This window comes from Scyliorhinus torazame, chromosome 19 (assembly GCF_047496885.1).
Source record: "Scyliorhinus torazame isolate Kashiwa2021f chromosome 19, sScyTor2.1, whole genome shotgun sequence".
NCBI lineage: Eukaryota > Metazoa > Chordata > Chondrichthyes > Carcharhiniformes > Scyliorhinidae > Scyliorhinus > Scyliorhinus torazame.
In genome coordinates this window covers 43210120-43354298 of record NC_092725.1, presented here as the reverse complement: position 1 = coordinate 43354298, position 144179 = coordinate 43210120, and positions in this window count along the sequence as shown.

Genomic DNA, 144179 nt, shown 5'->3' with positions numbered 1-144179 from the left:
AAAATAGTTCATTTTGATCCAAGCCGTTCTGAAACCAATCGGCAAATTTCTCAAAATGCTTAACTCGCCGAGAAAATCACTTTTGTTCCACAATGAATGACTGGCAAAAAATAGTTAATTTCAATGCAAGCCGTTCTGAAACCAATCGGCAAATTACGCAAAATGTTTAACTCGCCGAGAAAATCAGTTTTTTTTCACAATGAATGTCTGGCAAAAAATAGTAATTTTGACGCAAGACGTTCTGATACCAATCAGCAAATTACTCAAAATGCTTAACTCGCCGAGAAAATCACTTTTTTTCCCAAGTGAATGTCTGGCAAACAATAGTTAATTTTGATGCACGACGTTCTGAAACCAATCGGCAAATTACTCAAAATGCTTAACTCGCTGAGAAAATCACTTTCTTGCCACAATGAATGTCTGGCAAAAAGTAGTACATTTTAATGCAAGCTGTTCTGAAACCAACCGGCAAATTACTCAAAATGCATAACTCGCCGAGAAAATCAGTTTTTTTCAACAATGAATGTCTGGCAAAAATAGTTAATTGTGATGCAAACCGATCTGAAACCAATCGGCAAATTGCTCAAAATGCTTAACTCGCCGAGAAAATCACTTTTGTTCCACAATGAATGCCAGGCAAAAAATAGTTAATTGTGATGCAAGCCGTTCTGAAACCAATCGGCAAATTACTCAAAATGCTTAACTCGCCGAGAAAATCACCTTTTTCCCACAATGAATGTCTGGCAAAAAATAGTAAATTTCAATGCAAGCCGTTCTGAAATCAATCGGCAAAATGCTCAAAATGCTTAACTCGCCGAGAAAATCACTTTGGTTCCACAATGAATATCTGGCAAAAAATAGTAAATTGTGATGCAAGCCGTTCTGAAACCGATCGGCAAATTACTCAAAATGCATAACGCGCCGAGAAAATCACTTTTTTCCCCACAATGAATGTCTGGCAAAAAATAGTTAATTGTGATGCAAGCTGTTCTGAAACCAATCGGCAATTTACTCAAAATTCTTAACTCGCCGAGAAAATCACCTTTTTCCCACAATGAATGTCTGGCAAAAAATAGTAAATTTCAATGCAAGCCGTTCTGAAAACATTCGGCAAAATGCTCAAAATGCTTAAGTCGCCGAGAAAATCACTTTTGTTCCAGAATGAATGTCTGGCAAAAAAATAGTAAATTGTGATGCAAACCGTTCTGAAACCGATCGGCAAATTACTCAAAATGCTTAAGGCGCCGAGAAAATCACTTTTTTCCCCACAATGAATGTCTGGCAAAAAATAGTTAATTTTGATGCAAGTCGTTCTGAAACCAATCGGCAAATTACTCAAAATGCTTAACTCGCCGAGCAAATCACTTTCTTTGCACATGATTGTCTGGCAAAAATAGTTAATTTTGATGCAAGCCGTTCTGAAAGCGATCGGCGAATTACTCAAAATGCTTAACTCGCCGAGAAAATCACGTTTTTCCCACAATGAATGTCTGTCAAAAAATAGTAAATTTCAATGCAAGCCGTTCTGAAAGCAATCGGCAAACTACTCAAAATGCTTAACTCGCCGAGAAAATCACTTTTGTTTAATAATGAATGCCTGACAAAAAATAGTTAATTGTGTTGCAAGCCGTTCTGAAACCAATCGGCAAATTAAAATGCTTAACTCGCCGAGAAAATCACTTTTGTTCCACAATGAACGCCTGGCAAAAAATAGTTAATTGTGATGCAAGCCGTTCTGAAACCAATCGGCAAATTACTCAAAATGCTTAACTCGCCGAGAAAATCACCTTTTTCCCACAATGAATGTCTGGCAAAAAATAGTAAATTTCAAAGCAAGCCGTTCTGAAACCAATCGGCAAATTACTCAAAATGCTTAACTCGCAGAGAAAATCAGTTTTTTTCCACAATCAATGCCTGCCAAAAAATAGTTAATTTTGATGCACGCCGTTCTGAAACCAATCGGCAAATTACTCAAAATGCTTAACGCGCCGAGAAAATCACTTTTTTTTCCAAAATGAATGTCTGGCAAAAAATAGTTCATTTTGATCCAAGCCGTTCTGAAACCAATCGGCAAATTTCTCAAAATGCTTAACTCGCCGAGAAAATCACTTTTGTTCCACAATGAATGACTGGCAAAAAATAGTTAATTTCAATGCAAGCCGTTCTGAAACCAATCGGCAAATTACGCAAAATGTTTCACTCGCCGAGAAAATCAGTTTTTTTTCACAATGAATGTCTGGCAAAAAATAGGAATTTTAACGCAAGACGTTCTGATACCAATCAGCAAATTACTCAAAATGCTTAACTCGCCGAGAAAATCACTTTTTTTCCCAAGTGAATGTCTGGCAAACAATAGTTAATTTTGATGCACGACGTTCTGAAACCAATCGGCAAATTACTCAAAATGCTTAACTCGCTGAGAAAATCACTTTCTTGCCACAATGAATGTCAGGCAAAAAGTAGTACATATTAATGCAAGCTGTTCTGAAACCAACCGGCAAATTACTCAAAATGCATAACTCGCCGAGAAAATCAGTTTTTTTCAACAATGAATGTCTGGCAAAAAATAGTTAATTGTGATGCAAACCGATCTGAAACCAATCGGCAAATTGCTCAAAATGCTTAACTCGCCGAGAAAATCACTTTTGTTCCACAATGAATGCCAGGCAAAAAATAGTAAATTTCAATGCAAGCCGTTCTGAAAACAATCGGCAAAATGCTCAAAATGCTTAACTCGCCGAGAAAATCACTTTGGTTCCACAATGAATATCTGGCAAAAAATAGTAAATTGTGATGCAAGCCGTTCTGAAACCGATCGGCAAATTACTCAAAATGCTTAACGCGCCGAGAAAATCACTTTTTTCCCCACAATGAATGTCTGGCAAAAAATAGTTAATTGTGATGCAAGCTGTTCTGAAAACAATCGGCAATTTACTCAAAATGCTTAACTCGCCGAGAAAATTACTTTTTTCCCACAATGAATGTCTGGCAAAAAGTAGTAAATTTCAATGCAAGCCGTTCTGAAAGCAATCGGCAAACTACTCAAAATGCTTAACTCGCCGAGAAAATCATTTTGTTCCACAATGAATGCCTTGAAAAAATAGTTAATTGTGATGCAAGCCGTTCTGAAACCAATCGGCAAATTACTCAAAATGCCTAACTCGCCGAGAAAATCATTTTTGTTCCACAATGAATGTCTGGCAAAAAAATAGTAAATTTCAATGCAAGCAGTTCTGAAACCGATCGGCAAATTACTCAAAATGCTTAACGCGCCGAGAAAATCACTTTTTTTCCCCACAATGAATGTCTGGCAAACAATAGTTAATTGTGATGCAAGCCGTTCTGAAACCAATCGGCAATTTACTCAAAATACTGAACTCGCCGAGAAAATTACTTTTTTCCCCACAATGAATGTCTGGCAAAAAATAGTAAATTTCAATGCAAGCCGTTCTGAAAGCAATCGGCAAATTACTCCAAATGCTTAACGCGCCGAAAAAAATCACATTTTTCCAAACATAAATGTCTCGCAAAAAATAGTTAATTTTGATGCAAGCCGTTCTGAAGGCCATCGGCAAATTACTCAAAATGCTTAACTCGCCGAGAAAATCACCTTTTTCCCACAATGAAAGTCTGGCAAAAAATAGTAAATTTCAATGCAAGCCGTTCTGAAAGCAATCGGCAAATTACTCAAAATGCTTAACTCGCCTAGAAATACACTTTTTTCCAAAATGAATGGCTTGCAAAAAATAGTTAATTTTGATGCAAGACGTTCTGAAAGCCATCGGCAAATTACTCAAAATGCTGAACTCGCCGAGAAAATCACTTTTGTTCCACAATGAACGCCTGCCAAAAAATAGTTAATTGTGATGCAAGCCGTTCTGAAACCAATCTGCAAATTACTGAAAATGCTTAACTCGCCGAGAAAATCACTTTCTTGCCACAATGAATGTCTGGCAAAAAATAGTAAATTTCAATGCAAGCAGTTCTGAAAGCAATCGGCAAATTACTCAAAATGCTTAACGCGCCGAGAAAATCACTTTGGTTCCACAATGAATATTTGGCAAAAAATAGTAAATTGTGATGCAAGCTGTTCTGAAACCAATCGGCAATTTACTCAAAATGCTTAACTCGCCGAGAAAATCACCTTTTTCCCACAATGAATGTCTGGCAAAAAATAGTAAATTTCAATGCAAGCCGTTCTGAAAACATTCGGCAAAATGCTCAAAATGCTTAAGTCGCCGAGAAAATCACTTTTGTTCCAGAATGAATGTCTGGCAAAAAAAATAGTAAATTGTGATGCAAACCGTTCTGAAACCGATCGGCAAATTACTCAAAATGCTTAAGGCGCCGAGAAAATCACTTTTTTCCCCACAATGAATGTCTGGCAAAAAATAGTTAATTTTGATGCAAGTCGTTCTGAAACTAATCGGCAAATTACTCAAAATGCTTAACTCGCCGAGCAAATCACTTTCTTTGCACATGATTGTCTGGCAAAAATAGTTAATTTTGATGCAAGCCGTTCTGAAAGCGATCGGCGAATTACTCAAAATGCTTAACTCGCCGAGAAAATCACGTTTTTCCCACAATGAATGTCTGTCAAAAAATAGTAAATTTCAATGCAAGCCGTTCTGAAAGCAATCGGCAAACTACTCAAAATGCTTAACTCGCCGAGAAAATCACTTTTGTTTAATAATGAATGCCTGACAAAAAATAGTTAATTGTGTTGCAAGCCGTTCTGAAACCAATCGGCAAATTAAAATGCTTAACTCGCCGAGAAAATCACTTTTGTTCCACAATGAACGCCTGGCAAAAAATAGTTAATTGTGATGCAAGCCGTTCTGAAACCAATCGGAAATTACTCAAAATGCTTAACTCGCCGAGAAAATCACCTTTTTCCCACAATGAATGTCTGGCAAAAAATAGTAAATTTCAAAGCAAGCCGTTCTGAAACCAATCGGCAAATTACTCAAAATGCTTAACTCGCAGAGAAAATCAGTTTTTTTCCACAATCAATGCCTGCCAAAAAATAGTTAATTTTGATGCACGCCGTTCTGAAACCAATCGGCAAATTACTCAAAATGCTTAACGCGCCGAGAAAATCACTTTTTTTCCAAAATGAATGTCTGGCAAAAAATAGTTCATTTTGATCCAAGCCGTTCTGAAACCAATCGGCAAATTTCTCAAAATGCTTAACTCGCCGAGAAAATCACTTTTGTTCCACAATGAATGACTGGCAAAAAATAGTTAATTTCAATGCAAGCCGTTCTGAAACCAATCGGCAAATTACGCAAAATGTTTCACTCGCCGAGAAAATCAGTTTTTTTTCACAATGAATGTCTGGCAAAAAATAGGAATTTTAACGCAAGACGTTCTGATACCAATCAGCAAATTACTCAAAATGCTTAACTCGCCGAGAAAATCACTTTTTTTCCCAAGTGAATGTCTGGCAAACAATAGTTAATTTTGATGCACGACGTTCTGAAACCAATCGGCAAATTACTCAAAATGCTTAACTCGCTGAGAAAATCACTTTCTTGCCACAATGAATGTCAGGCAAAAAGTAGTACATATTAATGCAAGCTGTTCTGAAACCAACCGGCAAATTACTCAAAATGCATAACTCGCCGAGAAAATCAGTTTTTTTCAACAATGAATGTCTGGCAAAAAATAGTTAATTGTGATGCAAACCGATCTGAAACCAATCGGCAAATTGCTCAAAATGCTTAACTCGCCGAGAAAATCACTTTTGTTCCACAATGAATGCCAGGCAAAAAATAGTAAATTTCAATGCAAGCCGTTCTGAAAACAATCGGCAAAATGCTCAAAATGCTTAACTCGCCGAGAAAATCACTTTGGTTCCACAATGAATATCTGGCAAAAAATAGTAAATTGTGATGCAAGCCGTTCTGAAACCGATCGGCAAATTACTCAAAATGCTTAACGCGCCGAGAAAATCACTTTTTTCCCCACAATGAATGTCTGGCAAAAAATAGTTAATTGTGATGCAAGCTGTTCTGAAAACAATCGGCAATTTACTCAAAATGCTTAACTCGCCGAGAAAATTACTTTTTTCCCACAATGAATGTCTGGCAAAAAATAGTAAATTTCAATGCAAGCCGTTCTGAAAGCAATCGGCAAACTACTCAAAATGCTTAACTCGCCGAGAAAATCATTTTGTTCCACAATGAATGCCTTGAAAAAATAGTTAATTGTGATGCAAGCCGTTCTGAAACCAATCGGCAAATTACTCAAAATGCCTAACTCGCCGAGAAAATCATTTTTGTTCCACAATGAATGTCTGGCAAAAAAATAGTAAATTTCAATGCAAGCAGTTCTGAAACCGATCGGCAAATTACTCAAAATGCTTAACGCGCCGAGAAAATCACTTTTTTTCCCCACAATGAATGTCTGGCAAACAATAGTTAATTGTGATGCAAGCCGTTCTGAAACCAATCGGCAATTTACTCAAAATACTGAACTCGCCGAGAAAATTACTTTTTTCCCCACAATGAATGTCTGGCAAAAAATAGTAAATTTCAATGCAAGCCGTTCTGAAAGCAATCGGCAAATTACTCCAAATGCTTAACGCGCCGAAAAAAATCACATTTTTCCAAACATAAATGTCTCGCAAAAAATAGTTAATTTTGATGCAAGCCGTTCTGAAGGCCATCGGCAAATTACTCAAAATGCTTAACTCGCCGAGAAAATCACCTTTTTCCCACAATGAAAGTCTGGCAAAAAATAGTAAATTTCAATGCAAGCCGTTCTGAAAGCAATCGGCAAATTACTCAAAATGCTTAACTCGCCTAGAAATACACTTTTTTCCAAAATGAATGGCTTGCAAAAAATAGTTAATTTTGATGCAAGACGTTCTGAAAGCCATCGGCAAATTACTCAAAATGCTGAACTCGCCGAGAAAATCACTTTTGTTCCACAATGAACGCCTGCCAAAAAATAGTTAATTGTGATGCAAGCCGTTCTGAAACCAATCTGCAAATTACTGAAAATGCTTAACTCGCCGAGAAAATCACTTTCTTGCCACAATGAATGTCTGGCAAAAAATAGTAAATTTCAATGCAAGCAGTTCTGAAAGCAATCGGCAAATTACTCAAAATGCTTAACGCGCCGAGAAAATCACTTTGGTTCCACAATGAATATTTGGCAAAAAATAGTAAATTGTGATGCAAGCCGTTCTGAAATCGATCGGCAAATTACTCAAAATGCTTAACGCGCCGAGAAAACCACTTTTTTCCCCACAATGAATGTCTGGCAAAAAATAGTTAATTGTGATGCAAGCTGTTCTGAAACCAATCGGCAATTTACTCAAAATGCTTAACTCGCCGAGAAAATTACTTTTTTCCCCACAATGAATGTCTGGCAAAAAATAGTAAATTTCAATGCAAGCCGTTCTGAAAGCAATCGGCAAAGTACTCAAAATGCTTAACTCGCCGAGAAAATCATTTTGATCCACAATGAATGCCTGGAAAAAATAGTTAATTTTGATGCAAGCCGTTCTGAAACCAATCGGCAAATTACTCAAAATGCCTAACTCGCCGAGAAAATTACTTTTGTTCCACAATGAATGTCTGGCAAAAAAATAGTAAATTTCAATGCAAGCCGTTCTGAAACCGATCGGGAAATTACTCAAAATGCTTAACGCGCCGAGAAAATCACTTTTTTCCCCACAATGAATGTCTGGCAAAAAATAGTTAATTTTGATGCAAGTCGTTCTGAAACCAATCGGCAAATTACTCAAAATGCTTAACTCGCCGAGAAAATCACTTTCTTTGCACATGATTGTCTGGCAAAAATAGTTAATTTTGATGCAAGCCGTTCTGAAAGCGATCGGCGAATTACTCAAAATGCTTAACTCGCCGAGAAAATCACGTTTTTCCCACAATGAATGTCTGGCAAAAAATAGTAAATTTCAATGCAAGCCGTTCTGATACCAATCGGTAAATTACTCAAAATGCTTAACTCGCCGAGAAAATCACCTTTTTCCCACAATGAATGTCTGGCAAAAAATAGTAAATTTCAAAGCAAGCCGTTCTGAAACCAATCGGCAAATTACTCAAAATGCTTAACTCGCAGAGAAAATCAGTTTTTTTCCACAATCAATGCCTGCCAAAAAATAGTTAATTTTGATGCACGCCGTTCTGAAACCAATCGGCAAATTACTCAAAATGCTTAACGCGCCGAGAAAATCACTTTTTTTCCAAAATGAATGTCTGGCAAAAAATAGTTCATTTTGATCCAAGCCGTTCTGAAACCAATCGGCAAATTTCTCAAAATGCTTAACTCGCCGAGAAAATCACTTTTGTTCCACAATGAATGACTGGCAAAAAATAGTTAATTTCAATGCAAGCCGTTCTGAAAGCAATCGGCAAATTACTCAAAATCCTTAACTCGCCTAGAAATACACTTTTTTTCCAAAATGAATGGCTTGCAAAAAATAGTTAATTTTGATGCAAGACGTTCTGAAAGCCATCGGCAAATTACTCAAAATGCTGAACTCGCCGAGAAAATCACTTTTGTTCCACAATGAACGCCTGGCAAAAAATAGTTAATTGTGATGCAAGCCGTTCTGAAACCAATCTGCAAATTACTGAAAATGCTTAACTCGCCGAGAAAATCACTTTCTTGCCACAATGAATGTCTGGCAAAAAATAGTAAATTTCAATGCAAGCCGTTCTGAAACCAACCGGCATATTGCTCAAAATGCTGAACGCGCCGTGAAAATCACTGTTGTTCCACAATGAATGTCTGGCAAAAAATAGTAAATTTCAATGCAAGCAGTTCTGAAAGCAATCGGCAAATTACTCAAAATGCTTAACGCGCCGAGAAAATCACATTGGTTCCACAATGAATATTTGGCAAAAAATAGTAAATTGTGATGCAAGCCGTTCTGAAATCGATCGGCAAATTACTCAAAATGCTTAACGCGCCGAGAAAATCACTTTTTTCCCCACAATGAATGTCTGGCAAAAAATAGTTAATTGTGATGCAAGCTGTTCTGAAACCAATCGGCAATTTACTCAAAATGCTTAACTCGCCGAGAAAATTACTTTTTTCCCCACAATGAATGTCTGGCAAAAAATAGTAAATTTCAATGCAAGCCGTTCTGAAAGCAATCGGCAAACTACTCAAAATGCTTAACTCGCCGAGAAAATCATTTTGATCCACAATGAATGCCTGGAAAAAATAGTTAATTTTGATGCAAGCCGTTCTGAAACCAATCGGCAAATTACTCAAAATGCCTAACTCGCCGAGAAAATTACTTTTGTTCCACAATGAATGTCTGGCAAAAAAATAGTAAATTTCAATGCAAGCCGTTCTGAAACCGATCGGGAAATTACTCAAAATGCTTAACGCGCCGAGAAAATCACTTTTTTTCCCCACAATGAATGTCTGGCAAAAATAGTTAATTGTGATGCAAGCCGTTCTGAAACCAATCGGTAATTTACTCAAAATGCTGAACTCGCCGAGAAAATTACATTTTTCCCCACAATGAATGTCTGGCAAAAAATAGTAAATTTCAATGCAAGCCGTTCTGAAAGCAATCGGCAAACTACTCAAAATGCTTAACTCGCCGAGAAAATCACTTATGTTCCACAAGGAATGCCTGGCAAAAAATAGTTAATTGTGTTGCAAGTCGTTCTGAAACCAATCGGCAAATTACTCAAAATGCTGAACTCGCCGAGAAAATCACTTTTGTTCCACAATGAACGCCTGGCAAAAAATAGTTAATTGTGATGCAAGCCGTTCTGAAACCAATCGGCAAATTACTCAAAATGCTTAACTCGCCGAGAAAATCACCTTTTTCCCACAATGAAAGTCTGGCAAAAAATAGTAAATTTCAATGCAAGCCGTTCTGAAAGCAATCGGCAAATTACTCAAAATGCTTAACTCGCCTAGAAATACACTTTTTTTCCAAAATGAATGGCTTGCAAAAAATAGTTAATTTTGATGCAAGACGTTCTGAAAGCCATCGGCAAATTACTCAAAATGCTGAACTCGCCGAGAAAATCACTTTTGTTCCACAATGAACGCCTGGCAAAAAATAGTTAATTGTGATGCAAGCCGTTCTGAAACCAATCTGCAAATTACTGAAAATGCTTAACTCGCCGAGAAAATCACTTTCTTGCCACAATGAATGTCTGGCAAAAAATAGTAAATTTCAATGCAAGCCGTTCTGAAACCAACCGGCATATTGCTCAAAATGCTGAACGCGCCGTGAAAATCACTGTTGTTCCACAATGAATGTCTGGCAAAAAATAGTAAATTTCAATGCAAGCAGTTCTGAAAGCAATCGGCAAATTACTCAAAATGCTTAACGCGCCGAGAAAATCACTTTGGTTCCACAATGAATATTTGGCAAAAAATAGTAAATTGTGATGCAAGCCGTTCTGAAATCGATCGGCAAATTACTCAAAATGCTTAACTCGCCGAGAAAATTACTTTTTTCCCCACAATGAATGTCTGGCAAAAAATAGTAAATTTCAATGCAAGCCGTTCTGAAAGCAATCGGCAAACTACTCAAAATGCTTAACTCGCCGAGAAAATCATTTTGATCCACAATGAATGCCTGGAAAAAATAGTTAATTTTGATGCAAGCCGTTCTGAAACCAATCGGCAAATTACTCAAAATGCCTAACTCGCCGAGAAAATTACTTTTGTTCCACAATGAATGTCTGGCAAAAAAATAGTAAATTTCAATGCAAGCCGTTCTGAAACCGATCGGGAAATTACTCAAAATGCTTAACGCGCCGAGAAAATCACTTTTTTTCCCCACAATGAATGTCTGGCAAAAAATAGTTAATTGTGATGCAAGCCGTTCTGAAACCAATCGGTAATTTACTCAAAATGCTGAACTCGCCGAGAAAATTACATTTTTCCCCACAATGAATGTCTGGCAAAAAATAGTAAATTTCAATGCAAGCCGTTCTGAAAGCAATTGGCAAACTACTCAAAATGCTTAATTCGCCGAGAAAATCACTTATGTTCCACAAGGAATGCCTGGCAAAAAATAGTTAATTGTGTTGCAAGCCGTTCTGAAACCAATCGGCAAATTACTCAAAATGCTGAACTCGCCGAGAAAATCACTTTTGTTCCACAATGAACGCCTGGCAAAAAATAGTTAATTGTGATGCAAGCCGTTCTGAAACCAATCGGCAAATTACTCAAAATGCTTAACTCGCCGAGAAAATCACCTTTTTCCCACAATGAAAGTCTGGCAAAAAATAGTAAATTTCAATGCAAGCCGTTCTGAAAGCAATCGGCAAATTACTGAAAATGCTTAACTCGCCTAGAAATACACTTTTTTTCCAAAATGAATGGCTTGCAAAAAATAGTTAATTTTGATGCAAGACGTTCTGAAAGCCATCGGCATATTACTCAAAATGCTGAACTCGCCGAGAAAATCACTTTTGTTCCACAATGAACGCCTGGCAAAAAATAGTAAATTTCAATGCAAGCAGTTCTGAAAGCAATCGGCAAATTACTCAAAATGCTTAACGCGCCGAGAAAATCACTTTGGTTCCACAATGAATATTTGGCAAAAAATAGTAAATTGTGATGCAAGCCGTTCTGAAATCGATCGGCAAATTACTCAAAATGCTTAACGCGCCGAGAAAATCACTTTTTTCCCCACAATGAATGTCTGGCAAAAAATAGTAAATTTCAATGCAAGCCGTTCTGAAAGCAATCGGCAAACTACTCAAAATGCTTAACTCGCCGAGAAAATCATTTTGATCCACAATGAATGCCTGGAAAAAATAGTTAATTTTGATGCAAGCCGTTCTGAAACCAATCGGCAAATTACTCAAAATGCCTAACTCGCCGAGAAAATCACTTTTGTTCCACAATGAATGTCTGGCAAAAAAATAGTAAATTTCAATGCAAGCCGTTCTGAAACCGATCGGGAAATTACTCAAAATGCTTAACGCGCCGAGAAAATCACTTTTTTTCCCCACAATGAATGTCTGGCAAAAAATAGTTAATTGTGATGCAAGCCGTTCTGAAACCAATCGGTAATTTACTCAAAATGCTGAACTCGCCGAGAAAATTACATTTTTCCCCACAATGAATGTCTGGCAAAAAATAGTAAATTTCAATGCAAGCCGTTCTGAAAGCAATCGGCAAACTACTCAAAATGCTTAACTCGCCGAGAAAATCACTTATGTTCCACAAGGAATGCCTGGCAAAAAATAGTTAATTGTGATGCAAGCCGTTCTGAAACCAATCGGCAAATTACTCAAAATGCTTAACTCGCAGAGAAAATCACCTTTTTCCCACAATGAAAGTCTGGCAAAAAATAGTAAATTTCAATGCAAGCCGTTCTGAAAGCAATCGGCAAATTACTCAAAATGCTTAACTCGCCTAGAAATACACTTTTTTTCCAAAATGAATGGCTTGCAAAAAATAGTTAATTTTGATGCAAGACGTTCTGAAAGCCATCGGCAAATTACTCAAAATGCTGAACTCGCCGAGAAAATCACTTTTGTTCCACAATGAACGCCTGGCAAAAAATAGTTAATTGTGATGCAAGCCGTTCTGAAACCAATCTGCAAATTACTGAAAATGCTTAACTCGCCGAGTTAATCACTTTCTTGCCACAATGAATGTCTGGCAAAAAATAGTAAATTTCAATGCAAGCCGTTCTGAAACCAACCGGCATATTGCTCAAAATGCTGAACGCGCCGTGAAAATCACTGTTGTTCCACAATGAATGTCTGGCAAAAAATAGTAAATTTCAATGCAAGCAGTTCTGAAAGCAATCGGCAAATTACTCAAAATGCTTAACGCGCCGAGAAAATCACTTTGGTTCCACAATGAATATTTGGCAAAAAATAGTAAATTGTGATGCAAGCCGTTCTGAAATCGATCGGCAAATTACTCAAAATGCTTAACGCGCCGAGAAAACCACTTTTTTCCCCACAATGAATGTCTGGCAAAAAATAGTTAATTGTGATGCAAGCTGTTCTGAAACCAATCGGCAATTTACTCAAAATGCTTAACTCGCCGAGAAAATTACTTTTTTCCCCACAATGAATGTCTGGCAAAAAATAGTAAATTTCAATGCAAGCCGTTCTGAAAGCAATCGGCAAACTACTCAAAATGCTTAACTCGCCGAGAAAATCATTTTGATCCACAATGAATGCCTGGAAAAAATAGTTAATTTTGATGCAAGCCGTTCTGAAACCAATCGGCAAATTACTCAAAATGCCTAACTCGCCGAGAAAATCACTTTTGTTCCACAATGAATGTCTGGCAAAAAAATAGTAAATTTCAATGCAAGCCGTTCTGAAACCGATCGGGAAATTACTCAAAATGCTTAACGCGCCGAGAAAATCACTTTTTTTCCCCACAATGAATGTCTGGCAAAAAATAGTTAATTGTGATGCAAGCCGTTCTGAAACCAATCGGTAATTTACTCAAAATGCTGAACTCGCCGAGAAAATTACATTTTTCCCCACAATGAATGTCTGGCAAAAAATAGTAAATTTCAATGCAAGCCGTTCTGAAAGCAATCGGCAAACTACTCAAAATGCTTAACTCGCCGAGAAAATCACTTATTTTCCACAAGGAATGCCTGGCAAAAAATAGTTAATTGTGTTGCAAGCCGTTCTGAAACCAATCGGCAAATTACTCAAAATGCTGAACTCGCCGAGAAAATCACTTTTGTTCCACAATGAACGCCTGGCAAAAAATAGTTAATTTCAATGCAAGCCGTTCTGAAACCAATCGGCAAATTAAGCAAAATGTTTAACTCGCCGAGAAAATCATTTTTTTTCACAATGAATGTCTGGCAAAAAATAGGAATTTTAACGCAAGACGTTCTGATACCAATCAGCAAATTACGCAAAATGCTTAACTCGCCGAGAAAATCACTTTTTTTCTCACGTGAATGTCTGGCAAACAATAGTTAATTTTGATGCACGACGTTCTGAAACCAATCGGCAAATTACTCAAAATGCTTAACTCGCTGAGAAAATCACTTTCTTGCCACAATGAATGTCTGGCAAAAAGTAGTACATATTAATGCAAGCTGTTCTGAAACCAACCGGCAAATTACTCAAAATGCATAACTCGCCGAGAAAATCAGTTTTTTTCAACAATGAATGTCTGGCAAAAAATAGTTAATTGTGATGCAAACCGATCTGAAACCAATCGGCAAATTGCTCAAAATGCTTAACTCGCCGAGAAAATCACTTTTGTTCCACAATGAATGCCAGGCAAAAAATAGTAAATTTCAATGCAAGCCGGTCTGAAAACAATCGGCAAAATGCTCAAAATGCTTAACTCGCCGAGAAAATCACTTTGGTTCCACAATGAATATCTGGCAAAAAATAGTAAATTGTGATGCAAGCCGTTCTGAAACCGATCGGCAATTTACTCAAAATGCTTAACTCGCCGAGAAAATTACTTTTTTCCCACAATGAATGTCTGGCAAAAAATAGTAAATTTCAATGCAAGCCGTTCTGAAAGCAATCGGCAAACTACTCAAAATGCTTAACTCGCCGAGAAAATCATTTTGTTCCACAATGAATGCCTGGAAAAAATAGTTAATTGTGATGCAAGCCGTTCTGAAACCAATCGGCAAATTACTCAAAATGCCTAACTCGCCGAGAAAATCATTTTTGTTCCACAATGAATGTCTGGCAAAAAAATAGTAAATTTCAATGCAAGCAGTTCTGAAACCGATCGGCAAATTACTCAAAATGCTTAACGCGCCGAGAAAATCACTTTTTTTCCCCACAATGAATGTCTGGCAAAAAATAGTTAATTGTGATGCAAGCCGTTCTGAAACCAATCGGCAATTTACTCAAAATGCTGAACTCGCCGAGAAAATTACTTTTTTCCCCACAATGAATGTCTGGCAAAAAATAGTAAATTTCAATGCAAGCCGTTCTGAAAGCAATCGGCAAACTACTCAAAATGCTTAACTCGCCGAGAAAATCACTTATGTTCCACAATGAATGCCTGGCAAAAAATAGTTAATTGTGTTGCAAGCCGTTCTGAAACCAATCGGCAAATTACTCAAAATGCTGAACTCGCCGAGAAAATCACTTTTGTTCCACAATGAACGCCTGGCAAAAAATAGTTAATTGTGATGCAAGCCGTTCTGAAACCAATCGGCAAATTACTCAAAATGCTTAACTCGCCGAGAAAATCACCTTTTTCCCACAATGAAAGTCTGGCAAAAAATACTAAATTTCAATGCAAGCCGTTCTGAAAGCAATCGGCAAATTACTCAAAATGCTTAACTCGCCTAGAAATACACTTTTTTTCCAAAATGAATGGCTTGCAAAAAATAGTTAATTTTGCTGCAAGCCGTTCTGAAAGCCATCGGCAAATTACTCAAAATGCTGAACTCGCCGAGAAAATCACTTTTGTTCCACAATGAACGCCTGGCAAAAAATAGTTAATTGTGATGCAAGCCGTTCTGAAACCAATCTGCAAATTACTGAAAATGCTTAACTCGCCGAGAAAATCACTTTCTTGCCACAATGAATGTCTGGCAAAAAATAGTAAATTTCAATGCAAGCCGTTCTGAAACCAACCGGCATATTGCTCAAAATGCTGAACGCGCAGTGAAAATCACTGTTGTTCCACAATGAATGTCTGGCAAAAAATAGTAAATTTCAATGCAAGCAGTTCTGAAAGCAATCGGCAAATTACTCAAAATGCTTAACGCGCCGAGAAAATCACTTTGGTTCCACAATGAATATCTGGCAAAAAATAGTAAATTGTGATGCAAGCCGTTCTGAAACCGATCGGCAAATTACTCAAAATGCTTAACGCGCCGAGAAAATCACTTTTTTCCCCACAATGAATGTCTGGCAAAAAATAGTTAATTGTGATGCAAGCTGTTCTGAAAACAATCGGCAATTTACTCAAAATGCTTAACTCGCCGAGAAAATTACTTTTTTCCCACAATGAATGTCTGGCAAAAAATAGTAAATTTCAATGCAAGCCGTTCTGAAAGCAATCGGCAAACTACTCAAAATGCTTAACTCGCCGAGAAAATCATTTTGTTCCACAATGAATGCCTGGAAAAAATAGTTAATTGTGATTCAAGCCGTTCTGAAACCAATCGGCAAATTACTCAAAATGCCTAACTCGCCGAGAAAATCACTTTTGTTCCACAATGAATGTCTGGCAAAAAAATAGTAAATTTCAATGCAAGCAGTTCTGAAACCGATCGGCAAATTACTCAAAATGCTTAACGCGCCGAGAAAATCACTTTTTTTCCCCACAATGAATGTCTGGCAAAAAATAGTTAATTGTGATGCAAGCCGTTCTGAAACCAATCGGCAATTTACTCAAAATGCTGAACTCGCCGAGAAAATTACTTTTTTCCCCACAATGAATGTCTGGCAAAAAATAGTAAATTTCAATGCAAGCCGTTCTGAAAGCAATCGGCAAACTACTCAAAATGCTTAACTCGCCGAGAAAATCACTTATGTTCCACAATGAATGCCTGGCAAAAAATAGTTAATTGTGTTGCAAGCCGTTCTGAAACCAATCGGCAAATTACTCAAAATGCTGAACTCGCCGAGAAAATCACTTTTGTTCCACAATGAACGCCTGGCAAAAAATAGTTAATTGTGATGCAAGCCGTTCTGAAACCAATCGGCAAATTACTCAAAATGCTTAACTCGCCGAGAAAATCACCTTTTTCCCACAATGAAAGTCTGGCAAAAAATAGTAAATTTCAATGCAAGCCGTTCTGAAAGCAATCGGCAAATTACTCAAAATGCTTAACTCGCCTAGAAATACACTTTTTTTCCAAAATGAATGGCTTGCAAAAAATAGTTAATTTTGATGCAAGACGTTCTGAAAGCCATCGGCAAATTACTCAAAATGCTGAACTCGCCGAGAAAATCACTTTTGTTCCACAATGAACGCCTGCCAAAAAATAGTTAATTGTGATGCAAGCCGTTCTGAAACCAATCTGCAAATTACTGAAAATGCTTAACTCGCCGAGAAAATCACTTTCTTGCCACAATGAATGTCTGGCAAAAAATAGTAAATTTCAATGCAAGCCGCTCTGAAACCAACCGGCATATTGCTCAAAATGCTGAACGCGCCGTGAAAATCACTGTTGTTCCACAATGAATGTCTGGCAAAAAATAGTAAATTTCAATGCAAGCAGTTCTGAAAGCAATCGGCAAATTACTCAAAATGCTTAACGCGCCGAGAAAATCACTTTGGTTCCACAATGAATATTTGGCAAAAAATAGTAAATCGTGATGCAAGCCGTTCTGAAATCGATCGGCAAATTACTCAAAATGCTTAACGCGCCGAGAAAATCATTTTTGTTCCACAATGAATGTCTGGCAAAAAAATAGTAAATTTCAATGCAAGCAGTTCTGAAACCGATCGGCAAATTACTCAAAATGCTTAACGCGCCGAGAAAATCACTTTTTTTCCCCACAATGAATGTCTGGCAAAAAATAGTTAATTGTGATGCAAGCCGTTCTGAAACCAATCGGCAATTTACTCAAAATGCTGAACTCGCCGAGAAAATTACTTTTTTCCCCACAATGAATGTCTGGCAAAAAATAGTAAATTTCAATGCAAGCCGTTCTGAAAGCAATCGGCAAACTACTCAAAATGCTTAACTCGCCGAGAAAATCACTTATGTTCCACAATGAATGCCTGGCAAAAAATAGTTAATTGTGTTGCAAGCCGTTCTGAAACCAATCGGCAAATTACTCAAAATGCTGAACTCGCCGAGAAAATCACTTTTGTTCCACAATGAACGCCTGGCAAAAAATAGTTAATTGTGATGCAAGCCGTTCTGAAACCAATCGGCAAATTACTCAAAATGCTTAACTCGCCGAGAAAATCACCTTTTTCCCACAATGAAAGTCTGGCAAAAAATACTAAATTTCAATGCAAGCCGTTCTGAAAGCAATCGGCAAATTACTCAAAATGCTTAACTCGCCTAGAAATACACTTTTTTTCCAAAATGAATGGCTTGCAAAAAATAGTTAATTTTGCTGCAAGCCGTTCTGAAAGCCATCGGCAAATTACTCAAAATGCTGAACTCGCCGAGAAAATCACTTTTGTTCCACAATGAACGCCTGGCAAAAAATAGTTAATTGTGATGCAAGCCGTTCTGAAACCAATCTGCAAATTACTGAAAATGCTTAACTCGCCGAGAAAATCACTTTCTTGCCACAATGAATGTCTGGCAAAAAATAGTAAATTTCAATGCAAGCCGTTCTGAAACCAACCGGCATATTGCTCAAAATGCTGAACGCGCAGTGAAAATCACTGTTGTTCCACAATGAATGTCTGGCAAAAAATAGTAAATTTCAATGCAAGCAGTTCTGAAAGCAATCGGCAAATTACTCAAAATGCTTAACGCGCCGAGAAAATCACTTTGGTTCCACAATGAATATCTGGCAAAAAATAGTAAATTGTGATGCAAGCCGTTCTGAAACCGATCGGCAAATTACTCAAAATGCTTAACGCGCCGAGAAAATCACTTTTTTCCCCACAATGAATGTCTGGCAAAAAATAGTTAATTGTGATGCAAGCTGTTCTGAAAACAATCGGCAATTTACTCAAAATGCTTAACTCGCCGAGAAAATTACTTTTTTCCCACAATGAATGTCTGGCAAAAAATAGTAAATTTCAATGCAAGCCGTTCTGAAAGCAATCGGCAAACTACTCAAAATGCTTAACTCGCCGAGAAAATCATTTTGTTCCACAATGAATGCCTGGAAAAAATAGTTAATTGTGATTCAAGCCGTTCTGAAACCAATCGGCAAATTACTCAAAATGCCTAACTCGCCGAGAAAATCACTTTTGTTCCACAATGAATGTCTGGCAAAAAAATAGTAAATTTCAATGCAAGCAGTTCTGAAACCGATCGGCAAATTACTCAAAATGCTTAACGCGCCGAGAAAATCACTTTTTTTCCCCACAATGAATGTCTGGCAAAAAATAGTTAATTGTGATGCAAGCCGTTCTGAAACCAATCGGCAATTTACTCAAAATGCTGAACTCGCCGAGAAAATTACTTTTTTCCCCACAATGAATGTCTGGCAAAAAATAGTAAATTTCAATGCAAGCCGTTCTGAAAGCAATCGGCAAACTACTCAAAATGCTTAACTCGCCGAGAAAATCACTTATGTTCCACAATGAATGCCTGGCAAAAAATAGTTAATTGTGTTGCAAGCCGTTCTGAAACCAATCGGCAAATTACTCAAAATGCTGAACTCGCCGAGAAAATCACTTTTGTTCCACAATGAACGCCTGGCAAAAAATAGTTAATTGTGATGCAAGCCGTTCTGAAACCAATCGGCAAATTACTCAAAATGCTTAACTCGCCGAGAAAATCACCTTTTTCCCACAATGAAAGTCTGGCAAAAAATAGTAAATTTCAATGCAAGCCGTTCTGAAAGCAATCGGCAAATTACTCAAAATACTTAACTCGCCTAGAAATACACTTTTTTTCCAAAATGATTGGCTTGCAAAAAATAGTTAATTTTGATGCAAGACGTTCTGAAAGCCATCGGCAAATTACTCAAAATGCTGAACTCGCCGAGAAAATCACTTTTGTTCCACAATGAACGCCTGCCAAAAAATAGTTAATTGTGATGCAAGCCGTTCTGAAACCAATCTGCAAATTACTGAAAATGCTTAACTCGCCGAGAAAATCACTTTCTTGCCACAATGAATGTCTGGCAAAAAATAGTAAATTTCAATGCAAGCCGCTCTGAAACCAACCGGCATATTGCTCAAAATGCTGAACGCGCCGTGAAAATCACTGTTGTTCCACAATGAATGTCTGGCAAAAAATAGTAAATTTCAATGCAAGCAGTTCTGAAAGCAATCGGCAAATTACTCAAAATGCTTAACGCGCCGAGAAAATCACTTTGGTTCCACAATGAATATTTGGCAAAAAATAGTAAATTGTGATGCAAGCCGTTCTGAAATCGATCGGCAAATTACTCAAAATGCTTAACGCGCCGAGAAAATCACTTTTTTCCCCACAATGAATGTCTGGCAAAAAATAGTTAATTGTGATGCAAGCTGTTCTGAAACCAATCGGCAATTTACTCAAAATGCTTAACTCGCCGAGAAAATTACTTTTTTCCCCACAATGAATGTCTGGCAAAAAATAGTAAATTTCAATGCAAGCCGTTCTGAAAGCAATCGGCAAATTACTCAAAATGCTTAACTCGCCGAGAAAATCACTTATGTTCCACAATGAATGCCTGGCAAAAAATAGTTAATTGTGTTGCAAGCCGTTCTGAAACCAATCGGCAAATTACTCAAAATGCTGAACTCGCCGAGAAAATCACTTTTGTTCCACAATGAACGCCTGGCAAAAAATAGTTAATTGTGATGCAAGCCGTTCTGAAACCAATCGGCAAATTACTCAAAATGCTTAACTCGCCGAGAAAATCACCTTTTTCCCACAATGAAAGTCTGGCAAAAAATAGTAAATTTCAATGCAAGCCGTTCTGAAAGCAATCGGCAAATTACTCAAAATGCTTAACTCGCCTAGAAATACACTTTTTTTCCAAAATGAATGGCTTGCAAAAAATAGTTAATTTTGATGCAAGACGTTCTGAAAGCCATCGGCAAATTACTCAAAATGCTGAACTCGCCGAGAAAATCACTTTTGTTCCACAATGAACGCCTGCCAAAAAATAGTTAATTGTGATGCAAGCCGTTCTGAAACCAATCTGCAAATTACTGAAAATGCTTAACTCGCCGAGAAAATCACTTTCTTGCCACAATGAATGTCTGGCAAAAAATAGTAAATTTCAATGCAAGCCGCTCTGAAACCAACCGGCATATTGCTCAAAATGCTGAACGCGCCGTGAAAATCACTGTTGTTCCACAATGAATGTCTGGCAAAAAATAGTAAATTTCAATGCAAGCAGTTCTGAAAGCAATCGGCAAATTACTCAAAATGCTTAACGCGCCGAGAAAATCACTTTGGTTCCACAATGAATATTTGGCAAAAAATAGTAAATCGTGATGCAAGCCGTTCTGAAATCGATCGGCAAATTACTCAAAATGCTTAACGCGCCGAGAAAATCACTTTTTTCCCCACAATGAATGTCTGGCAAAAAATAGTTAATTGTGATGCAAGCTGTTCTGAAACCAATCGGCAATTTACTCAAAATGCTTAACTCGCCGAGAAAATTACTTTTTTCCCCACAATGAATGTCTGGCAAAAAATAGTAAATTTCAATGCAAGCCGTTCTGAAAGCAATCGGCAAACTACTCAAAATGCTTAACTCGCCGAGAAAATCATTTTGATCCACAATGAATGCCTGGAAAAAATAGTTAATTTTGATGCAAGCCGTTCTGAAACCAATCGGCAAATTACTCAAAATGCCTAACTCGCCGAGAAAATTACTTTTGTTCCACAATGAATGTCTGGCAAAAAAATAGTAAATTTCAATGCAAGCCGTTCTGAAACCGATCGGGAAATTACTCAAAATGCTTAACGCGCTGAGAAAATCACTTTTTTTCCCCACAATGAATGTCTGGCAAAAAATAGTTAATTGTGATGCAAGCCGTTCTGAAACCAATCGGTAATTTACTCAAAATGCTGAACTCGCCGAGAAAGTTACATTTTTCCCCACAATGAATGTCTGGCAAAAAATAGTAAATTTCGATGCAAGCCGTTCTGAAAGCAATCGGCAAACTACTCAAAATGCTTAACTCGCCGAGAAAATCACTTATGTTCCACAAGGAATGCCTGGCAAAAAATAGTTAATTGTGATGCAAGCCGTTCTGAAACCAATCGGCAAATTACTCAAAATGCTTAACTCGCCGAGAAAATCACCTTTTTCCCACAATGAAAGTCTGGCAAAAAATAATAAATTTCAATGCAAGCCGTTCTGAAAGCAATCGGCAAATTACTCAAAATGCTTAACTCGCCTAGAAATACACTTTTTTTCCAAAATGAATGGCTTGCAAAAAATAGTTAATTTTGATGCAAGACGTTCTGAAAGCCATCGGCAAATTACTCAAAATGCTGAACTCGCCGAGAAAATCACTTTTGTTCCACAATGAACGCCTGGCAAAAAATAGTTAATTGTGATGCAAGCCGTTCTGAAACCAATCTGCAAATTACTGAAAATGCTTAACTCGCCGAGAAAATCACTTTCTTGCCACAATGAATGTCTGGCAAAAAATAGTAAATTTCAATGCAAGCCGTTCTGAAACCAACCGGCATATTGCTCAAAATGCTGAACGCGCCATGAAAATCACTGTTGTTCCACAATGAATGTCTGGCAAAAAATAGTAAATTTCAATGCAAGCAGTTCTGAAAGCAATCGGCAAATTACTCAAAATGCTTAACGCGCCGAGAAAATCACTTTGGTTCCACAATGAATATTTGGCAAAAAATAGTAAATTGTGATGCAAGCCGTTCTGAAATCGATCGGCAAATTACTCAAAATGCTTAACGCGCCGAGAAAATCACTTTTTTCCCCACAATGAATGTCTGGCAAAAAATAGTTAATTGTGATGCAAGCTGTTCTGAAACCAATCGGCAATTTACTCAAAATGCTTAACTCGCCGAGAAAATTACTTTTTTCCCACAATGAATGTCTGGCAAAAAATAGTAAATTTCAATGCAAGCCGTTCTGAAAGCAATCGGCAAACTACTCAAAATGCTTAACTCGCCGAGAAAATCATTTTGATCCACAATGAATGCCTGGAAAAAATAGTTAATTTTGATGCAAGCCGTTCTGAAACCAATCGGCAAATTACTCAAAATGCCTAACTCGCCGAGAAAATCACTTTTGTTCCACATTGAATGTCTGGCAAAAAAATAGTAAATTTCAATGCAAGCCGTTCTGAAAGCAATCGGCAAACTACTCAAAATGCTTAACTCGCCGAGAAAATCACTTATGTTCCACAAGGAATGCCTGGCAAAAAATAGTTAATTGTGTTGCAAGCCGTTCTGAAACCAATCGGCAAATTACTCAAAATGCTGAACTCGCCGAGAAAATCACTTTTGTTCCACAATGAACGCCTGGCAAAAAATAGTTAATTGTGATGCAAGCCGTTCTGAAACCAATCGGCAAATTACTCAAAATGCTTAACTCGCCGAGAAAATCACCTTTTTCCCACAATGAAAGTCTGGCAAAAAATAGTAAATTTCAATGCAAGCCGTTCTGAAAGCAATCGGCAAATTACTCAAACTGCTTAACTCGCCGAGAAATACACTTTTTTTCCAAAATGAATGGCTGGCAAAAAATAGTTAATTTTGATGCAAGACGTTCTGAAAGCCATCGGCAAATGACTCAAAATGCTTAACTCGCCGAGAAAAGCACTTTTGTTCCTCAATGAATGTCTGGCAAAATATAGTAAATTTCAATGCAAGCCGTTCTGAAACCAATCTGCAAATTACTGAAAATGCTTAACTCGCCGAGAAAATCACTTTCTTGCCACAATGAATGTCTGGCAAAAAATAGTAAATTTCAATGCAAGCAGTTCTGAAAGCAATCGGCAAATTACTCAAAATGCTTAACGCGCCGAGAAAATCACTTTGGTTCCACAATGAATATTTGGCAAAAAATAGTAAATTGTGATGCAAGCCGTTCTTAAATCGATCGGCAAATTACTCAAAATGCTTAACGCGCCGAGAAAATCACTTTTTTCCCCACAATGAATGTCTGGCAAAAAATAGTTAATTGTGATGCAAGCTGTTCTGAAACCAATCGGCAATTTACTCAAAATGCTTAACTCGCCGAGAAAATTACTTCTTTCCCACAATGAATGTCTGGCAAAAAATAGTAAATTTCAATGCAAGCCGTTCTGAAAGCAATCGGCAAACTACTCAAAATGCTTAACTCGCCGAGAAAATCATTTTGATCCACAATGAATGCCTGGAAAAAATAGTTAATTTTGATGCAAGCCGTTCTGAAACCAATCGGCAAATTACTCAAAATGCCTAACTCGCCGAGAAAATTACTTTTGTTCCACAATGAATGTCTGGCAAAAAAATAGTAAATTTCAATGCAAGCCGTTCTGAAACCGATCGGGAAATTACTCAAAATGCTTAACGCGCTGAGAAAATCACTTTTTTTCCCCACAATGAATGTCTGGCAAAAAATAGTTAATTGTGATGCAAGCCGTTCTGAAACCAATCGGTAATTTACTCAAAATGCTGAACTCGCCGAGAAAGTTACATTTTTCCCCACAATGAATGTCTGGCAAAAAATAGTAAATTTCAATGCAAGCCGTTCTGAAAGCAATCGGCAAACTACTCAAAATGCTTAACTCGCCGAGAAAATCACTTATGTTCCACAAGGAATGCCTGGCAAAAAATAGTTAATTGTGATGCAAGCCGTTCTGAAACCAATCGGCAAATTACTCAAAATGCTTAATTCGCCGAGAAAATCACCTTTTTCCCACAATGAAAGTCTGGCAAAAAATAGTAAATTTCAATGCAAGCCGTTCTGAAAGCAATCGGCAAATTACTCAAAATGCTTAACTCGCCTAGAAATACACTTTTTTTCCAAAATGAATGGCTTGCAAAAAATAGTTAATTTTGATGCAAGACGTTCTGAAAGCCATCGGCAAATTACTCAAAATGCTGAACTCGCCGAGAAAATCACTTTTGTTCCACAATGAACGCCTGGCAAAAAATAGTTAATTGTGATGCAAGCCGTTCTGAAACCAATCTGCAAATTACTGAAAATGCTTAACTCGCCGAGAAAATCACTTTCTTGCCACAATGAATGTCTGGCAAAAAATAGTAAATTTCAATGCAAGCCGTTCTGAAACCAACCGGCATATTGCTCAAAATGCTGAACGCGCCATGAAAATCACTGTTGTTCCACAATGAATGTCTGGCAAAAAATAGTAAATTTCAATGCAAGCAGTTCTGAAAGCAATCGGCAAATTACTCAAAATGCTTAACGCGCCGAGAAAATCACTTTGGTTCCACAATGAATATTTGGCAAAAAATAGTAAATTGTGATGCAAGCCGTTCTGAAATCGATCGGCAAATTACTCAAAATGCTTAACGCGCCGAGAAAATCACTTTTTTCCCCACAATGAATGTCTGGCAAAAAATAGTTAATTGTGATGCAAGCTGTTCTGAAACCAATCGGCAATTTACTCAAAATGCTTAACTCGCCGAGAAAATTACTTTTTTCCCACAATGAATGTCTGGCAAAAAATAGTAAATTTCAATGCAAGCCGTTCTGAAAGCAATCGGCAAACTACTCAAAATGCTTAACTCGCCGAGAAAATCATTTTGATCCACAATGAATGCCTGGAAAAAATAGTTAATTTTGATGCAAGCCGTTCTGAAACCAATCGGCAAATTACTCAAAATGCCTAACTCGCCGAGAAAATCACTTTTGTTCCACAATGAATGTCTGGCAAAAAAATAGTAAATTTCAATGCAAGCCGTTCTGAAAGCAATCGGCAAACTACTCAAAATGCTTAACTCGCCGAGAAAATCACTTATGTTCCACAATGAATGCCTGGCAAAAAATAGTTAATTGTGTTGCAAGCCGTTCTGAAACCAATCGGCAAATTACTCAAAATGCTGAACTCGCCGAGAAAATCACTTTTGTTCCACAATGAACGCCTGGCAAAAAATAGTTAATTGTGATGCAAGCCGTTCTGAAACCAATCGGCAAATTACTCAAAATGCTTAACTCGCCGAGAAAATCACCTTTTTCCCACAATGAAAGTCTGGCAAAAAATAGTAAATTTCAATGCAAGCCGTTCTGAAAGCAATCGGCAAATTACTCAAACTGCTTAACTCGCCGAGAAATACACTTTTTTTCCAAAATGAATGGCTGGCAAAAAATAGTTAATTTTGATGCAAGACGTTCTGAAAGCCATCGGCAAATGACTCAAAATGCTTAACTCGCCGAGAAAAGCACTTTTGTTCCTCAATGAATGTCTGGCAAAATATAGTAAATTTCAATGCAAGCCGTTCTGAAACCAATCTGCAAATTACTGAAAATGCTTAACTCGCCGAGAAAATCACTTTCTTGCCACAATGAATGTCTGGCAAAAAATAGTAAATTTCAATGCAAGCCGTTCTGAAACCAACCGGCATATTGCTCAAAATGCTGAACGCGCCGTGAAAATCACTGTTGTTCCACAATGAAAGTCTGGCAAAAAATAGTAAATTTCAATGCAAGCAGTTCTGAAAGCAATCGGCAAATTACTCAAAATGCTTAACGCGCCGAGAAAATCACTTTGGTTCCACAATGAATATTTGGCAAAAAATAGTAAATTGTGATGCAAGCCGTTCTTAAATCGATCGGCAAATTACTCAAAATGCTTAACGCGCCGAGAAAATCACTTTTTTCCCCACAATGAATGTCTGGCAAAAAATAGTTAATTGTGATGCAAGCTGTTCTGAAACCAATCGGCAATTTACTCAAAATGCTTAACTCGCCGAGAAAATTACTTCTTTCCCACAATGAATGTCTGGCAAAAAATAGTAAATTTCAATGCAAGCCGTTCTGAAAGCAATCGGCAAACTACTCAAAATGCTTAACTCGCCGAGAAAATCATTTTGATCCACAATGAATGCCTGGAAAAAATAGTTAATTTTGATGCAAGCCGTTCTGAAACCAATCGGCAAATTACTCAAAATGCCTAACTCGCCGAGAAAATCACTTTTGTTCCACAATGAATGTCTGGCAAAAAAATAGTAAATTTCAATGCAAGCCGTTCTGAAACCGATCGGGAAATTATTCAAAATGCTTAACGCGCCGAGAAAATCACTTTTTTTCCCCACAATGAATGTCTGGCAAAAAATAGTTAATTGTGATGCAAGCCGTTCTGAAACCAATCGGTAATTTACTCAAAATGCTGAACTCGCCGAGAAAATTACATTTTTCCCCACAATGAATGTCTGGCAAAAAATAGTAAATTTCAATGCAAGCCGTTCTGAAAGCAATCGGCAAACTACTCAAAATGCTTAACTCGCCGAGAAAATCACTTATGTTCCACAAGGAATGCCTGGCAAAAAAATAGTTAATTGTGTTGCAAGCCGTTCTGAAACCAATCGGCAAATTACTCAAAATGCTGAACTCGCCGAGAAAATCACTTTTGTTCCACAATGAACGCCTGGCAAAAAATAGTTAATTGTGATGCAAGCCGTTCTGAAACCAATCGGCAAATTACTCAAAATGCTTAACTCGCCGAGAAAATCACCTTTTTCCCACAATGAAAGTCTGGCAAAAAATAGTAAATTTCAATGCAAGCCGTTCTGAAAGCAATCGGCAAACTACTCAAAATGCTTAACTCGCCGAGAAATACACTTTTTTTCCAAAATGAATGGCTGGCAAAAAATAGTTAATTTTGATGCAAGACGTTCTGAAAGCCATCGGCAAATGACTCAAAATGCTTAACTCGCCGAGAAAAGCACTTTTGTTCCTCAATGAATGTCTGGCAAAATATAGTAAATTTCAATGCAAGCCGTTCTGAAACCAATCTGCAAATTACTGAAAATGCTTAACTCGCCGAGAAAATCACTTTCTTGCCACAATGAATGTCTGGCAAAAAATAGTAAATTTCAATGCAAGCCGTTCTGAAACCAACCGGCAAATTGCTCAAAATGCTGAACGCGCCGTGAAAATCACTGTTGTTCCACAATGAATGTCTGGCAAAAAATAGTAAATTTCAATGCAAGCAGTTCTGAAACCAATCGGCAAATTACTCAAAATGCTTAACTCGCCGAGAAAATCACCTTTTTCCCACAATGAAAGTCTGGCAAAAAATAGTAAATTTCAATGCAAGCCGTTCTGAAAGCAATCGGCAAATTACTCAAAATGCTTAACTCGCCGAGAAATCACTTTGGTTCCACAATGAATATTTGGCAAAAAATAGTAAATTGTGATGCAAGCCGTTCTTAAATCGATCGGCAAATTACTCAAAATGCTTAACGCGCCGAGAAAATCACTTTTTTCCCCACAATGAATGTCTGGCAAAAAATAGTTAATTGTGATGCAAGCTGTTCTGAAACCAATCGGCAATTTACTCAAAATGCTTAACTCGCCGAGAAAATTACTTCTTTCCCACAATGAATGTCTGGCAAAAAATAGTAAATTTCAATGCAAGCCGTTCTGAAAGCAATCGGCAAACTACTCAAAATGCTTAACTCGCCGAGAAAATCATTTTGATCCACAATGAATGCCTGGAAAAAATAGTTAATTTTGATGCAAGCCGTTCTGAAACCAATCGGCAAATTACTCAAAATGCCTAACTCGCCGAGAAAATCACTTTTGTTCCACAATGAATGTCTGGCAAAAAAATAGTAAATTTCAATGCAAGCCGTTCTGAAACCGATCGGGAAATTACTCAAAATGCTTAACGCGCCGAGAAAATCACTTTTTTTCCCCACAATGAATGTCTGGCAAAAACTAGTTAATTGTGATGCAAGCCGTTCTGAAACCAATCGGTAATTTACTCAAAATGCTGAACTCGCCGAGAAAATTACATTTTTCCCCACAATGAATGTCTGGCAAAAAATAGTAAATTTCAATGCAAGCCGTTCTGAAAGCAATCGGCAAACTACTCAAAATGCTTAACTCGCCGAGAAAATCACTTATGTTCCACAAGGAATGCCTGGCAAAAAAATAGTTAATTGTGTTGCAAGCCGTTCTGAAACCAATCGGCAAATTACTCAAAATGCTGAACTCGCCGAGAAAATCACTTTTGTTCCACAATGAACGCCTGGCAAAAAATAGTTAATTGTGATGCAAGCCGTTCTGAAACCAATCGGCAAATTACTCAAAATGCTTAACTCGCCGAGAAAATCACCTTTTTCCCACAATGAAAGTCTGGCAAAAAATAGTAAATTTCAATGCAAGCCGTTCTGAAAGCAATCGGCAAACTACTCAAAATGCTTAACTCGCCGAGAAATACACTTTTTTTCCAAAATGAATGGCTGGCAAAAAATAGTTAATTTTGATGCAAGACGTTCTGAAAGCCATCGGCAAATGACTCAAAATGCTTAACTCGCCGAGAAAAGCACTTTTGTTCCTCAATGAATGTCTGGCAAAATATAGTAAATTTCAATGCAAGCCGTTCTGAAACCAATCTGCAAATTACTGAAAATGCTTAACTCGCCGAGAAAATCACTTTCTTGCCACAATGAATGTCTGGCAAAAAATAGTAAATTTCAATGCAAGCCGTTCTGAAACCAACCGGCAAATTGCTCAAAATGCTGAACGCGCCGTGAAAATCACTGTTGTTCCACAATGAATGTCTGGCAAAAAATAGTAAATTTCAATGCAAGCAGTTCTGAAACCAATCGGCAAATTACTCAAAATGCTTAACTCGCCGAGAAAATCACCTTTTTCCCACAATGAAAGTCTGGCAAAAAATAGTAAATTTCAATGCAAGCCGTTCTGAAAGCAATCGGCAAATTACTCAAAATGCTTAACTCGCCGAGAAATCACTTTCTTGCCACAATGAATGTCTGGCAAAAAATAGTAAATTTCAATGCAAGCAATCGGCAAATTACTCAAAATGCTTAACGCGCCGAGAAAATAACTTTTTTCCCAAATGAATGTTTGGCAAAAAATAATTAATTTTGATGCAAGCCGTTCTGAAACCAATCGGCAAATTACTCAAAATGCTGAACTCGCCGAGAAAATCACTTTTGTTCCACAATGAACGCCTGGCGAAAAATAGTTAATTGTGATGCAAGCCGTTCTGAAACCAATCGGCAAATTACTCAAAATGCTTAACTCGCCGAGAAAATCACCTTTTTCCCACAATGAAAGTCTGGCAAAAAATAGTAAATTTCAATGCAAGCCGTTCTGAAAGCAATCGGCAAATTACTCAAAATGCTTAACTCGCCTAGAAATACACTTTTTTTCCAAAATGAATGGCTTGCAAAAAATAGTTAATTTTGATGCAAGACGTTCTGAAAGCCATCGGCAAATTACTCAAAATGCTGAACTCGCCGAGAAAATCACTTTTGTTCCACAATGAACGCCTGCCAAAAAATAGTTAATTGTGATGCAAGCCGTTCTGAAACCAATCTGCAAATTACTGAAAATGCTTAACTCGCCGAGAAAATCACTTTCTTGCCACAATGAATGTCTGGCAAAAAATAGTAAATTTCAATGCAAGCCGCTCTGAAACCAACCGGCATATTGCTCAAAATGCTGAACGCGCCGTGAAAATCACTGTTGTTCCACAATGAATGTCTGGCAAAAAATAGTAAATTTCAATGCAAGCAGTTCTGAAAGCAATCGGCAAATTACTCAAAATGCTTAACGCGCCGAGAAAATCACTTTGGTTCCACAATGAATATTTGGCAAAAAATAGTAAATCGTGATGCAAGCCGTTCTGAAATCGATCGGCAAATTACTCAAAATGCTTAACGCGCCGAGAAAATCACTTTTTTCCCCACAATGAATGTCTGGCAAAAAATAGTTAATTGTGATGCAAGCTGTTCTGAAACCAATCGGCAATTTACTCAAAATGCTTAACTCGCCGAGAAAATTACTTTTTTCCCCACAATGAATGTCTGGCAAAAAATAGTAAATTTCAATGCAAGCCGTTCTGAAAGCAATCGGCAAACTACTCAAAATGCTTAACTCGCCGAGAAAATCATTTTGATCCACAATGAATGCCTGGAAAAAATAGTTAATTTTGATGCAAGCCGTTCTGAAACCAATCGGCAAATTACTCAAAATGCCTAACTCGCCGAGAAAATTACTTTTGTTCCACAATGAATGTCTGGCAAAAAAATAGTAAATTTCAATGCAAGCCGTTCTGAAACCGATCGGGAAATTACTCAAAATGCTTAACGCGCTGAGAAAATCACTTTTTTTCCCCACAATGAATGTCTGGCAAAAAATAGTTAATTGTGATGCAAGCCGTTCTGAAACCAATCGGTAATTTACTCAAAATGCTGAACTCGCCGAGAAAGTTACATTTTTCCCCACAATGAATGTCTGGCAAAAAATAGTAAATTTCGATGCAAGCCGTTCTGAAAGCAATCGGCAAACTACTCAAAATGCTTAACTCGCCGAGAAAATCACTTATGTTCCACAAGGAATGCCTGGCAAAAAATAGTTAATTGTGATGCAAGCCGTTCTGAAACCAATCGGCAAATTACTCAAAATGCTTAACTCGCCGAGAAAATCACCTTTTTCCCACAATGAAAGTCTGGCAAAAAATAATAAATTTCAATGCAAGCCGTTCTGAAAGCAATCGGCAAATTACTCAAAATGCTTAACTCGCCTAGAAATACACTTTTTTTCCAAAATGAATGGCTTGCAAAAAATAGTTAATTTTGATGCAAGACGTTCTGAAAGCCATCGGCAAATTACTCAAAATGCTGAACTCGCCGAGAAAATCACTTTTGTTCCACAATGAACGCCTGGCAAAAAATAGTTAATTGTGATGCAAGCCGTTCTGAAACCAATCTGCAAATTACTGAAAATGCTTAACTCGCCGAGAAAATCACTTTCTTGCCACAATGAATGTCTGGCAAAAAATAGTAAATTTCAATGCAAGCCGTTCTGAAACCAACCGGCATATTGCTCAAAATGCTGAACGCGCCATGAAAATCACTGTTGTTCCACAATGAATGTCTGGCAAAAAATAGTAAATTTCAATGCAAGCAGTTCTGAAAGCAATCGGCAAATTACTCAAAATGCTTAACGCGCCGAGAAAATCACTTTGGTTCCACAATGAATATTTGGCAAAAAATAGTAAATTGTGATGCAAGCCGTTCTGAAATCGATCGGCAAATTACTCAAAATGCTTAACGCGCCGAGAAAATCACTTTTTTCCCCACAATGAATGTCTGGCAAAAAATAGTTAATTGTGATGCAAGCTGTTCTGAAACCAATCGGCAATTTACTCAAAATGCTTAACTCGCCGAGAAAATTACTTTTTTCCCACAATGAATGTCTGGCAAAAAATAGTAAATTTCAATGCAAGCCGTTCTGAAAGCAATCGGCAAACTACTCAAAATGCTTAACTCGCCGAGAAAATCATTTTGATCCACAATGAATGCCTGGAAAAAATAGTTAATTTTGATGCAAGCCGTTCTGAAACCAATCGGCAAATTACTCAAAATGCCTAACTCGCCGAGAAAATCACTTTTGTTCCACATTGAATGTCTGGCAAAAAAATAGTAAATTTCAATGCAAGCCGTTCTGAAAGCAATCGGCAAACTACTCAAAATGCTTAACTCGCCGAGAAAATCACTTATGTTCCACAAGGAATGCCTGGCAAAAAATAGTTAATTGTGTTGCAAGCCGTTCTGAAACCAATCGGCAAATTACTCAAAATGCTGAACTCGCCGAGAAAATCACTTTTGTTCCACAATGAACGCCTGGCAAAAAATAGTTAATTGTGATGCAAGCCGTTCTGAAACCAATCGGCAAATTACTCAAAATGCTTAACTCGCCGAGAAAATCACCTTTTTCCCACAATGAAAGTCTGGCAAAAAATAGTAAATTTCAATGCAAGCCGTTCTGAAAGCAATCGGCAAATTACTCAAACTGCTTAACTCGCCGAGAAATACACTTTTTTTCCAAAATGAATGGCTGGCAAAAAATAGTTAATTTTGATGCAAGACGTTCTGAAAGCCATCGGCAAATGACTCAAAATGCTTAACTCGCCGAGAAAAGCACTTTTGTTCCTCAATGAATGTCTGGCAAAATATAGTAAATTTCAATGCAAGCCGTTCTGAAACCAATCTGCAAATTACTGAAAATGCTTAACTCGCCGAGAAAATCACTTTCTTGCCACAATGAATGTCTGGCAAAAAATAGTAAATTTCAATGCAAGCAGTTCTGAAAGCAATCGGCAAATTACTCAAAATGCTTAACGCGCCGAGAAAATCACTTTGGTTCCACAATGAATATTTGGCAAAAAATAGTAAATTGTGATGCAAGCCGTTCTTAAATCGATCGGCAAATTACTCAAAATGCTTAACGCGCCGAGAAAATCACTTTTTTCCCCACAATGAATGTCTGGCAAAAAATAGTTAATTGTGATGCAAGCTGTTCTGAAACCAATCGGCAATTTACTCAAAATGCTTAACTCGCCGAGAAAATTACTTCTTTCCCACAATGAATGTCTGGCAAAAAATAGTAAATTTCAATGCAAGCCGTTCTGAAAGCAATCGGCAAACTACTCAAAATGCTTAACTCGCCGAGAAAATCATTTTGATCCACAATGAATGCCTGGAAAAAATAGTTAATTTTGATGCAAGCCGTTCTGAAACCAATCGGCAAATTACTCAAAATGCCTAACTCGCCGAGAAAATTACTTTTGTTCCACAATGAATGTCTGGCAAAAAAATAGTAAATTTCAATGCAAGCCGTTCTGAAACCGATCGGGAAATTACTCAAAATGCTTAACGCGCTGAGAAAATCACTTTTTTTCCCCACAATGAATGTCTGGCAAAAAATAGTTAATTGTGATGCAAGCCGTTCTGAAACCAATCGGTAATTTACTCAAAATGCTGAACTCGCCGAGAAAGTTACATTTTTCCCCACAATGAATGTCTGGCAAAAAATAGTAAATTTCAATGCAAGCCGTTCTGAAAGCAATCGGCAAATTACTCAAAATGCTTAACTCGCCTAGAAATACACTTTTTTTCCAAAATGAATGGCTTGCAAAAAATAGTTAATTTTGATGCAAGACGTTCTGAAAGCCATCGGCAAATTACTCAAAATGCTGAACTCGCCGAGAAAATCACTTTTGTTCCACAATGAACGCCTGGCAAAAAATAGTTAATTGTGATGCAAGCCGTTCTGAAACCAATCTGCAAATTACTGAAAATGCTTAACTCGCCGAGAAAATCACTTTCTTGCCACAATGAATGTCTGGCAAAAAATAGTAAATTTCAATGCAAGCCGTTCTGAAACCAACCGGCATATTGCTCAAAATGCTGAACGCGCCATGAAAATCACTGTTGTTCCACAATGAATGTCTGGCAAAAAATAGTAAATTTCAATGCAAGCAGTTCTGAAAGCAATCGGCAAATTACTCAAAATGCTTAACGCGCCGAGAAAATCACTTTGGTTCCACAATGAATATTTGGCAAAAAATAGTAAATTGTGATGCAAGCCGTTCTGAAATCGATCGGCAAATTACTCAAAATGCTTAACGCGCCGAGAAAATCACTTTTTTCCCCACAATGAATGTCTGGCAAAAAATAGTTAATTGTGATGCAAGCTGTTCTGAAACCAATCGGCAATTTACTCAAAATGCTTAACTCGCCGAGAAAATTACTTTTTTCCCACAATGAATGTCTGGCAAAAAATAGTAAATTTCAATGCAAGCCGTTCTGAAAGCAATCGGCAAACTACTCAAAATGCTTAACTCGCCGAGAAAATCATTTTGATCCACAATGAATGCCTGGAAAAAATAGTTAATTTTGATGCAAGCCGTTCTGAAACCAATCGGCAAATTACTCAAAATGCCTAACTCGCCGAGAAAATCACTTTTGTTCCACAATGAATGTCTGGCAAAAAAATAGTAAATTTCAATGCAAGCCGTTCTGAAAGCAATCGGCAAACTACTCAAAATGCTTAACTCGCCGAGAAAATCACTTATGTTCCACAATGAATGCCTGGCAAAAAATAGTTAATTGTGTTGCAAGCCGTTCTGAAACCAATCGGCAAATTACTCAAAATGCTGAACTCGCCGAGAAAATCACTTTTGTTCCACAATGAACGCCTGGCAAAAAATAGTTAATTGTGATGCAAGCCGTTCTGAAACCAATCGGCAAATTACTCAAAATGCTTAACTCGCCGAGAAAATCACCTTTTTCCCACAATGAAAGTCTGGCAAAAAATAGTAAATTTCAATGCAAGCCGTTCTGAAAGCAATCGGCAAATTACTCAAACTGCTTAACTCGCCGAGAAATACACTTTTTTTCCAAAATGAATGGCTGGCAAAAAATAGTTAATTTTGATGCAAGACGTTCTGAAAGCCATCGGCAAATGACTCAAAATGCTTAACTCGCCGAGAAAAGCACTTTTGTTCCTCAATGAATGTCTGGCAAAATATAGTAAATTTCAATGCAAGCCGTTCTGAAACCAATCTGCAAATTACTGAAAATGCTTAACTCGCCGAGAAAATCACTTTCTTGCCACAATGAATGTCTGGCAAAAAATAGTAAATTTCAATGCAAGCCGTTCTGAAACCAACCGGCATATTGCTCAAAATGCTGAACGCGCCGTGAAAATCACTGTTGTTCCACAATGAAAGTCTGGCAAAAAATAGTAAATTTCAATGCAAGCAGTTCTGAAAGCAATCGGCAAATTACTCAAAATGCTTAACGCGCCGAGAAAATCACTTTGGTTCCACAATGAATATTTGGCAAAAAATAGTAAATTGTGATGCAAGCCGTTCTTAAATCGATCGGCAAATTACTCAAAATGCTTAACGCGCCGAGAAAATCACTTTTTTCCCCACAATGAATGTCTGGCAAAAAATAGTTAATTGTGATGCAAGCTGTTCTGAAACCAATCGGCAATTTACTCAAAATGCTTAACTCGCCGAGAAAATTACTTCTTTCCCACAATGAATGTCTGGCAAAAAATAGTAAATTTCAATGCAAGCCGTTCTGAAAGCAATCGGCAAACTACTCAAAATGCTTAACTCGCCGAGAAAATCATTTTGATCCACAATGAATGCCTGGAAAAAATAGTTAATTTTGATGCAAGCCGTTCTGAAACCAATCGGCAAATTACTCAAAATGCCTAACTCGCCGAGAAAATCACTTTTGTTCCACAATGAATGTCTGGCAAAAAAATAGTAAATTTCAATGCAAGCCGTTCTGAAACCGATCGGGAAATTATTCAAAATGCTTAACGCGCCGAGAAAATCACTTTTTTTCCCCACAATGAATGTCTGGCAAAAAATAGTTAATTGTGATGCAAGCCGTTCTGAAACCAATCGGTAATTTACTCAAAATGCTGAACTCGCCGAGAAAATTACATTTTTCCCCACAATGAATGTCTGGCAAAAAATAGTAAATTTCAATGCAAGCCGTTCTGAAAGCAATCGGCAAACTACTCAAAATGCTTAACTCGCCGAGAAAATCACTTATGTTCCACAAGGAATGCCTGGCAAAAAAATAGTTAATTGTGTTGCAAGCCGTTCTGAAACCAATCGGCAAATTACTCAAAATGCTGAACTCGCCGAGAAAATCACTTTTGTTCCACAATGAACGCCTGGCAAAAAATAGTTAATTGTGATGCAAGCCGTTCTGAAACCAATCGGCAAATTACTCAAAATGCTTAACTCGCCGAGAAAATCACCTTTTTCCCACAATGAAAGTCTGGCAAAAAATAGTAAATTTCAATGCAAGCCGTTCTGAAAGCAATCGGCAAACTACTCAAAATGCTTAACTCGCCGAGAAATACACTTTTTTTCCAAAATGAATGGCTGGCAAAAAATAGTTAATTTTGATGCAAGACGTTCTGAAAGCCATCGGCAAATGACTCAAAATGCTTAACTCGCCGAGAAAAGCACTTTTGTTCCTCAATGAATGTCTGGCAAAATATAGTAAATTTCAATGCAAGCCGTTCTGAAACCAATCTGCAAATTACTGAAAATGCTTAACTCGCCGAGAAAATCACTTTCTTGCCACAATGAATGTCTGGCAAAAAATAGTAAATTTCAATGCAAGCCGTTCTGAAACCAACCGGCAAATTGCTCAAAATGCTGAACGCGCCGTGAAAATCACTGTTGTTCCACAATGAATGTCTGGCAAAAAATAGTAAATTTCAATGCAAGCAGTTCTGAAACCAATCGGCAAATTACTCAAAATGCTTAACTCGCCGAGAAAATCACCTTTTTCCCACAATGAAAGTCTGGCAAAAAATAGTAAATTTCAATGCAAGCCGTTCTGAAAGCAATCGGCAAATTACTCAAAATGCTTAACTCGCCGAGAAATCACTTTGGTTCCACAATGAATATTTGGCAAAAAATAGTAAATTGTGATGCAAGCCGTTCTTAAATCGATCGGCAAATTACTCAAAATGCTTAACGCGCCGAGAAAATCACTTTTTTCCCCACAATGAATGTCTGGCAAAAAATAGTTAATTGTGATGCAAGCTGTTCTGAAACCAATCGGCAATTTACTCAAAATGCTTAACTCGCCGAGAAAATTACTTCTTTCCCACAATGAATGTCTGGCAAAAAATAGTAAATTTCAATGCAAGCCGTTCTGAAAGCAATCGGCAAACTACTCAAAATGCTTAACTCGCCGAGAAAATCATTTTGATCCACAATGAATGCCTGGAAAAAATAGTTAATTTTGATGCAAGCCGTTCTGAAACCAATCGGCAAATTACTCAAAATGCCTAACTCGCCGAGAAAATCACTTTTGTTCCACAATGAATGTCTGGCAAAAAAATAGTAAATTTCAATGCAAGCCGTTCTGAAACCGATCGGGAAATTACTCAAAATGCTTAACGCGCCGAGAAAATCACTTTTTTTCCCCACAATGAATGTCTGGCAAAAACTAGTTAATTGTGATGCAAGCCGTTCTGAAACCAATCGGTAATTTACTCAAAATGCTGAACTCGCCGAGAAAATTACATTTTTCCCCACAATGAATGTCTGGCAAAAAATAGTAAATTTCAATGCAAGCCGTTCTGAAAGCAATCGGCAAACTACTCAAAATGCTTAACTCGCCGAGAAAATCACTTATGTTCCACAAGGAATGCCTGGCAAAAAAATAGTTAATTGTGTTGCAAGCCGTTCTGAAACCAATCGGCAAATTACTCAAAATGCTGAACTCGCCGAGAAAATCACTTTTGTTCCACAATGAACGCCTGGCAAAAAATAGTTAATTGTGATGCAAGCCGTTCTGAAACCAATCGGCAAATTACTCAAAATGCTTAACTCGCCGAGAAAATCACCTTTTTCCCACAATGAAAGTCTGGCAAAAAATAGTAAATTTCAATGCAAGCCGTTCTGAAAGCAATCGGCAAACTACTCAAAATGCTTAACTCGCCGAGAAATACACTTTTTTTCCAAAATGAATGGCTGGCAAAAAATAGTTAATTTTGATGCAAGACGTTCTGAAAGCCATCGGCAAATGACTCAAAATGCTTAACTCGCCGAGAAAAGCACTTTTGTTCCTCAATGAATGTCTGGCAAAATATAGTAAATTTCAATGCAAGCCGTTCTGAAACCAATCTGCAAATTACTGAAAATGCTTAACTCGCCGAGAAAATCACTTTCTTGCCACAATGAATGTCTGGCAAAAAATAGTAAATTTCAATGCAAGCCGTTCTGAAACCAACCGGCAAATTGCTCAAAATGCTGAACGCGCCGTGAAAATCACTGTTGTTCCACAATGAATGTCTGGCAAAAAATAGTAAATTTCAATGCAAGCAGTTCTGAAACCAATCGGCAAATTACTCAAAATGCTTAACTCGCCGAGAAAATCACCTTTTTCCCACAATGAAAGTCTGGCAAAAAATAGTAAATTTCAATGCAAGCCGTTCTGAAAGCAATCGGCAAATTACTCAAAATGCTTAACTCGCCGAGAAATCACTTTCTTGCCACAATGAATGTCTGGCAAAAAATAGTAAATTTCAATGCAAGCAATCGGCAAATTACTCAAAATGCTTAACGCGCCGAGAAAATAACTTTTTTCCCAAATGAATGTTTGGCAAAAAATAATTAATTTTGATGCAAGCCGTTCTGAAACCAATCGGCAAATTACTCAAAATGCTTAACGCGCCGAAAAAAAAATCACATTTTTCCAAAAATAAATGTCTGGCAAAAAATAGTTAATTTTGATGCAAGCCGTTCTGAAGGCCATCGGCAAATTACTCAAAATGCTTAACTCGCCGAGAAAAACATTTTTGTTCCACAATGAATGTCTGGCAAAAAATAGTTAATTTCAATGCAAGCCGTTCTGAAACCAATCGGCAAATTACGCAAAATGTTTAACTCGCCGAGAAAATCAGTTTTTTTTCACAATGAATGTCTGGCAAAAAATAGTAATTTTGACGCAATACGTTCTGATACCAATCAGCAAATTACTCAAATTGCTTAACTCGCCGAGAAAATCACTTTTTTTCCCCAAGTGAATGTCTGGCAAACAATAGTTAATTTTGATGCACGACGTTCTGAAACCAATCGGCAAATTACTCAAAATGCTTAACTTGCTGAGAAAATCACTTTCTTGCCACAATGAATGTCTGGCAAAAAATAGTAAATTTCAATGCAAGCCGTTCTGAAAGCAATCGGCAAACTACTCAAAATGCTTAACTCGCCGAGAAAATCACTTATGTTCCACAATGAATGCTTCGCAAAAAATAGTTAATTGTGTTGCAAGCCGTTCTGAAACCAATCGGCAAATTACTCAAAATGCTGAACTCGCCGAGAAAATCACTTTTGTTCCACAATGAACGCCTGGCAAAAAATAGTTAATTGTGATGCAAGCCGTTCTGAAACCAATCGGCAAATTACTGAAAATGCTTAACTCGCCGAGAAAATCACTTTCTTGCCACAATGAATGTCTGGCAAAATATAGTAAATTTCAATGCAAGCCGTTCTGAAACCAACCGGCAAATTGCTCAAAATGCTGAACGCGCCGTGAAAATCACTGTTGTTCCACAATGAATGTCTGGCAAAAAATAGTAAATTTCAATGCAAGCAGTTCTGAAAGCAATAGGCAAATTACTCAAAATGCTTAACGCGCCGAGAAAATAACTTTTTTCCCAAATGAATGTTTGGCAAAAAATAATTAATTTTGATGCAAGCCGTTCTGAAACCAATCGGCAAATTACTCAAAATGCTTAACGCGCCGAAAAAATCACATTTTTCCAAAAATAAATGTCTGGGAAAAAATAGTTAATTTTGATACAAGCCGTTCTGAAACCAATCGGCAAATTACTCAAAATGCCTAACTCGCCGAGAAAATCACTTTTGTTCCACAATGAATGTCTGGCAAAAAAATAGTTAATTGTGATGCAAGCCGTTCTGAAACCAATCGGCAATTTACTCAATATGCTGAACTCGCCGAGAAAATTACTTTTTTCCCCACAATGAATGTCTGGCAAAAAATAGTAAATTTCAATGCAAGCCGTTCTGAAAGCAATCGGCAAACTACTCAAAATGCTTAACTCGCCGAGAAAATCACTTATGTTCCACAATGAATGCCTGGCAAAAAATAGTTAATTGTGTTGGAAGCCGTTCTGAAACCAATCGGCAAATTACTCAAAATGCTGAACTCGCCGACAAATACACTTTTTTTCCAAAATGAATGGCTTGCAAAAAATAGTTAATTTTGATGCAAGACGTTCTGAAAGCCATCGGCAAATTACTCAAAATGCTTAACGCGCCGAGAAAATCACTTTTTTCCCCACAATGAATGTCTGGCAAAAAATAGTTAATTGTGATGCAAGCTGTTCTGAAACCAATCGGCAATTTACTCAAAATGCTTAACTCGCCGAGAAAATTACTTTTTTCCCACAATGAATGTCTGGCAAAAAATAGTAAATTTGAATGCAAGCCGTTCTGAAAGCAATCGGCAAACTACTCAAAATGCTTAACTCGCCGAGAAAATCATTTTGATCCACAATGAATGCCTGGAAAAAATAGTTAATTGTGATGCAAGCCGTTCTGAAACCAATCGGCAAATTACTCAAAATGCTTAACTCGCCGAGAAAATCACCTTTTTCCCACAATGAAAGTCTGGCAAAAAATAGTAAATTTCAATGCAAGCCGTTCTGAAAGCAATCGGCAAATTACTCAAACTGCTTAACTCGCCGAGAAATACACTTTTTTTCCAAAATGAATGGCTGGCAAAAAATAGTTAATTTTGATGCAAGACGTTCTGAAAGCCATCGGCAAATGACTCAAAATGCTTAACTCGCCGAGAAAAGCACTTTTGTTCCTCAATGAATGTCTGGCAAAATATAGTAAATTTCAATGCAAGCCGTTCTGAAACCAATCTGCAAATTACTGAAAATGCTTAACTCGCCGAGAAAATCACTTTCTTGCCACAATGAATGTCTGGCAAAAAATAGTAAATTTCAATGCAAGCCGTTCTGAAACCAACCGGCATATTGCTCAAAATGCTGAACGCGCCGTGAAAATCACTGTTGTTCCACAATGAATGTCTGGCAAAAAATAGTAAATTTCAATGCAAGCAGTTCTGAAAGCAATCGGCAAATTACTCAAAATGCTGAACGCGCCGAGAAAATCACTTTGGTTCCACAATGAATATTTGGCAAAAAATAGTAAATTGTGATGCAAGCCGTTCTGAAATCGATCGGCAAATTACTCAAAATGCTTAACGCGCCGAGAAAATCACTTTTTTCCCCACAATGAATGTCTGGCAAAAAATAGTTAATTGTGATGCAAGCTGTTCTGAAACCAATCGGCAATTTACTCAAAATGCTTAACTCGCCGAGAAAATTACTTCTTTCCCACAATGAATGTCTGCCAAAAAATAGTAAATTTCAATGCAAGCCGTTCTGAAAGCAATCGGCAAACTACTCAAAATGCTTAACTCGCCGAGAAAATCATTTTGATCCACAATGAATGCCTGGAAAAAATAGTTAATTTTGATGCAAGCCGTTCTGAAACCAATCGGCAAATTACTCAAAATGCCTAACTCGCCGAGAAAATCACTTTTGTTCCACAATGAATGTCTGGCAAAAAAATAGTAAATTTCAATGGAAGCCGTTCTGAAACCGATCGGGAAATTACTCAAAATGCTTAACGCGCCGAGAAAATCACTTTTTTTCCCCACAATGAATGTCTGGCAAAAAATAGTTAATTGTGATGCAAGCCGTTCTGAAACCAATCGGTAATTTACTCAAAATGCTGAACTCGCCGAGAAAATTACATTTTTCCCCACAATGAATGTCTGGCAAAAAATAGTAAATTTCAATGCAAGCCGTTCTGAAAGCAATCGGCAAACTACTCAAAATGCTTAACTCGCCGAGAAAATCACTTATGTTCCACAAGGAATGCCTGGCAAAAAATAGTTAATTGTGTTGCAAGCCGTTCTGAAACCAATCGGCAAATTACTCAAAATGCTGAACTCGCCGAGAAAATCACTTTTGTTCCACAATGAACGCCTGGCAAAAAATAGTTAATTGTGATGCAAGCCGTTCTGAAACCAATCGGCAAATTACTCAAAATGCTTAACTCGCCGAGAAAATCACCTTTTTCCCACAATGAAAGTCTGGCAAAAAATAGTAAATTTCAATGCAAGCCGTTCTGAAACCAACCGGCAAATTGCTCAAAATGCTGAACGCGCCGTGAAAATCACTGTTGTTCCACAATGAATGTCTGGCAAAATATAGTAAATTTCAATGCAAGGAGTTCTGAAACCAATCGGCAAATTACTCAAAATGCTTAACTCGCCGAGAAAATCACCTTTTTCCCACAATGAAAGTCTGGCAAAAAATAGTAAATTTCAATGCAAGCCGTTCTGAAAGCAATCGGCAAATTACTCAAAATGCTTAACTCGCCGAGAAATACACTTTTTTTCCAAAATGAATGGCTGGCAAAAAATAGTTAATTTTGATGCAAGACGTTCTGAAAGCCATCGGCAAATGACTCAAAATGCTTAACTCGCCGAGAAAAGCACTTTTGTTCCTCAATGAATGTCTGGCAAAATATAGTAAATTTCAATGCAAGCCGTTCTGAAACCAATCTGCAAATTACTGAAAATGCTTAACTCGCCGAGAAATCACTTTCTTGCCACAATGAATGTCTGGCAAAAAATAGTAAATTTCAATGCAAGCAATCGGCAAATTACTCAAAATGCTTAACGCGCCGAGAAAATAACTTTTTTCCCAAATGAATGTTTGGCAAAAAATAATTAATTTTGATGCAAGCCGTTCTGAAACCAATCGGCAAATTACTCAAAATGCTTAACGCGCCGAAAAAATCACATTTTTCCAAAAATAAATGTCTGGGAAAAAATAGTTAATTTTGATACAAGCCGTTCTGAAACCAATCGGCAAATTACTCAAAATGCCTAACTCGCCGAGAAAATCACTTTTGTTCCACAATGAATGTCTGGCAAAAAAATAGTTAATTGTGATGCATGCCGTTCTGAAACCAATCGGCAATTTACTCAATATGCTGAACTCGCCGAGAAAATTACTTTTTTCCCCACAATGAATGTCTGGCAAAAAATAGTAAATTTCAATGCAAGCCGTTCTGAAAGCAATCGGCAAACTACTCAAAATGCTTAACTCGCCGAGAAAATCACTTATGTTCCACAATGAATGCCTGGCAAAAAATAGTTAATTGTGTTGCAAGCCGTTCTGAAACCAATCGGCAAATTACTCAAAATGCTGAACTCGCCGACAAATACACTTTTTTTCCAAAATGAATGGCTTGCAAAAAATAGTTAATTTTGATGCAAGACGTTCTGAAAGCCATCGGCAAATTACTCAAAATGCTGAACGCGCCGAGAAAATCACTTTTTTCCCCACAATGAATGTCTGGCAAAAAATAGTTAATTGTGATGCAAGCTGTTCTGAAACCAATCGGCAATTTACTCAAAATGCTTAACTCGCCGAGAAAATTACTTTTTTCCCACAATGAATGTCTGGCAAAAAATAGTAAATTTCAATGCAAGCCGTTCTGAAAGCAATCGGCAAACTACTCAAAATGCTTCACTCGCCGAGAAAATTATTTTGTTCCACAATGAATGCCTGGAAAAAATAGTTAATTTTGATGCAAGCCGTTCTGAAACCAATCGGCAAATTACTCAAAATGCCTAACTCGCCGAGAAAATCACTTTTGTTCCACAATGAATGTCTGGCAAAAAAATAGTAAATTTCAATGCAAGCCGTTCTGAAACCGATCGGCAAATTACTCAAAATGCTTAACGCGCCGAGAAAATCACTTTTTTTCCCCACAATGAATGTCTGGCAAAAAATAGTTAATTGTGATGCAAGCCGTTCTGAAACCAATCGGTAATTTACTCAAAACGCTGAACTCGCCGAGAAAATTACATTTTTCCCCACAATTAAAGTCTGGCAAAAAATAGTAAATTTCAATGCAAGCCGTTCTGAAAGCAATCGGCAAACTACTCAAAATGCTTAACTCGCCGAGAAAATCACTTATGTTCCACAAGGAATGCCTGGCAAAAAATAGTTAATTGTGTTGCAAGCCGTTCTCAAACCAATCGGCAAATTACTCAAAATGCTGAACTCGCCGAGAAAATCACTTTTGTTCCACAATGAACGCCTGGCAAAAAATAGTTAATTGTGATGCAAGCCGTTCTGAAACCAATCGGCAAACTACTCAAAATGCTTAACTCGCCGAGAAAATCACCTTTTTCCCACAATGAAAGTCTGGCAAAAAATAGTAAATTTCAATGCAAGCCGTTCTGAAAGCAATCGGCAAATTACTCAAAATGCTTAACTGGCCGAGAAATACACTTTTTTTCCAAAATGAATGGCTGGCAAAAAATAGTTAATTTTGATGCAAGACGTTCTGAAACCAACCGGCAAATTGCTCAAAATGCTGAACGCGCCGTGAAAATCACTGTTGTTCCACAATGAATGTCTGGCAAAAAATAGTAAATTTCAATGCAAGCAGTTCTGAAACCAATCGGCAAATTACTCAAAATGCTTAACTCGCCGAGAAAATCACCTTTTTCCCACAATGAAATTCTGGCAAAAAATAGTAAATTTCAATGCAAGCCGTTCTGAAAGCAATCGGCAAATTACTCAAAATGCTTAACTCGCCGAGAAAAGCACTTTTGTTTCCCAAGTGAATGTCTGGCAAACAATAGTTAATTTTGATGCACGACGTTCTGAAACCAATCGGCAAATTACTCAAAATGCTTAACTTGCTGATAAAATCACTTTCTTGCCACAATGAATGTCTGGCAAAAAGTAGTACATATTAATGCAAGCTGTTCTGAAACCAACCGGCAAATTACTCAAAATGCATAACTCGCCGAGAAAATCAGTTTTTTTCAACAATGAATGTCTGGCAAAATATAGTTAATTGTGATGCAAACCGATCTGAAACCAATCGGCAAATTGCTCAAAATGCTTAACTCGCCGAGAAAATCACTTTTGTTCCACAATGAATGCCAGGCAAAAAATAGTAAATTTCAATGCAAGCCGTTCTGAAAACAATCGGCAAAATGCTCAAAATGCTTAACTCGCCGAGAAAATCACTTTGGTTCCACAATGAATATCTGGCAAAAAATAGTTAATTGTGATGCAAGCTGTTCTGAAACCAATCGGCAAATTACTCAAAATGCTGAACTCGCCGAGAAAATCACCTTTTTCCCACAATGAAAGTCTGGCAAAAAATAGTAAATTTCAATGCAAGCCGTTCTGAAAGCAATCGGCAAACTACTCAAAATGCTTAACTCGCCGAGAAAATCATTTTGTTCCACAATGAATGCCTGGAAAAAATAATTAATTGTGATGCAAGCCGTTCTGAAACCAATCGGCAAATTACTGAAAATGCTTAACTCGCCGAGAAAATCACTTTCTTGCCACAATGAATGTCTGGCAAAAAATAGTAAATTTCAATGCAAGCCGTTCTGAAACCAACCGGCAAATTACTCAAAATGCTTAACGCGCCGAGAAAATCACTTTGGTTCCACAATGAATATTTGGCAAAAAATAGTAAATTGTGATGCAAGCCGTTCTGAAATCGATCGGCAAATTACTCAAAATGCTTAACGCGCCGAGAAAATCACTTTTGTTCCACAATGAACGCCTGGCAAAAAATAGTTAATTGTGATGCAAGCCGTTCTGAAACCAATCGGCAAATTACTCAAAATGCTTAACTCGCCGAGAAAATCACCTTTTTCCCACAAAGAAAGTCTGGCAAAAAATAGTAAATTTCAATGCAAGCCGTTCTGAAAGCAATCGGCAAATTACTCAAAATGCTTAACTCGCCTAGAAATACACTTTTTTTCCAAAATGAATGGCTTGCAAAAAATAGTTAATTTTGATGCAAGACGTTCGGAAAGCCATCGGCAAATTACTCAAAATGCTGAACTCGCCGAGAAAATCACTTTTGTTCCACAATGAACGCCTGGCAAAAAATAGTTAATTGTGATGCAAGCCGTTCTGAAACCAATCGGCAAATTACTCAAAATGCTTAACTCGCCGAGAAAATCACCTTTTTCCCACAATGAAAGTCTGGCAAAAAATAGTAAATTTCAATGCAAGCCGTTCTGAAAGCAATCGGCATATTGCTCAAAATGCTGAACGCGCCGTGAAAATCACTGTTGTTCCACAATGAATGTCTGGCAAAAAATAGTAAATTTCAATGCAAGCAGTTCTGAAAGCAATCGGCAAATTACTCAAAATGCTTAACGCGCCGAGAAAATCACTTTGGTTCCACAATGAATATTTGGCAAAAAATAGTAAATTGTGATGCAAGCCGTTCTGAAATCGATCGGCAAATTACTCAAAATGCTTAACGCGCCGAGAAAATCACTTTTTTCCCCACAATGAATGTCTGGCAAAAAATAGTTAATTGTGATGCAAGCTGTTCTGAAACCAACCGGCAAATTGCTCAAAATGCTGAACGCGCCGTGAAAATCACTGTTGTTCCACAATGAATGTCTGGCAAAAAATAGTAAATTTCAATGCAAGCAGTTCTGAAACCAATCGGCAAATTACTCAAAATGCTTAACTCGCCGAGAAAATCACCTTTTTCCCACAATGAAATTCTGGCAAAAAATAGTAAATTTCAATGCAAGCCGTTCTGAAAGCAATCGGCAAATTACTCAAAATGCATAACTCGCCGAGAAAATCAGTTTTTTTCAACAATGAATGTCTGGCAAAAAATAGTTAATTGTGATGCAAACCGATCTGAAACCAATCGGCAAATTGCTCAAAATGCTTAACTCGCCGAGAAAATCACTTTTGTTCCACAATGAATGCCAGGCAAAAAATAGTAAATTTCAATGCAAGCCGTTCTGAAAACAATCGGCAAAATGCTCAAAATGCTTAACTCGCCGAGAAAATCACTTTGGTTCCACAATGAATATCTGGCAAAAAATAGTAAATTTCAATGCAAGCCGTTCTGAAAGCAATCGGCAAACTACTCAAAATGCTTAACTCGCCGAGAAAATCATTTTGTTCCACAATGAATGCCTGGAAAAAATAATTAATTGTGATGCAAGCCGTTCTGAAACCAATCGGCAAATTACTGAAAATGCTTAACTCGCCGAGAAAATCACTTTCTTGCCACAATGAATGTCTGGCAAAAAATAGTAAATTTCAATGCAAGCCGTTCTGAAACCAACCGGCAAATTACTCAAAATGCTTAACGCGCCGAGAAAATCACTTTGGTTCCACAATGAATATTTGGCAAAAAATAGTAAATTGTGATGCAAGCCGTTCTGAAATCGATTGGCAAATTACTCAAAATGCTTAACGCGCCGAGAAAATCACTTTTGTTCCTCAATGAACGCCTGGCAAAAAATAGTTAATTGTGATGCAAGCCGTTCTGAAACCAATCGGCAAATTACTCAAAATGCTTAACTCGCCGAGAAAATCACCTTTTTCCCACAATGAAAGTCTGGCAAAAAATAGTAAATTTCAATGCAAGCCGTTCTGAAAGCAATCGGCAAATTACTCAAAATGCTTAACTCGCCTAGAAATACACTTTTTTTCCAAAATGAATGGCTTGCAAAAAATAGTTAATTTTGATGCAAGACGTTCGGAAAGCCATCGGCAAATTACTCAAAATGCTGAACTCGCCGAGAAAATCACTTTTGTTCCACAATGAACGCCTGGCAAAAAATAGTTAATTGTGATGCAAGCCGTTCTGAAACCAATCGGCAAATTACTCAAAATGCTTAACTCGCCGAGAAAATCACCTTTTTCCCACAATGAAAGTCTGGCAAAAAATAGTAAATTTCAATGCAAGCCGTTCTGAAAGCAATCGGCAAATTACTCAAAATGCTTAACTCGCCTAGAAATACACTTTTTTTCCAAAATGAATGGCTTGCAAAAAATAGTTAATTTTGATGCAAGCCGTTCTGAAACCAACCGGGATATTGCTCAAAATGCTGAACGCGCCGTGAAAATCACTGTTGTTCCACAATGAATGTCTGGCAAAAAATAGTAAATTTCAATGCAAGCAGTTCTGAAAGCAATCGGCAAATTACTCAAAATGCTTAACGCGCCGAGAAAATCACTTTGGTTCCACAATGAATATTTTGCAAAAAATAGTAAATTGTGATGCAAGCCGTTCTGAAATCGATCGGCAAATTACTCAAAATGCTTAACGAGCCGAGAAAATCACTTTTTTCCCCACAATGAATGTCTGGCAAAAAATAGTTAATTGTGATGCAAGCTGTTCTGAAACCAATCGGCAATTTACTCAAAATGCTTAACTCGCCGAGAAAATTACTTTTTTCCCACAATGAATGTCTGGCAAAAAATAGTAAATTTCAATGCAAGCCGTTCTGAAAGCAATCGGCAAACTACTCAAAATGCTTAACTCGCCGAGAAAATCATTTTGTTCCACAATGAATGCCTGGAAAAAATAGTTGATTTTGATGCAAGCCGTTCTGAAACCAATCGGCAAATTACTCAAAATGCCTAACTCGCCGAGAAAATCACTTTTGTTCCACAATGAATGTCTGGCAAAAAAATAGTAAATTTCAATGCAAGCCGTTCTGAAACCGATCGGGAAATTAGTCAAAATGCTTAACGCGCCGAGAAAATCACTTATGTTCCACAAGGAATGCCTGGCAAAAAATAGTTAATTGTGTTGCAAGCCGTTCTGAAACCAATCGGCAAATTACTCAAAATGCTGAACTCGCCGAGAAAATCACTTTTGTTCCACAATGAACGCCTGGCAAAAAATAGTTAATTGTGATGCAAGCCGTTCTGAAACCAATCGGCAAATTACTCAAAATGCTTAACTCGCCGAGAAAATCACTTTTGTTCCACAATGAACGCCTGGCAAAAAATAGTTAATTGTGATGCAAGCCGTTCTGAAACCAATCGGCAAATTACTGAAAATGCTTAACTCGCCGAGAAAATCACTTTCTTGCCACAATGAATGTCTGGCAAAAAATAGTAAATTTCAATGCAAGCCGTTCTGAAACCATCCGGCAAATTGCTCAAAATGCTGAACGCGCCGTGAAAATCACTGTTGTTCCACAATGAATGTCTGGCAAAAAATAGTAAATTTCAATGCAAGCAGTTCTGAAAGCAATCGGCAAATTACTCAAAATGCTTAACGCGCCGAGTAAATAACTTTTTTCCCAAATGAATGTTTGGCAAAAAATAATTAATTTTGATGCAAGCCGTTCTGAAACCAATCGGCAAATTACTCAAAATGCTTAACGCGCCGAAAAAATCACATTTTTCCAAAAATAAATGTCTGGGAAAAAATAGTTAATTTTGATGCAAGCCGTTCTGAAATCGATCGGCAAATTACTCAAAATGCTTAACGCGCCGAGAAAATCACTTTGGTTCCACAATGAATATCTGGCAAAAAATAGTAAATTGTGATGCAAGCCGTTCGGAAAGCCATCGGCAAATTACTCAAAATGCTGAACTCGCCGAGAAAATCACTTTTTCTCCACAATGAATGTCTGGCAAAAAATATTTAATTGTGATGCAAGCTGTTCTGAAAGCAATCGGCAAATTACTCAAAATGCTTAACTCGCCTAGAAATACACTTTTTTTCCAAAATGAATGGCTTGCAAAAAATAGTTAATTTTGATGCAAGACGTTCGGAAAGCCATCGGCAAATTACTCAAAATGCTGAACTCGCCGAGAAAATCACTTTTGTTCCACAATGAACGCCTGGCAAAAAATAGTTAATTGTGATGCAAGCCGTTCTGAAACCAATCGGCAAATTACTCAAAATGCTTAACTCGCCGAGAAAATCACCTTTTTCCCACAATGAAAGTCTGGCAAAAAATAGTAAATTTCAATGCAAGCCGTTCTGAAAGCAATCGGCAAATTACTCAAAATGCTTAACTCGCCTAGAAATACACTTTTTTTCCAAAATGAATGGCTTGCAAAAAATAGTTAATTTTGATGCAAGCCGTTCTGAAACCAACCGGCATATTGCTCAAAATGCTGAACGCGCCGTGAAAATCACTGTTGTTCCACAATGAATGTCTGGCAAAAAATAGTAAATTTCAATGCAAGCAGTTCTGAAAGCAATCGGCAAATTACTCAAAATGCTTAACGCGCCGAGAAAATCACTTTGGTTCCACAATGAATATTTTGCAAAAAATAGTAAATTGTGATGCAAGCCGTTCTGAAATCGATCGGCAAATTACTCAAAATGCTTAACGCGCCGAGAAAATCACTTTTTTCCCCACAATGAATGTCTGGCAAAAAATAGTTAATTGTGATGCAAGCTGTTCTGAAACCAATCGGCAATTTACTCAAAATGCTTAACTCGCCGAGAAAATTACTTTTTTCCCACAATGAATGTCTGGCAAAAAATAGTAAATTTCAATGCAAGCCGTTCTGAAAGCAATCGGCAAACTACTCAAAATGCTTAACTCGCCGAGAAAATCATTTTGTTCCACAATGAATGCCTGGAAAAAATAGTTGATTTTGATGCAAGCCGTTCTGAAACCAATCGGCAAATTACTCAAAATGCCTAACTCGCCGAGAAAATCACTTTTGTTCCACAATGAATGTCTGGCAAAAAAATAGTAAATTTCAATGCAAGCCGTTCTGAAACCGATCGGGAAATTAGTCAAAATGCTTAACGCGCCGAGAAAATCAGTTTTTTTCCCCACAATGAATGTCTGGCAAAAAATAGTTAATTGTGATGCAAGCCGTTCTGAAACCAATCGGTAATTTACTCAAAATGCTGAACTCGCCGAGAAAATTACATTTTTCCCCACAATGAATGTCTGGCAAAAAATAGTAAATTTCAATGCAAGCCGTTCTGAAAGCAATCGGCAAACTACTCAAAATGCTTAACTCGCCGAGAAAATCACTTATGTTCCACAAGGAATGCCTGGCAAAAAATAGTTAATTGTGTTGCAAGCCGTTCTGAAACCAATCGGCAAATTACTCAAAATGCTGAACTCGCCGAGAAAATCACTTTTGTTCCACAATGAACGCCTGGCAAAAAATAGTTAATTGTGATGCAAGCCGTTCTGAAACCAATCGGCAAATTACTCAAAATGCTTAACTCGCCGAGAAAATCACTTTTGTTCCACAATGAACGCCTGGCAAAAAATAGTTAATTGTGATGCAAGCCGTTCTGAAACCAATCGGCAAATTACTGAAAATGCTTAACTCGCCGAGAAAATCACTTTCTTGCCACAATGAATGTCTGGCAAAAAATAGTAAATTTCAATGCAAGCCGTTCTGAAACCAACCGGCAAATTGCTCAAAATAGTGAACGCGCCGTGAAAATCACTGTTGTTCCACAATGAATGTCTGGCAAAAAATAGTAAATTTCAATGCAAGCAGTTCTGAAAGCAATCGGCAAATTACTCAAAATGCTTAACGCGCCGAGTAAATAACTTTTTTCCCAAATGAATGTTTGGCAAAAAATAATTAATTTTGATGCAAGCCGTTCTGAAACCAATCGGCAAATTACTCAAAATGCTTAACGCGCCGAAAAAATCACATTTTTCCAAAAATAAATGTCTGGGAAAAAATAGTTAATTTTGATGCAAGCCGTTCTGAAGGCCATCGGCAAATTACTCAAAATGCTTAACTCGCCGAGAAAATCACTTTGGTTCCACAATGAATATCTGGCAAAAAATAGTAAATTGTGATGCAAGCCGTTCTGAAACCGATCGGCAAAATGCTTAACGCGCCGAGAAAATCACTTTTTTCTCCACAATGAATGTCTGGCAAAAAATATTTAATTGTGATGCAAGCTGTTCTGAAAACAATCGGCAATTTACTCAAAATGCTTAACTCGCCGAGAAAATTACTTTTTTCCCACAATGAATGTCTGGCAAAAAATAGTAAATTTCAATGCAAGCCGTTCTGAAAGCAATCGGCAAACTACTCAAAATGCTTAACTCGCCGAGAAAATCATTTTGTTCCACAATGAATGCCTGGCAAAAAATAGTTAATTGTGTTGCAAGCCGTTCTGAAACCAATCGGAAAATTACTCAAAATGCTGAACTCGCCGAGAAAATCACTTTTGTTCCACAATGAACGCCTGGCAAAAAATAGTTAATTGTGATGCAAGCCGTTCTGAAACCAATCGGCAAATTACTCAAAATGCTAAACTCGCCGAGAAAATCACCTTTTTCCCACAATGAAAGTCTGGCAAAAAATAGTAAATTTCAATGCAAGCCGTTCTGAAAGCAATCGGCAAATTACTCAAAATGCTTAACTCGCCTAGAAATACACTTTTTTTCCAAAATGAATGGCTTGCAAAAAATAGTTAATTTTGATGCAAGACGTTCTGAAAGCCATCGGCAAATTACTCAAAATGCTTAACTCGCCGAGAAAAGCACTTTTGTTCCTCAATGAATGTCTGGCAAAATATAGTAAATTTCAATGCAAGCCGTTCTGAAACCAATCTGCAAATTACTGAAAATGCTTAACTCGCCGAGAAAATCACTTTCTTGCCACAATGAATGTCTGGCAAAAAATAGTAAATTTCAATGCAAGCCGTTCTGAAACCAACCGGCAAATTGCTCAAAATGCTGAACGCGCCGTGAAAATCACTGTTGTTCCACAATGAATGTCTGGCAAAAAATAGTAAATTTCAATGCAAGCAGTTCTGAAAGCAATCGGCAAATTACTCAAAATGCTTAACGCGCCGAGAAAATAACTTTTTTCCCAAATGAATGTTTGGCAAAAAATAATTAATTTTGATGCAAGCCGTTCTGAAACCAATCGGCAAATTACTCAAAATGCTTAACTCGCCGAGAAAATTACTTTTTTCCCACAATGAATGTCTGGCAAAAAATAGTAAATTTCAATGCAAGCCGTTCTGAAAGCAATCGGCAAACTACTCAAAATGCTTAACTCGCCGAGAAAATCATTTTGTTCCACAATGAATGCCTGGAAAAAATAGTTGATTTTGATGCAAGCCGTTCTGAAACCAATCGGCAAATTACTCAAAATGCCTAACTCGCCGAGAAAATCACTTTTGTTCCACAATGAATGTCTGGCAAAAAAATAGTAAATTTCAATGCAAGCCGTTCTGAAACCGATCGGGAAATTAGTCAAAATGCTTAACGCGCCGAGAAAATCAGTTTTTTTCCCCACAATGAATGTCTGGCAAAAAATAGTTAATTGTGATGCAAGCCGTTCTGAAACCAATCGGTAATTTACTCAAAATGCTGAACTCGCCGAGAAAATTACATTTTTCCCCACAATGAATGTCTGGCAAAAAATAGTAAATTTCAATGCAAGCCGTTCTGAAAGCAATCGGCAAACTACTCAAAATGCTTAACTCGCCGAGAAAATCACTTATGTTCCACAAGGAATGCCTGGCAAAAAATAGTTAATTGTGTTGCAAGCCGTTCTGAAACCAATCGGCAAATTACTCAAAATGCTGAACTCGCCGAGAAAATCACTTTTGTTCCACAATGAACGCCTGGCAAAAAATAGTTAATTGTGATGCAAGCCGTTCTGAAACCAATCGGCAAATTACTCAAAATGCTTAACTCGCCGAGAAAATCACTTTTGTTCCACAATGAACGCCTGGCAAAAAATAGTTAATTGTGATGCAAGCCGTTCTGAAACCAATCGGCAAATTACTGAAAATGCTTAACTCGCCGAGAAAATCACTTTCTTGCCACAATGAATGTCTGGCAAAAAATAGTAAATTTCAATGCAAGCCGTTCTGAAACCAACCGGCAAATTGCTCAAAATGCTGAACGCGCCGTGAAAATCACTGTTGTTCCACAATGAATGTCTGGCAAAAAATAGTAAATTTCAATGCAAGCAGTTCTGAAAGCAATCGGCAAATTACTCAAAATGCTTAACGCGCCGAGTAAATAACTTTTTTCCCAAATGAATGTTTGGCAAAAAATAATTAATTTTGATGCAAGCCGTTCTGAAACCAATCGGCAAATTACTCAAAATGCTTAACGCGCCGAAAAAATCACATTTTCCCAAAAATAAATGTCTGGGAAAAAATAGTTAATTTTGATGCAAGCCGTTCTGAAGGCCATCGGCAAATTACTCAAAATGCTTAACTCGCCGAGAAAATCACTTTGGTTCCACAATGAATATCTGGCAAAAAATAGTAAATTGTGATGCAAGCCGTTCTGAAACCGATCGGCAAATTACTCAAAATGCTTAACGCGCCGAGAAAATCAGTTTTTTCTCCACAATGAATGTCTGGCAAAAAATAGTTAATTGTGATGCAAGCTGTTCTGAAAACAATCGGCAATTTACTCAAAATGCTTAACTCGCCGAGAAAATTACTTTTTTCCCACAATGAATGTCTGGCAAAAAATAGTAAATTTCAATGCAAGCCGTTCTGAAAGCAATCGGCAAACTACTCAAAATGCTTAACTCGCCGAGAAAATCATTTTGTTCCACAATGAATGCCTGGCAAAAAATAGTTAATTGTGTTGCAAGCCGTTCTGAAACCAATCGGCAAATTACTCAAAATGCTGAACTCGCCGAGAAAATCACTTTTGTTCCACAATGAACGCCTGGCAAAAAATAGTTAATTGTGATGCAAGCCGTTCTGAAACCAATCGGCAAATTACTCAAAATGCTTAACTCGCCGAGAAAATCCCCATTTTCCCACAATGAAAGTCTGGCAAAAAATAGTAAATTTCAATGCAAGCCGTTCTGAAAGCAATCGGCAAATTACTCAAAATGCTTAACTCGCCTAGAAATACACTTTTTTTCCAAAATGAATGGCTTGCAAAAAATAGTTAATTTTGATGCAAGACGTTCTGAAAGCCATCGGCAAATTACTCAAAATGCTTAACTCGCCGAGAAAAGCACTTTTGTTCCTCAATGAATGTCTGGCAAAATATAGTAAATTTCAATGCAAGCCGTTCTGAAACCAATCTGCAAATTACTGAAAATGCTTAACTCGCCGAGAAAATCACTTTCTTGCCACAATGAATGTCTGGCAAAAAATAGTAAATTTCAATGCAAGCCGTTCTGAAACCAACCGGCAAATTGCTCAAAAAGCTGAACGCGCCGTGAAAATCACTGTTGTTCCACAATGAATGTCTGGCAAAAAATACTAAATTTCAATGCAAGCAGTTCTGAAAGCAATCGGCAAATTACTCAAAATGCTTAACGCGCCGAGAAAATAACTTTTTTCCCAAATGAATGTTTGGCAAAAAATAATTAATTTTGATGCAAGCCGTTCTGAAACCAATCGGCAAATTACTCAAAATGCTTAACGCGCCGAAAAAAAATCACATTTTTCCAAAAATAAATGTCTGGCAAAAAATAGTTAATTTTGATGCAAGCCGTTCTGAAGGCCATCGGCAAATTACTCAAAATGCTTAACTCGCCGAGAAAATCACTTTTGTTCCACAATGAATATCTGGCAAAAAATAGTAAATTGTGATGCAAGCCGTTCTGAAACCGATCGGCAAATTACTCAAAATGCTTAAAGCGCCGAGAAAATCACTTTTTTCCCCACAATGAATGTCTGGCAAAAAATAGTTAATTGTGATGCAAGCTGTTCTGAAAACAATCGGCAATTTACTCAAAATGCTTAACTCGCCGAGAAAATTACTTTTTTCCCACAATGAATGTCTGGCAAAAAATAGTAAATTTCAATGCAAGCCGTTCTGAAAGCAATCGGCAAACTACTCAAAATGCTTAACTCGCCGAGAAAATCATTTTGTTCCACAATGAATGCCTGGAAAAAATAGTTAATTGTGATGCAAGCCGTTCTGAAACCAATCGGCAAATTACTCAAAATGCCTAACTCGCCGAGAAATTCACTTTTGTTCCACAATGAATGTCTGGCGAAAAAATAGTAAATTTCAATGCAAGCAGTTCTGAAACCGATCGGCAAATTACTCAAAATGCTTAACGCGCCGAGAAAATCACTTTTTTTCCCCACAATGAATGTCTGGCAAATAATAGTTAATTGTGATGCAAGCCGTTCTGAAACCAATCGGCAATTTACTCAATATGCTGAACTCGCCGAGAAAATTACTTTTTTCCCCACAATGAATGTCTGGCAAAAAATAGTAAATTTCAATGCAAGCCGTTCTGAAAGCAATCGGCAAACTACTCAAAATGCTTAACTCGCCGAGAAAATCACTTATGTTCCACAATGAATGCCTGGCAAAAAATAGTTAATTGTGTTGCAAGCCGTTCTGAAACCAATCGGCAAATTACTCAAAATGCTGAACTCGCCGAGAAAATCACTTTTGTTCCTCAATGAATGTCTGGCAAAATATAGTAAATTTCAATGCAAGCCGTTCTGAAACCAATCTGCAAATTACTGAAAATGCTTAACTCGCCGAGAAAATCACTTTCTTGCCACACTGAATGTCTGGCAAAAAGTAGTACATATTAATGCAAGCTGTTCTGAAACCAACCGGCAAATTACTCAAAATGCATAACTCGCCGAGAAAATCAGTTTTTTTCAACAATGAATGTCTGGCAAAAAATAGTTAATTGTGATGCAAACCGATCTGTAACCAATCGGCAAATTGCTCAAAATGCTTAACTCGCCGAGAAAATCACTTTTGTTCCACAATGAATGCCAGGCAAAAAATAGTAAATTTCAATGCAAGCCGTTCTGAAAACAATCGGCAAAATGCTCAAAATGCTTAACTCGCCGAGAAAATCACTTTGGTTCCACAAATAATATCTGGCAAAAAATAGTAAATTGTGATGCAAGCCGTTCTGAAACTGATCGGCAAATTACTCAAAATGCTGAACGCGCCGAGAAAATCACTTTTTTCCCCACAATGAATGTCTGGCAAAAAATAGTTAATTGTGATGCAAGCTGTTCTGAAACCAATCGGCAATTTACTCAAAATGCTTAACTCGCCGAGAAAATTACTTTTTTCCCACAATGAATGTCTGGCAAAAAATAGTAAATTTCAATGCAAGCCGTTCTGAAAGCAATCGGCAAACTACTCAAAATGCTTAACTCGCCGAGAAAATCATTTTGTTCCACAATGAATGCCTGGAAAAAATAGTTAATTTTGATGCAAGCCGTTCTGAAACCAATCGGCAAATTACTCAAAATGCTTAACGCGCCGAGAAAATCACTTTTTTTCCCCACAATAATTGTCTGGCAAAAAATAGTTAATTGTGATGCAAGCCGTTCTGAAACCAATCGGTAATTTACTCAAAATGCTGAACTCGCCGAGAAAATTACATTTTTCCCCACAATGAATGTCTGGCAAAAAATAGTAAATTTCAATGCAAGCCGTTCTGAAAGCAATCGGCAAACTACTCAAAATGCTTAACTCGCCGAGAAAATCACTTATGTTCCACAAGGAATGCCTGGCAAAAAATAGTTAATTGTGTTGCAAGCCGTTCTGAAACCAATCGGCAAATTACTCAAAATGCTGAACTCGCCGAGAAAATCACTTTTGTTCCACAATGAACGCCTGGCAAAAAATAGTTAATTGTGATGCAAGCCGTTCTGAAACCAATCGGCAAATTACTCAAAATGCTTAACTCGCCGAGAAAATCACCTTTTTCCCACAATGAAAGTCTGGCAAAAAATAGTAAATTTCAATGCAAGCCGTTCTGAAAGCAATCGGCAAATTACTCAAAATGCTTAACTCGCCGAGAAATACACTTTTTTTCCAAAATGAATGGCTGGCAAAAAATAGTTAATTTTGATGCAAGACGTTCTGAAAGCCATCGGCGAATGACTCAAAATGCTTAACTCGCCGAGAAAAGCACTTTTGTTCCTCAATGAATGTCTGGCAAAAATATAGTAAATTTCAATGCAAGCCGTTCTGAAACCAAACTGCAAATTACTGAAAATGCTTAACTCGCCGAGAAAATCACTTTCTTGCCACAATGAATGCCTGGCAAAAAATAGTAAATTTCAATGCAAGCCGTTCTGAAACCAACCGGGAAATTGCTCAAAATGCTGAACGCGCCGTGAAAATCACTGTTGTTCCACAATGAATGTCTGGCAAAAAATAGTAAATTTCAATGCAAGCAGTTCTGAAACCAATCGGCAAATTACTCAAAATGCTTAACTCGCCGAGAAAATCACCTTTTTCCCACAATGAAAGTCTGGCAAAAAATAGTAAATTTCAATGCAAGCCGTTCTGAAAGCAATCGGCAAATTACTCAAAATGCTTAACTCGCCGAGAAATACACTTTTTTTCCAAAATGAATGGCTGGCAAAAAATAGTTAATTTTGATGCAAGACGTTCTGAAAGCCATCGGCGAATGACTCAAAATGCTTAACTCGCCGAGAAAAGCACTTTTGTTCCTCAATGAATGTCTGGCAAAAATATAGTAAATTTCAATGCAAGCCGTTCTGAAACCAAACTGCAAATTACTGAAAATGCTTAACTCGCCGAGAAAATCACTTTCTTGCCACAATGAATGTCTGGCAAAAAATAGTAAATTTCAATGCAAGCCGTTCTGAAACCAACCGGGAAATTGCTCAAAATGCTGAACGCGCCGTGAAAATCACTGTTGTTCCACAATGAATGTCTGGCAAAAAATAGTAAATTTCAATGCAAGCAGTTCTGAAACCAATCGGCAAATTACTCAAAATGCTTAACTCGCCGAGAAAATCACCTTTTTCCCACAATGAAAGTCTGGCAAAAAATAGTAAATTTCAATGCAAGCCGTTCTGAAAGCAATCGGCAAATTACTCAAAATGCTTAACTCGCCGAGAAATACACTTTTTTTCCAAAATGAATGGCTGGCAAAAAATAGTTAATTTTGATGCAAGACGTTCTGAAAGCCATCGGCAAATGACTCAAAATGCTTAACTCGCCGAGAAAAGCACTTTTGTTTCCCAAGTGAATGTCTGGCAAACAATAGTTAATTTTGATGCACGACGTTCTGAAACCAATCGGCAAATTACTCAAAATGCTTAACTTGCTGAGAAAATCACTTTCTTGCCACAATGAATGTCTGGCAAAAAGTAGTACATATTAATGCAAGCTGTTCTGAAACCAACTGGCAAATTACTCAAAATGCATAACTCGCCGAGAAAATCACTTTTTTTCAACAATGAATGTCTGGCAAAAAATAGTTAATTGTGATGCAAACCGATCTGAAACCAATCGGCAAAATGCTCAAAATGCTTAACTCGCCGAGAAAATCACTTTTGTTCCACAATGAATGCCAGGCAAAAAATAGTAAATTTCAATGCAAGCCGTTCTGAAAACAATCGGCAAAATGCTTAACTCGCCGAGAAAATCACTTTGGTTCCACAATGAATATCTGGCAAAAAATAGTAAATTGTGATGCAAGCCGTTCTGAAACTGATCGGCAAATTACTCAAAATGCTGAACGCGCCGAGAAAATCACTTTTTTCCCCACAATGAATGTCTGGCAAAAAATAGTTAATTGTGATGCAAGCTGTTCTGAAAACAATCGGCAATTTACTCAAAATGCTTAACTCGCCGAGAAAATTACTTTTTTCCCACAATGAATGTCTGGCAAAAAATAGTAAATTTCAATGCAAGCCGTTCTGAAAGCAATCGGCAAACTACTCAAAAAGCTTAACTCGCCGAGAAAATCATTTTGTTCCACAATGAATGCCTGGAAAAAATAGTTAATTTTGATGCAAGCCGTTCTGAAACCAATCGGCAAATTACTCAAAATGCCTAACTCGCCGAGAAAATCACTTTTGTTCCACAATGAATGTCTGGCAAAAAAATAGTAAATTTAAATGCAAGCCGTTCTGAAACCGATCGGCAAATTACTCAAAATGCTTAACGCGCCGAGAAAATCAGTTTTTTTCCCCACAATGAATGTCTGGCAAAAAATAGTTAATTGTGATGCAAGCCGTTCTGAAACCAATCGGTAATTTACTCAAAATGCTGAACTCGCCGAGAAAATTACATTTTTCCCCACAATGAATGTCTGGCAAAAAATAGTAAATTTCAATGCAAGCCGTTCTGAAAGCAATCGGCAAACTACTCAAAATGCTTAACTCGCTGAGAAAATCACTTATGTTCCACAAGGAATGCCTGGCAAAAAATAGTTAATTGTGTTGCAAGCCGTTCTGAAACCAATCGGCAAATTACTCAAAATGCTGAACTCGCCGAGAAAATCACTTTTGTTCCACAATGAACGCCTGGCAAAAAATAGTTAATTGTGATGCAAGCCGTTCTGAAACCAATCGGCAAATTACTCAAAATGCTTAACTCGCCGAGAAAATCACCTTTTTCCCACAATGAAAGTCTGGCAAAAAATAGTAAATTTCAATGCAAGCCGTTCTGAAAGCAATCGGCAAATTACTCAAAATGCTTAACTCGCCGAGAAATACACTTTTTTTCCAAAATGAATGGCTGGCGAAAAATAGTTAATTTTGATGCAAGACGTTCTGAAAGCCAGCGGCAAATGACTCAAAATGCTTAACTCGCCTAGAAAAGCACTTTTGTTCCTCAATGAATGTCTGGCAAAATATAGTAAATTTCAATGCAAGCCGTTCTGAAACCAAACTGCAAATTACTAAAAATGCTTAACTCGACGAGAAAATCACTTTCTTGCCACAATGAATGTCTGGCAAAAAATAGTAAATTTCAATGCAAGCCGTTCTGAAACCAACCGGCAAATTGCTCAAAATGTTGAACGCGCCGTGAAAATCACTGTTGTTCCACAATGAATGTCTGGCAAAAAATAGTAAATTTCAATGCAAGCAGTTCTGAAAGCAATCGGCAAATTACTCAAAATGCTTAACGCGCCGAGAAAATAACTTTTTTCCCAAATGAATGTTTGGCAAAAAATAATTAATTTTGATGCAAGCCGTTCTGAAACCAATCGGCAAATTACTCAAAATGCTTAACGCGCCGAAAAAAATCACATTTTTCCAAAAATAAATGTCTGGCAAAAATTAGTTAATTTTGATGCAAGCCGTTCTGAAGGCCATCGGCAAATTACTCAAAATGCTTAACTCGCCGAGAAATACACTTTTTTTCCAAAATGAATGGCTGGCGAAAAATAGTTAATTTTGATGCAAGACGTTCTGAAAGCCAGCGGCAAATGACTCAAAATGCTTAACTCGCCTAGAAAAGCACTTTTGTTCCTCAATGAATGTCTGGCAAAATATAGTAAATTTCAATGCAAGCCGTTCTGAAACCAAACTGCAAATTACTAAAAATGCTTAACTCGACGAGAAAATCACTTTCTTGCCACAATGAATGTCTGGCAAAAAATAGTAAATTTCAATGCAAGCCGTTCTGAAACCAACCGGCAAATTGCTCAAAATGTTGAACGCGCCGTGAAAATCACTGTTGTTCCACAATGAATGTCTGGCAAAAAATAGTAAATTTCAATGCAAGCAGTTCTGAAAGCAATCGGCAAATTACTCAAAATGCTTAACGCGCCGAGAAAATAACTTTTTTCCCAAATGAATGTTTGGCAAAAAATAATTAATTTTGATGCAAGCCGTTCTGAAACCAATCGGCAAATTACTCAAAATGCTTAACGCGCCGAAAAAAATCACATTTTTCCAAAAATAAATGTCTGGCAAAAATTAGTTAATTTTGATGCAAGCCGTTCTGAAGGCCATCGGCAAATTACTCAAAATGCTTAACTCGCCGAGAAAATCACTTATGTTCCACAATGAATGCCTCGCAAAAAATAGTTAATTGTGTTGCAAGCCGTTCTGAAACCAATCGGCAAATTACTCAAAATGCTGAACTCGCCGAGAAAATCACTTTTGTTCCACAATGAACGCCTGGCAAAAAATAGTTAATTGTGATGCAAGCCGTTCTGAAACCAATCGGCAAATTACTGAAAATGCTTAACTCGCCGAGAAAATCACTTTCTTGCCACAATGAATGTCTGGCAAAAAATAGTAAATTTCAATGCAAGCCGTTCTGAAACCAACCGGCAAATTGCTCAAAATGTTGAACGCGCCGTGAAAATCACTGTTGTTCCACAATGAATGTCTGGCAAAAAATAGTAAATTTCAATGCAAGCAGTTCTGAAAGCAATCGGAAATTACTCAAAATGCTTAACGCGCCGAGAAAATAACTTTTTTCCCAAATGAATGTTTGGCAAAAAATAATTAATTTTGATGCAAGCCGTTCTGAAACCAATCGGCAAATTACTCAAAATGCTTAACGCGCCGAAAAAATCACATTTTTCCAAAAATAAATGTCTGGGAAAAAATAGTTAATTTTGATGCAAGCCGTTCTGAAGGCCATCGGCAAATTACTCAAAATGCTTAACTCGCCGAGAAAATCACTTTGGTTCCATAATGAATATCTGGCAAAAAATAGTAAATTGTGATGCAAGCCGTTCTGAAACCGATCGGCAAATTACTCAAAATGCTTAATGCACCAAGAAAATCACTTTTTTCCCCACAATGAATGTCTGGCAAAAAATAGTTAATTGTGATGCAACCTGTTCTGAAAACAATCGGCAATTTACTCAAAATGCTTAACTCGCCGAGAAAATTACTTTTTTCCCACAATGAATGTCTGGCAAAAAATAGTAAATTTCAATGCAAGCCGTTCTGAAAGCAATCGGCAAACTACTCAAAATGCTTAACTCGCCGAGAAAATTATTTTGTTCCACAATGAATGCCTGGAAAAAATAGTTAATTGTGATGCAAGCCGTTCTGAAACCAATCGGCAAATTACTCAAAATGCCTAACTCGCCGAGAAAATCACTTTTGTTCCACAATGAATGTCTGGCAAAAAAATAGTAAATTTCAATGCAAGCAGTTCTGAAACCGATCGGCAAATTACTCAAAATGATTAACGCGCCGATAAAATCAGTTTTTTTCCCCACAATGAATGTCTGGCAAAAAATAGTTAATTGTGATGCAAGCCGTTCTGAAACCAATCGGCAATTTACTCAAAATGCTGAACTCGCCGAGAAAATTACTTTTTTCCCCACAATGAATGTCTGGCAAAAAATAGTAAATTTCAATGCAAGCCGTTCTGAAAGCAATCGGCAAACTACTCAAAATGCTTAACTCGCCGAGAAAATCACTTATATTCCACAATGAATGCCTGGCAAAAAATAGTTAATTGTGTTGCAAGCCGTTCTGAAACCAACCGGCAAATTGCTCAAAATGTTGAACGCGCCGTGAAAATCACTGTTGTTCCACAATGAATGTCTGGCAAAAAATAGTAAATTTCAATGCAAGCAGTTCTGAAAGCAATCGGCAAATTACTCAAAATGCTTAACGCGCCGAAAAAATCACATTTTTCCAAAAATAAATGTCTGGGAAAAAATAGTTAATTTTGATGCAAGCCGTTCTGAAGGCCATCGGCAAATTACTCAAAATGCTTAACTCGCCGAGAAAATACACTTTGGTTCCATAATGAATATCTGGCAAAAAATAGTAAATTGTGATGCAAGCCGTTCTGAAACCGATCGGCAAATTACTCAAAATGCTTAATGCGCCAAGAAAATCACTTTTTTCCCCACAATGAATGTCTGGCAAAAAATAGTTAATTGTGATGCAACCTGTTCTGAAAACAATCGGCAATTTACTCAAAATGCTTAACTCGCCGAGAAAATTACTTTTTTCCCACAATGAATGTCTGGCAAAAAATTGTAAATTTCAATGCAAGCCGTTCTGAAAGCAATCGGCAAACTACTCAAAATGCTTAACTCGCCGAGAAAATCACTTATATTCCACAATGAATGCCTGGCAAAAAATAGTTAATTGTGTTGCAAGCCGTTCTGAAACCAACCGGCAAATTGCTCAAAATGCCTAACTCGCCGAGAAAATCACTTTTGTTCCACAATGAATGTCTGGCAAAAAAATAGTAAATTTCAATGCAATCAGTTCTGAAACCGATCGGCAAATTACTCAAAATGATTAACGCGCCTATAAAATCAGTTTTTTTCCCCACAATGAATGTCTGGCAAAAAATAGTTAATTGTGATGCAAGCCGTTCTGAAACCAATCGGCAATTTACTCAAAATGCTGAACTCGCCGAGAAAATTACTTTTTTCCCCACAATGAATGTCTGGCAAAAAATAGTAAATTTCAATGCAAGCCGTTCTGAAAGCAATCGGCAAACTACTCAAAATGCTTAACTCGCCGAGAAAATCACTTATATTCCACAATGAATGCCTGGCAAAAAATAGTTAATTGTGTTGCAAGCCGTTCTGAAACCAATCGGCAAATTACTCAAAATGCTGAACTCGCCGAGAAAATCACTTTTGTTCCACAATGAACGCCTGGCAAAAAATAGTTAATTGTGATGCAAGCCGTTCTGAAACCAATCGGCAAATTACTCAAAATGCTTAACTCGCCGAGAAAATCACCTTTTTCCCACAATGAAAGTCTGGCAAAAAATAGTAAATTTCAATGCAAGCCGTTCTGAAAGCAATCGGCAAATTACTCAAAATCCTTAACTCGCCTAGAAATACACTTTTTTTCCAAAATGAATGGCTTGCAAAAAATAGTTAATTTTGATGCAAGACGTTCTGAAAGCCATCGGCAAATTACTCAAAATGCTTAACTCGCCGAGAAAAGCACTTTTGTTCCTCAATGAATGTCTGGCAAAATATAGTAAATTTCAATGCAAGCCGTTCAGAAACCAATCTGCAAATTACTGAAAATGCTTAACTCGCCGAGAAAATCACTTTCTTGCCACAATGAATGTCTGGCAAAAAATAGTAAATTTCAATGCAAGCCGTTCTGAAACCAACCGGCAAATTGCTCAAAATGCTGAACGCGCCGTGAAAATCACTGTTGTTCCACAATGAATGTCTGGCAAAAAATTGTAAATTTCAATGCAAGCAGTTCTGAAAGCAATCGGCAAATTACTCAAAATGCTTAACGCGCCGAGAAAATAACTTTTTTCCCAAATGAATGTTTGGCAAAAAATAATTAATTTTGATGCAAGCCGTTCTGAAACCAATCGGCAAATTACTCAAAATGCTTAACGCGCCGAAAAAAATCACATTTTTCCAAAAATAAATGTCTGGCAAAAAATAGTTAATTTTGATGCAAGCCGTTCTGAAACCAATCGGCAAATTACGCAAAATGTTTAACTCGCCGAGAAAATCAGTTTTTTTTCACAATGAATGTCTGGCAAAAAATAGTAATTTTGACGCAAGACGTTCTGAAACCAATCGGCAAATTACTCAAAATGCCTAACTCGACGAGAAAATCACTTTTGTTCCACAATGAATGTCTGGCAAAAAAATAGTAAATTTCAATGCAAGCAGTTCTGAAACCGATCGGCAAATTACTCAAAATGATTAACGCGCCGATAAAATCAGTTTTTTTCCCCACAATGAATGTCTGGCAAAAAATAGTTAATTGTGATGCAAGCCGTTCTGAAACCAATCGGCAATTTACTCAAAATGCTGAACTCGCCGAGAAAATTACTTTTTTCCCCACAATGAATGTCTGGCAAAAAATAGTAAATTTCAATGCAAGCCGTTCTGAAAGCAATCGGCAAACTACTCAAAATGCTTAACTCGCCGAGAAAATCACTTATATTCCACAATGAATGCCTGGCAAAAAATAGTTAATTGTGTTGCAAGCCGTTCTGAAACCAATCGGCAAATTACTCAAAATGCTGAACTCGCCGAGAAAATCACTTTTGTTCCACAATGAACGCCTGGCAAAAAATAGTTAATTGTGATGCAAGCCGTTCTGAAACCAATCGGCAAATTACTCAAAATGCTTAACTCGCCGAGAAAATCACCTTTTTCCCACAATGAAAGTCTGGCAAAAAATAGTAAATTTCAATGCAAGCCGTTCTGAAAGCAATCGGCAAATTACTCAAAATCCTTAACTCGCCTAGAAATACACTTTTTTTCCAAAATGAATGGCTTGCAAAAAATAGTTAATTTTGATGCAAGACGTTCTGAAAGCCATCGGCAAATTACTCAAAATGCTTAACTCGCCGAGAAAAGCACTTTTGTTCCTCAATGAATGTCTGGCAAAATATAGTAAATTTCAATGCAAGCCGTTCTGAAACCAATCTGCAAATTACTGAAAATGCTTAACTCGCCGAGAAAATCACTTTCTTGCCACAATGAATGTCTGGCAAAAAATAGTAAATTTCAATGCAAGCCGTTCTGAAACCAACCGGCAAATTGCTCAAAATGCTGAACGCGCCGTGAAAATCACTGTTGTTCCACAATGAATGTCTGGCAAAAAATTGTAAATTTCAATGCAAGCAGTTCTGAAAGCAATCGGCAAATTACTCAAAATGCTTAACGCGCCGAGAAAATAACTTTTTTCCCAAATGAATGTTTGGCAAAAAATAATTAATTTTGATGCAAGCCGTTCTGAAACCAATCGGCAAATTACTCAAAATGCTTAACGCGCCGAAAAAAATCACATTTTTCCAAAAATAAATGTCTGGCAAAAAATAGTTAATTTTGATGCAAGCCGCTCTGAAGGCCATCGGCAAATTACTCAAAATGCTTAACTCGCCGAGAAAATCACTTTTGCTCCACAATGAATGTCTGGCAAAAAATAGTTAATTTCAATGCAAGCCGTTCTGAAACCAATCGGCAAATTACGCAAAATGTTTAACTCGCCGAGAAAATCACTTTTGTTCCACAATGAATGTCTGGCAAAAAATAGTAATTTTGACGCAAGACGTTCTGATACCAATCAGCAAATTACTCAAAATGCTTAACTCGCCGAGAAAACACTTTTTTTCCCAAGTGAATGTCTGGCAAACAATAGTTAATTTTGATGCACGACGTTCTGAAACCAATCGGCAAATTACTCAAAATGCTTAACTCGCTGAGAAAATCACTTTCTTGCCACAATGAATGTCTGGCAAAAAATAGTAAATTTCAATGCAAGCCGTTCTGAAAGCAATCGGCAAACCACTCAAAATGCTTAACTCGCCGAGAAAATCACTTATGTTCCACAATGAATGCCTGGCAAAAAATAGTTAAATGTGTTGCAAGCCGTTCTGAAACCAATCGGCAAATTACTCAAAATGCTGAACTCGCCAAGAAAATCACTTTTGTTCCACAATGAACGCCTGGCAAAAAATAGTTAATTGTGATGCAAGCCGTTCTGTAACCAATCGGCAAATTACTCAAAATGCTTAATTCGCCGAGAAAATCACCTTTTTCCCACAATGAAAGTCTGGCAAAAAATAGTAAATTTCAATGCAAGCCGTTCTGAAAGCAATCGGCAAATTACTCAAAATGCTTAACTCGCCGAGAAATACACTTTTTTTCCAAAATGAATGGCTGGCAAAAAATAGTTAATTTTGATGCAAGACGTTCTGAAAGCCATCGGCAAATTACTCAAAATGCTTAAATCGCCGAGAAAAGCACTTTTGTTCCTCAATGAATGTCTGGCAAAAAATAGTAAATTTCAATGCAAGCCGTTCCGAAACCAATCTGCAAATTACTGAAAATGCTTAACTCGCCGAGAAAATCACTTTCTTGCCACAATGAATGTCTGGCAAAAAATAGTAAATTTCAATGCAAGCCGTTCTGAAACCAACCGGCAAATTGCTCAAAATGCTGAACGCGCCGTGAAAATCACTGTTGTTCCACAATGAATGTCTGGCAAAAAATTGTATATTTCAATGCAAGCAGTTCTGAAAGCAATCGGCAAATTACTCAAAATGCTTAACGCGCCGAGAAAATAACTTTTTTCCCAAATGAATGTTTGGCAAAAAATAATTAATTTTGATGCAACCCGTTCTGAAACCAATCGGCAAATTACTCAAAATGCTTAACGCGCCGAAAAAAATCACATTTTTCCAAAAATAAATGTCTGGCAAAAAATAGTTAATTTTGATGCAAGCCGTTCTGAAACCAATCGGCAAATTACGCAAAATGTTTAACTCGCCGAGAAAATCAGTTTTTTTTCACAATGAATGTCTGGCAAAAAATAGTAATTTTGACGCAAGACGTTCTGAAACCAATCGGCAAATTACTCAAAATGCCTAACTCGCCGAGAAAATCACTTTTGTTCCACAATGAATGTCTGGCAAAAAAAATAGTAAATTTCAATGCAAGCAGTTCTGAAACCGATCGGCAAATTACTCAAAATGATTAACGCGCCGATAAAATCAGTTTTTTTCCCCACAATGAATGTCTGGCAAAAAATAGTTAATTGTGATGCAAGCCGTTCTGAAACCAATCGGCAATTTACTCAAAATGCTGAACTCGCCGAGAAAATCACTTTTGTTCCACAATGAACGCCTGGCAAAAAATAGTTAATTGTGATGCAAGCCGTTCTGAAACCAATCGGCAAATTACTCAAAATGCTTAACTCGCCGAGAAAATCACCTTTTTCCCACAATGAAAGTCTGGCAAAAAATAGTAAATTTCAATGCAAGCCGTTCTGAAAGCAATCGGCAAATTACTCAAAATCCTTAACTCGCCTAGAAATACACTTTTTTTCCAAAATGAATGGCTTGCAAAAAATAGTTAATTTTGATGCAAGACGTTCTGAAACCCATCGGCAAATTACTCAAAATGCTTAACTCGCCGAGAAAAGCACTTTTGTTCCTCAATGAATGTCTGGCAAAATATAGTAAATTTCAATGCAAGCCGTTCTGAAACCAATCTGCAAATTACTGAAAATGCTTAACTCGCCGAGAAAATCACTTTCTTGCCACAATGAATGTCTGGCAAAAAATAGTAAATTTCAATGCAAGCCGTTCTGAAACCAACCGGCAAATTGCTCAAAATGCTGAACGCGCCGTGAAAATCACTGTTGTTCCACAATGAATGTCTGGCAAAAAATTGTAAATTTCAATGCAAGCAGTTCTGAAAGCAATCGGCAAATTACTCAAAATGCTTAACGCGCCGAGAAAATAACTTTTTTCCCAAATGAATGTTTGGCAAAAAATAATTAATTTTGATGCAAGCCGTTCTGAAACCAATCGGCAAATTACTCAAAATGCTTAACGCGCCGAAAAAATCACATTTTTCCAAAAATAAATGTCTGGCAAAAAATAGTTAATTGTGATGCAAGCTGTTCTGAAACCAATCGGCAATTTACTCAAAATGCTTAACTCGCCGAGAAAATTACTTTTTTCCCACAATGAATGTCTGGCAAAAAATAGTAAATTTCAATGCAAGCCGTTCTGAAAGCAATCGGCAATCTACTCAAAATGCTTAACTCGCCGAGAAAAGCACTTTTGTTCCTCAATGAATGTCTGGCAAAATATAGTAAATTTCAATGCAAGCCGTTCTGAAACCAATCTGCAAATTACTGAAAATGCTTAACTCGCCGAGAAAATCACTTTCTTGCCACAATGAATGTCTGGCAAAAAATAGTAAATTTCAATGCAAGCCGTTCTGAAACCAACCGGCAAATTGCTCAAAATGCTGAACGCGCCGTGAAAATCACTGTTGTTCCACAATGAATAGTAAATTTCAATGCAAGCAGTTCTGAAAGCAATCGGCAAATTACTGAAAATGCTTAACGCGCCGAGAAAATAACTTTTTTCCCAAATGAATGTTTGGCAAAAAATAATTAATTTTGATGCAAGCCGTTCTGAAACCAATCGGCAAATTACTCCAACTGCTTAACGCGCCGAAAAAAATCACATTTTTCCAAAAATAAATGTCTGGCAAAAAATAGTTACTTTTGATGCAAGCCGTTCTGAAGGCCATCGGCAAATTACTCAAAATGCTTAACTCGCCGAGAAAATCACTTTTGTTCCACAATGAATGTCTGGCAAAAATAGTTAATTTCAATGCAAGCCTTTCTGAAACCAATCGGCAAATTACGCAAAATGTTTAACTCGCCGAGATAATCAGTTTTTTTTCACAATGAATGTCTGGCAAAAAATAGTAATTTCGACGCAAGACGTTCTGATACCAATCAGCAAATTACTCAAAATGCTTAACTCGCCGAGAAAATCACTTTTTTCCCAAGTGAATGTCTGGCAAACAATAGTTAATTTTGATGCACGACGTTCTGAAACCAATCGGCAAATTACTCAAAATGCTTAACTTGCTGAGAAAATCACTTTCTTGCCACAATGAATGTCTGGCAAAAAGTAGTACATTTTAATGCTAGCTGTTCTGAAACCAACCGGCAAATTACTCAAAATGCATAACTCGCCGAGAAAATCACTTTTGTTCCACAATGAATGCCAGGCAAAAAATAGTTAATTGTGATGCAAGCCGTTCTGAACCCAATCGGCAAATTACTCAAAATGCTTAACTCGCCGAGAAAATCAGCTTTTACCCACAATGAATGTCTGGCAAAAAATAGTAAATTTCAATGCAAGCCGTTCTGAAAACAATCGGCAAAATGCTCAAAATGCTTAACTCGCCGAGAAAATCACTTTGGTTCCACAATGAATGTCTGGCAAAAAATAGTAAATTTCAATGCAAGCCGTTCTGAAACCGATCGGCAAATTACTCAAAATGCTTAACGCGCCGAGAAAATCACTTTTGTTCCCCACAATGAATGTCTGGCAAAAAATAGTTAATTGTGATGCAAGCCGTTCTGAAACCAATCGGCAATTTACTCAAAATGCTGAACTCGCCGAGAAAATTACCTTTTTCCCCACAATGAATGTCTGGCAAAAAATAGTAAATTTCAATGCAAGCCGTTCTGAAAGCAATCGGCAAACTACTCAAAATGATTAACTCGCCTAGAAAATCACTTATGTTCCACAATGAATGCCTGGCAAAAAATAGTTAATTGTGTTGCAAGCCGTTCTGAAAGCCATCGGCAAATTACTCAAAATGCTTAAATCGCCGAGAAAAGCACTTTTGTTCCTCAATGAATGGCTGGCAAAAAATAGTTAATTTCAATGCAAGCCGTTCCGAAACCAATCTGCAAATTACTGAAAATGCTTAACTCGCCGAGAAAATCACTTTCTTGCCACAATGAATGTCTGGCAAAAAATAGTAATTTTGACGCAAGACGTTCTGATACCAATCAGCAAATTACTCAAAATGCTTAACTCGCCGAGAAAATCACTTTTTTTCCCAAGTGAATGTCTGGCAAACAATAGTTAATTTTGATGCACGACGTTCTGAAACCAATCGGCAAATTACTCAAAATGCTTAACTTAATGAGAAAATCACTTTCTTGCCACAATGAATGTCTGGCAAAAAATAGTAAATTTCAATGCAAGCCGTTCTGAAAGCAATCGGCAAACTACTCAAAATGCTTAACTCGCCGAGAAAATCACTTATGTTCCACAATGAATGCTTCGCAAAAAATAGTTAATTGTGATGCAAGCCGTTCTGAAAGCCATCGGCAAATTACTCAAAATGCTTAAATCGCCGAGAAAAGCACTTTTGTTCCTCAATGAATGGCTGGCAAAAAATAGTTAATTTGAATGCAAGCCGTTCCGAAACCAATCTGCAAATTACTGAAAATGCTTAACTCGCCGAGAAAATCACTTTCTTGCCACAATGAATGTCCGGCAAAAAATAGTAATTTTGACGCAAGACGTTCTGATACCAATCAGCAAATTACTCAAAATGCTTAACTCGCCGAGAAAATCACTTTTTTTCCCAAGTGAATGTCTGGCAAACAATAGTTAATTTTGATGCACGACGTTCTGAAACCAATCGGCAAATTACTCAAAATGCTTAACTTAATGAGAAAATCACTTTCTTGCATCAATGAATGTCTGGCAAAAAGTAGTACATTTTAATGCAAGCTGTTCTGAAACCAACCGGCAAATTACTCAAAATGCATAACTCGCCGAGAAAATCACTTTTGTTCCACAATGAATGCCAGGCAAAAAATAGTTAATTGTGATGCAAGCCGTTCTGAAACCAATCGGCAAATTACTCAAAATGCTTAACTCGCCGAGAAAATCAGCTTTTTCCCACAATGAATGTCTGGCAAAAAATAGTAAATTTCAATGCAAGCCGTTCTGAAAACAATCGGCAAAATGCTCAAAATGCTTAACTCGCCGAGAAAATCACTTTGGTTCCACAATGAATATCTGGCAAAAAATAGTAAATTGTGATGCAAGCCGTTCTGAAACCAATCGGCAAATTACTCAAAATGCTTAACGCGCCGAAAAAATCACATTTTTGCAAAAATAAATGTCTGGCAAAAAATAGTTAATTGTGATGCAAGCTGTTCTGAAACCAATCGGCAATTTACTCAAAATGCTTAACTCGCCAAGAAAATTACTTTTTTCCCACAATGAATGTCTGGCAAAAAATAGTAAATTTCAATGCAAGCCGTTCTGAAAGCAATCGGCAAACTACTCAAAATGCTTAACTCGCCGAGAAAAGCACTTTTGTTCCTCAATGAATGTCTGGCAAAATATAGTAAATTTCAATGCAAGCCGTTCTGAACCCAATCTGCAAATTACTGAAAATGCTTAACTCGCCGAGAAAATCACTTTCTTGCCACAATGAATGTCTGGAAAAAATTGTAAATTTCAATGCAAGCCGTTCTGAAACCAACCGGCAAATTGCTCAAAATGCTGAACGCGCCGTGAAAATCACTGTTGTTCCACAATGAATGTCTGGCAAAAAATAGTAAATTTCAATGCAAGCAGTTCTGAAAGCAATCGGCAAATTACTGAAAATGCTTAACGCGCCGAGAAAATAACTTTTTTCCCAAATGAATGTTTGGCAAAAAATAATTAATTTTGATGCAAGCCGTTCTGAAGGCCATCGGCAAATTACTCAAAATGCTTAACTCGCCGAGAAAATCACTTTTGTTCCACAATGAATGTCTGGCAAAAATAGTTAATTTCAATGCAAGCCTTTCTGAAACCAATCGGCAAATTACGCAAAATGTTTAACTCGCCGAGAGAATCAGTTTTTTTTCACAATGAATGTCTGGCAAAAAATAGTAATTTTGACGCAAGACGTTCTGATACCAATCAGCAAATTACTCAAAATGCTTAACTCGCCGAGAAAATCACTTTTTTTCCCAAGTGAATGTCTGGCAAACAATAGTTAATTTTGATGCACGACGTTCTGAAACCAATCGGCAAATTACTCAAAATGCTTAACTTGCTGAGAAAATCACTTTCTTGCCACAATGAATGTCTGGCAAAAAGTAGTACATTTTAATGCTAGCTGTTCTGAAACCAATCGGCAAATTACTCAAAATGCTTAACTCGCCGAGAAAATCAGTTTTTTCCCACAATGAATGTCTGGCAAAAAATAGTAAATTTCAATGCAAGCCGTTCTGAAAACAATCGGCAAAATGCTCAAAATGCTTAACTCGCCGAGAAAATCACTTTGGTTCCACAATGAATGTCTGGCAAAAAATAGTAAATTTCAATGCAAGCCGTTCTGAAACCGATCGGCAAATTACTCAAAATGCTTAACGCGCCGAGAAAATCACTTTTGTTCCCCACAATGAATGTCTGGCAAAAAATAGTTAATTGTGATGCAAGCCGTTCTGAAACCAATCGGCAATTTACTCAAAATGCTGAACTCGCCGAGAAAATTACCTTTTTCCCCACAATGAATGTCTGGCAAAAAATAGTAAATTTCAATGCAAGCCGTTCTGAAAGCAATCGGCAAACTACTCAAAATGATTAACTCGCCTAGAAAATCACTTATGTTCCACAATGAATGCCTGGCAAAAAATAGTTAATTGTGTTGCAAGCCGTTCTGAAAGCCATCGGCAAATTACTCAAAATGCTTAAATCGCCGAGAAAAGCACTTTTGTTCCTCAATGAATGGCTGGCAAAAAATAGTGAATTTCAATGCAAGCCGTTCCGAAACCAATCTGCAAATTACTGAAAATGCTTAACTCGCCGAGAAAATCACTTTCTTGCCACAATGAATGTTTGGCAAAAAATAGTAATTTTGACGCTAGACGTTCTGATACCAATCAGCAAATTACTCAAAATGCTTAACTCGCCGAGAAAATCACTTTTTTTCCCAAGTGAATGTCTGGCAAACAATAGTTAATTTTGATGCACGACGTTCTGAAACCAATCGGCAAATTACTCAAAATGCTTAACTTAATGAGAAAATCACTTTCTTGCCACAATGAATGTCTGGCAAAAAATAGTAAATTTCAATGCAAGCCGTTCTGAAAGCAATCGGCAAACTACTCAAAATGCTTAACTCGCCGAGAAAATCACTTATGTTCCACAATGAATGCTTCGCAAAAAATAGTTAATTGTGATGCAAGCCGTTCTGAAAGCCATCGGCAAATTACTCAAAATGCTTAAATCGCCGAGAAAAGCACTTTTGTTCCTCAATGAATGGCTGGCAAAAAATAGTTAATTTGAATGCAAGCCGTTCCGAAACCAATCTGCAAATTACTCAAAATGCTTAACTCGCCGAGAAAATCACTTTCTTGCCACAATAAATGTCTGGCAAAAAATAGTTAATTTTGATGCAAGCCGCTCTGAAGGCCATCGGCAAATTACTCAAAATGCTTAACTCGCCGAGAAAATCACTTTTGCTCCACAATGAATGTCTGGCAAAAAATAGTTAATTTCAATGCAAGCCGTTCTGAAACCAATCGGCAAATTACGCAAAATGTTTAACTCGCCGAGAAAATCACTTTTGTTCCACAATGAATGTCTGGCAAAAAATAGTAATTTTGACGCAAGACGTTCTGATACCAATCAGCAAATTACTCAAAATGCTTAACTCGCCGAGAAAACACTTTTTTTCCCAAGTGAATGTCTGGCAAACAATAGTTAATTTTGATGCACGACGTTCTGAAACCAATCGGCAAATTACTCAAAATGCTTAACTCGCTGAGAAAATCACTTTCTTGCCACAATGAATGTCTGGCAAAAAATAGTAAATTTCAATGCAAGCCGTTCTGAAAGCAATCGGCAAACCACTCAAAATGCTTAACTCGCCGAGAAAATCACTTATGTTCCACAATGAATGCCTGGCAAAAAATAGTTAAATGTGTTGCAAGCCGTTCTGAAACCAATCGGCAAATTACTCAAAATGCTGAACTCGCCAAGAAAATCACTTTTGTTCCACAATGAACGCCTGGCAAAAAATAGTTAATTGTGATGCAAGCCGTTCTGTAACCAATCGGCAAATTACTCAAAATGCTTAATTCGCCGAGAAAATCACCTTTTTCCCACAATGAAAGTCTGGCAAAAAATAGTAAATTTCAATGCAAGCCGTTCTGAAAGCAATCGGCAAATTACTCAAAATGCTTAACTCGCCGAGAAATACACTTTTTTTCCAAAATGAATGGCTGGCAAAAAATAGTTAATTTTGATGCAAGACGTTCTGAAAGCCATCGGCAAATTACTCAAAATGCTTAAATCGCCGAGAAAAGCACTTTTGTTCCTCAATGAATGTCTGGCAAAAAATAGTAAATTTCAATGCAAGCCGTTCCGAAACCAATCAGCAAATTACTGAAAATGCTTAACTCGCCGAGAAAATCACTTTCTTGCCACAATGAATGTCTGGCAAAAAATAGTAAATTTCAATGCAAGCCGTTCTGAAACCAACCGGCAAATTGCTCAAAATGCTGAACGCGCCGTGAAAATCACTGTTGTTCCACAATGAATGTCTGGCAAAAAATTGTATATTTCAATGCAAGCAGTTCTGAAAGCAATCGGCAAATTACTCAAAATGCTTAACGCGCCGAGAAAATAACTTTTTTCCCAAATGAATGTTTGGCAAAAAATAATTAATTTTGATGCAACCCGTTCTGAAACCAATCGGCAAATTACTCAAAATGCTTAACGCGCCGAAAAAAATCACATTTTTCCAAAAATAAATGTCTGGCAAAAAATAGTTAATTTTGATGCAAGCCGTTCTGAAACCAATCGGCAAATTACGCAAAATGTTTAACTCGCCGAGAAAATCAGTTTTTTTTCACAATGAATGTCTGGCAAAAAATAGTAATTTTGACGCAAGACGTTCTGAAACCAATCGGCAAATTACTCAAAATGCCTAACTCGCCGAGAAAATCACTTTTGTTCCACAATGAATGTCTGGCAAAAAAAATAGTAAATTTCAATGCAAGCAGTTCTGAAACCGATCGGCAAATTACTCAAAATGATTAACGCGCCGATAAAATCAGTTTTTTTCCCCACAATGAATGTCTGGCAAAAAATAGTTAATTGTGATGCAAGCCGTTCTGAAACCAATCGGCAATTTACTCAAAATGCTGAACTCGCCGAGAAAATCACTTTTGTTCCACAATGAACGCCTGGCAAAAAATAGTTAATTGTGATGCAAGCCGTTCTGAAACCAATCGGCAAATTACTCAAAATGCTTAACTCGCCGAGAAAATCACCTTTTTCCCACAATGAAAGTCTGGCAAAAAATAGTAAATTTCAATGCAAGCCGTTCTGAAAGCAATCGGCAAATTACTCAAAATCCTTAACTCGCCTAGAAATACACTTTTTTTCCAAAATGAATGGCTTGCAAAAAATAGTTAATTTTGATGCAAGACGTTCTGAAACCAATCTGCAAATTACTGAAAATGCTTAACTCGCCGAGAAAATCACTTTCTTGCCACAATGAATGTCTGGCAAAAAATAGTAAATTTCAATGCAAGCCGTTCTGAAACCAACCGGCAAATTGCTCAAAATGCTGAACGCGCCGTGAAAATCACTGTTGTTCCACAATGAATGTCTGGCAAAAAATTGTAAATTTCAATGCAAGCAGTTCTGAAACCAATCGGCAATTTACTCAAAATGCTTAACTCGCCGAGAAAATTACTTTTTTCCCACAATGAATGTCTGGCAAAAAATAGTAAATTTCAATGCAAGCCGTTCTGAAAGCAATCGGCAATCTACTCAAAATGCTTAACTCGCCGAGAAAAGCACTTTTGTTCCTCAATGAATGTCTGGCAAAATATAGTAAATTTCAATGCAAGCCGTTCTGAAACCAATCTGCAAATTACTGAAAATGCTTAACTCGCCGAGAAAATCACTTTCTTGCCACAATGAATGTCTGGCAAAAAATAGTAAATTTCAATGCAAGCCGTTCTGAAACCAACCGGCAAATTGCTCAAAATGCTGAACGCGCCGTGAAAATCACTGTTGTTCCACAATGAATAGTAAATTTCAATGCAAGCAGTTCTGAAAGCAATCGGCAAATTACTGAAAATGCTTAACGCGCCGAGAAAATAACTTTTTTCCCAAATGAATGTTTGGCAAAAAATAATTAATTTTGATGCAAGCCGTTCTGAAAGCCATCGGCAAATTACTCAAAATGCTTAAATCGCCGAGAAAAGCACTTTTGTTCCTCAATGAATGGCTGGCAAAAAATAGTGAATTTCAATGCAAGCCGTTCCGAAACCAATCTGCAAATTACTGAAAATGCTTAACTCGCCGACAAAATCACTTTCTTGCCACAATGAATGTCTGGCAAAAAATAGTAATTTTGACGCAAGACGTTCTGATACCAATCAGCAAATTACTCAAAATGCTTAACTCGCCGAGAAAATCACTTTTTTTCCCAAGTGAATGTCTGGCAAACAATAGTTAATTTTGATGCACGACGTTCTGAAACCAATCGGCAAATTACTCAAAATGCTTAACTTAATGAGAAAATCACTTTCTTGCCACAATGAATGTCTGGCAAAAAATAGTAAATTTCAATGCAAGCCGTTCTGAAAGCAATCGGCAAACTACTCAAAATGCTTAACTCGCCGAGAAAATCACTTATGTTCCACAATGAATGCTTCGCAAAAAATAGTTAATTGTGATGCAAGCCGTTCTGAAAGCCATCGGCAAATTACTCAAAATGCTTAAATCGCCGAGAAAAGCACTTTTGTTCCTCAATGAATGGCTGGCAAAAAATAGTTAATTTGAATGCAAGCCGTTCCGAAACCAATCTGCAAATTACTGAAAATGCTTAACTCGCCGAGAAAATCACTTTCTTGCCACAATGAATGTCTGGCAAAAAATAGTAATTTTGACGCAAGACGTTCTGATACCAATCAGCAAATTACTCAAAATGCTTAACTCGCCGAGAAAATCACTTTTTTTCCCAAGTGAATGTCTGGCAAACAATAGTTAATTTTGATGCACGACGTTCTGAAACCAATCGGCAAATTACTCAAAATGCTTAACTTAATGAGAAAATCACTTTCTTGCATCAATGAATGTCTGGCAAAAAGTAGTACATTTTAATGCAAGCTGTTCTGAAACCAACCGGCAAATTACTCAAAATGCATAACTCGCCGAGAAAATCACTTTTGTTCCACAATGAATGCCAGGCAAAAAATAGTTAATTGTGATGCAAGCCGTTCTGAAACCAATCGGCAAATTACTCAAAATGCTTAACTCGCCGAGAAAATCAGCTTTTTCCCACAATGAATGTCTGGCAAAAATTGGAAATTTCAATGCAAGCCGTTCTGAAAACAATCGGCAAAATGCTCAAAATGCTTAACTCGCCGAGAAAATCACTTTGGTTCCACAATGAATATCTGGCAAAAAATAGTAAATTGTGATGCAAGCCGTTCTGAAAGCAATCGGCAAACTACTCAAAATGCTTAACTCGCCGAGAAAATCACTTATGTTCCACAATGAATGCTTCGCAAAAAATAGTTAATTGTGATGCAAGCCGTTCTGAAAGCCATCGGCAAATTACTCAAAATGCTTAACGCGCCGAAAAAATCACATTTTTGCAAAAATAAATGTCTGGCAAAAAATAGTTAATTGTGATGCAAGCTGTTCTGAAACCAATCGGCAATTTACTCAAAATGCTTAACTCGCCGAGAAAATTACTTTTTTCCCACAATGAATGTCTGGCAAAAAATAGTAAATTTCAATGCAAGCCGTTCTGAAAGCAATCGGCAAACTACTCAAAATGCTTAACTCGCCGAGAAAAGCACTTTTGTTCCTCAATGAATGTCTGGCAAAATATAGTAAATTTCAATGCAAGCCGTTGTGAAACCAATCTGCAAATTACTGAAAATGCTTAACTCGCCGAGAAAATCACTTTCTTGCCACAATGAATGTCTGGAAAAAATTGTAAATTTCAATGCAAGCCGTTCTGAAACCAACCGGCAAATTGCTCAAAATGCTGAACGCGCCGTGAAAATCACTGTTGTTCCACAATGAATGTCTGGCAAAAAATAGTAAATTTCAATGCAAGCAGTTCTGAAAGCAATCGGCAAATTACTGAAAATGCTTAACGCGCCGAGAAAATAACTTTTTTCCCAAATGAATGTTTGGCAAAAAATAATTAATTTTGATGCAAGCCGTTCTGAAGGCCATCGGCAAATTACTCAAAATGCTTAACTCGCCGAGAAAATCACTTTTGTTCCACAATGAATGTCTGGCAAAAATAGTTAATTTCAATGCAAGCCTTTCTAAAACCAATCGGCAAATTACGCAAAATGTTTAACTCGCCGAGAGAATCAGTTTTTTTTCACAATGAATGTCTGGCAAAAAATAGTAATTTTGACGCAAGACGTTCTGATACCAATCAGCAAATTACTCAAAATGCTTAACTCGCCGAGAAAATCACTTTTTTTCCCAAGTGAATGTCTGGCAAACAATAGTTAATTTTGATGCACGACGTTCTGAAACCAATCGGCAAATTACTCAAAATGCTTAACTTGCTGAGAAAATCACTTTCTTGCCACAATGAATGTCTGGCAAAAAGTAGTACATTTTAATGCTAGCTGTTCTGAAACCAACCGGCAAATTACTCAAAATGCATAACTCGCCGAGAAAATCACTTTTGTTCCACAATGAATGCCAGGCAAAAAATAGTTAATTGTGATGCAAGCCGTTCTGAAACCAATCGGCAAATTACTCAAAATGCTTAACTCGCCGAGAAAATCAGCTTTTTCCCACAATGAATGTCTGGCAAAAAATAGTAAATTTCAATGCAAGCCGTTCTGAAAACAATCGGCAAAATGCTCAAAATGCTTAACTCGCCGAGAAAATCACTTTGGTTCCACAATGAATGTCTGGCAAAAAATAGTAAATTTCAATGCAAGCCGTTCTGAAACCGATCGGCAAATTACTCAAAATGCTTAACGCGCCGAGAAAATCACTTTTGTTCCCCACAATGAATGTCTGGCAAAAAATAGTTAATTGTGATGCAAGCCGTTCTGAAACCAATCGGCAATTTACTCAAAATGCTGAACTCGCCGAGAAAATTACCTTTTTCCCCACAATGAATGTCTGGCAAAAAATAGTAAATTTCAATGCAAGCCGTTCTGAAAGCAATCGGCAAACTACTCAAAATGATTAACTCGCCTAGAAAATCACTTATGTTCCACAATGAATGCCTGGCAAAAAATAGTTAATTGTGTTGCAAGCCGTTCTGAAAGCCATCGGCAAATTACTCAAAATGCTTAAATCGCCGAGAAAAGCACTTTTGTTCCTCAATGAATGGCTGGCAAAAAATAGTGAATTTCAATGCAAGCCGTTCCGAAACCAATCTGCAAATTACTGAAAATGCTTAACTCGCCGAGAAAATCACTTTCTTGCCACAATGAATGTCTGGCAAAAAATAGTAATTTTGACGCAAGACGTTCTGATACCAATCAGCAAATTACTCAAAATGCTTAACTCGCCGAGAAAATCACTTTTTTTCCCAAGTGAATGTCTGGCAAACAATAGTTAATTTTGATGCACGACGTTCTGAAACCAATCGGCAAATTACTCAAAATGCTTAACTTAATGAGAAAATCACTTTCTTGCATCACTGAATGTCTGGCAAAAAGTAGTACATTTTAATGCAAGCTGTTCTGAAACCAACCGGCAAATTACTCAAAATGCATAACTCGCCGAGAAAATCACGTTTGTTCCACAATGAATGCCAGGCAAAAAATAGTTAATTGTGATGCAAGCCGTTCTGAAACCAATCGGCAAATTACTCAAAATGCTTAACTCGCCGAGAAAATCAGCTTTTTCCCACAATGAATGTCTGGCAAAAAATAGTAAATTTCAATGCAAGCCGTTCTGAAAGCAATCGGCAAACTACTCAAAATGCTTAACTCGCAGAGAAAATCACTTATGTTCCACAATGAATGCTTCGCAAAAAATAGTTAATTGTGATGCAAGCCGTTCTGAAAGCCATCGGCAAATTACTCAAAATGCTTAAATCGCCGAGAAAAGCACTTTTGTTCCTCAATGAATGGCTGGCAAAAAATAGTTAATTTGAATGCAAGCCGTTCCGAAACCAATCTGCAAATTACTCAAAATGCTTAACTCGCCGAGAAAATCACTTTCTTGCCACAATGAATGTCTGGCAAAAAATAGTAATTTTGACGCAAGACGTTCTGATACCAATCAGCAAATTACTCAAAATGCTTAACTCGCCGAGAAAATCACTTTTTTCCCCAAGTGAATGTCTGGCAAACAATAGTTAATTTTGATGCACGACGTTCTGAAACCAATCGGCAAATTACTCAAAATGCTTAACTTAATGAGAAAATCACTTTCTTGCATCAATGAATGTCTGGCAAAAAGTAGTACATTTTAATGCAAGCTGTTCTGAAACCAACCGGCAAATTACTCAAAATGCATAACTCGCCGAGAAAATCACTTTTGTTCCACAATGAATGCCAGGCAAAAAATAGTTAATTGTGATGCAAGCCGTTCTGAAACCAATCGGCAAATTACTCAAAATGCTTAACTCGCCGAGAAAATCAGCTTTTTCCCACAATGAATGTCTGGCAAAAAATAGTAAATTTCAATGCAAGCCGTTCTGAAAACAATCGGCAAAATGCTCAAAATGCTTAATTCGCCGAGAAAATCACTTTGGTTCCACAATGAATATCTGGCAAAAAATAGTAAATTGTGATGCAAGCCGTTCTGAAACCAATCGGCAAATTACTCAAAATGCTTAACGCGCCGAAAAAATCACATTTTTGCAAAAATAAATGTCTGGCAAAAAATAGTTAATTGTGATGCAAGCTGTTCTGAAACCAATCGGCAATTTACTCAAAATGCTTAACTCGCCGAGAAAATTACTTTTTTCCCACAATGAATGTCTGGCAAAAAATAGTAAATTTCAATGCAAGCCGTTCTGAAAGCAATCGGCAAACTACTCAAAATGCTTAACTCGCCGAGAAAAGCACTTTTGTTCCTCAATGAATGTCTGGCAAAATATAGTAAATTTCAATGCAAGCCGTTCTGAAACCGATCTGCAAATTACTGAAAATGCTTAACTCGCCGAGAAAATCACTTTCTTGCCACAATGAATGTCTGGCAAAAAATTGTAAATTTCAATGCAAGCCGTTCTGAAACCAACCGGCAAATTGCTCAAAATGCTGAACGCGCCGTGAAAATCACTGTTGTTCCACAATGAATGTCTGGCAAAAAATAGTAAATTTCAATGCAAGCAGTTCTGAAAGCAATCGGCAAATTACTGAAAATGCTTAACGCGCCGAGAAAATAACTTTTTTCCCAAATGAATGTTTGGCAAAAAATAATTAATTTTGATGCAAGCCGTTCTGAAACCAATCGGCAAATTACTCCAACTGCTTAACGCGTCGGAAAAAATCACATTTTTCCAAAAATAAATGTCTGGCAAAAAATAGTTAATTTTGATGCAAGCCGTTCTGAAGGCCATCGGCAAATTACTCAAAATGCTTAACTCGCCGAGAAAATCACTTTTGTTCCACAATGAATGTCTGGCAAAAATAGTTAATTTCAATGCAAGCCTTTCTGAAACCAATCGGCAAATTACGCAAAATGTTTAACTCGCCGAGAAAATCAGTTTTTTTTCACAATGAATGTCTGGCAAAAAATAGTAATTTTGACGCAAGACGTTCTGATACCAATCAGCAAATTACTCAAAATGCTTAACTCGCCGAGAAAATCACTTTTTTTCCCAAGTGAATGTCTGGCAAACAATAGTTAATTTTGATGCACGACGTTCTGAAACCAATCGGCAAATTACTCAAAATGCTTAACTTGCTGAGAAAATCACTTTCTTGCCACAATGAATGTCTGGCAAAAAGTAGTACATTTTAATGCAACCTGTTCTGAAACCAACCGGCAAATTACTCAAAATGCATAACTCGCCGAGAAAATCACTTTTGTTCCACAATGAATGCCAGGCAAAAAATAGTTAATTGTGATGCAAGCCGTTCTGAAACCAATCGGCAAATTACTCAAAATGCTGAACTCGCCGAGAAAATCAGCTTTTTCCCACAATGAATGTCTGGCAAAAAATGGTAAATTTCAATGCAAGCCGTTCTGAAAACAATCGGCAAAATGCTCAAAATGCTTAACTCGCCGAGAAAATCACTTTGGTTCCACAATGAATGTCTGGCAAAAAATAGTAAATTTCAATGCAAGCCGTTCTGAAACCGATCGGCAAATTACTCAAAATGCTTAACGCGCCGAGAAAATCACTTTTGTTCCCCACAATGAATGTCTGGCAAAATATAGTAAATTTCAATGCAAGCCGTTCTGAAAGCAATCGGCAAACTACTCAAAATGATTAACTCGCCTAGAAAATCACTTATGTTCCACAATGAATGCCTGGCAAAAAATAGTTAATTGTGTTGCAAGCCGTTCTGAAAGCCATCGGCAAATTACTCAAAATGCTTAAATCGCCGAGAAAAGCACTTTTGTTCCTCAATGAATGGCTGGCAAAAAATAGTTAATTTCAATGCAAGCCGTTCCGAAACCAATCTGCAAATTACTGAAAATGCTTAACTCGCCGAGAAAATCACTTTCTTGCCACAATGAATGTCTGGCAAAAAATAGTAATTTTGACGCAAGACGTTCTGATACCAATCAGCAAATTACTCAAAATGCTTAACTCGCCGAGAAAATCACTTTTTTCCCCCCAAGTGAATGTCTGGCAAACAATAGTTAATTTTGATGCACGACGTTCTGAAACCAATCGGCAAATTACTCAAAATGCTTAACTTAATGAGAAAATCACTTTCTTGCCACAATGAATGTCTGGCAAAAAATAGTAAATTTCAATGCAAGCCGTTCTGAAAGCAATCGGCAAACTACTCAAAATGCTTAACTCGCCGAGAAAATCACTTATGTTCCACAATGAATGCTTCGCAAAAAATAGTTAATTGTGATGCAAGCCGTTCTGAAAGCCATCGGCAAATTACTCAAAATGCTTAAATCGCCGAGAAAAGCACTTTTGTTCCTCAATGAATGGCTGGCAAAAAATAGTTAATTTGAATGCAAGCCGTTCCGAAACCAATCTGCAAATTACTGAAAATGCTTAACTCGCCGAGAAAATCACTTTCTTGCCACAATGAATGTCTGGCAAAAAATAGTAATTTTGACGCAAGACGTTCTGATACCAATCAGCAAATTACTCAAAATGCTTAACTCGCCGAGAAAATCACTTTTTTTCCCAAGTGAATGTCTGGCAAACAATAGTTAATTTTGATGCACGACGTTCTGAAACCAATCGGCAAATTACTCAAAATGCTTAACTTAATGAGAAAATCACTTTCTTGCATCAATGAATGTCTGGCAAAAAGTAGTACATTTTAATGCAAGCTGTTCTGAAACCAACCGGCAAATTACTCAAAATGCATAACTCGCCGAGAAAATCACTTTTGTTCCACAATGAATGCCAGGCAAAGAATAGTTAATTGTGATGCAAGCCGTTCTGAAACCAATCGGCAAATTACTCAAAATGCTTAACTCGCCGAGAAAATCAGCTTTTTCCCACAATGAATGTCTGGCAAAAAATAGTAAATTTCAATGCAAGCCGTTCTGAAAACAATCGGCAAAATGCTCAAAATGCTTAACTCGCCGAGAAAATCACTTTGGTTCCACAATGAATATCTGGCAAAAAATAGTAAATTGTGATGCAAGCCGTTCTGAAACCAATCGGCAAATTACTCAAAATGCTTAACGCGCCGAAAAAATCACATTTTTGCAAAAATAAATGTCTGGCAAAAAATAGTTAATTGTGATGCAAGCTGTTCTGAAACCAATCGGCAATTTACTCAAAATGCTTAACTCGCCGAGAAAATTACTTTTTTCCCACAATGAATGTCTGGCAAAAAATAGTAAATTTCAATGCAAGCCGTTCTGAAAGCAATCGGCAAACTACTCAAAATGCTTAACTCGCCGAGAAAAGCACTTTTGTTCCTCAATGAATGTCTGGCAAAATATAGTAAATTTCAATGCAAGCCGTTCTGAAACCGATCTGCAAATTACTGAAAATGCTTAACTCGCCGAGAAAATCACTTTCTTGCCACAATGAATGTCTGGCAAAAAATTGTAAATTTCAATGCAAGCCGTTCTGAAACCAACCGGCAAATTACTGAAAATGCTTAACGCGCCGAGAAAATAACTTTTTTCCCAAATGAATGTTTGGCAAAAAATAATTAATTTTGATGCAAGCCGTTCTGAAACCAATCGGCAAATTACTCCAACTGCTTAACGCGTCGAAAAAAATCACATTTTTCCAAAAATAAATGTCTGGCAAAAAATAGTTAATTTTGATGCAAGCCGTTCTGAAGGCCATCGGCAAATTACTCAAAATGCTTAACTCGCCGAGAAAATCACTTTTGTTCCACAATGAATGTCTGGCAAAAATAGTTAATTTCAATGCAAGCCTTTCTGAAACCAATCGGCAAATTACGCAAAATGTTTAACTCGCCGAGAAAATCAGTTTTTTTTCACAATGAATGTCTGGCAAAAAATAGTAATTTTGACGCAAGACGTTCTGATACCAATCAGCAAATTACTCAAAATGCTTAACTCGCCGAGAAAATCACTTATTTTCCCAAGTGAATGTCTGGCAAACAATAGTTAATTTTGATGCACGACGTTCTGAAACCAATCGGCAAATTACTCAAAATGCTTAACTTGCTGAGAAAATCACTTTCTTGCCACAATGAATGTCTGGCAAAAAGTAGTACATTTTAATGCAAGCTGTTCTGAAACCAACCGGCAAATTACTCAAAATGCATAACTCGCCGAGAAAATCACTTTTGTTCCACAATGAATGCCAGGCAAAAAATAGTTAATTGTGATGCAAGCCGTTCTGAAACCAATCGGCAAATTACTCAAAATGCTGAACTCGCCGAGAAAATCAGCTTTTTCCCACAATGAATGTCTGGCAAAAAATAGTAAATTTCAATGCAAGCCGTTCTGAAAACAATCGGCAAAATGCTCAAAATGCTTAACTCGCCGAGAAAATCACTTTGGTTCCACAATGAATGTCTGGCAAAAAATAGTAAATTTCAATGCAAGCCGTTCTGAAACCGATCGGCAAATTACTCAAAATGCTTAACGCGCCGAGAAAATCACTTTTGTTCCCCACAATGAATGTCTGGCAAAATATAGTTAATTGTGATGCAAGCCGTTCTGAAACCAATCGGCAATTTACTCAAAATGCTGAACTCGCCGAGAAAATTACTTTTTTCCCCACAATGAATGTCTGGCAAAAAATAGTAAATTTCAATGCAAGCCGTTCTGAAAGCAATCGGCAAACTACTCAAAATGCTTAACTCGCCTAGAAAATCACTTATGTTCCACAATGAATGCCTGGCAAAAAATAGTTAATTGTGTTGCAAGCCGTTCTGAAAGCCATCGGCAAATTACTCAAAATGCTTAAATCGCCGAGAAAAGCACTTTTGTTCCTCAATGAATGGCTGGCAAAAAATAGTTAATTTCAATGCAAGCCGTTCCGAAACCAATCTGCAAATTACTGAAAATGCTTAACTCGCCGAGAAAATCACTTTCTTGCCACAATGAATGTCTGGCAAAAAATAGTAATTTTGACGCAAGACGTTCTGATACCAATCAGCAAATTACTCAAAATGCTTAACTCGCCGAGAAAATCACTTTTTTTCCCAAGTGAATGTCTGGCAAACAATATTTAATTTTGATGCACGACGTTCTGAAACCAATCGGCAAATTACTCAAAATGCTTAACTTAATGAGAAAATCACTTTCTTGCATCAATGAATGTCTGGCAAAAAGTAGTACATTTTAATGCAAGCTGTTCTGAAACCAACCGGCAAATTACTCAAAATGCATAACTCGCCGAGAAAATCACTTTTGTTCCACAATGAATGCCAGGCAAAAAATAGTAAATTGTGATGCAAGCCGTTCTGAAACCAATCGGCAAATTACTCAAAATGCCTAACACGCCGAGAAAATTACTTTTGTTCCACAATGAATGTCTGGCAAAAAAAATAGTAAATTTCAATGCAAGCCGTTCTGAAAGCAATCGGCAAACTACTCAAAATTCTTAACTCGCCTAGAAAATCACTTATGTTCCACAATGAATGCCTGGCAAAAAATAGTTAATTGTGTTGCAAGCCGTTCTGAAAGCAATCGGTAAATTACTCAAAATGCTTAACTCGCCGAGAAATACACTTTTTTTCCAAAATGAATGGCTGGCAAAAAATAGTTAATTTTGATGCAAGACGTTCTGAAACCAATCGGCAAATTACTCAAAATGCTTAACTTAATGAGAAAATCACTTTCTTGCATCAATGAATGTCTGGCAAAAAGTAGTACATTTTAATGCAAGCTGTTCTGAAACCAACCGGCAAATTACTCAAAATGCATAACTCGCCGAGAAAATCACTTTTGTTCCACAATGAATGTCTGGCAAAAAAATAGTAAATTTCAATGCAAGCCGTTCCGAAACCAATCTGCAAATTACTGAAAATGCTCAACTCGCCGAGAAAATCACTTTCTTGCCACAATGAATGTCTGGCAAAAAATAGTAAATTTCAATGCAAGCCGTTCGGAAACCAACCGGCAAATTGCTAAAAATGCTGAACGCGCCGAGAAAATAACTTTTTTCCCAAATGAATGTTTGGCAAAAATAATTAATTTTGATGCAAGCCGTTCTGAAACCAATCGGCAAATTACTCAAAATGCTTAACGCGCCGAAAAAATCACATTTTTCCAAAAATAAATGTCTGGCAAAAAATAGTTAATTGTGATGCAAGCTGTTCTGAAACCAATCGGCAATTTACTCAAAATGCTTAACTCGCCGAGAAAATTACTTTTTTCCCACAATGAATGTCTGGCAAAAAATAGTAAATTTCAATGCAAGCCGTTCTGAAAGCAATCGGCAAACTACTCAAAATGCTTAACTCGCCGAGAAAAGCACTTTTGTTCCTCAATGAATGTCTGGCAAAATATAGTAAATTTCAATGCAAGCCGTTCTGAAACCAATCTGCAAATTACTGAAAATGCTTAACTCGCCGAGAAAATCACTTTCTTGCCACAATGAATGTCTGGCAAAAATAGTAAATTTCAATGCAAGCCGTTCTGAAACCAATCTGCAAATTACTGAAAATGCTTAACTCGCCGAGAAAATCACTTTCTTGCCACAATGAATGTCTGGCAAAAATAGTAAATTTCAATGCAAGCCGTTCTGAAACCAACCGGCAAATTGCTCAAAATGCTGAACGCGCCGTGAAAATCACTGTTGTTCCACAATGAATGTCTGGCAAAAAATAGTAAATTTCAATGCAAGCAGTTCTGAAAGCAATCGGCAAATTACTGAAAATGCTTAACGCGCCGAGAAAATAACTTTTTTCCCAAATGAATGTTTGGCAAAAAATAATTAATTTTGATGCAAGCCGTTCTGAAACCAATCGGCAAATTACTCCAACTGCTTAACGCGCCGAAAAAAATCACATTTTTCCAAAAATAAATGTCTGGCAAAAAATAGTTAATTTTGATGCAAGCCGTTCTGAAGGCCATCGGCAAATTACTCAAAATGCTTAACTCGCCGAGAAAATCACTTTTGTTCCACAATGAATGTCTGGCAAAAATAGTTAATTTCAATGCAAGCCTTTCTGAAACCAATCGGCAAATTACGCAAAATGTATAACTCGCCGAGAAAATCAGTTTTTTTTCACAATGAATGTCTGGCAAAAAATAGTAATTTTGAGCAAGACGTTCTGATACCAATCAGCAAATTACTCAAAATGCTTAACTCGCCGAGAAAATCACTTTTTTTCCCAAGTGAATGTCTGGCAAACAATAGTTAATTTTGATGCACGACGTTCTGAAACCAATCGGCAAATTACTCAAAATGCTTAACTTGCTGAGAAAATCACTTTCTTGCCACAATGAATGTCTGGCAAAAAGTAGTACATTTTAATGCTAGCTGTTCTGAAACCAACCGTCAAATTACTCAAAATGCATAACTCGCCGAGAAAATCACTTTTGTTCCACAATGAATGCCAGGCAAAAAATAGTTAATTGTGATGCAAGCCGTTCTGAAACCAATCGGCAAATTACTCAAAATGCTTAACTCGCCGAGAAAATCAGCTTTTTCCCACAATGAATGTCTGGCAAAAAATAGTAAATTTCAATGCAAGCCGTTCTGAAAACAATCGGCAAAATGCTCAAAATGCTTAACTCGCCGAGAAAATCACTTTGGTTCCACAATGAATGTCTGGCAAAAAATAGTAAATTTCAATGCAAACCGTTCTGAAACCGATCGGCAAATTACTCAAAATGCTTAACGCGCCGAGAAAATCACTTTTGTTCCCCACAATGAATGTCTGGCAAAAAATAGTTAATTGTGATGCAAGCCGTTCTGAAACCAATCGGCAATTTACTCAAAATGCTGAACTCGCCAAGAAAATTACTTTTTTCCCCACAATGAATGTCTGGCAAAAAATAGTAAATTTCAATGCAAGCCGTTCTGAAAGCAATCGGCAAACTACTCAAAATGATTAACTCGCCGAAAAAATCACTTATGTTCCACAATGAATGCCTGGCAAAAAATAGTTAATTGTGTTGCAAACCGTTCTGAAAGCCATCGGCAAATTACTCAAAATGCTTAAATCGCCGAGAAAAGCACTTATGTTCCTCAATGAATGGCTGGCAAAAAATAGTTAATTTCAATGCAAGCCGTTCCGAAACCAATCTGCAAATTACTGAAAATGCTTAACTCGCCGAGAAAATCACTTTCTTGCCACAATGAATGTCTGGCAAAAAATAGTAATTTTGACGCAAGACGTTCTGATACCAATCAGCAAATTACTCAAAATGCTTAACTCGCCGAGAAAATCACTTTTTTTCCCAAGTGAATGTCTGGCAAACAATAGTTAATTTTGATGCACGACGTTCTGAAACCAATCGGCAAATTACTCAAAATGCTTAACTTAATGAGAAAATCACTTTCTTGCATCAATGAATGTCTGGCAAAAAGTAGTACATTTTAATGCAAGCTGTTCTGAAACCAACCGGCAAATTACTCAAAATGCATAACTCGCCGAGAAAATCACGTTTGTTCCACAATGAATGCCAGGCAAAAAATAGTTAATTGTGATGCAAGCCGTTCTGAAACCAATCGGCAAATTACTCAAAATGCTTAACTCGCCGAGAAAATCAGCTTTTTCCCACAATGAATGTCTGGCAAAAAATAGTAAATTTCAATGCAAGCCGTTCTGAAAACAATCGGCAAAATGCTCAAAATGCTTAACTCGCCGAGAAAATCACTTTGGTTCCACAATGAATATCTGGCAAAAAATAGTAAATTGTGATGCAAGCCGTTCTGAAACCAATCGGCAAATTACTCAAAATGCTTAACGCGCCGAAAAAATCACATTTTTGCAAAAATAAATGTCTGGCAAAAAATAGTTAATTGTGATGCAAGCTGTTCTGAAACCAATCGGCAATTTACTCAAAATGCTTAACTCGCCGAGAAAATTACTTTTTTCCCACAATGAATGTCTGGCAAAAAATAGTAAATTTCAATGCAAGCCGTTCTGAAAGCAATCGGCAAACTACTCAAAATGCTTAACTCGCCGAGAAAAGCACTTTTGTTCCTCAATGAATGTCTGGCAAAATATAGTAAATTTCAATGCAAGCCGTTCTGAAACCAATCTGCAAATTACTGAAAATGCTTAACTCGCCGAGAAAATCACTTTCTTGCCACAATGAATGTCTGGCAAAAATAGTAAATTTCAATGCAAGCCGTTCTGAAACCAACCGGCAAATTGCTCAAAATGCTGAACGCGCCGTGAAAATCACTGTTGTTCCACAATGAATGTCTGGCAAAAAATAGTAAATTTCAATGCAAGCAGTTCTGAAAGCAATCGGCAAATTACTGAAAATGCTTAACGCGCCGAGAAAATAACTTTTTTCCCAAATGAATGTTTGGCAAAAAATAATTAATTTTGATGCAAGCCGTTCTGAAACCAATCGGCAAATTACTCCAACTGCTTAACGCGCCGAAAAAAATCACATTTTTCCAAAAATAAATGTCTGGCAAAAAATAGTTAATTTTGATGCAAGCCGTTCTGAAGGCCATCGGCAAATTACTCAAAATGCTTAACTCGCCGAGAAAATCACTTTTGTTCCACAATGAATGTCTGGCAAAAATAGTTAATTTCAATGCAAGCCTTTCTGAAACCAATCGGCAAATTACGCAAAATGTATAACTCGCCGAGAAAATCAGTTTTTTTTCACAATGAATGTCTGGCAAAAAATAGTAATTTTGAGCAAGACGTTCTGATACCAATCAGCAAATTACTCAAAATGCTTAACTCGCCGAGAAAATCACTTTTTTTCCCAAGTGAATGTCTGGCAAACAATAGTTAATTTTGATGCACGACGTTCTGAAACCAATCGGCAAATTACTCAAAATGCTTAACTTGCTGAGAAAATCACTTTCTTGCCACAATGAATGTCTGGCAAAAAGTAGTACATTTTAATGCTAGCTGTTCTGAAACCAACCGTCAAATTACTCAAAATGCATAACTCGCCGAGAAAATCACTTTTGTTCCACAATGAATGCCAGGCAAAAAATAGTTAATTGTGATGCAAGCCGTTCTGAAACCAATCGGCAAATTACTCAAAATGCTTAACTCGCCGAGAAAATCAGCTTTTTCCCACAATGAATGTCTGGCAAAAAATAGTAAATTTCAATGCAAGCCGTTCTGAAAACAATCGGCAAAATGCTCAAAATGCTTAACTCGCCGAGAAAATCACTTTGGTTCCACAATGAATGTCTGGCAAAAAATAGTAAATTTCAATGCAAACCGTTCTGAAACCGATCGGCAAATTACTCAAAATGCTTAACGCGCCGAGAAAATCACTTTTGTTCCCCACAATAAATGTCTGGCAAAAAATAGTTAATTGTGATGCAAGCTGTTCTGAAACCAATCGGCAATTTACTCAAAATGCTTAACTCGCCGAGAAAATTACTTTTTTCCCACAATGAATGTCTGGCAAAAAATAGTAAATTTCAATGCAAGCCGTTCTGAAAGCAATCGGCAAACTACTCAAAATGCTTAACTCGCCGAGAAAAGCACTTTTGTTCCTCAATGAATGTCTGGCAAAATATAGTAAATTTCAATGCAAGCCGTTCTGAAACCAATCTGCAAATTACTGAAAATGCTTAACTCGCCGAGAAAATCACTTTCTTGCCACAATGAATGTCTGGCAAAAATAGTAAATTTCAATGCAAGCCGTTCTGAAACCAACCGGCAAATTGCTCAAAATGCTGAACGCGCCGTGAAAATCACTGTTGTTCCACAATGAATGTCTGGCAAAAAATAGTAAATTTCAATGCAAGCAGTTCTGAAAGCAATCGGCAAATTACTGAAAATGCTTAACGCGCCGAGAAAATAACTTTTTTCCCAAATGAATGTTTGGCAAAAAATAATTAATTTTGATGCAAGCCGTTCTGAAACCAATCGGCAAATTACTCCAACTGCTTAACGCGCCGAAAAAAATCACATTTTTCCAAAAATAAATGTCTGGCAAAAAATAGTTAATTTTGATGCAAGCCGTTCTGAAGGCCATCGGCAAATTACTCAAAATGCTTAACTCGCCGAGAAAATCACTTTTGTTCCACAATGAATGTCTGGCAAAAATAGTTAATTTCAATGCAAGCCTTTCTGAAACCAATCGGCAAATTACGCAAAATGTATAACTCGCCGAGAAAATCAGTTTTTTTTCACAATGAATGTCTGGCAAAAAATAGTAATTTTGAGCAAGACGTTCTGATACCAATCAGCAAATTACTCAAAATGCTTAACTCGCCGAGAAAATCACTTTTTTTCCCAAGTGAATGTCTGGCAAACAATAGTTAATTTTGATGCACGACGTTCTGAAACCAATCGGCAAATTACTCAAAATGCTTAACTTGCTGAGAAAATCACTTTCTTGCCACAATGAATGTCTGGCAAAAAGTAGTACATTTTAATGCTAGCTGTTCTGAAACCAACCGTCAAATTACTCAAAATGCATAACTCGCCGAGAAAATCACTTTTGTTCCACAATGAATGCCAGGCAAAAAATAGTTAATTGTGATGCAAGCCGTTCTGAAACCAATCGGCAAATTACTCAAAATGCTTAACTCGCCGAGAAAATCAGCTTTTTCCCACAATGAATGTCTGGCAAAAAATAGTAAATTTCAATGCAAGCCGTTCTGAAAACAATCGGCAAAATGCTCAAAATGCTTAACTCGCCGAGAAAATCACTTTGGTTCCACAATGAATGTCTGGCAAAAAATAGTAAATTTCAATGCAAACCGTTCTGAAACCGATCGGCAAATTACTCAAAATGCTTAACGCGCCGAGAAAATCACTTTTGTTCCCCACAATGAATGTCTGGCAAAAAATAGTTAATTGTGATGCAAGCCGTTCTGAAACCAATCGGCAATTTACTCAAAATGCTGAACTCGCCAAGAAAATTACTTTTTTCCCCACAATGAATGTCTGGCAAAAAATAGTAAATTTCAATGCAAGCCGTTCTGAAAGCAATCGGCAAACTACTCAAAATGATTAACTCGCCGAAAAAATCACTTATGTTCCACAATGAATGCCTGGCAAAAAATAGTTAATTGTGTTGCAAACCGTTCTGAAAGCCATCGGCAAATTACTCAAAATGCTTAAATCGCCGAGAAAAGCACTTATGTTCCTCAATGAATGGCTGGCAAAAAATAGTTAATTTCAATGCAAGCCGTTCCGAAACCAATCTGCAAATTACTGAAAATGCTTAACTCGCCGAGAAAATCACTTTCTTGCCACAATGAATGTCTGGCAAAAAATAGTAATTTTGACGCAAGACGTTCTGATACCAATCAGCAAATTACTCAAAATGCTTAACTCGCCGAGAAAATCACTTTTTTTCCCAAGTGAATGTCTGGCAAACAATAGTTAATTTTGATGCACGACGTTCTGAAACCAATCGGCAAATTACTCAAAATGCTTAACTTAATGAGAAAATCACTTTCTTGCATCAATGAATGTCTGGCAAAAAGTAGTACATTTTAATGCAAGCTGTTCTGAAACCAACCGGCAAATTACTCAAAATGCATAACTCGCCGAGAAAATCACGTTTGTTCCACAATGAATGCCAGGCAAAAAATAGTTAATTGTGATGCAAGCCGTTCTGAAACCAATCGGCAAATTACTCAAAATGCTTAACTCGCCGAGAAAATCAGCTTTTTCCCACAATGAATGTCTGGCAAAAAATAGTAAATTTCAATGCAAGCCGTTCTGAAAACAATCGGCAAAATGCTCAAAATGCTTAACTCGCCGAGAAAATCACTTTGGTTCCACAATGAATATCTGGCAAAAAATAGTAAATTGTGATGCAAGCCGTTCTGAAACCAATCGGCAAATTACTCAAAATGCTTAACGCGCCGAAAAAATCACATTTTTGCAAAAATAAATGTCTGGCAAAAAATAGTTAATTGTGATGCAAGCTGTTCTGAAACCAATCGGCAATTTACTCAAAATGCTTAACTCGCCGAGAAAATTACTTTTTTTCCCACAATGAATGTCTGGCAAAAAATAGTAAATTTCAATGCAAGCCGTTCTGAAAGCAATCGGCAAACTACTCAAAATGCTTAACTCGCCGAGAAAAGCACTTTTGTTCCTCAATGAATGTCTGGCAAAATATAGTAAATTTCAATGCAAGCCGTTCTGAAACCAATCTGCAAATTACTGAAAATGCTTAACTCGCCGAGAAAATCACTTTCTTGCCACAATGAATGTCTGGCAAAAAATTGTACATTTCAATGCAAGCCGTTCTGAAACCAACCGGCAAATTGCTCAAAATGCTGAACGCGCCGTGAAAATCACTGTTGTTCCACAATGAATGTCTGGCAAAAAATAGTAAATTTCAATGCAAGCAGTTCTGAAAGCAAACGGCAAATTACTGAAAATGCTTTACGCGCCGAGAAAATAACTTTTTTCCCAAATGAATGTTTGGCAAAAAATAATTAATTTTGATGCAAGCCGTTCTGAAACCAATCGGCAAATTACTCCAACTGCTTAACGCGTCGAAAAAAATCACATTTTTCCAAAAATAAATGTCTGGCAAAAAATAGTTAATTTTGATGCAAGCCGTTCTGAAGGCCATCGGCAAATTACTCAAAATGCTTAACTCGCCGAGAAAATCACTTTTGTTCCACAATGAATGTCTGGCAAAAATAGTTAATTTCAATGCAAGCCTTTCTGAAACCAATCGGCAAATTACGCAAAATGTTTAATTCGCCGAGAAAATCAGTTTTTTTTCACAATGAATGTCTGGCAAAAAATAGTAATTTTGACGCAAGACGTTCTGATACCAATCAGCAAATTACTCAAAATGCTTAACTCGCCGAGAAAATCACTTTTTTTCCCCAAGTGAATGTCTGGCAAACAATAGTTAATTTTGATGCACGACGTTCTGAAACCAATCGGCAAATTACTCAAAATGCTTAACTTGCTGAGATAATCACTTTCTTGCCACAATGAATGTCTGGCAAAAAGTAGTACATTTTAATGCAAGCTGTTCTGAAACCAACCGGCAAATTACTCAAAATGCATAACTCGCCGAGAAAATCACTTTTGTTCCACAATGAATGCCAGGCAAAAAATAGTTAATTGTGATGCAAGCCGTTCTGAAACCAATCGGCAAATTACTCAAAATGCTGAACTCGCCGAGAAAATCAGCTTTTTCCCACACTGAATGTCTGGCAAAAAATAGTAAATTTCAATGCAAGCCGTTCTGAAAACAATCGGCAAAATGCTCAAAATGCTTAACTCGCCGAGAAAATCACTTTGGTTCCACAATGAATGTCTGGCAAAAAATAGTAAATTTCAATGCAAGCCGTTCTGAAACCGATCGGCAAATTACTGAAAATGCTCAACTCGCCGAGAAAATCACTTTCTTGCCACAATGAATGTCTGGCAAAAAATAGTAAATTTCAATGCAAGCCGTTCGGAAACCAACCGGCAAATTGCTCAAAATGCTGAACGCGCCGTGAAAATCACTTTTGTTCCACAATGAATGTCTGGCAAAAAATAGTAAATTTCAATGCAAGCAGTTCTGAAGGCAATCGGCAAATTACTCAAAATGCTTAACGCGCCGAGAAAATAACTTTTTTCCCAAATGAATGTTTGGCAAAAATAATTAATTTTGATGCAAGCCGTTCTGAAACCAATCGGCAAATTACTCAAAATGCTTAACGCGCCGAAAAAATCACATTTTTCCAAAAATAAATGTCTGGCAAAAAATAGTTAATTGTGATGCAAGCTGTTCTGAAACCAATCGGCAATTTACTCAAAATGCTGAACTCGCCGAGAAAATCAGCTTTTTCCCACAATGAATGTCTGGCAAAAAATAGTAAATTTCAATGCAAGCCGTTCTGAAAACAATCGGCAAAATGCTCAAAATGCTTAACTCGCCGAGAAAATCACTTTGGTTCCACAATGAATGTCTGGCAAAAAATAGTAAATTTCAATGCAAACCGTTCTGAAACCGATCGGCAAATTACTCAAAATGCTTAACGCGCCGAGAAAATCACTTTTGTTCCCCACAATGAATGTCTGGCAAAAAATAGTAAATTTCAATGCAAGCCGTTCTGAAACCGATCGGCAAATTACTGAAAATGCTCAACTCGCCGAGAAAATCACTTTCTTGCCACAATGAATGTCTGGCAAAAAATAGTAAATTTGAATGCAAGCCGTTCGGAAACCAACCGGCAAATTGCTCAAAATGCTGAACGCGCCGTGAAAATCACTTTTGTTCCACAATGAATGTCTGGCAAAAAATAGTAAATTTCAATGCAAGCAGTTCTGAAGGCAATCGGCAAATTACTCAAAATGCTTAACGCGCCGAGAAAATAACTTTTTTCCCAAATGAATGTTTGGCAAAAATAATTAATTTTGATGCAAGCCGTTCTGAAACCAATCGGCAAATTACTCAAAATGCTTAACGCGCCGAAAAAATCACATTTTTGCAAAAATAAATGTCTGGCAAAAAATAGTTAATTGTGATGCAAGCTGTTCTGAAACCAATCGGCAATTTACTCAAAATGCTTAACTCGCCGAGAAAATTACTTTTTTCCCACAATGAATGTCTGGCAAAAAATAGTAAATTTCAATGCAAGCCGTTCTGAAAGCAATCGGCAAACTACTCAAAATGCTTAACTCGCCGAGAAAAGCACTTTTGTTCCTCAATGAATGTCTGGCAAAATATAGTAAATTTCAATGCAAGCCGTTCTGAAACCAATCTGCAAATTACTGAAAATGCTTAACTCGCCGAGAAAATCACTTTCTTGCCACAATGAATGTCTGGCAAAAAATAGTAAATTTCAATGCAAGCAGTTCTGAAAGCATCCGGCAAATTACTGAAAATGCTTAACGCGCCGAGAAAATAACTTTTTTCCCAAATGAATGTTTGGCAAAAAATAATTAATTTTGATGCAAGCCGTTCTGAAACCAATCGGCAAATTACTCCAACTGCTTAACGCGCCGAAAAAAATCACATTTTTCCAAAAATAAATGTCTGGCAAAAAATAGTTAATTTTGATGCAAGCCGTTCTGAAGGCCATCGGCAAATTACTCAAAATGCTTAACTCGCCGAGAAAATCACTTTTGTTCCACAATGAATGTCTGGCAAAAATAGTTAATTTCAATGCAAGCCTTTCTGAAACCAATCGGCAAATTACGCAAAATGTATAACTCGCCGAGAAAATCATTTTTTTTTCACAATGAATGTCTGGCAAAAAATAGTAATTTTGACGCAAGACGTTCTGATACCAATCAGCAAATTACTCAAAATGCTTAACTCGCCGAGAAAATCACTTTTTTTCCCAAGTGAATGTCTGGCAAACAATAGTTAATTTTGATGCACGACGTTCTGAAACCAATCGGCAAATTACTCAAAATGCTTAACTTGCTGAGAAAATCACTTTCTTGCCACAATGAATGTCTGGCAAAAAGTAGTACATTTTAATGCTAGCTGTTCTGAAACCAACCGGCAAATTACTCAAAATGCATAACTCGCCGAGAAAATCACTTTTGTTCCACAATGAATGCCAGGCAAAAAATAGTTAATTGTGATGCAAGCCGTTCTGAAACCAATCGGCAAATTACTCAAAATGCTTAACTCGCCGAGAAAATCAGCTTTTTCCCACAATGAATGTCTGGCAAAAAATAGTAAATTTCAATGCAAGCCGTTCTGAAAACAATCGGCAAAATGCTCAAAATGCTTAACTCGCCGAGAAAATCACTTTGGTTCCACAATGAATGTCTGGCAAAAAATAGTAAATTTCAATGCAAACCGTTCTGAAACCGATCGGCAAATTACTCAAAATGCTTAACGCGCCGAGAAAATCACTTTTGTTCCCCACAATGAATGTCTGGCAAAAAATAGTTAATTGTGATGCAAGCCGTTCTGAAACCAATCGGCAATTTACTCAAAATGCTGAACTCGCCGAGAAAATTACTTTTTTCCCCACAATGAATGTCTGGCAAAAAATAGTAAATTTCAATGCAAGCCGTTCTGAAAGCAATCGGCAAACTACTCAAAATGATTAACTCGCCGAGAAAATCACTTATGTTCCACAATGAATGCCTGGCAAAAAATAGTTAATTGTGTTGCAAGCCGTTCTGAAAGCCATCGGCAAATTACTCAAAATGCTTAAATCGCCGAGAAAAGCACTTTCTTGCCACAATGAATGTCTGGCAAAAAATAGTAATTTTGACGCAAGACGTTCTGATACCAATCAGCAAATTACTCAAAATGCATAACTCGCCGAGAAAATCACTTTTGTTCCACAATGAATGCCAGGCAAAAAATAGTTAATTGTGATGCAAGCCGTTCTGAAACCAATCGGCAAATTACTCAAAATGCTGAACTCGCCGAGAAAATCAGCTTTTTCCCACACTGAATGTCTGGCAAAAAATAGTAAATTTCAATGCAAGCCGTTCTGAAAACAATCGGCAAAATGGTCAAAATGCTTAACTCGCCGAGAAAATCACTTTGGTTCCACAATGAATGTCTGGCAAAAAATAGTAAATTTCAATGCAAGCCGTTCTGAAAGCAATCGGCAAACTACTCAAAATGCTTAACTCGCCGAGAAAAGCACTTTTGTTCCTCAATGAATGTCTGGCAAAATATAGTAAATTTCAATGCAAGCCGTTCTGAAACCAATCTGCAAATTACTGAAAATGCTTAACTCGCCGAGAAAATCACTTTCTTGCCACAATGAATGTCTGGCAAAAAATTGTACATTTCAATGCAAGCCGTTCTGAAACCAACCGGCAAATTGCTCAAAATGCTGAACGCGCCGTGAAAATCACTGTTGTTCCACAATGAATGTCTGGCAAAAAATAGTAAATTTCAATGCAAGCAGTTCTGAAAGCAAACGGCAAATTACTGAAAATGCTTTACGCGCCGAGAAAATAACTTTTTTCCCAAATGAATGTTTGGCAAAAAATAATTAATTTTGATGCAAGCCGTTCTGAAACCAATCGGCAAATTACTCCAACTGCTTAACGCGTCGAAAAAAATCACATTTTTCCAAAAATAAATGTCTGGCAAAAAATAGTTAATTTTGATGCAAGCCGTTCTGAAGGCCATCGGCAAATTACTCAAAATGCTTAACTCGCCGAGAAAATCACTTTTGTTCCACAATGAATGTCTGGCAAAAATAGTTAATTTCAATGCAAGCCTTTCTGAAACCAATCGGCAAATTACGCAAAATGTTTAATTCGCCGAGAAAATCAGTTTTTTTTCACAATGAATGTCTGGCAAAAAATAGTAATTTTGACGCAAGACGTTCTGATACCAATCAGCAAATTACTCAAAATGCTTAACTCGCCGAGAAAATCACTTTTTTTCCCCAAGTGAATGTCTGGCAAACAATAGTTAATTTTGATGCACGACGTTCTGAAACCAATCGGCAAATTACTCAAAATGCTTAACTTGCTGAGATAATCACTTTCTTGCCACAATGAATGTCTGGCAAAAAGTAGTACATTTTAATGCAAGCTGTTCTGAAACCAACCGGCAAATTACTCAAAATGCATAACTCGCCGAGAAAATCACTTTTGTTCCACAATGAATGCCAGGCAAAAAATAGTTAATTGTGATGCAAGCCGTTCTGAAACCAATCGGCAAATTACTCAAAATGCTGAACTCGCCGAGAAAATCAGCTTTTTCCCACACTGAATGTCTGGCAAAAAATAGTAAATTTCAATGCAAGCCGTTCTGAAAACAATCGGCAAAATGCTCAAAATGCTTAACTCGCCGAGAAAATCACTTTGGTTCCACAATGAATGTCTGGCAAAAAATAGTAAATTTCAATGCAAGCCGTTCTGAAACCGATCGGCAAATTACTGAAAATGCTCAACTCGCCGAGAAAATCACTTTCTTGCCACAATGAATGTCTGGCAAAAAATAGTAAATTTGAATGCAAGCCGTTCGGAAACCAACCGGCAAATTGCTCAAAATGCTGAACGCGCCGTGAAAATCACTTTTGTTCCACAATGAATGTCTGGCAAAAAATAGTAAATTTCAATGCAAGCAGTTCTGAAGGCAATCGGCAAATTACTCAAAATGCTTAACGCGCCGAGAAAATAACTTTTTTCCCAAATGAATGTTTGGCAAAAATAATTAATTTTGATGCAAGCCGTTCTGAAACCAATCGGCAAATTACTCAAAATGCTTAACGCGCCGAAAAAATCACATTTTTCCAAAAATAAATGTCTGGCAAAAAATAGTTAATTGTGATGCAAGCTGTTCTGAAACCAATCGGCAATTTACTCAAAATGCTTAACTCGCCGAGAAAATTACTTTTTTCCCACAATGAATGTCTGGCAAAAAATAGTAAATTTCAATGCAAGCCGTTCTGAAAGCAATCGGCAAACTACTCAAAATGCTTAACTCGCCGAGAAAAGCACTTTTGTTCCTCAATGAATGTCTGGCAAAATATAGTAAATTTCAATGCAAGCCGTTCTGAAACCAATCTGCAAATTACTGAAAATGCTTAACTCGCCGAGAAAATCACTTTCTTGCCACAATGAATGTCTGGCAAAAAATAGTAAATTTCAATGCAAGCAGTTCTGAAAGCATCCGGCAAATTACTGAAAATGCTTAACGCGCCGAGAAAATAACTTTTTTCCCAAATGAATGTTTGGCAAAAAATAATTAATTTTGATGCAAGCCGTTCTGAAACCAATCGGCAAATTACTCCAACTGCTTAACGCGCCGAAAAAAATCACATTTTTCCAAAAATAAATGTCTGGCAAAAAATAGTTAATTTTGATGCAAGCCGTTCTGAAGGCCATCGGCAAATTACTCAAAATGCTTAACTCGCCGAGAAAATCACTTTTGTTCCACAATGAATGTCTGGCAAAAATAGTTAATTTCAATGCAAGCCTTTCTGAAACCAATCGGCAAATTACGCAAAATGTATAACTCGCCGAGAAAATCAGTTTTTTTTCACAATGAATGTCTGGCAAAAAATAGTAATTTTGACGCAAGACGTTCTGATACCAATCAGCAAATTACTCAAAATGCTTAACTCGCCGAGAAAATCACTTTTTTTCCCAAGTGAATGTCTGGCAAACAATAGTTAATTTTGATGCACGACGTTCTGAAACCAATCGGCAAATTACTCAAAATGCTTAACTTGCTGAGAAAATCACTTTCTTGCCACAATGAATGTCTGGCAAAAAGTAGTACATTTTAATGCTAGCTGTTCTGAAACCAACCGGCAAATTACTCAAAATGCATAACTCGCCGAGAAAATCACTTTTGTTCCACAATGAATGCCAGGCAAAAAATAGTTAATTGTGATGCAAGCCGTTCTGAAACCAATCGGCAAATTACTCAAAATGCTTAACTCGCCGAGAAAATCAGCTTTTTCCCACAATGAATGTCTGGCAAAAAATAGTAAATTTCAATGCAAGCCGTTCTGAAAACAATCGGCAAAATGCTCAAAATGCTTAACTCGCCGAGAAAATCACTTTGGTTCCACAATGAATGTCTGGCAAAAAATAGTAAATTTCAATGCAAACCGTTCTGAAACCGATCGGCAAATTACTCAAAATGCTTAACTCGCCGAGAAAATCACTTTTGTTCCCCACAATGAATGTCTGGCAAAAAATAGTTAATTGTGATGCAAGCCGTTCTGAAACCAATCGGCAATTTACTCAAAATGCATAACTCGCCGAGAAAATCACTTTTGTTCCACAATGAATGCCAGGCAAAAAATAGTTAATTGTGATGCAAGCCGTTCTGAAACCAATCGGCAAATTACTCAAAATGCTGAACTCGCCGAGAAAATCAGCTTTTTCCCACACTGAATGTCTGGCAAAAAATAGTAAATTTCAATGCAAGCCGTTCTGAAAACAATCGGCAAAATGCTCAAAATGCTTAACTCGCCGAGAAAATCACTTTGGTTCCACAATGAATGTCTGGCAAAAAATAGTAAATTTCAATGCAAGCCGTTCTGAAACCGATCGGCAAATTACTGAAAATGCTCAACTCGCCGAGAAAATCACTTTCTTGCCACAATGAATGTCTGGCAAAAAATAGTAAATTTGAATGCAAGCCGTTCGGAAACCAACCGGCAAATTGCTCAAAATGCTGAACGCGCCGTGAAAATCACTTTTGTTCCACAATGAATGTCTGGCAAAAAATAGTAAATTTCAATGCAAGCAGTTCTGAAGGCAATCGGCAAATTACTCAAAATGCTTAACGCGCCGAGAAAATAACTTTTTTCCCAAATGAATGTTTGGCAAAAATAATTAATTTTGATGCAAGCCGTTCTGAAACCAATCGGCAAATTACTCAAAATGCTTAACGCGCCGAAAAAATCACATTTTTCCAAAAATAAATGTCTGGCAAAAAATAGTTAATTGTGATGCAAGCTGTTCTGAAACCAATCGGCAATTTACTCAAAATGCTTAACTCGCCGAGAAAATTACTTTTTTCCCACAATGAATGTCTGGCAAAAAATAGTAAATTTCAATGCAAGCCGTTCTGAAAGCAATCGGCAAACTACTCAAAATGCTTAACTCGCCGAGAAAAGCACTTTTGTTCCTCAATGAATGTCTGGCAAAATATAGTAAATTTCAATGCAAGCCGTTCTGAAACCAATCTGCAAATTACTGAAAATGCTTAACTCGCCGAGAAAATCACTTTCTTGCCACAATGAATGTCTGGCAAAAAATAGTAAATTTCAATGCAAGCAGTTCTGAAAGCAATCGGCAAATTACTGAAAATGCTTAACGCGCCGAGAAAATAACTTTTTTCCCAAATGAATGTTTGGCAAAAAATAATTAATTTTGATGCAAGCCGTTCTGAAACCAATCGGCAAATTACTCCAACTGCTTAACGCGCCGAAAAAAATCACATTTTTCCAAAAATAAATGTCTGGCAAAAAATAGTTAATTTTGATGCAAGCCGTTCTGAAGGCCATCGGCAAATTACTCAAAATGCTTAACTCGCCGAGAAAATCACTTTTGTTCCACAATGAATGTCTGGCAAAAATAGTTAATTTCAATGCAAGCCTTTCTGAAACCAATCGGCAAATTACGCAAAATGTATAACTCGCCGAGAAAATCAGTTTTGTTCCACAATGAATGTCTGGCAAAAATAGTTAATTTCAATGCAAGCCTTTCTGAAACCAATCGGCAAATTACTCAAAATGCTTAACGCGCCGAAAAAATCACATTTTTCCAAAAATAAATGTCTGGCAAAAAATAGTTAATTGTGATGCAAGCTGTTCTGAAACCAATCGGCAATTTACTCAAAATGCTTAACTCGCCGAGAAAATTACTTTTTTCCCACAATGAATGTCTGGCAAAAAATAGTAAATTTCAATGCAAGCCGTTCTGAAAGCAATCGGCAAACTACTCAAAATGCCGAGAAAAGCACTTTTGTTCCTCAATGAATGTCTGGCAAAATATAGTAAATTTCAATGCAAGCCGTTCTGAAACCAATCTGCAAATTACTGAAAATGCTTAACTCGCCGAGAAAATCACTTTCTTGCCACAATGAATGTCTGGCAAAAAATAGTAAATTTCAATGCAAGCAGTTCTGAAAGCATCCGGCAAATTACTGAAAATGCTTAACGCGCCGAGAAAATAACTTTTTTCCCAAATGAATGTTTGGCAAAAAATAATTAATTTTGATGCAAGCCGTTCTGAAACCAATCGGCAAATTACTCCAACTGCTGAACGCGCCGAAAAAAATCACATTTTTCCAAAAATAAATGTCTGGCAAAAAATAGTTAATTTTGATGCAAGCCGTTCTGAAGGCCATCGGCAAATTACTCAAAATGCTTAACTCGCCGAGAAAATCACTTTTGTTCCACAATGAATGTCTGGCAAAAATAGTTAATTTCAATGCAAGCCTTTCTGAAACCAATCGGCAAATTACGCAAAATGTATAACTCGCCGAGAAAATCAGTTTTTTTTCACAATGAATGTCTGGCAAAAAATAGTAATTTTGACGCAAGACGTTCTGATACCAATCAGCAAATTACTCAAAATGCTTAACTCGCCGAGAAAATCACTTTTTTTCCCAAGTGAATGTCTGGCAAACAATAGTTAATTTTGATGCACGACGTTCTGAAACCAATCGGCAAATTACTCAAAATGCTTAACTTGCTGAGAAAATCACTTTCTTGCCACAATGAATGTCTGGCAAAAAGTAGTACATTTTAATGCTAGCTGTTCTGAAACCAACCGGCAAATTACTCAAAATGCATAACTCGCCGAGAAAATCACTTTTGTTCCACAATGAATGCCAGGCAAAAAATAGTTAATTGTGATGCAAGCCGTTCTGAAACCAATCGGCAAATTACTCAAAATGCTTAACTCGCCGAGAAAATCAGCTTTTTCCCACAATGAATGTCTGGCAAAAAATAGTAAATTTCAATGCAAGCCGTTCTGAAAACAATCGGCGAAATGCTCAAAATGCTTAACTCGCCGAGAAAATCACTTTGGTTCCACAATGAATGTCTGGCAAAAAATAGTAAATTTCAATGCAAACCGTTCTGAAACCGATCGGCAAATTACTCAAAATGCTTAACTCGCCGAGAAAATCACTTTTGTTCCCCACAATGAATGTCTGGCAAAAAATAGTTAATTGTGATGCAAGCCGTTCTGAAACCAATCGGCAATTTACTCAAAATGCATAACTCGCCGAGAAAATCACTTTTGTTCCACAATGAATGCCAGGCAAAAAATAGTTAATTGTGATGCAAGCCGTTCTGAAACCAATCGGCAAATTACTCAAAATGCTGAACTCGCCGAGAAAATCAGCTTTTTCCCACACTGAATGTCTGGCAAAAAATAGTAAATTTCAATGCAAGCCGTTCTGAAAACAATCGGCAAAATGCTCAAAATGCTTAACTCGCCGAGAAAATCACTTTGGTTCCACAATGAATGTCTGGCAAAAAATAGTAAATTTCAATGCAAGCCGTTCTGAAACCGATCGGCAAATTACTGAAAATGCTCAACTCGCCGAGAAAATCACTTTCTTGCCACAATGAATGTCTGGCAAAAAATAGTAAATTTGAATGCAAGCCGTTCGGAAACCAACCGGCAAATTGCTCAAAATGCTGAACGCGCCGTGAAAATCACTTTTGTTCCACAATGAATGTCTGGCAAAAAATAGTAAATTTCAATGCAAGCAGTTCTGAAGGCAATCGGCAAATTACTCAAAATGCTTAACGCGCCGAGAAAATAACTTTTTTCCCAAATGAATGTTTGGCAAAAATAATTAATTTTGATGCAAGCCGTTCTGAAACCAATCGGCAAATTACTCAAAATGCTTAACGCGCCGAAAAAATCACATTTTTCCAAAAATAAATGTCTGGCAAAAAATAGTTAATTGTGATGCAAGCTGTTCTGAAACCAATCGGCAATTTACTCAAAATGCTTAACTCGCCGAGAAAATTACTTTTTTCCCACAATGAATGTCTGGCAAAAAATAGTAAATTTCAATGCAAGCCGTTCTGAAAGCAATCGGCAAACTACTCAAAATGCTTAACTCGCCGAGAAAAGCACTTTTGTTCCTCAATGAATGTCTGGCAAAATATAGTAAATTTCAATGCAAGCCGTTCTGAAACCAATCTGCAAATTACTGAAAATGCTTAACTCGCCGAGAAAATCACTTTCTTGCCACAATGAATGTCTGGCAAAAAATAGTAAATTTCAATGCAAGCAGTTCTGAAAGCAATCGGCAAATTACTGAAAATGCTTAACGCGCCGAGAAAATAACTTTTTTCCCAAATGAATGTTTGGCAAAAAATAATTAATTTTGATGCAAGCCGTTCTGAAACCAATCGGCAAATTACTCCAACTGCTTAACGCGCCGAAAAAAATCACATTTTTCCAAAAATAAATGTCTGGCAAAAAATAGTTAATTTTGATGCAAGCCGTTCTGAAGGCCATCGGCAAATTACTCAAAATGCTTAACTCGCCGAGAAAATCACTTTTGTTCCACAATGAATGTCTGGCAAAAATAGTTAATTTCAATGCAAGCCTTTCTGAAACCAATCGGCAAATTACGCAAAATGTATAACTCGCCGAGAAAATCAGTTTTGTTCCACAATGAATGTCTGGCAAAAATAGTTAATTTCAATGCAAGCCTTTCTGAAACCAATCGGCAAATTACGCAAAATGTATAACTCGCCGAGAAAATCAGTTTTTTTTCACAATGAATGTCTGGCAAAAAATAGTAATTTTGACGCAAGACGTTCTGATACCAATCAGCAAATTACTCAAAATGCTTAACTCGCCGAGAAAATCACTTTTTTTCCCAAGTGAATGTCTGGCAAACAATAGTTAATTTTGATGCACGACGTTCTGAAACCAATCGGCAAATTACTCAAAATGCTTAACTTGCTGAGAAAATCACTTTCTTGCCACAATGAATGTCTGGCAAAAAGTAGTACATTTTAATGCTAGCTGTTCTGAAACCAACCGGCAAATTACTCAAAATGCATAACTCGCCGAGAAAATCACTTTTGTTCCACAATGAATGCCAGGCAAAAAATAGTTAATTGTGATGCAAGCCGTTCTGAAACCAATCGGCAAATTACTCAAAATGCTTAACTCGCCGAGAAAATCAGCTTTTTCCCACAATGAATGTCTGGCAAAAAATAGTAAATTTCAATGCAAGCCGTTCTGAAAACAATCGGCAAAATGCTCAAAATGCTTAACTCGCCGAGAAAATCACTTTGGTTCCACAATGAATGTCTGGCAAAAAATAGTAAATTTCAATGCAAACCGTTCTGAAACCGATCGGCAAATTACTCAAAATGCTTAACGCGCCGAGAAAATCACTTTTGTTCCCCAAAATGAATGTCTGGCAAAAAATAGTTAATTGTGATGCAAGCCGTTCTGAAACCAATCGGCAATTTACTCAAAATGCTGAACTCGCCGAGAAAATTACTTTTTTCCCCACAATGAATGTCTGGCAAAAAATAGTAAATTTCAATGCAAGCCGTTCTGAAAGCAATCGGCAAACTACTCAAAATGATTAACTCGCCGAGAAAATCACTTATGTTCCACAATGAATGCCTGGCAAAAAATAGTTAATTGTGTTGCAAGCCGTTCTGGAAGCCATCGGCAAATTACTCAAAATGCTTAAATCGCCGAGAAAAGCACTTATGTTCCTCAATGAATGGCTGGCAAAAAATAGTTAATTTCAATGCAAGCCGTTCCGAAACCAATCTGCAAATTACTGAAAATGCTTAACTCGCCGAGAAAATCACTTTCTTGCCACAATGAATGTCTGGCAAAAAATTGTAATTTTGACGCAAGACGTTCTGATACCAATCAGCAAATTACTCAAAATGCTTAACTCGCCGAGAAAATCACTTTTTTTCCCCAAGTGAATGTCTGGCAAACAATAGTTAATTTTGATGCACGACGTTCTGAAACCAATCGGCAAATAACTCAAAATGCTTAACTTAATGAGAAAATCACTTTCTTGCATCAATGAATGTCTGGCAAAAAGTAGTACATTTTAATGCAAGCTGTTCTGAAACCAACCGGCAAATTACTCAAAATGCATAACTCGCCGAGAAAATCAGCTTTTTCCCACAATGAATGTCTGGCAAAAAATAGTTAATTGTGATGCAAGCCGTTCTGAAAACAATCGGCAAAATGCTCAAAATGCTTAACTCGCCGAGAAAATCACTTTGGTTCCACAATGAATATCTGGCAAAAAATAGTAAATTGTGATGCAAGCCGTTCTGAAACCAATCGGCAAATTACTCAAAATGCTTAACGCGCCGAAAAAATCACATTTTTGCAAAAATAAATGTCTGGCAAAAAATAGTTAATTGTGATGCAAGCTGTTCTGAAACCAATCGGCAATTTACTCAAAATGCTTAACTCGCCGAGAAAATTACTTTTTTCCCACAATGAATGTCTGGCAAAAAATAGTAAATTTCAATGCAAGCCGTTCTGAAAGCAATCGGCAAACTACTCAAAATGCTTAACTCGCCGAGAAAAGCACTTTTGTTCCTCAAAGAATGTCTGGCAAAATATAGTAAATTTCAATGCAAGCCGTTCTGAAACCAATCTGCAAATTACTGAAAATGCTTAACTCGCCGAGAAAATCACTTTCTTGCCACAATGAATGTCTGGCAAAAAATTGTAAATTTCAATGCAAGCCGTTCTGAAACCAACCGGCAAATTGCTCAAAATGCTGAACGCGCCGTGAAAATCACTGTTGTTCCACAATGAATGTCTGGCAAAAAATAGTAAATTTCAATGCAAGCAGTTCTGAAAGCAATCGGCAAATTACTGAAAATGCTTTACGCGCCGAGAAAATAACTTTTTTCCCAAATGAATGTTTGGCAAAAAATAATTAATTTTGATGCAAGCCGTTCTGAAACCAATCGGCAAATTACTCCAACTGCTTAACGCGTCGAAAAAAATCACATTTTTCCAAAAATAAATGTCTGGCAAAAAATAGTTAATTTTGATGCAAGCCGTTCTGAAGGCCATCGGCAAATTACTCAAAATGCTTAACTCGCCGAGAAAATCACTTTTGTTCCACAATGAATGTCTGGCAAAAATAGTTAATTTCAATGCAAGCCTTTCTGAAACCAATCGGCAAATTACGCAAAATGTTTAATTCGCCGAGAAAATCAGTTTTTTTTCACAATGAATGTCTGGCAAAAAATAGTAATTTTGACGCAAGACGTTCTGATACCAATCAGCAAATTACTCAAAATGCTTAACTCGCCGAGAAAATCACTTTTTTTCCCAAGTGAATGTCTGGCAAACAATAGTTAATTTTGATGCACGACGTTCTGAAACCAATCGGCAAATTACTCAAAATGCTGAACGCGCCGTGAAAATCACTGTTGTTCCACAATGAATGTCTGGCAAAAAATAGTAAATTTCAATGCAAGCAGTTCTGAAAGCAATCGGCAAATTACTGAAAATGCTTTACGCGCCGAGAAAATAACTTTTTTCCCAAATGAATGTTTGGCAAAAAATAATTAATTTTGATGCAAGCCGTTCTGAAACCAATCGGCAAATTACTCCAACTGCTTAACGCGTCGAAAAAAATCACATTTTTCCAAAAATAAATGTCTGGCAAAAAATAGTTAATTTTGATGCAAGCCGTTCCGAAGGCCATCGGCAAATTACTCAAAATGCTTAACTCGCCGAGAAAATCACTTTTGTTCCACAATGAATGTCTGGCAAAAATAGTTAATTTCAATGCAAGCCTTTCTGAAACCAATCGGCAAATTACGCAAAATGTTTAATTCGCCGAGAAAATCAGTTTTTTTTCACAATGAATGTCTGGCAAAAAATAGTAATTTTGACGCAAGACGTTCTGATACCAATCAGCAAATTACTCAAAATGCTTAACTCGCCGAGAAAATCACTTTTTTTCCCAAGTGAATGTCTGGCAAACAATAGTTAATTTTGATGCACGACGTTCTGAAACCAATCGGCAAATTACTCAAAATGCTTAACTTGCTGAGATAATCACTTTCTTGCCACAATGAATGTCTGGCAAAAAGTAGTACATTTTAATGCAAGCTGTTCTGAAACCAACCGGCAAATTACTCAAAATGCATAACTCGCCGAGAAAATCACTTTTGTTCCACAATGAATGCCAGGCAAAAATAGTTAATTGTGATGCAAGCCGTTCTGAAACCAATCGGCAAATTACTCAAAATGCTGAACTCGCCGAGAAAATCAGCTTTTTCCCACACTGAATGTCTGGCAAAAAATAGTAAATTTCAATGCAAGCCGTTCTGAAAACAATCGGCAAAATGCTCAAAATGCTTAACTCGCCGAGAAAATCACTTTGGTTCCACAATGAATGTCTGGCAAAAAATAGTAAATTTCAATGCAAGCCGTTCTGAAACCGATCGGCAAATTACTGAAAATGCTCAACTCGCCGAGAAAATCACTTTCTTGCCACAATGAATGTCTGGCAAAAAATAGTAAATTTCAATGCAAGCCGTTCGGAAACCAACCGGCAAATTGCTCAAAATGCTGAACGCGCCGTGAAAATCACTTTTGTTCCACAATGAATGTCTGGCAAAAAATAGTAAATTTCAATGCAAGCAGTTCTGAAGGCAATCGGCAAATTACTCAAAATGCTTAACGCGCCGAGAAAATAACTTTTTTCCCAAATGAATGTTTGGCAAAAATAATTAATTTTGATGCAAGCCGTTCTGAAACCAATCGGCAAATTACTCAAAATGCTTAACGCGCCGAAAAAATCACATTTTTCCAAAAATAAATGTCTGGCAAAAAATAGTTAATTGTGATGCAAGCTGTTCTGAAACCAATCGGCAATTTACTCAAAATGCTGAACTCGCCGAGAAAATCAGCTTTTTCCCACAATGAATGTCTGGCAAAAAATAGTAAATTTCAATGCAAGCCGTTCTGAAAACAATCGGCAAAATGCTCAAAATGCTTAACTCGCCGAGAAAATCACTTTGGTTCCACAATGAATGTCTGGCAAAAAATAGTAAATTTCAATGCAAACCGTTCTGAAACCGATCGGCAAATTACTCAAAATGCTTAACGCGCCGAGAAAATCACTTTTGTTCCCCACAATGAATGTCTGGCAAAAAATAGTTAATTGTGATGCAAGCCGTTCTGAAACCAATCGGCAATTTACTCAAAATGCTGAACTCGCCGAGAAAATTACTTTTTTCCCCACAATGAATGTCTGGCAGAAAATAGTAAATTTCAATGCAAGCCGTTCTGAAAGCAATCGGCAAACTACTCAAAATGATTAACTCGCCGAGAAAATCACTTATGTTCCACAATGAATGCCTGGCAAAAAATAGTTAATTGTGTTGCAAGCCGTTCTGAAAGCCATCGGCAAATTACTCAAAATGCTTAAATCGCCGAGAAAAGCACTTATGTTCCTCAATGAATGGCTGGCAAAAAATAGTTAATTTCAATGCAAGCCGTTCCGAAACCAATCTGCAAATTACTGAAAATGCTTAACTCGCCGAGAAAATCACTTTCTTGCCACAATGAATGTCTGGCAAAAAATAGTAATTTTGACGCAAGACGTTCTGATACCAATCAGCAAATTACTCAAAATGCATAACTCGCCGAGAAAATCACTTTTGTTCCACAATGAATGCCAGGCAAAAAATAGTTAATTGTGATGCAAGCCGTTCTGAAACCAATCGGCAAATTACTCAAAATGCTGAACTCGCCGAGAAAATCAGCTTTTTCCCACACTGAATGTCTGGCAAAAAATAGTAAATTTCAATGCAAGCCGTTCTGAAAACAATCGGCAAAATGCTCAAAATGCTTAACTCGCCGAGAAAATCACTTTGGTTCCACAATGAATGTCTGGCAAAAAATAGTAAATTTCAATGCAAGCCGTTCTGAAACCGATCGGCAAATTACTGAAAATGCTCAACTCGCCGAGAAAATCACTTTCTTGCCACAATGAATGTCTGGCAAAAAATAGTAAATTTCAATGCAAGCCGTTCGGAAACCAACCGGCAAATTGCTCAAAATGCTGAACGCGCCGTGAAAATCACTTTTGTTCCACAATGAATGTCTGGCAAAAAATAGTAAATTTCAATGCAAGCAGTTCTGAAGGCAATCGGCAAATTACTCAAAATGCTTAACGCGCCGAGAAAATAACTTTTTTCCCAAATGAATGTTTGGCAAAAATAATTAATTTTGATGCAAGCCGTTCTGAAACCAATCGGCAAATTACTCAAAATGCTTAACGCGCCGAAAAAATCACATTTTTCCAAAAATAAATGTCTGGCAAAAAATAGTTAATTGTGATGCAAGCTGTTCTGAAACCAATCGGCAATTTACTCAAAATGCTTAACTCGCCGAGAAAATTACTTTTTTCCCACAATGAATGTCTGGCAAAAAATAGTAAATTTCAATGCAAGCCGTTCTGAAAGCAATCCGCAAACTACTCAAAATGCTTAACTCGCCGAGAAAAGCACTTTTGTTCCTCAATGAATGTCTGGCAAAATATAGTAAATTTCAATGCAAGCAGTTCTGAAAGCAATCGGCAAATTACTGAAAATGCTTAACGCGCGGAGAAAATAACTTTTTTCCCAAATGAATGTTTGGCAAAAAATAATTAATTTTGATGCAAGCCGTTCTGAAACCAATCGGCAAATTACTCCAACTGCTTAACGCGCCGAAAAAAATCACATTTTTCCAAAAATAAATGTCTGGCAAAAAATAGTTAATTTTGATGCAAGCCGTTCTGAAGGCCATCGGCAAATTACTCAAAATGCTTAACTCGCCGAGAAAATCACTTTTGTTCCACAATGAATGTCTGGCAAAAATAGTTAATTTCAATGCAAGCCTTTCTGAAACCAATCGGCAAATTACGCAAAATGTATAACTCGCCGAGAAAATCAGTTTTTTTTCACAATGAATGTCTGGCAAAAAATAGTAATTTTGACGCAAGACGTTCTGATACCAATCAGCAAATTACTCAAAATGCTTAACTCGCCGAGAAAATCACTTTTTTTCCCAAGTGAATGTCTGGCAAACAATAGTTAATTTTGATGCACGACGTTCTGAAACCAATCGGCAAATTACTCAAAATGCTTAACTTGCTGAGAAAATCACTTTCTTGCCACAATGAATGTCTGGCAAAAAGTAGTACATTTTAATGCTAGCTGTTCTGAAACCAACCGGCAAATTACTCAAAATGCATAACTCGCCGAGAAAATCACTTTTGTTCCACAATGAATGCCAGGCAAAAAATAGTTAATTGTGATGCAAGCCGTTCTGAAACCAATCGGCAAATTACTCAAAATGCTTAACTCGCCGAGAAAATCAGCTTTTTCCCACAATGAATGTCTGGCAAAAAATAGTAAATTTCAATGCAAGCCGTTCTGAAAACAATCGGCAAAATGCTCAAAATGCTTAACTCGCCGAGAAAATCACTTTGGTTCCACAATGAATGTCTGGCAAAAAATAGTAAATTTCAATGCAAGCCGTTCTGAAACCGATCGGCAAATTACTGAAAATGCTCAACTCGCCGAGAAAATCACTTTCTTGCCACAATGAATGTCTGGCAAAAAATAGTAAATTTCAATGCAAGCCGTTCGGAAACCAACCGGCAAATTGCTCAAAATGCTGAACGCGCCGTGAAAATCACTTTTGTTCCACAATGAATGTCTGGCAAAAAATAGTAAATTTCAATGCAAGCAGTTCTGAAGGCAATCGGCAAATTACTCAAAATGCTTAACGCGCCGAGAAAATAACTTTTTTCCCAAATGAATGTTTGGCAAAAATAATTAATTTTGATGCAAGCCGTTCTGAAACCAATCGGCAAATTACTCAAAATGCTTAACGCGCCGAAAAAATCACATTTTTCCAAAAATAAATGTCTGGCAAAAAATAGTTAATTGTGATGCAAGCTGTTCTGAAACCAATCGGCAATTTACTCAAAATGCTGAACTCGCCGAGAAAATCAGCTTTTTCCCACAATGAATGTCTGGCAAAAAATAGTAAATTTCAATGCAAGCCGTTCTGAAAACAATCGGCAAAATGCTCAAAATGCTTAACTCGCCGAGAAAATCACTTTGGTTCCACAATGAATGTCTGGCAAAAAATAGTAAATTTCAATGCAAACCGTTCTGAAACCGATCGGCAAATTACTCAAAATGCTTAACGCGCCGAGAAAATCACTTTTGTTCCCCACAATGAATGTCTGGCAAAAAATAGTTAATTGTGATGCAAGCCGTTCTGAAACCAATCGGCAATTTACTCAAAATGCTGAACTCGCCGAGAAAATTACTTTTTTCCCCACAATGAATGTCTGGCAAAAAATAGTAAATTTCAATGCAAGCCGTTCTGAAAGCAATCGGCAAACTACTCAAAATGATTAACTCGCCGAGAAAATCACTTATGTTCCACAATGAATGCCTGGCAAAAAATAGTTAATTGTGTTGCAAGCCGTTCTGAAAGCCATCGGCAAATTACTCAAAATGCTTAAATCGCCGAGAAAAGCACTTATGTTCCTCAATGAATGGCTGGCAAAAAATAGTTAATTTCAATGCAAGCCGTTCCGAAACCAATCTGCAAATTACTGAAAATGCTTAACTCGCCGAGAAAATCACTTTCTTGCCACAATGAATGTCTGGCAAAAAATAGTAATTTTGACGCAAGACGTTCTGATACCAATCAGCAAATTACTCAAAATGCATAACTCGCCGAGAAAATCACTTTTGTTCCACAATGAATGCCAGGCAAAAAATAGTTAATTGTGATGCAAGCCGTTCTGAAACCAATCGGCAAATTACTCAAAATGCTGAACTCGCCGAGAAAATCAGCTTTTTCCCACACTGAATGTCTGGCAAAAAATAGTAAATTTCAATGCAAGCCGTTCTGAAAACAATCGGCAAAATGCTCAAAATGCTTAACTCGCCGAGAAAATCACTTTGGTTCCACAATGAATGTCTGGCAAAAAATAGTAAATTTCAATGCAAGCCGTTCTGAAACCGATCGGCAAATTACTGAAAATGCTCAACTCGCCGAGAAAATCACTTTCTTGCCACAATGAATGTCTGGCAAAAAATAGTAAATTTCAATGCAAGCCGTTCGGAAACCAACCGGCAAATTGCTCAAAATGCTGAACGCGCCGTGAAAATCACTTTTGTTCCACAATGAATGTCTGGCAAAAAATAGTAAATTTCAATGCAAGCAGTTCTGAAGGCAATCGGCAAATTACTCAAAATGCTTAACGCGCCGAGAAAATAACTTTTTTCCCAAATGAATGTTTGGCAAAAATAATTAATTTTGATGCAAGCCGTTCTGAAACCAATCGGCAAATTACTCAAAATGCTTAACGCGCCGAAAAAATCACATTTTTCCAAAAATAAATGTCTGGCAAAAAATAGTTAATTGTGATGCAAGCTGTTCTGAAACCAATCGGCAATTTACTCAAAATGCTTAACTCGCCGAGAAAATTACTTTTTTCCCACAATGAATGTCTGGCAAAAAATAGTAAATTTCAATGCAAGCCGTTCTGAAAGCAATCCGCAAACTACTCAAAATGCTTAACTCGCCGAGAAAAGCACTTTTGTTCCTCAATGAATGTCTGGCAAAATATAGTAAATTTCAATGCAAACCGTTCTGAAACCAATCTGCAAATTACTGAAAATGCTTAACTCGCCGAGAAAATCACTTTCTTGCCACAATGAATGTCTGGCAAAAAATAGTAAATTTCAATGCAAGCAGTTCTGAAAGCAATCGGCAAATTACTGAAAATGCTTAACGCGCGGAGAAAATAACTTTTTTCCCAAATGAATGTTTGGCAAAAAATAATTAATTTTGATGCAAGCCGTTCTGAAACCAATCGGCAAATTACTCCAACTGCTTAACGCGCCGAAAAAAATCACATTTTTCCAAAAATAAATGTCTGGCAAAAAATAGTTAATTTTGATGCAAGCCGTTCTGAAGGCCATCGGCAAATTACTCAAAATGCTTAACTCGCCGAGAAAATCACTTTTGTTCCACAATGAATGTCTGGCAAAAATAGTTAATTTCAATGCAAGCCTTTCTGAAACCAATCGGCAAATTACGCAAAATGTATAACTCGCCGAGAAAATCAGTTTTTTTTCACAATGAATGTCTGGCAAAAAATAGTAATTTTGACGCAAGACGTTCTGATACCAATCAGCAAATTACTCAAAATGCTTAACTCGCCGAGAAAATCACTTTTTTTCCCAAGTGAATGTCTGGCAAACAATAGTTAATTTTGATGCACGACGTTCTGAAACCAATCGGCAAATTACTCAAAATGCTTAACTTGCTGAGAAAATCACTTTCTTGCCACAATGAATGTCTGGCAAAAAGTAGTACATTTTAATGCTAGCTGTTCTGAAACCAACCGGCAAATTACTCAAAATGCATAACTCGCCGAGAAAATCACTTTTGTTCCACAATGAATGCCAGGCAAAAAATAGTTAATTGTGATGCAAGCCGTTCTGAAACCAATCGGCAAATTACTCAAAATGCTTAACTCGCCGAGAAAATCAGCTTTTTCCCACAATGAATGTCTGGCAAAAAATAGTAAATTTCAATGCAAGCCGTTCTGAAAACAATCGGCAAAATGCTCAAAATGCTTAACTCGCCGAGAAAATCACTTTGGTTCCACAATGAATGTCTGGCAAAAAATAGTAAATTTCAATGCAAACCGTTCTGAAACCGATCGGCAAATTACTCAAAATGCTTAACGCGCCGAGAAAATCACTTTTGTTCCCCACAATGAATGTCTGGCAAAAAATAGTTAATTGTGATGCAAGCCGTTCTGAAACCAATCGGCAATTTACTCAAAATGCTGAACTCGCCGAGAAAATTACTTTTTTCCCCACAATGAATGTCTGGCAAAAAATAGTAAATTTCAATGCAAGCCGTTCTGAAAGCAATCGGCAAACTACTCAAAATGATTAACTCGCCTAGAAAATCACTTATGTTCCACAATGAATGCCTGGCAAAAAATAGTTAATTGTGTTGCAAGCCGTTCTGAAAGCCATCGGCAAATTACTCAAAATGCTTAAATCGCCGAGAAAAGCACTTATGTTCCTCAATGAATGGCTGGCAAAAAATAGTTAATTTCAATGCAAGCCGTTCCGAAACCAATCTGCAAATTACTGAAAATGCTTAACTCGCCGAGAAAATCACTTTCTTGCCACAATGAATGTCTGGCAAAAAATAGTAATTTTGACGCAAGACGTTCTGATACCAATCAGCAAATTACTCAAAATGCTTAACTCGCCGAGAAAATCACTTTTTTTCCCAAGTGAATGTCTGGCAAACAATAGTTAATTTTGATGCACGACGTTCTGAAACCAATCGGCAAATTACTCAAAATGCTTAACTTAATGAGAAAATCACTTTCTTGCATCAATGAATGTCTGGCAAAAAGTAGTACATTTTAATGCAAGCTGTTCTGAAACCAACCGGCAAATTACTCAAAATGCATAACTCGCCGAGAAAATCACTTTTGTTCCACAATGAATGCCAGGCAAAAAATAGTTAATTGTGATGCAAGCCGTTCTGAAACCAATCGGCAAATTACTCAAAATGCTTAACTCGCCGAGAAAATCAGCTTTTTCCCACAAAGAATGTCTGGCAAAAAATAGTAAATTTCAATGCAAGCCGTTCTGAAAACAATCGGCAAAATGCTCAAAATGCTTAACTCGCCGAGAAAATCACTTTGGTTCCACAATGAATATCTGGCAAAAAATAGTAAATTGTGATGCAAGCCGTTCTGAAACCAATCGGCAAATTACTGAAAATGCTTAACTCGCCGAGAAAATCACTTTCTTGCCACAATGAATGTCTGGCAAAAAATAGTAAATTTCAATGCAAGCAGTTCTGAAAGCAATCGGCAAATTACTCAAAATGCTTAACGCGCCGAGAAAATAACTTTTTTCCCAAATGAATGTTTGGCAAAAATAATTAATTTTGATGCAAGCCGTTCTGAAACCAATCGGCAAATTACTCAAAATGCTTAACGCGCCGAAAAAATCACATTTTTCCAAAAATAAATGTCTGGCAAAAAATAGTTAATTGTGATGCAAGCTGTTCTGAAACCAATCGGCAATTTACTCAAAATGCTGAACTCGCCGAGAAAATCAGCTTTTTCCCACAATGAATGTCTGGCAAAAAATAGTAAATTTCAATGCAAGCCGTTCTGAAAACAATCGGCAAAATGCTCAAAATGCTTAACTCGCCGAGAAAATCACTTTGGTTCCACAATGAATGTCTGGCAAAAAATAGTAAATTTCAATGCAAACCGTTCTGAAACCGATCGGCAAATTACTCAAAATGCTTAACGCGCCGAGAAAATCACTTTTGTTCCCCACAATGAATGTCTGGCAAAAAATAGTTAATTGTGATGCAAGCCGTTCTGAAACCAATCGGCAATTTACTCAAAATGCTGAACTCGCCGAGAAAATTACTTTTTTCCCCACAATGAATGTCTGGCAAAAAATAGTAAATTTCAATGCAAGCCGTTCTGAAAGCAATCGGCAAACTACTCAAAATGATTAACTCGCCGAGAAAATCACTTATGTTCCACAATGAATGCCTGGCAAAAAATAGTTAATTGTGTTGCAAGCCGTTCTGAAAGCCATCGGCAAATTACTCAAAATGCTTAAATCGCCGAGAAAAGCACTTATGTTCCTCAATGAATGGCTGGCAAAAAATAGTTAATTTCAATGCAAGCCGTTCCGAAACCAATCTGCAAATTACTGAAAATGCTTAACTCGCCGAGAAAATCACTTTCTTGCCACAATGAATGTCTGGCAAAAAATAGTAATTTTGACGCAAGACGTTCTGATACCAATCAGCAAATTACTCAAAATGCATAACTCGCCGAGAAAATCACTTTTGTTCCACAATGAATGCCAGGCAAAAAATAGTTAATTGTGATGCAAGCCGTTCTGAAACCAATCGGCAAATTACTCAAAATGCTGAACTCGCCGAGAAAATCAGCTTTTTCCCACACTGAATGTCTGGCAAAAAATAGTAAATTTCAATGCAAGCCGTTCTGAAAACAATCGGCAAAATGCTCAAAATGCTTAACTCGCCGAGAAAATCACTTTGGTTCCACAATGAATGTCTGGCAAAAAATAGTAAATTTCAATGCAAGCCGTTCTGAAACCGATCGGCAAATTACTGAAAATGCTCAACTCGCCGAGAAAATCACTTTCTTGCCACAATGAATGTCTGGCAAAAAATAGTAAATTTCAATGCAAGCCGTTCGGAAACCAACCGGCAAATTGCTCAAAATGCTGAACGCGCCGTGAAAATCACTTTTGTTCCACAATGAATGTCTGGCAAAAAATAGTAAATTTCAATGCAAGCAGTTCTGAAGGCAATCGGCAAATTACTCAAAATGCTTAACGCGCCGAGAAAATAACTTTTTTCCCAAATGAATGTTTGGCAAAAATAATTAATTTTGATGCAAGCCGTTCTGAAACCAATCGGCAAATTACTCAAAATGCTTAACGCGCCGAAAAAATCACATTTTTCCAAAAATAAATGTCTGGCAAAAAATAGTTAATTGTGATGCAAGCTGTTCTGAAACCAATCGGCAATTTACTCAAAATGCTTAACTCGCCGAGAAAATTACTTTTTTCCCACAATGAATGTCTGGCAAAAAATAGTAAATTTCAATGCAAGCCGTTCTGAAAGCAATCCGCAAACTACTCAAAATGCTTAACTCGCCGAGAAAAGCACTTTTGTTCCTCAATGAATGTCTGGCAAAATATAGTAAATTTCAATGCAAACCGTTCTGAAACCAATCTGCAAATTACTGAAAATGCTTAACTCGCCGAGAAAATCACTTTCTTGCCACAATGAATGTCTGGCAAAAAATAGTAAATTTCAATGCAAGCAGTTCTGAAAGCAATCGGCAAATTACTGAAAATGCTTAACGCGCGGAGAAAATAACTTTTTTCCCAAATGAATGTTTGGCAAAAAATAATTAATTTTGATGCAAGCCGTTCTGAAACCAATCGGCAAATTACTCCAACTGCTTAACGCGCCGAAAAAAATCACATTTTTCCAAAAATAAATGTCTGGCAAAAAATAGTTAATTTTGATGCAAGCCGTTCTGAAGGCCATCGGCAAATTACTCAAAATGCTTAACTCGCCGAGAAAATCACTTTTGTTCCACAATGAATGTCTGGCAAAAATAGTTAATTTCAATGCAAGCCTTTCTGAAACCAATCGGCAAATTACGCAAAATGTATAACTCGCCGAGAAAATCAGTTTTTTTTCACAATGAATGTCTGGCAAAAAATAGTAATTTTGACGCAAGACGTTCTGATACCAATCAGCAAATTACTCAAAATGCTTAACTCGCCGAGAAAATCACTTTTTTTCCCAAGTGAATGTCTGGCAAACAATAGTTAATTTTGATGCACGACGTTCTGAAACCAATCGGCAAATTACTCAAAATGCTTAACTTGCTGAGAAAATCACTTTCTTGCCACAATGAATGTCTGGCAAAAAGTAGTACATTTTAATGCTAGCTGTTCTGAAACCAACCGGCAAATTACTCAAAATGCATAACTCGCCGAGAAAATCACTTTTGTTCCACAATGAATGCCAGGCAAAAAATAGTTAATTGTGATGCAAGCCGTTCTGAAACCAATCGGCAAATTACTCAAAATGCTTAACTCGCCGAGAAAATCAGCTTTTTCCCACAATGAATGTCTGGCAAAAAATAGTAAATTTCAATGCAAGCCGTTCTGAAAACAATCGGCAAAATGCTCAAAATGCTTAACTCGCCGAGAAAATCACTTTGGTTCCACAATGAATGTCTGGCAAAAAATAGTAAATTTCAATGCAAACCGTTCTGAAACCGATCGGCAAATTACTCAAAATGCTTAACGCGCCGAGAAAATCACTTTTGTTCCCCACAATGAATGTCTGGCAAAAAATAGTTAATTGTGATGCAAGCCGTTCTGAAACCAATCGGCAATTTACTCAAAATGCTGAACTCGCCGAGAAAATTACTTTTTTCCCCACAATGAATGTCTGGCAAAAAATAGTAAATTTCAATGCAAGCCGTTCTGAAAGCAATCGGCAAACTACTCAAAATGATTAACTCGCCTAGAAAATCACTTATGTTCCACAATGAATGCCTGGCAAAAAATAGTTAATTGTGTTGCAAGCCGTTCTGAAAGCCATCGGCAAATTACTCAAAATGCTTAAATCGCCGAGAAAAGCACTTATGTTCCTCAATGAATGGCTGGCAAAAAATAGTTAATTTCAATGCAAGCCGTTCCGAAACCAATCTGCAAATTACTGAAAATGCTTAACTCGCCGAGAAAATCACTTTCTTGCCACAATGAATGTCTGGCAAAAAATAGTAATTTTGACGCAAGACGTTCTGATACCAATCAGCAAATTACTCAAAATGCTTAACTCGCCGAGAAAATCACTTTTTTTCCCAAGTGAATGTCTGGCAAACAATAGTTAATTTTGATGCACGACGTTCTGAAACCAATCGGCAAATTACTCAAAATGCTTAACTTAATGAGAAAATCACTTTCTTGCATCAATGAATGTCTGGCAAAAAGTAGTACATTTTAATGCAAGCTGTTCTGAAACCAACCGGCAAATTACTCAAAATGCATAACTCGCCGAGAAAATCACTTTTGTTCCACAATGAATGCCAGGCAAAAAATAGTTAATTGTGATGCAAGCCGTTCTGAAACCAATCGGCAAATTACTCAAAATGCTTAACTCGCCGAGAAAATCAGCTTTTTCCCACAAAGAATGTCTGGCAAAAAATAGTAAATTTCAATGCAAGCCGTTCTGAAAACAATCGGCAAAATGCTCAAAATGCTTAACTCGCCGAGAAAATCACTTTGGTTCCACAATGAATATCTGGCAAAAAATAGTAAATTGTGATGCAAGCCGTTCTGAAACCAATCGGCAAATTACTGAAAATGCTTAACTCGCCGAGAAAATCACTTTCTTGCCACAATGAATGTCTGGCAAAAAATAGTAAATTTCAATGCAAGCAGTTCTGAAAGCAATCGGCAAATTACTGAAAATGCTTAACGCGCGGAGAAAATAACTTTTTTCCCAAATGAATGTTTGGCAAAAAATAATTAATTTTGATGCAAGCCGTTCTGAAACCAATCGGCAAATTACTCCAACTGCTTAACGCGCCGAAAAAAATCACATTTTTCCAAAAATAAATGTCTGGCAAAAAATAGTTAATTTTGATGCAAGCCGTTCTGAAGGCCATCGGCAAATTACTCAAAATGCTTAACTCGCCGAGAAAATCACTTTTGTTCCACAATGAATGTCTGGCAAAAATAGTTAATTTCAATGCAAGCCTTTCTGAAACCAATCGGCAAATTACGCAAAATGTATAACTCGCCGAGAAAATCAGTTTTTTTTCACAATGAATGTCTGGCAAAAAATAGTAATTTTGACGCAAGACGTTCTGATACCAATCAGCAAATTACTCAAAATGCTTAACTCGCCGAGAAAATCACTTTTTTTCCCAAGTGAATGTCTGGCAAACAATAGTTAATTTTGATGCACGACGTTCTGAAACCAATCGGCAAATTACTCAAAATGCTTAACTTGCTGAGAAAATCACTTTCTTGCCACAATGAATGTCTGGCAAAAAGTAGTACATTTTAATGCTAGCTGTTCTGAAACCAACCGGCAAATTACTCAAAATGCATAACTCGCCGAGAAAATCACTTTTGTTCCACAATGAATGCCAGGCAAAAAATAGTTAATTGTGATGCAAGCCGTTCTGAAACCAATCGGCAAATTACTCAAAATGCTTAACTCGCCGAGAAAATCAGCTTTTTCCCACAATGAATGTCTGGCAAAAAATAGTAAATTTCAATGCAAGCCGTTCTGAAAACAATCGGCAAAATGCTCAAAATGCTTAACTCGCCGAGAAAATCACTTTGGTTCCACAATGAATGTCTGGCAAAAAATAGTAAATTTCAATGCAAACCGTTCTGAAACCGATCGGCAAATTACTCAAAATGCTTAACGCGCCGAGAAAATCACTTTTGTTCCCCACAATGAATGTCTGGCAAAAAATAGTTAATTGTGATGCAAGCCGTTCTGAAACCAATCGGCAATTTACTCAAAATGCTGAACTCGCCGAGAAAATTACTTTTTTCCCCACAATGAATGTCTGGCAAAAAATAGTAAATTTCAATGCAAGCCGTTCTGAAAGCAATCGGCAAACTACTCAAAATGATTAACTCGCCTAGAAAATCACTTATGTTCCACAATGAATGCCTGGCAAAAAATAGTTAATTGTGTTGCAAGCCGTTCTGAAAGCCATCGGCAAATTACTCAAAATGCTTAAATCGCCGAGAAAAGCACTTATGTTCCTCAATGAATGGCTGGCAAAAAATAGTTAATTTCAATGCAAGCCGTTCCGAAACCAATCTGCAAATTACTGAAAATGCTTAACTCGCCGAGAAAATCACTTTCTTGCCACAATGAATGTCTGGCAAAAAATAGTAATTTTGACGCAAGACGTTCTGATACCAATCAGCAAATTACTCAAAATGCTTAACTCGCCGAGAAAATCACTTTTTTTCCCAAGTGAATGTCTGGCAAACAATAGTTAATTTTGATGCACGACGTTCTGAAACCAATCGGCAAATTACTCAAAATGCTTAACTTAATGAGAAAATCACTTTCTTGCATCAATGAATGTCTGGCAAAAAGTAGTACATTTTAATGCAAGCTGTTCTGAAACCAACCGGCAAATTACTCAAAATGCATAACTCGCCGAGAAAATCACTTTTGTTCCACAATGAATGCCAGGCAAAAAATAGTTAATTGTGATGCAAGCCGTTCTGAAACCAATCGGCAAATTACTCAAAATGCTTAACTCGCCGAGAAAATCAGCTTTTTCCCACAAAGTATGTCTGGCAAAAAATAGTAAATTTCAATGCAAGCCGTTCTGAAAACAATCGGCAAAATGCTCAAAATGCTTAACTCGCCGAGAAAATCACTTTGGTTCCACAATGAATATCTGGCAAAAAATAGTAAATTGTGATGCAAGCCGTTCTGAAACCAATCGGCAAATTACTCAAAATGCTTAACGCGCCGAAAAAATCACATTTTTGCAAAAATAAATGTCTGGCAAAAAATAGTTAATTGTGATGCAAGCTGTTCTGAAACCAATCGGCAATTTACTCAAAATGCTTAACTCGCCGAGAAAATTACTTTTTTCCCACAATGAATGTCTGGCAAAAAATAGTAAATTTCAATGCAAGCCGTTCTGAAAGCAATCGGCAAACTACTCAAAATGCTTAACTCGCCGAGAAAAGCACTTTTGTTCCTCAATGAATGTCTGGCAAAATATAGTAAATTTCAATGCAAGCCGTTCTGAAACCAATCTGCAAATTACTGAAAATGCTTAACTCGCCGAGAAAATCACTTTCTTGCCACAATGAATGTCTGGCAAAAAATTGTAAATTTCAATGCAAGCCGTTCTGAAACCAACCGGCAAATTGCTCAAAATGCTGAACGCGCCGTGAAAATCACTGTTGTTCCACAATGAATGTCTGGCAAAAAATAGTAAATTTCAATGCAAGCAGTTCTGAAAGCAATCGGCAAATTACTGAAAATGCTTTACGCGCCGAGAAAATAACTTTTTTCCCAAATGAATGTTTGGCAAAAAATAATTAATTTTGATGCAAGCCGTTCTGAAACCAATCGGCAAATTACTCCAACTGCTTAACGCGTCGAAAAAAATCACATTTTTCCAAAAATAAATGTCTGGCAAAAAATAGTTAATTTTGATGCAAGCCGTTCTGAAGGCCATCGGCAAATTACTCAAAATGCTTAACTCGCCGAGAAAATCACTTTGGTTCCACAATGAATGTCTGGCAAAAAATAGTAAATTTCAATGCAAGCCGTTCTGAAACCGATCGGCAAATTACTCAAAATGCTTAACGCGCCGAGAAAATTACTTTTTTCCCCACAATGAATGTCTGGCAAAAAATAGTAAATTTCAATGCAAGCCGTTCTGAAAGCAATCCGCAAATTACTCAAAATGCTTAACTCGCCGAGAAATACACTTTTTTCCAAAATGAATGGCTGGCAAAAAATAGTTAATTTTGATGCAAGACGTTCTGAAAGCCATCGGCAAATTACTCAAAATGCTTAAATCGCCGAGAAAAGCACTTATGTTCCTCAATGAATGGCTGGCAAAAAATAGTTAATTTCAATGCAAGCCGTTCCGAAACCAATCTGCAAATTACTGAAAATGCTTAACTCGCCGAGAAAATCACTTTCTTGCCACAATGAATGTCTGGCAAAAAATAGTAATTTTGACGCAAGACGTTCTGATACCAATCAGCAAATTACTCAAAATGCTTAACTCGCCGAGAAAATCACTTTTTTTCCCAAGTGAATGTCTGGCAAACAATAGTTAATTTTGATGCACGACGTTCTGAAACCAATCGGCAAATTACTCAAAATGCTTAACTTAATGAGAAAATCACTTTCTTGCATCAATGAATGTCTGGCAAAAAGTAGTACATTTTAATGCAAGCTGTTCTGAAACCAACCGGCAAATTACTCAAAATGCATAACTCGCCGAGAAAATCACTTTTGTTCCACAATGAATGCCAGGCAAAAAATAGTTAATTGTGATGCAAGCCGTTCTGAAACCAATCGGCAAATTACTCAAAATGCTTAACTCGCCGAGAAAATCAGCTTTTTCCCACAAAGAATGTCTGGCAAAAAATAGTAAATTTCAATGCAAGCCGTTCTGAAAACAATCGGCAAAATGCTCAAAATGCTTAACTCGCCGAGAAAATCACTTTGGTTCCACAATGAATATCTGGCAAAAAATAGTAAATTGTGATGCAAGCCGTTCTGAAACCAATCGGCAAATTACTGAAAATGCTTAACTCGCCGAGAAAATCACTTTCTTGCCACAATGAATGTCTGGCAAAAAATAGTAAATTTCAATGCAAGCAGTTCTGAAAGCAATCGGCAAATTACTGAAAATGCTTAACGCGCGGAGAAAATAACTTTTTTCCCAAATGAATGTTTGGCAAAAAATAATTAATTTTGATGCAAGCCGTTCTGAAACCAATCGGCAAATTACTCCAACTGCTTAACGCGCCGAAAAAAATCACATTTTTCCAAAAATAAATGTCTGGCAAAAAATAGTTAATTTTGATGCAAGCCGTTCTGAAGGCCATCGGCAAATTACTCAAAATGCTTAACTCGCCGAGAAAATCACTTTTGTTCCACAATGAATGTCTGGCAAAAATAGTTAATTTCAATGCAAGCCTTTCTGAAACCAATCGGCAAATTACGCAAAATGTATAACTCGCCGAGAAAATCAGTTTTTTTTCACAATGAATGTCTGGCAAAAAATAGTAATTTTGACGCAAGACGTTCTGATACCAATCAGCAAATTACTCAAAATGCTTAACTCGCCGAGAAAATCACTTTTTTTCCCAAGTGAATGTCTGGCAAACAATAGTTAATTTTGATGCACGACGTTCTGAAACCAATCGGCAAATTACTCAAAATGCTTAACTTGCTGAGAAAATCACTTTCTTGCCACAATGAATGTCTGGCAAAAAGTAGTACATTTTAATGCTAGCTGTTCTGAAACCAACCGGCAAATTACTCAAAATGCATAACTCGCCGAGAAAATCACTTTTGTTCCACAATGAATGCCAGGCAAAAAATAGTTAATTGTGATGCAAGCCGTTCTGAAACCAATCGGCAAATTACTCAAAATGCTTAACTCGCCGAGAAAATCAGCTTTTTCCCACAATGAATGTCTGGCAAAAAATAGTAAATTTCAATGCAAGCCGTTCTGAAAACAATCGGCAAAATGCTCAAAATGCTTAACTCGCCGAGAAAATCACTTTGGTTCCACAATGAATGTCTGGCAAAAAATAGTAAATTTCAATGCAAACCGTTCTGAAACCGATCGGCAAATTACTCAAAATGCTTAACGCGCCGAGAAAATCACTTTTGTTCCCCACAATGAATGTCTGGCAAAAAATAGTTAATTGTGATGCAAGCCGTTCTGAAACCAATCGGCAATTTACTCAAAATGCTGAACTCGCCGAGAAAATTACTTTTTTCCCCACAATGAATGTCTGGCAAAAAATAGTAAATTTCAATGCAAGCCGTTCTGAAAGCAATCGGCAAACTACTCAAAATGATTAACTCGCCTAGAAAATCACTTATGTTCCACAATGAATGCCTGGCAAAAAATAGTTAATTGTGTTGCAAGCCGTTCTGAAAGCCATCGGCAAATTACTCAAAATGCTTAAATCGCCGAGAAAAGCACTTATGTTCCTCAATGAATGGCTGGCAAAAAATAGTTAATTTCAATGCAAGCCGTTCCGAAACCAATCTGCAAATTACTGAAAATGCTTAACTCGCCGAGAAAATCACTTTCTTGCCACAATGAATGTCTGGCAAAAAATAGTAATTTTGACGCAAGACGTTCTGATACCAATCAGCAAATTACTCAAAATGCTTAACTCGCCGAGAAAATCACTTTTTTTCCCAAGTGAATGTCTGGCAAACAATAGTTAATTTTGATGCACGACGTTCTGAAACCAATCGGCAAATTACTCAAAATGCTTAACTTAATGAGAAAATCACTTTCTTGCATCAATGAATGTCTGGCAAAAAGTAGTACATTTTAATGCAAGCTGTTCTGAAACCAACCGGCAAATTACTCAAAATGCATAACTCGCCGAGAAAATCACTTTTGTTCCACAATGAATGCCAGGCAAAAAATAGTTAATTGTGATGCAAGCCGTTCTGAAACCAATCGGCAAATTACTCAAAATGCTTAACTCGCCGAGAAAATCAGCTTTTTCCCACAAAGTATGTCTGGCAAAAAATAGTAAATTTCAATGCAAGCCGTTCTGAAAACAATCGGCAAAATGCTCAAAATGCTTAACTCGCCGAGAAAATCACTTTGGTTCCACAATGAATATCTGGCAAAAAATAGTAAATTGTGATGCAAGCCGTTCTGAAACCAATCGGCAAATTACTCAAAATGCTTAACGCGCCGAAAAAATCACATTTTTGCAAAAATAAATGTCTGGCAAAAAATAGTTAATTGTGATGCAAGCTGTTCTGAAACCAATCGGCAATTTACTCAAAATGCTTAACTCGCCGAGAAAATTACTTTTTTCCCACAATGAATGTCTGGCAAAAAATAGTAAATTTCAATGCAAGCCGTTCTGAAAGCAATCGGCAAACTACTCAAAATGCTTAACTCGCCGAGAAAAGCACTTTTGTTCCTCAATGAATGTCTGGCAAAATATAGTAAATTTCAATGCAAGCCGTTCTGAAACCAATCTGCAAATTACTGAAAATGCTTAACTCGCCGAGAAAATCACTTTCTTGCCACAATGAATGTCTGGCAAAAAATTGTAAATTTCAATGCAAGCCGTTCTGAAACCAACCGGCAAATTGCTCAAAATGCTGAACGCGCCGTGAAAATCACTGTTGTTCCACAATGAATGTCTGGCAAAAAATAGTAAATTTCAATGCAAGCAGTTCTGAAAGCAATCGGCAAATTACTGAAAATGCTTTACGCGCCGAGAAAATAACTTTTTTCCCAAATGAATGTTTGGCAAAAAATAATTAATTTTGATGCAAGCCGTTCTGAAACCAATCGGCAAATTACTCCAACTGCTTAACGCGTCGAAAAAAATCACATTTTTCCAAAAATAAATGTCTGGCAAAAAATAGTTAATTTTGATGCAAGCCGTTCTGAAGGCCATCGGCAAATTACTCAAAATGCTTAACTCGCCGAGAAAATCACTTTGGTTCCACAATGAATGTCTGGCAAAAAATAGTAAATTTCAATGCAAGCCGTTCTGAAACCGATCGGCAAATTACTCAAAATGCTTAACGCGCCGAGAAAATTACTTTTTTCCCCACAATGAATGTCTGGCAAAAAATAGTAAATTTCAATGCAAGCCGTTCTGAAAGCAATCCGCAAATTACTCAAAATGCTTAACTCGCCGAGAAATACACTTTTTTCCAAAATGAATGGCTGGCAAAAAATAGTTAATTTTGATGCAAGACGTTCTGAAAGCCATCGGCAAATTACTCAAAATGCTTAAATCGCCGAGAAAAGCACTTATGTTCCTCAATGAATGGCTGGCAAAAAATAGTTAATTTCAATGCAAGCCGTTCCGAAACCAATCTGCAAATTACTGAAAATGCTTAACTCGCCGAGAAAATCACTTTCTTGCCACAATGAATGTCTGGCAAAAAATAGTAATTTTGACGCAAGACGTTCTGATACCAATCAGCAAATTACTCAAAATGCTTAACTCGCCGAGAAAATCACTTTTTTTCCCAAGTGAATGTCTGGCAAACAATAGTTAATTTTGATGCACGACGTTCTGAAACCAATCGGCAAATTACTCAAAATGCTTAACTTAATGAGAAAATCACTTTCTTGCATCAATGAATGTCTGGCAAAAAGTAGTACATTTTAATGCAAGCTGTTCTGAAACCAACCGGCAAATTACTCAAAATGCATAACTCGCCGAGAAAATCACTTTTGTTCCACAATGAATGCCAGGCAAAAAATAGTTAATTGTGATGCAAGCCGTTCTGAAACCAATCGGCAAATTACTCAAAATGCTTAACTCGCCGAGAAAATCAGCTTTTTCCCACAAAGAATGTCTGGCAAAAAATAGTAAATTTCAATGCAAGCCGTTCTGAAAACAATCGGCAAAATGCTCAAAATGCTTAACTCGCCGAGAAAATCACTTTGGTTCCACAATGAATATCTGGCAAAAAATAGTAAATTGTGATGCAAGCCGTTCTGAAACCAATCGGCAAATTACTGAAAATGCTTAACTCGCCGAGAAAATCACTTTCTTGCCACAATGAATGTCTGGCAAAAAATAGTAAATTTCAATGCAAGCAGTTCTGAAAGCAATCGGCAAATTACTGAAAATGCTTAACGCGCGGAGAAAATAACTTTTTTCCCAAATGAATGTTTGGCAAAAAATAATTAATTTTGATGCAAGCCGTTCTGAAACCAATCGGCAAATTACTCCAACTGCTTAACGCGCCGAAAAAAATCACATTTTTCCAAAAATAAATGTCTGGCAAAAAATAGTTAATTTTGATGCAAGCCGTTCTGAAGGCCATCGGCAAATTACTCAAAATGCTTAACTCGCCGAGAAAATCACTTTTGTTCCACAATGAATGTCTGGCAAAAATAGTTAATTTCAATGCAAGCCTTTCTGAAACCAATCGGCAAATTACGCAAAATGTATAACTCGCCGAGAAAATCAGTTTTTTTTCACAATGAATGTCTGGCAAAAAATAGTAATTTTGACGCAAGACGTTCTGATACCAATCAGCAAATTACTCAAAATGCTTAACTCGCCGAGAAAATCACTTTTTTTCCCAAGTGAATGTCTGGCAAACAATAGTTAATTTTGATGCACGACGTTCTGAAACCAATCGGCAAATTACTCAAAATGCTTAACTTGCTGAGAAAATCACTTTCTTGCCACAATGAATGTCTGGCAAAAAGTAGTACATTTTAATGCTAGCTGTTCTGAAACCAACCGGCAAATTACTCAAAATGCATAACTCGCCGAGAAAATCACTTTTGTTCCACAATGAATGCCAGGCAAAAAATAGTTAATTGTGATGCAAGCCGTTCTGAAACCAATCGGCAAATTACTCAAAATGCTTAACTCGCCGAGAAAATCAGCTTTTTCCCACAATGAATGTCTGGCAAAAAATAGTAAATTTCAATGCAAGCCGTTCTGAAAACAATCGGCAAAATGCTCAAAATGCTTAACTCGCCGAGAAAATCACTTTGGTTCCACAATGAATGTCTGGCAAAAAATAGTAAATTTCAATGCAAACCGTTCTGAAACCGATCGGCAAATTACTCAAAATGCTTAACGCGCCGAGAAAATCACTTTTGTTCCCCACAATGAATGTCTGGCAAAAAATAGTTAATTGTGATGCAAGCCGTTCTGAAACCAATCGGCAATTTACTCAAAATGCTGAACTCGCCGAGAAAATTACTTTTTTCCCCACAATGAATGTCTGGCAAAAAATAGTAAATTTCAATGCAAGCCGTTCTGAAAGCAATCGGCAAACTACTCAAAATGATTAACTCGCCTAGAAAATCACTTATGTTCCACAATGAATGCCTGGCAAAAAATAGTTAATTGTGTTGCAAGCCGTTCTGAAAGCCATCGGCAAATTACTCAAAATGCTTAAATCGCCGAGAAAAGCACTTATGTTCCTCAATGAATGGCTGGCAAAAAATAGTTAATTTCAATGCAAGCCGTTCCGAAACCAATCTGCAAATTACTGAAAATGCTTAACTCGCCGAGAAAATCACTTTCTTGCCACAATGAATGTCTGGCAAAAAATAGTAATTTTGACGCAAGACGTTCTGATACCAATCAGCAAATTACTCAAAATGCTTAACTCGCCGAGAAAATCACTTTTTTTCCCAAGTGAATGTCTGGCAAACAATAGTTAATTTTGATGCACGACGTTCTGAAACCAATCGGCAAATTACTCAAAATGCTTAACTTAATGAGAAAATCACTTTCTTGCATCAATGAATGTCTGGCAAAAAGTAGTACATTTTAATGCAAGCTGTTCTGAAACCAACCGGCAAATTACTCAAAATGCATAACTCGCCGAGAAAATCACTTTTGTTCCACAATGAATGCCAGGCAAAAAATAGTTAATTGTGATGCAAGCCGTTCTGAAACCAATCGGCAAATTACTCAAAATGCTTAACTCGCCGAGAAAATCAGCTTTTTCCCACAAAGTATGTCTGGCAAAAAATAGTAAATTTCAATGCAAGCCGTTCTGAAAACAATCGGCAAAATGCTCAAAATGCTTAACTCGCCGAGAAAATCACTTTGGTTCCACAATGAATATCTGGCAAAAAATAGTAAATTGTGATGCAAGCCGTTCTGAAACCAATCGGCAAATTACTCAAAATGCTTAACGCGCCGAAAAAATCACATTTTTGCAAAAATAAATGTCTGGCAAAAAATAGTTAATTGTGATGCAAGCTGTTCTGAAACCAATCGGCAATTTACTCAAAATGCTTAACTCGCCGAGAAAATTACTTTTTTCCCACAATGAATGTCTGGCAAAAAATAGTAAATTTCAATGCAAGCCGTTCTGAAAGCAATCGGCAAACTACTCAAAATGCTTAACTCGCCGAGAAAAGCACTTTTGTTCCTCAATGAATGTCTGGCAAAATATAGTAAATTTCAATGCAAGCCGTTCTGAAACCAATCTGCAAATTACTGAAAATGCTTAACTCGCCGAGAAAATCACTTTCTTGCCACAATGAAATTCTGGCAAAAAATTGTAAATTTCAATGCAAGCCGTTCTGAAACCAACCGGCAAATTGCTCAAAATGCTGAACGCGCCGTGAAAATCACTGTTGTTCCACAATGAATGTCTGGCAAAAAATAGTAAATTTCAATGCAAGCAGTTCTGAAAGCAATCGGCAAATTACTGAAAATGCTTTACGCGCCGAGAAAATAACTTTTTTCCCAAATGAATGTTTGGCAAAAAATAATTAATTTTGATGCAAGCCGTTCTGAAACCAATCGGCAAATTACTCCAACTGCTTAACGCGTCGAAAAAAATCACATTTTTCCAAAAATAAATGTCTGGCAAAAAATAGTTAATTTTGATGCAAGCCGTTCTGAAGGCCATCGGCAAATTACTCAAAATGCTTAACTCGCCGAGAAAATCACTTTGGTTCCACAATGAATGTCTGGCAAAAAATAGTAAATTTCAATGCAAGCCGTTCTGAAACCGATCGGCAAATTACTCAAAATGCTTAACGCGCCGAGAAAATTACTTTTTTCCCCACAATGAATGTCTGGCAAAAAATAGTAAATTTCAATGCAAGCCGTTCTGAAAGCAATCCGCAAATTACTCAAAATGCTTAACTCGCCGAGAAATACACTTTTTTCCAAAATGAATGGCTGGCAAAAAATAGTTAATTTTGATGCAAGACGTTCTGAAAGCCATCGGCAAATTACTCAAAATGCTTTACTCGCCGAGAAAAGCACTTTTGTTCCTCAATGAATGTGTGGCTAAAAATAGTAAATTTCAATGCAAGCCGTTCTGAAACCAATCTGCAAATTACTGAAAATGCTTAACATGCCGAGAAAATCACTTTCTTGCCACAATGAATGTCTGGCAAAAAATAGTAAATTTCAATGCAAGCCGTTCTGAAACCAACCGGCAAATTGCTCAAAATGCTGAACGCGCCGTGAAAATCACTTTTGTTCCACAATGAATGTCTGGCAAAAAATAGTAAATTTCAATGCAAGCAGTTCTGAAAGCAATCGGCAAATTACTCAAAATGCTTAACGCGCCGAGAAAATAACTTTTTTCCCAAATGAATGTTTGGCAAAAAATAATTAATTTTGATGCAAGCCGTTCTGAAAACAATCGGCAAAATGCTCAAAATGCTTAACTCGCCGAGAAAATCACTTTGGTTCCACAATGAATATCTGGCAAAAAATAGTAAATGGTGATGCAAGCATCTCTGAAACCGATCGGCAAATTACTCAAAATGCATAACGCGCCGAGAAAATCACTTTTTTCCCCACAATGAATGTCTGGCAAAAAATAGTTAATTGTGATGCAAGCTGTTCTGAAACCAATCGGCAATTTACTCAAAAGGCTTAACTCGCCGAGAAAATCACCTTTTTCCCACAATGAATGTCTGGAAAAAAATACTAAATTTCAATGCAAGCCGTTCTGAAAACAATCGGCAAAATGCTCAAAATGCTTAAGTCGCCGAGAAAATCACTTTTGTTCCAGAATGAATGTCTGGCAAAAAATAGTAAATTGTGATGCAAGCCGTTCTGAAACCGATCGGCAAATTACTCAAAATGCTTAAGGCGCCGAGAAAATCACTTTTTTCCCCACAATGAATGTCTGGCAAAAAATAGTTCATTTTGATCCAAGCCGTTCTGAAACCAATCGGCAAATTTCTCAAAATGCTTAACTCGCCGAGAAAATCACTTTTGTTCCACAATGAATGACTGGCAAAAAATAGTTAATTTCAATGCAAGCCGTTCTGAAACCAATCGGCAAATTACGCGAAATGTTTAACTCGCCGAGAAAATCAGTTTTTTTTCACAATGAATGTCTGGCAAAAAATAGTAATTTTGACGCAAGACGTTCTGATACCAATCAGCAAATTACTCAAAATGCTGAACTCGCCGAGAAAATCACTTTTTTTCCCAAGTGAATGTCTGGCAAACAATAGTTAATTTTGATGCACGACGTACTGAAACCAATCGGCAAATTACTCAAAATGCTTAACTCGCTGAGAAAATCACTTTCTTGCCACAATGAATGTCTGGCAAAAAGTAGTACATTTTAATGCAAGCTGTTCTGAAACCAACCGGCAAATTACTCAAAATGCATAACTCGCCGAGAAAATCACTTTTGTTCCACAATGAATGCCAGGCAAAAAATAGTTAATTGTGATGCAAGCCGTTCTGAAACCAATCGGCAAATTACTCAAAATGCTTAACTCGCCGAGAAAATCAGCTTTTTCCCACAAAGAATGTCTGGCAAAAAATAGTAAATTTCAATGCAAGCCGTTCTGAAAACAATCGGCAAAATGCTCAAAATGCTTAACTCGCCGAGAAAATCACTTTGGTTCCACAATGAATATCTGGCAAAAAATAGTAAATTGTGATGCAAGCCGTTCTGAAACCAATCGGCAAATTACTGAAAATGCTTAACTCGCCGAGAAAATCACTTTCTTGCCACAATGAATGTCTGGCAAAAAATAGTAAATTTCAATGCAAGCAGTTCTGAAAGCAATCGGCAAATTACTGAAAATGCTTAACGCGCCGAGAAAATAACTTTTTTCCCAAATGAATGTTTGGCAAAAAATAATTAATTTTGATGCAAGCCGTTCTGAAACCAATCGGCAAATTACTCCAACTGCTTAACGCGCCGAAAAAAATCACATTTTTCCAAAAATAAATGTCTGGCAAAAAATAGTTAATTTTGATGCAAGCCGTTCTGAAGGCCATCGGCAAATTACTCAAAATGCTTAACTCGCCGAGAAAATCACTTTTGTTCCACAATGAATGTCTGGCAAAAATAGTTAATTTCAATGCAAGCCTTTCTGAAACCAATCGGCAAATTACGCAAAATGTATAACTCGCCGAGAAAATCAGTTTTTTTTCACAATGAATGTCTGGCAAAAAATAGTAATTTTGACGCAAGACGTTCTGATACCAATCAGCAAATTACTCAAAATGCTTAACTCGCCGAGAAAATCACTTTTTTTCCCAAGTGAATGTCTGGCAAACAATAGTTAATTTTGATGCACGACGTTCTGAAACCAATCGGCAAATTACTCAAAATGCTTAACTTGCTGAGAAAATCACTTTCTTGCCACAATGAATGTCTGGCAAAAAGTAGTACATTTTAATGCTAGCTGTTCTGAAACCAACCGGCAAATTACTCAAAATGCATAACTCGCCGAGAAAATCACTTTTGTTCCACAATGAATGCCAGGCAAAAAATAGTTAATTGTGATGCAAGCCGTTCTGAAACCAATCGGCAAATTACTCAAAATGCTTAACTCGCCGAGAAAATCAGCTTTTTCCCACAATGAATGTCTGGCAAAAAATAGTAAATTTCAATGCAAGCCGTTCTGAAAACAATCGGCAAAATGCTCAAAATGCTTAACTCGCCGAGAAAATCACTTTGGTTCCACAATGAATGTCTGGCAAAAAATAGTAAATTTCAATGCAAACCGTTCTGAAACCGATCGGCAAATTACTCAAAATGCTTAACGCGCCGAGAAAATCACTTTTGTTCCCCACAATGAATGTCTGGCAAAAAATAGTTAATTGTGATGCAAGCCGTTCTGAAACCAATCGGCAATTTACTCAAAATGCTGAACTCGCCGAGAAAATTACTTTTTTCCCCACAATGAATGTCTGGCAAAAAATAGTAAATTTCAATGCAAGCCGTTCTGAAAGCAATCGGCAAACTACTCAAAATGATTAACTCGCCTAGAAAATCACTTATGTTCCACAATGAATGCCTGGCAAAAAATAGTTAATTGTGTTGCAAGCCGTTCTGAAAGCCATCGGCAAATTACTCAAAATGCTTAAATCGCCGAGAAAAGCACTTATGTTCCTCAATGAATGGCTGGCAAAAAATAGTTAATTTCAATGCAAGCCGTTCCGAAACCAATCTGCAAATTACTGAAAATGCTTAACTCGCCGAGAAAATCACTTTCTTGCCACAATGAATGTCTGGCAAAAAATAGTAATTTTGACGCAAGACGTTCTGATACCAATCAGCAAATTACTCAAAATGCTTAACTCGCCGAGAAAATCACTTTTTTTCCCAAGTGAATGTCTGGCAAACAATAGTTAATTTTGATGCACGACGTTCTGAAACCAATCGGCAAATTACTCAAAATGCTTAACTTAATGAGAAAATCACTTTCTTGCATCAATGCATGTCTGGCAAAAAGTAGTACATTTTAATGCAAGCTGTTCTGAAACCAACCGGCAAATTACTCAAAATGCATAACTCGCCGAGAAAATCACTTTTGTTCCACAATGAATGCCAGGCAAAAAATAGTTAATTGTGATGCAAGCCGTTCTGAAACCAATCGGCAAATTACTCAAAATGCTTAACTCGCCGAGAAAATCAGCTTTTTCCCACAAAGTATGTCTGGCAAAAAATAGTAAATTTCAATGCAAGCCGTTCTGAAAACAATCGGCAAAATGCTCAAAATGCTTAACTCGCCGAGAAAATCACTTTGGTTCCACAATGAATATCTGGCAAAAAATAGTAAATTGTGATGCAAGCCGTTCTGAAACCAACCGGCAAATTACTCAAAATGCTTAACGCGCCGAAAAAATCACATTTTTGCAAAAATAAATGTCTGGCAAAAAATAGTTAATTGTGATGCAAGCTGTTCTGAAACCAATCGGCAATTTACTCAAAATGCTTAACTCGCCGAGAAAATTACTTTTTTCCCACAATGAATGTCTGGCAAAAAATAGTACATTTCAATGCAAGCCGTTCTGAAAGCAATCGGCAAACTACTCAAAATGCTTAACTCGCCGAGAAAAGCACTTTTGTTCCTCAATGAATGTCTGGCAAAATATAGTAAATTTCAATGCAAGCCGTTCTGAAACCAATCTGCAAATTACTGAAAATGCTTAACTCGCCGAGAAAATCACTTTCTTGCCACAATGAATGTCTGGCAAAAAATTGTAAATTTCAATGCAAGCCGTTCTGAAACCAACCGGCAAATTGCTCAAAATGCTGAACGCGCCGTGAAAATCACTGTTGTTCCACAATGAATGTCTGGCAAAAAATAGTAAATTTCAATGCAAGCAGTTCTGAAAGCAATCGGCAAATTACTGAAAATGCTTTACGCGCCGAGAAAATAACTTTTTTCCCAAATGAATGTTTGGCAAAAAATAATTAATTTTGATGCAAGCCGTTCTGAAACCAATCGGCAAATTACTCCAACTGCTTAACGCGTCGAAAAAAATCACATTTTTCCAAAAATAAATGTCTGGCAAAAAATAGTTAATTTTGATGCAAGCCGTTCTGAAGGCCATCGGCAAATTACTCAAAATGCTTAACTCGCCGAGAAAATCACTTTGGTTCCACAATGAATGTCTGGCAAAAAATAGTAAATTTCAATGCAAGCCGTTCTGAAACCGATCGGCAAATTACTCAAAATGCTTAACGCGCCGAGAAAATTACTTTTTTCCCCACAATGAATGTCTGGCAAAAAATAGTAAATTTCAATGCAAGCCGTTCTGAAAGCAATCCGCAAATTACTCAAAATGCTTAACTCGCCGAGAAATACACTTTTTTCCAAAATGAATGGCTGGCAAAAAATAGTTAATTTTGATGCAAGACGTTCTGAAAGCCATCGGCAAATTACTCAAAATGCTTTACTCGCCGAGAAAAGCACTTTTGTTCCTCAATGAATGTGTGGCTAAAAATAGTAAATTTCAATGCAAGCCGTTCTGAAACCAATCTGCAAATTACTGAAAATGCTTAACATGCCGAGAAAATCACTTTCTTGCCACAATGAATGTCTGGCAAAAAATAGTAAATTTCAATGCAAGCCGTTCTGAAACCAACCGGCAAATTGCTCAAAATGCTGAACGCGCCGTGAAAATCACTTTTGTTCCACAATGAATGTCTGGCAAAAAATAGTAAATTTCAATGCAAGCAGTTCTGAAAGCAATCGGCAAATTACTCAAAATGCTTAACGCGCCGAGAAAATAACTTTTTTCCCAAATGAATGTTTGGTAAAAAATAATTAATTTTGATGCAAGCCGTTCTGAAAACAATCGGCAAAATGCTCAAAATGCTTAACTCGCCGAGAAAATCACTTTGGTTCCACAATGAATATCTGGCAAAAAATAGTAAATGGTGATGCAAGCATCTCTGAAACCGATCGGCAAATTACTCAAAATGCATAACGCGCCGAGAAAATCACTTTTTTCCCCACAATGAATGTCTGGCAAAAAATAGTTAATTGTGATGCAAGCTGTTCTGAAACCAATCGGCAATTTACTCAAAAGGCTTAACTCGCCGAGAAAATCACCTTTTTCCCACAATGAATGTCTGGAAAAAAATACTAAATTTCAATGCAAGCCGTTCTGAAAACAATCGGCAAAATGCTCAAAATGCTTAAGTCGCCGAGAAAATCACTTTTGTTCCAGAATGAATGTCTGGCAAAAAATAGTAAATTGTGATGCAAGCCGTTCTGAAACCGATCGGCAAATTACTCAAAATGCTTAAGGCGCCGAGAAAATCACTTTTTTCCCCACAATGAATGTCTGGCAAAAAATAGTTCATTTTGATCCAAGCCGTTCTGAAACCAATCGGCAAATTTCTCAAAATGCTTAACTCGCCGAGAAAATCACTTTTGTTCCACAATGAATGACTGGCAAAAAATAGTTAATTTCAATGCAAGCCGTTCTGAAACCAATCGGCAAATTACGCGAAATGTTTAACTCGCCGAGAAAATCAGTTTTTTTTCACAATGAATGTCTGGCAAAAAATAGTAATTTTGACGCAAGACGTTCTGATACCAATCAGCAAATTACTCAAAATGCTTAACTCGCCGAGAAAATCACTTTTTTTCCCAAGTGAATGTCTGGCAAACAATAGTTAATTTTGATGCACGACGTACTGAAACCAATCGGCAAATTACTCAAAATGCTTAACTCGCTGAGAAAATCACTTTCTTGCCACAATGAATGTCTGGCAAAAAGTAGTACATTTTAATGCAAGCTGTTCTAAAACCAACCGGCAAATTACTCAAAATGCATAACTCGCCGAGAAAATCAGTTTTTTTCAACAATGAATGTCTGGCAAAAAATAGTTAATTATGATGCAAACCGATCTGAAACCAATCGGCAAATTGCTCAAAATGCTTAACTCGCCGAGAAAATCAGTTTTGTTCCACAATGAATGCCAGGGAAAAAATAGTTAATGTCAATGCAAGCCGTTCTGAAAACAATCGGCAAAATGCTCAAAATGCTTAACTCGCCGAGAAAATCACTTTGGTACCACAATGAATATCTGGCAAAAAATAGTAAATTGTGATGCAAGCATCTCTGAAACCGATCGGCAAATTACTCAAAATGCATAACGCGCCGAGAAAATCACTTTTTTCCCCACAATGAATGTCTGGCAAAAAATAGTTAATTGTGATGCAAGCTGTTCTGAAACCAATCGGCAATTTACTCAAAATGCTTAACTCGCCGAGAAAATCACCTTTTTCCCACAATGAATGTCTGGCAAAAAATAGTAAATTTCAATGCAAGCCGTTCTGAAACCGATCGGCAAATTACACAAAATGCTTAAGGCGCCGAGAAAATCACTTTTGTTCAATAATGAATGCCTGGCAAAAAATAGTTAATTGTGTTGCAAGCCGTTCTGAAACCAACCGGCAAATTAAAATGCTTAACTCGCCGAGAAAATCACTTTTGTTCCACAATGAACGCCTGGCAAAAAATAGTTAATTGTGATGCAAGCCGTTCTGAAACCAATCGGCAAATTACTCAAAATGCTTAACTCGCCGAGAAAATCACCTTTTTCCCACAATGAATGTCTGGCAAAAAATAGTAAATTTCAATGCAAGCCGTTCTGAAACCAATCGGCAAATTACTCAAAATGCTTAATTCGTCGAGAAAATCACTTTTGTTCCTCAATGAATGTCTGGCAAAAAATAGTAAATTTCAATGCAAGCCGTTCTGAAACCAATCGGCAAATTACTCAAAATGCTTAACTCGCCGAGAAAATCACTTTTTTTCCCAAGTGAATGTCTGGCAAACAATAGTTAATTTTGATGCACGACGTTCTGAAACCAATCGGCAAATTACTCAAAATGCTTAACTTGCTGAGAAAATCACTGTCTTGCCACAATGAATGTCTGGCAAAAAGTAGTACATTTTAATGCAAGCTGTTCTGAAACCAACCGGCAAATTACTCAAAATGCATAACTCGCCGAGAAAATCACTTTTGTTCCACAATGAATGCCAGGCAAAAAATAGTTAATTGTGATGCAAGCCGTTCTGAAACCGATCGGCAAATTACTCAAAATGCTTAACGCGCCGAGAAAATTACTTTTTTCCCCACAATGAATGTCTGGCAAAAAATAGTAAATTTCAATGCAAGCCGTTCTGAAAGCAATCCGCAAATTACTCAAAATGCTTAACTCGCCGAGAAATACACTTTTTTCCAAAATGAATGGCTGGCAAAAAATAGTTAATTTTGATGCAAGACGTTCTGAAAGCCATCGGCAAATTACTCAAAATGCTTTACTCGCCGAGAAAAGCACTTTTGTTCCTCAATGAATGTCTGGCAAAAAATAGTAAATTTCAATGCAAGCCGTTCTGAAACCAATCTGCAAATTACTGAAAATGCTTAACATGCCGAGAAAATCACTTTCTTGCCACAATGAATGTCTGGCAAAAAATAGTAAATTTCAATGCAAGCCGTTCTGAAACCAACCGGCAAATTGCTCAAAATGCTGAACGCGCCGTGAAAATCACTTTTGTTCCACAATGAATGTCTGGCAAAAAATAGTAAATTTCAATGCAAGCAGTTCTGAAAGCAATCGGCAAATTACTCAAAATGCTTAACGCGCCGAGAAAATAACTTTTTTCCCAAATGAATGTTTGGAAAAAAATAATTAATTTTGATGCAAGCCGTTCTGAAACCAATCGGCAAATTACTCAAAATGCTTAACGCGCCCAAAAAATCACATTTTTCCAAAAATAAATGTCTGGCAAAAAATAGTTAATTTTGATGCAAGCCGTTCTGAAGGCCATCGGCAAATTACTCAAAATGCTTAACTCGCCGAGAAAATCACTTTTGTTCCACAATGAATGTCTGGCAAAAAATAGTTAATTTCAATGCAAGCCGTTCTGAAACCAATCGGCAAATTACGCAAAATGTTTAACTCGCCGAGAAAATCACTTTTTTTCCCAAGTGAATGTCTGGCAAACAATAGTTAATTTTGATGCACGACGTTCTGAAACCAATCGGCAAATTACTCAAAATGCTTAACTCGCTGAGAAAATCACTTTCTTGCCACAATGAATGTCTGGCAAAAAGTAGTACATTTTAATGCAAGCTGTTCTGAAACCAACCGGCAAATTACTCAAAATGCATAACTCGCCGAGAAAATCAGTTTTTTTCAACAATGAATGTCTGGCAAAAAATAGTTAATTGTGATGCAAACCGATCTGAAACCAATCGGCAAATTGCTCAAAATGCTTAACTCGCCGAGAAAATCACTTTTGTTCCACAATGATTGCCAGGGAAAAAATAGTTAATTGTGATGCAAGCCGTTCTGAAACCAATCGGCAAATTACTCAAAATGCTTAACTCGCCGAGAAAATCACCTTTTTCCCACAATGAATGTCTGGCAAAAAATAGTAAATTTCAATGCAAGCCGTTCTGAAAACAATCGGCAAAATGCTCAAAATGCTTAACTCGCCGAGAAAATCACTTTGGTTCCACAATGAATATCTGGCAAAAAATAGTAAATTTCAATGCAAGCCGTTCTGAAAGCAATCGGCAAACTACTCAAAATGCTTAACTCGCCGAGAAAATCATTTTGTTCCACAATGAATGCCTGGAAAAAATAGTTAATTGTGATGCAAGCCGTTCTGAAACCAATCGGCAAATTACTCAAAATGCCTAACTCGCCGAGAAAATCATTTTTGTTCCACAATGAATGTCTGGCAAAAAAATAGTAAATTTCAATGCAAGCAGTTCTGAAACCGATCGGCAAATTACTCAAAATGCTTAACGCGCCGAGAAAATCACTTTTTTTCCCCACAATGAATGTCTGGCAAAAAATAGTTAATTGTGATGCAAGCCGTTCTGAAACCAATCGGCAATTTACTCAAAATGCTTAACTCGCCGAGAAAATCACCTTTTTCCCACAATGAATGTCTGGCAAAAAATAGTAAATTTCAATGCACGACATTCTGAAACCAATCGGCAAATTACTCAAAATGCTTAACTCGCTGAGAAAATCACTTTCTTGCCACAATGAATGTCTGGCAAAAAGTAGTACATTTTAATGCAAGCTGTTCTGAAACCAACCGGCAAATTACTCAAAATGCATAACTCGCCGAGAAAATCAGTTTTTTTCAACAATGAATGTCTGGCAAAAAATAGTTAATTGTGATGCAAACCGATCTGAAACCAATCGGCAAATTGCTCAAAATGCTTAACTCGCCGAGAAAATCACTTTTGTTCCACAATGAATGCCAGGGAAAAAATAGTTAATTGTGATGCAAGCCGTTCTGAAACCAATCGGCAAATTACTCAAAATGCTTAACTCGCCGAGAAAATCACCTTTTTCCCACAATGAATGTCTGGCAAAAAATAGTAAATTTCAATGCAAGCCGTTCTGAAAACAATCGGCAAAATGCTCAAAATGCTTAACTCGCCGAGAAAATCACTTTGGTTCCACAATGAATATCTGGCAACAAATAGTAAATGGTGATGCAAGCATCTCTGAAACCGATCGGCAAATTACTCAAAATGCATAACGCGCCGAGAAAATCACTTTTTTCCCCACAATGAATGTCTGGCAAAAAATAGTTAATTGTGATGCAAGCTGTTCTGAAACCAATCGGCAATTTACTCAAAATGCTTAACTCGCCGAGAAAATCACCTTTTTCCCACAATGAATGTCTGGCAAAAAATAGTAAATTTCAATGCAAGCCGTTCTGAAAACAATCGGCAAAATGCTCAAAATGCTTAAGTCGCCGAGAAAATCACTTTTGTTCCAGAATGAATGTCTGGCAAAAAATAGTAAATTGTGATGCAAGCCGTTCTGAAACCGATCGGCAAATTACTCAAAATGCTTAAGGCGCCGAGTAAATCACTTTTTTCCCCACAATGAATGCCTGGCAAAAAATAGTTCATTTTGATCCAAGCCGTTCTGAAACCAATCGGCAAATTTCTCAAAATGATTAACTCGCCGAGAAAATCACTTTTGTTCCACAATGAATGACTGGCAAAAAATAGTTAATTTCAATGCAAGCCGTTCTGAAACCAATCGGCAAATTACGCGAAATGTTTAACTCGCCGAGAAAATCAGTTTTTTTTCACAACGAATGTCTGGCAAAAAATAGTAATTTTGACGCAAGACGTTCTGATACCAATCAGCAAATTACTCAAAATGCTTAACTCGCCGAGAAAATCACTTTTTTTCCCAAGTGAATGTCTGGCAAACAATAGTTAATTTTGATGCACGACGTTCTGAAACCAATCGGCAAATTACTCAAAATGCTTAACTCGCTGAGAAAATCACTTTCTTGCCACAATGAATGTCTGGCAAAAAGTAGTACATTTTAATGCAAGCTGTTCTAAAACCAACCTGCAAATTACTCAAAATGCATAACTCGCCGAGAAAATCAGTTTTTTTCAACAATGAATGTCTGGCAAAAAATAGTTAATTATGATGCAAACCGATCTGAAACCAATCGGCAAATTGCTCAAAATGCTTAACTCGCCGAGAAAATCACTTTTGTTCCACAATGAATGCCAGGGAAAAA